This window comes from Somniosus microcephalus, chromosome 13 (assembly GCF_052327205.1).
Source record: "Somniosus microcephalus isolate GS21.2 chromosome 13, FLI_Smic_1.0, whole genome shotgun sequence".
In the NCBI taxonomy this organism is placed as follows: Eukaryota; Metazoa; Chordata; class Chondrichthyes; order Squaliformes; family Somniosidae; genus Somniosus; species Somniosus microcephalus.
Genome location: NC_140999.1, coordinates 182,221,194 through 182,322,985, shown reverse-complemented (window position 1 = coordinate 182,322,985; position 101,792 = coordinate 182,221,194). Strand labels below are relative to the sequence as shown.

The window sequence follows — 101,792 nt, the reverse complement described above, 5'->3', positions numbered from 1 at the left end:
AACATAGAAGATAGAAGTAGGCCATTCGGCCCCTCGAGCCTGTTCCGCCATTTAATGAGATCATGGCTGATCATCCAAATTCAGTACCCTGTCCCTGTTTTCTCCCCATATCCTTTGATCCCTTTAGCCTTAAGAAATATATCTAACTCCCTCTTGAATATATTTAATGAGTTAGCCTCAACTACCTTGTGTGGCAGAGAATTCCACAGGTTCACCACTCTCTGGGTGAAGAAATTCCTCCTCATCTCAGTCCTAAATGGCTTACCCCTTATCCTTAGACTGTGACCCCTGGACCACCAGACATCTCAAAGTGCTTTACAGCCAATGAAGTACTTTTTGAAGTGTAGTCACTGTTGTAATGTAGGAAACTCGGCAGCCAATGTTGCGCACAGCAAGCTCTCACAAACAGCAATGTGATAATGACCAGATAATCTGTTTTAGTGATGTCAAGTGAGGGATAAATATTGGCCAGGACACCGGGGAGAACTCCCCTGCTCTTCTTTGAAATAGTGCCATGGGATCTTTTACATCCACCTGAGAGAGCAGACGGGGCCTCGGTTTAGCATCTCATCCAAAAGATGGCACCTCTGACAGTGCAGCACTCCCTCAGCACTGCACTAGAGCTTCAGCCTAGATTTTTGTGCTCAAGTCTCTGGACTGGGGACTTGAACCCACAGCCTTCTGACTCGATGGTGTGAGTGCTACCCACTGAGCCACAGCTGAGATTAAAAAGCTGAAAATGCTGGAAACATTCAGCAGGTCAGGCAGCATCTGTGGAGAGAGAAAGAGTTAAAGTTTCAGGTCATTGACCCTTCGGCAGAACTGGAAAATGTTAGAGATGTAACAGGTTTTAAGTAAGTACAGGGGCAGGGAAAGGGGGAGGTGAGGAAAGAACAAAATGGAAGGTCTGTGATAGGGTGGAAGGCAGGAGAGATTAAATGACAAAAGGGATGGTGGCAATGTTCCCTTTAAGCTGCGGGCCTCGCAGTTCTCTGCAGCTCCTGTGCAGCTGGCTGATCGGCTTTCAAATAGGAAAAACCGCGCATGAGTGATTACAGGGAACATTGGATGATGGTGAAAGGAGATGGTAATGGAACAAGTAAAGAAACAGAAGATGGGTCTAGAGGAGCTGTAAATGGGAATATCTGAATCATCAGCAACAGCTACCGTCGGAAAAATGGGGGCTGAGGTTCACCTGCGGGCTTTGTATTTGTAGATCTCGGCTGGGGTGACATTGCAGTTGACGTCACTGTCCTGGGGCTAGGTCTGAGGAAATCTGCCCAAGCTTCCTAGTCCTGGTAGCTATCCAGTTATTAATGGTACCTTTTGTCACAGACCCCTATTGTGGTGCACTTGCCAGTAAAAAGGACACTAGATACTAATTTGGAATGAGTCCTAGTGCAAAACTTACCAGCCTCCCATCCTCTACCCTTTTTGACCCCAATGTGCAAAATTCTACTGTGTGCTTCCGTACACTTCTTATCCCTTTCCTCACCGAAAGACTTGCATTTAGATAGCGCCTTTCTTGACCTCAGGACTCCTCAAAGTGCTTTATAGTCAATGTAGCCACTGTTGTAATGTAGGAAACATGGCAACTAATTTACACACACCAAGGTCCTACAAGCAGCAATGTGATAATGACCAGATAATCTGTTTTAGTGATGTTGGTTCAGGGATAAATGTTGGCCAGGACACTGGGGAGAACGCCCCTGCTCTTCCTGTCCTATCCCTCAATAGTGCCATGGGATCTTTTGCATCCACCTGAGAAGACAAGACTCCCTCAGCACTGGAGCATCAGCCTAGATCCTGTGCCCAAGCCTCTGGAGGGGGACTTGAACCCCCAACTTTCAGAGGCGAGATTGCAACCATTGACTTACATTGGTGCACTAAACCCTCCACAGCCTTACCCCATCCTATCTCCGCAATCTCGTCCAGCCATATATCCCCCAGCCCACCAAGCAATCTGGCCATCTGACACTGGCCATTTATGTATCCTCACCTCTTCGTCCCTCCATTAATAGCATAGCCTTTAGCCACCTGGGTCCTTCTCTCTGGAGTTCCCTCCCTAAACCTTTCCACTTTTTAAAAAAAAAAGACACGCACCTTCTCAACCCATCTCTGACCAAGCCTTCCATCCCTTCCTCTCTTTTCCTTACGCCCATCTGTGAGGCGCCTTGGGCAGTTCAACTCCGTTAAAGCTTCTATGTAAATGCCAGTTGTTGATGAATTTGCCTTCTCTATCCAGGAATACCAGTTGCAGCACCCTTACTGCCAGCCGAACTGAAATCTGCTATTTCAACACAAGGTAGAGATTGTAGCAGAGATTCATTCACGGTTGTGGGCGTCGCTGGTGAGGCCAGCATTTATTGCCCATCCCTAATTGCCCATCCCTAAGCCGCCTTCTGGAACTGCTGCAGTCCGTGAGGTGAAGGTTTTCCCAGCAGTTTGATACAACTGCGTGGCTTGCTGGGCTATTTCAGAGGGCAGTTAAGAGTCAATCACATTGCTCTGGAGTCACATATAGGCCAGACTGGGTAAGGACAGCAGATTTTCCTTCCCTTAGGGCAGTAGTGAACCAGATAGGTTGTTACAGGCAATCCGGTAGTTTCATGGTCTAGCTTTTTATTCCAGTTTTATTTAATTAACTGAATTTAAATTCCACAGCTGCCGTGGGGAGGATTTGAACTCATGTCTCGCAGATCATTAATACAGGCCTCTGGAATACTAGTCCAGTAACATACCCACTGTGCTACCGTTGTGCAGTTTGTACGTGCTGCTTTTATCAACTGAGCCACTAGGGGGCAACCTTTGAGCTAGTTGAAGGATGAGGTTATGGGCTGATTTGGAGAATTGGTTGACATACTCCACAGCTTAGTGTACTGGTGATTAAACCGTCCTCTGCAGAATCGTGAGAATCCACGTTAAAATACCAACACTTGCCAACAGTATTTATGTATACAACAACTTCACGGAAAAGGGGTAAAGAACATCAGGTCCAATCATTTACTTCACAAGTGATTTTGACATCTACCCTTTCACTGTTGTTTTCTCTCTCGTTTCTCTGCGCTGCACCATTCCCCCAGTCCAGAGGATGAGCGCAGGCCTCGTGACACAGTTTTGTCACCAACCGCTGAGTCAGAAGGTCGTGGGTTCAAGCCCCACGCCAGAGACTTGAGCACACACACCGCACTGCAGTGCAGTACTGAGGGAGCGCTGCACTCTCGGTGGCGCTGTCTTACAGAGGCGATGTTAAACTGAGGCCCCGTTTGCTCTCTCGGATGGAGATCCCAAGGTGTTATTTGAAGAAGAGCAGGGGGTGTCTCCTGCTGCCCTGGCCCACGTTTGTCCCTTAACCAACACCACTGATTATTTGTTTCATTACTGTTTGTGGGGCCTTGCTGTGCACAAACTGGCTGCCACATTTACCTTGTATTACAACAATAAATACCCCTAATTGGCTGTGAAGCACAGTGGGACATCGGCGGACATGAAAGGTGCTGTATAAATGCAGGTTATTTTCTTTAAAAGGGCACTGGGCCAGGGACAGAGATTTATCTTGCCTTGTGGAGGGGCATCTCCTTAGAAACAGAAGATAGGAGCAGGAGTAGGCTGTTATGTTCATAAATAAATAGACATTCTTATTATGAACAGCTAGCTTGAGATAGTCACTTTATTCAGCAGTGTGGACTTGTACAGCATCCATCTTGACTACTGCCTTGTGGGTAGCCTAGTGCATCATGGGTAGCCCACCCTTATATATACAGCTAAACATACAGCAACATACAGCTCCACCTAGTGTACCATTCTAGAATGACAGGTTATTGATCATTACATCCCCCTTTGAGGTTAAACAAAATCAATATCAATCAACTTTCAAGAAAAACGATAAAGATGATATCAGTAACACTTTTGTTAGTGCTCTATAAACATAAACATTTTCACAACAGTCAACACATTTTCAAAGCTGTACTTTGTACTCAAAGATTAAGTCTATCAGGCTTTTTTACTTCACATGTGGATCTTCTCAGCACAGGTAAGTCTGATGTGTTTTCATGAGAGCCTGTATGTGTGTTTGTGTTAGATTGTTCTGGTGGTGATTGACAAGATTCAGTTGCGGCATTGTCATCGATTTGCTCTTGGATAGTTTCTTGTGTTTTTAGGAGGGAACGGCGGTTCCTCCTGAGAATCTGTCCTTCCTCAGTTCTAACAGTGTATGACCTTGGTCCTACTTCCTCAAGAACTGTAGCTTTTCTGTTCCATGCATCTGGATCCTCAATCCTGACAACATCATCCCTTGTCAGTGGTTTCAGAGTTTTGGATGACTTGCCATAGTGTGATTTCTGTTTCAGCTTTAACAGTTGAAGTCTCTGTCTCAGTTCCTTACTCTGCTTTTCTTTTGCACAGCAGGGTAGCGTGGTGCGCAACTTGTGACCCATTAGGAGTTCAGCAGGTGAAGAACCAGAGTCTAAAGGTGAGGCTCGGTAGCTCAGCAGGGCGAGATAAGGATCAGACTTGCTTTCTGTCGCTTTCTTCAGTAGCTATTTGAGAACTTGAACGCCTTTTTCTGCCTTACTATTCGACTGAGCATACAAAGGACTGGATGTGATGTGTTGAAAGTCATAATGTGCTGCAAACTTTTGCCACTCCTTACAGTTGAAGCACGGACCATTGTCGCTAACGACAATCCTGGGAATTCCATGTCTGGTGAAGATGGATTTAGCATGCATTATGACACTGCTTGCTGTGGTGCTTGAGAGCAGCACCATCTCAGGATAGTTAGAATAGTAGTCAATCACTAATAGATATTCTTTACCATTCAAATGAAAAAGGTCCATACAAACCTTTTGCCATGGTGCTGCTGGTAAGTCAGCTACTATCATTGGTTCCTTTGTTTGTTTGTTTTGGTGTTTCTGACATGTCTCACATTCGCCTATCATGTTCTCAATGTCCTTATTTATGCCAGGCCAATAAACAGTGTCTCTTGCTCTCCTTTTGCATTTTTCAATTCCGAGGTGTCCCTCATGAATCCTTTTGAGCATGTCTTGACGTAGAGCCTGTGGAATGACTATTCTGTTCTGTTTTAGTAATAGTCCACTTGCGACACTCAACTCGGACCTGATGTGATAGTACTTTGGACAGGAACCTTTTGGCCAACCATTGTGAATGTTCTCTATTACTGTTTGTAACACTGTATCTTTTACTGTTTTTTCTATTTGCTTTGATTTTGTATCTGACACGGGCAGCGCAGCAGTGACCATACTCACATGAACATCCACGTCTTCCTCAGTAGAGCTCACATGACTCATTGTGGGTGCTCGGAATAGTGCATCTGCTAACACTATGTGTTTGCCTGGTGTGTAGATCAGTTCAAAGTCATATCTTTGCAGCTTCATCATGAGTCGTTGAATCCTTGGAGACATCTCATTCAGGTTCTTTTTTATGATGGCAACCAGTGGGCAGTGGTCTGTCTCAACTGTGAAGGTGGGAAGTCCATATATGTAGCCATGAAACTTTTCTAGTCCAACTACCAAGCCTAGACATTCCTTTTCAATCTGGGCGTATCGACACTCAGAATCAGTCATAGACCTGGAGGCATAGGCAACAGGCTTCCAATCTTCACCCTCTACTTGTAGCAAGACCGCGCCTAGGCCACCTTTTGATGCATCCGTTGACACTTTGATTCTCTTTGTTGGGTCAAAGAAGGTGAGTACAGGTGTGGTTGTCAGCACTGTTTTGAGATTCATCCACTCTTGTTCATGTTTTTCTGTCCATGCGAACTCATTTGTTTTATGTAGCAGGTCTTGCAGACAGGCTGTCTTGGCTGACAAGTTAGGAATGAACTTTCCAATGAAGTTTATCATCCCCATGATGCGTAGCACTCCTTTTTTGTCAGTGGGTCGGGGCATGTTGAGTATGGCGTTTACTTTTTCCATATCTAGCTCTATTCCTTTACCAGATAGATTATCTCCTAGGAAAGTGACTTCCTGGACGCCAAACTGACACTTGGCTTTGTTGAGCTTCAGTCCATTCCGGCGTATGCTCTGTAGCACTTTAGTCAGTCTCTCATTGTGTTCTTTCAGTGTGGAGCCCCAGATGATGATGTCATCAACATAGACCCGAACTCCTTCCAGACCTTCAATTATGTGTTCCATCGCTCTATGAAAGATTTCAGATGCAGATATTATCCCAAAAGGCATTCTGAGGAAACAATACCTGCCAAATGGTGTGTTGAAGGTACAGTATTTGGTGCTCTCTTCATCCAGTTTTAGTTGCCAAAATCCTTGTGAGGCATCGAGCTTTGTGAAGTATCTGGCACCTAACATTTCACTGGTGATTTCTTCTCGCTTGGGAATCTGGTAGTGTTCACGTTTTATGTTTGCATTTAAGTCCTTTGGCTCCATGCATATTCTTAGATCATTGTTCTTTTTCTTTACACATACCATGGAGTTAACCCAGTCTGTTGGCTCTTCGACTTTCCTGATGACTCCTAGTGTGGTCATTCTGTCCAGTTCATTCTTGAGCCGGTCACGCAGGGGTGCTGGAACTCTCCGTGGAGCATGTACCACTGGCTGAGCATCCTACTTTAGCTGGATCTTGTAAGTGAATGGTAGAACTCCAAATCCTTTGAACACATCCTGGAAATTACTCACTACAGAATCCATCGAGTCATCTGGTCTGCTTATGGCACAGTTTATACGGTAGACTCTCTTGACCAGTTCTAAGTCCTCACAAGCTTTGTCACCTAGTATTGAATCAAGTCCTTCAGCCACAACAGAAAACATGAGATGATGCACTTTGTCTTTGACTGTCACTTTAAGTCTGCATACACCTAAGCTATCTATTTTCTGTCCATTATAGTCCTTCAGTAGTACTGACTTTTTCTGTATTTTGGGCTTTTCTTTCATATTTTTAATGTCACTCATACTGATTAAGTTTGCTTTTGCTCCAGTGTCTAGTTTCAATGTAACTAATGCTCCATTTACCTGCAGTGGGATCATCCATTTGTCCTCTTTTACTGCATTAACTTTATGTTCAGCATTGTCCATTCCTGAGGGCTGCACATTTTCTGTATCCTTTTCTACATTGTCACATGACACCATTCCTACAGAAAATGTCTCACTTAAATCAGTGTCCTCAATCACATTGACTTGGACTTGTTGCCCTTTCTTTGTTTTTACTTTTGAAAAGCATTGTTTGGCAAAGTGATTCTTTCCATGACATTTTGTGCACATTTTTCCAAACGCCGGGCATTGTCGTGACTGGTGTTTGTAACCACAGCGTTTACAATTAAAAATTCCTTCCTCCGATTGCTTTGCATTCCTGTTCTGCCCACATTTCTTTCCTTTGTAGGACACAGCACCGACAGCAGCACTATCACTTACTACAATCGCATTATTATTATTTTCACTGAAAGTCTTCATGTGCTTTTGAGCTAGCTCACTGGCTTGGCATATTTTCACAGCATTTTCCAATGTTAGTTCGGTTTCTCTCAACAGACGTTCCCTGACCTTTTTATCATGAATACCAAATACAATCTGGTCACGAATCATGGATGATTTCATTTCAGAGAAATTACATGTCTGTGCTTTCAGTTTTAGATCGGTCACAAAGCTATCAAATGTCTCATTTTGCTGCTGTGTCCGTGAACGGAACACGTTTCTCTCATAGGTTTCATTCTTTTTGGGAGATCAAATTTCTTTAGCACATCGTCCAATTTTCTTCTGTCCTGCTCTTGATCAAATACAAATGTATTAAATACCTCTAGCGCCCGTGGGCCTGCAACCGTGAGCAGCAACGCTATTTTCCTTGCGTCTGGCTTCGTACCAAATCCGATGGCAGCAATGTAGAGTTCGAATTGTTGTTTGAAAGTCCGCCAATTGCAGTCAACATTCCCCGTGAGTTTCAAACCCTCCGGTGGCTTCAAAGTCTCCATGTCGCATTTCACAATATTCAGCAGATTTTACCAACCCTGGTACCATGTTATGTTCATAAATAAATAGACATTCTTATTATGAACAGCTAGCTTGAGCTAGTCACTTTATTCAGCAGTGTGGACTTGTACAGCATCCATCTTGACTACTGCCTTGTGGGTAGCCTAGTGCATCGTGGGTAGCCCACTCTCATATATACAGCTAAACATACAGCAACATGCGGCTCCACCTAGTGTACCATTCTAGAATGACTGGTTACTGATCATTACATAGGCCATTCGACCCCTCGAGCCTGTTCCGCCATTTAATGAGATCATGGCTGATCATCCAAATTCAGTACCCTGTCCCTGCTTTCTCCCCATATCCCTTGATCCCTTTAGCCTTAAGAAATATATCTAACTCCTTCTTGTATCTATTTAATGAATTGGCCTCAACTGCCTTGTGTGGTAGAGAATTCCACATGTTCACCACTCTCTGGGTGAAGAAATTCCTCCTCATCTCAGTCCTAAATGGCTTACCCCTTATCCTTAGACTGTGACTCCTGGTTCTGGACTCCCCTGCCAATGGGAACATCCTTCCTGCATCTAGTCTGTCTAGTCCTTTTGGAATTTTATAAGTTTCAATGAGATCCCCTCTCATTCTTCTAAACTCTAGCGAATATAAGCCTAATTGACCCAATCTCTCCTCATCCGTCATTCCTGCCATCCCAGGTATCAGTCTGGTGAATCTTCGCTGCACTCTTTCCATGGCAAGAACATCCTTCCTCAGATAAGGCGACCAAAACTGCACACAATACTCAAGGTGTGGTCTCAACAAGGCCCTGTACAACTGCAGCAAGAGATCCTTGCTCCTGTACTCGAATCCTCTCGCTATGAAGGCCAACATACCATTTGCCTTCTTAACCGCCTGCTGCACCTGCATACTTACCTTCAGCGACTGGTGCACAAGGACACCCAGGTCTCGTTGCACTTCCCCTTTTCCCAATCTATTGCCATTCAGATAATAATCTGTCTTCCTGTTTTTGCCACCGCAGTGGATAACCATGCATTTATCCACATTATACTGCATCTGCCATGCTTCTGCCCAATAACCCAACCTGTCCAAATCATACTAGAGTTTCTCAGCATCCTCCTCACAGCACACATGCCCATCCAGCTTTGTGTCGTCTGCAAACTTGGAGATATTACATCTAGTTCCCTCGTCTAGATCATTAATATATATTGTGAATAGCTGGGGTCCAAGGACCGATCCCTGCGGTACCCCACTAGTCACTGCCTGCCACTTGGAAAAAGAGCCGTTTATTCCAACTCTTTGCTTCCTGTCTGCCAACCAGTTCCCAAGACAGTACCTTACCCCCAATCCCATGTGCTTTAACTTTACACGCTAATCTCTTATGCGGGACCTTATCGAAAGCCTTCTGAAAGTCCAAATACACCACATCCACTGGTTCTCCCTTATCTATTCTACCAGTTACATCCTCAAAAAATTCCAGTAGGTTAGTCAAGCTAGTCCTTGCCAGCAATCCAGCTGATTATGGGGGAGTTTGTGGCTGGTGGATACAAGCTTCCACTATTCTGCGGCACAGTATTTTGGTATCCTGTCACCAACTTTCCCGTTAAGCTGTGCGGCCACACAGCGGTCTGGAGGTCCCGCGCAGGCCGCTCACCGGCTCTTACATAGGAGAAACCGCGCATGCACTAACATTTAAATGGGCCGTGCAGCCACCTTCCCCGCAACTCTGTGAAGCTCCTTGCGATGTTTTTCTATGTTAACGGTTGTCTAGTTACAGCAGTTTCCATGCTCTGTTCTCCCCTACTTTTTATGGCATTTCAAGTCAGTTTTCTCATTAGACTCCTCTGCACAATGAGAAAGAACTTGCATTTCTACAGTGCTTTTCACAACCTCAATACATCCCAAAGCGCTTTACAGCCAATCAAGTACTTTTGAAGTGTAGTCCCTGTTGTTGTTCTTCTTAGGCAGTCCCCCGGAACTGAGGATGACTTGCTTCCACACTAAAAATGAGTTCTCAGGTGACTGATGATGACATGCAAGCCGTGATCCTGGCCAACTAATCCACCACAGACCCATTTCACGTATGGACCGGGGTCAAGCAAGGTTGTGTCATCGCACCAACGCTCTTCTCGATCTTCCTGGCTGCAATGCTCCATCCCACCCTCAGTAAGCTACCCGCTGGAGTGGAGCTAATCTACAGAACAAATGGGAAACTGTTCAACCTCCAGTCCAGTCACTGTTGTAATGTGGGAAATGCAGCAGCCAATTTGCATACAGCAAGCTCCCACAAACAGCAGTGTGATGATGACAAAATAATCTTTTATTTAGTGATGTTGGTTGAGGGATAAATATTGGCCAGGACACCAGGGAGAACTCCCCTGCTCTTCTTCAAAATAGTGCCATGGGACCTTTTACATCCACCTGAGAGTAGACGGGGCCTCGGTTTAACGTCTCAGCCGAAAGATGGCACCTCCGACAGTGCAGCACTCCCTCAGCACTGCACTGGAGTGTCAGCCTAGATTTTTGTGTTCAAGTGGGACTTGAACCCACGACCTTCTGCCCCAGAGGCCACGGCTGACACAAAAAATGCCCAAAGTAGTGGACACACATAGACATGAAAACTTAAAATTAATTTAAGTAAGAAGTGGAACGGGACCAAAATCATCAATGCAACAAGTCACCTTAATAAACTTTCGCTCTGTGGCTATAATATATACACGTGGACAGACAGAGCCATATTGGAATCATTTCACAGGAGAACAGGAATGTGGCGGAGGGGTGCATAACACACCGTCCCCCGCCCACACCTGGCCGGCCTCCCAACTTCCACCCTCCATAAACTTGAGCTCATCCAAAACGCTGCTGCCGGTGTCCTAACTCGCACCAAGTCCCGTTCACCCCTTAGCTCCTGGTACGGCATCGCCTCAAATTAAAAATTCTCACACTTGTGTTCAAATCCCTCCAGAGCCTTGACCCTCCCTATCCCTGTAACCTCCTTCAGCTCGACAACCCTCCAAGAACTCTGCGCTCTGCATTCCTCCAATCGTGGCCTCTTGTGTATCCCTGATTTTCTTTGCCCCACCACTGGCGGCCGTGCCTTCAGCTGTCTAGCCCCTAAGCTCTGGGATGTCCTCCCTAAACTGCTTCATCTCTCCACCTCTCCCTCCTCCTTTAAGAAGCTCCTTTAAACCTACCTCTTTGACTCTATTGGTCATCTGTCCTAATATCTCATGTGGCTCGGTGTCAATTTCCTTGTCTGATTACACTCCTGTGAAGCACCGTGGGACATTTTACTATGTTAAAGACACTATATAAAAAGTTGTTGTATGTGCATGTAAAGATTTAACTGTATATATTCAATACAATAGATTCTTCTGATCATTAATATCACTCCTGATAATGTTCAAGAGCTAAAGCCCATAGTACAGGACACCAACAAGGCTGAAAATAGAGATGACTGGGTAAATGTAAGGAAGCAGTGATTAGGCGACACAAAATTTGATCAGATAATGTGTTTTTGGTGGTGTTGGTGGGGGGGAATGTTGGTTACAGCACCAGGAGAGCTCTCTGCTCCTGTTCGGAAAGTGCCCTGGGATCTTTTCTGCCCACCTGAACAGGCAGATGGGGCCTCCATTTAACATCTCATCCAAAAGATAGTACCTTCGACAATGCAGCGCTGCCTCAGTACTGCACTGAAGCGCCTAGATTCCGTAGGGGTTGAACCCATTAACCTCTGATTTAGGCAAGAGTGCTATCACCTCAGCCCAAAATGACACCAGCAGTCTTAATTTCAAATAGTATAGAGGGCAGGAACAGAGTGCAGGATGGCATATTTGGATCTTAGAATAAGAGAGAAGGGTACAGAGGGTCCTGACCAATGTAGAAAGAGCTCACATTTATATAGCACCTTATCACATCGTCAGGATATCCCAAAGTACCCCACCCCCAAGGCACTCATTGTTTTTACGTGGTCAGTCAATTTGGACACAGAAACGTATGCCTGGATCAGGAATTCACTTGCAGTGGATGGGAAGTAGTTTGATCCATTGAAATACTATAGAATCAACGTCCCCACTAAGCTGTGTGCCCGCAGTCTGGAGGTCCTGTGTAGGCCGCTCACCGGCTTTTATATGGGAGAAACCATAGAACGGTTACAGCACAGAAGGAGGCCATTCGGCCCATCAAGCCCGTGCTGGCTCTCTGCAAGTGCACTTCAGCTAGTCCCAATCCCCTACCCTTTCTCCGTAGCCCTGCAATTTGTTTTCCTTCAGGTACTTATCCAATTCCCTTTTGAAAGCCACGATTGAATCTGTCTCCACCACCCTCTCAGGCAGTGCATTCCAGATCCTAACCACTCGCTGTGTAAAAACATTTTTCCTCATGTCGCCTTTGGTTCTTCTGCCAATCACCTTAAATCTGTGTCCTCTGGTTCTCGACCCCTCCGCCAATGGGAACAGTTCCTCGCCATCTACTCTGTCTCGATGTCTCATGATTTTGAACACCTCTATCAAATCTCCTCTCAACCTTCTCTGCTCTGAGGAGAACAACGCCAGCATCTCCAGTCTATCCACGTAACTGAAGTCCCTCATCCCTGGAACCATTCTTGTAAATCTTTTCTGTACCCTCTCTAAGGTCTTCACATCCTTCCTAAAGTGCGGTGCCCAGAATTCAACACAATACTCCAGTTGAGGCTGAGCCAGTGTTTTATAAAAGTTCATCATAACTTCCTTGCTTTTGTACTGTACGTCTCCATTTATGAAGCTCAGAATCCCATATGCTTTTTTAACCACTTTCTCAACCTGCCCTGCCACCTTCAATGATTTGTGCATATGTACCCCCAGGTTTCTCTGTTCATGCACCCTCTTTAGAATTGTACCTTTTAGTTTATATTGCCTCTTCTCATTCTTCCTACCAAAATGTATCACTTCACACTTTACTGCGTTAAATTTTTCATCTGCCACATGTCCACCCATTCCACCTGCCTGTCTATGTCCTCTTCAAGTCAATCACTATCCTCCTCACTGTTCACAATACTTCCAAGTTTTGTGTCAGCTGCAAATTTTGAAATTGTCCCCTGTACACGCAAGCCCAAGTCATTTATATCAAGAAAGCAGTGGTCCTAGTAGCGACTCCTGGGGAACACCACTGTGTACCTTCCTCCAGTTCGATAAACAACTGTTCACCAATACTCTGTTTCCTGTCACTTAGCCAATTTCGTATCCATGCTGCCACTGTCCCTTTTAGTCCATGGGCTTCAACTTTGCTGGCAAGACTATTTTGTAGCACTTTATCAAAGCGCGCATGCGCAAAAATTTGAATGGGCTGTGCAGCCATTTAAAGGGACCGCGCACCAAAAATATAAATAAGAGGGAACATTGTATAGAATGAGAAATGGTTTGTCTGGTGGAGGCCTAAACAAGTACTGTAGTTTGGTCCTTTGGAATTATCCAAAACAGAGATGAAATGGTCCACTGGAATTCAATATAATGGCAAATGATTTGCTCCATTGCAATTCTATACAATGGAAGATAGTTTGGTCCATTGGAATTCTTCACAATGGGAAGTGGGTTGTTCCATTGGGAATGTTATATTAAGGAAGTGAATAGGAAGTGGTTTGATCTGTTGTAGTCCTGTATAATAAGCAAATTGGAAGTGGATTAGTGCTTTAAGTTCTATATTTGCATGAGGCAATGTGTTATCTTATATGTTTTCTGCAAAAAATCTTGAATGAGTTTCACTGCAGCTGTTCTGCAAGTCTGTTTTCCACTGACAACTGAGTACAAAGCTCCTCTGTACCTTGGGGTATGGGGAAGTGATGAAGAAATCAAAGAGAAAGTACATTTATTGCAATGGTGGAATTTTACAAGAACACCATGGACATATTTTAAAATAATGGAGCTGTGCTCGTTTACAGTGAGACAGATTATAAATCCACTGAAACGCATTCACAGCTCTGGTTCACCGCAGGAAGATTACAACCTAATTTTAAAGTGTAAAGGTGGGCTTATTTACAGTGAGCCAGTCTGCAAAACTGTTGAAATACATCGAGTTGCATTTATTTTATAGTGAGCCGAACTGCAGAGCTGCATTTATTAGAGAACAGGTTCCAACTGATTGCAATAAACCCGAATCTACTCATTTCAATGAAATAGGTGGTAAATCTTTTCCAATGAATAAAGCTGTGCTTAATATTTTATTGCAAGGCAGATTGCAAAACTGTTGCTGTGAACAAATCTGTGCATGTTTTACAGTGAGACAAATTGCACACCATTTGGAATAAATCGTGAGATGCAGAAACAGATTACAGATTTGTACAAATTACTTTGAACACAGAGCTTCATCAAAAATGTGTGAAATTTAACAGGGTTACGTTATAATAAATCTCAGGGCTTGTGTGCAAAGGGCAAGGAGATAATACTCAGTCCTAAGTGAGTTATGGTGCTAGCCATGAATAAATTGAAGTTTTAAAAAAATATTGGTGTCTAAAGAAATAGAAGGTTATGTAGATAGGTTTAGAAGAAGTAAGGTGGGAGGAGGCTCATGTGGAGCATGGACCAGTTGGGCCGAATGGCTTGTTTCTGTGCTGTAAATTCTATGTAAAGTCCTGCACTGGGGCTTGAGGCGTGACTCAGATTCAGAGGCGAGTGTGCTACCAAGGAGCCAAGCCGACACAAAAGGCAGGTTACAATGTTTTAGATGAGACTGATGAAGGGTATATATCTAAAATCTGATAATCTATCTTTTGTCTTTTCGTCAGCCTGGGCTCAGTTGGTAGCACCATCGCCTCAGAATCAGAAAGGTTGTGGGTTCAAGTCCCACTCGAGACTTGAGCACAAAAATCAAAGTTGACACTCCAGTGCAGTGCTGAACTGTCGGAGGTGCCATCTTTCGGATGAGATGTTAAACCGAGGCCCCGTCTGCTCTCTCAGGTGGATGTAAAAGATCCCATGGCACTATTTTGAAGAAGAGCAGGGGAGTTATCACCAGTGTCCTAACCAATATTTATCCCTCATTCAACATCACTAACAAACAGATTATCTGGTCATTATCACGTTGCTGTTTGTGGGAGTTTGCTGTGTGCAAATTGGCTGCCGGGTTTCCTACATTATAACAATGACTTCGGTTCAAATCTACTTCATTGGCTGTAAAGCGCTTTGGGACGTCCGGTGGTCGTGAAAGGCGCCATATAAATGCAAGTCTTTTTCTTTCTTTACAGATGACTGACTTGTGTATTTTCAGTATTTCTGTCTTTATTTTTAATAAGCCCTTTACTGTTGTGATATTTACTGTTGCGATATGTACAGGCTGCCCACTGTAGACTTCATCTGATGGTAAGTACCACGCGGACAGGCCATACGACTCCTACGAATTATGTTTGTTAAAGTAATATTAAACAGAAGAACAAATTTAGCTATATTACAACACTTCACCTAAAGAACGCGTTTCTTACAACAGTGACGACACTTCAAAAAGTACTTCACTGGTTGTAAAACACTTTGGGACGTCCCGAGGTCGTGAAAGGCGCTACAGAAATGCAAGTTCGTTCTTTCTTTAACTTACAGTATATAATTAAAAACAATAAAAAGCCCTTATGCTCAACAGTTCTCCTTAGTAATGTTTAGATCACAGGGCCATGATTTAAAAACTTTGCACGAGAAATTAACTTTGCGTTGTCTGTTCTCACTTAATGTGCTGTCTTCAAGCAGTTATCACATTTATCCCCAACCTGCGCTGCCCCTGGAGACTGAACTGCCCAGATATGGGGTAAGCCATTTAGGACTGAGATGAGGAGGAATTTCTTCACCCAGAGAGTGGTGAACCTGTGGAATTCTCTACCACAGAAGTTGAGGCCAACTTATTAAATATATTCAAGAAGGAGTTAGATATATTTCTTAAGGCTAAAGCGATCAAGGGATATGGGGAGAAAGCAGGGACTGGGTACTGAATTTGGATGATCAGCCATGATCTTATTAAATGGCAGAACAGGCTCGAGGGGCCGAATGGCCTACTCCTGCTCCTATCTTCTATGTTTCCAAGTAAGAATCAGAACAAAGGCACCATGGCAGGAGATGGCTCACCTACCATCTTGATTGCTACTAATCACCCAGCATCTGCTTTGGCCAGGAAATGCTAATTCGAACACAATGTGCACCTAGAGGCTTCTGAAAACAAAGCCTATTTTGACAGCTCAGCTATTAGGAATGAGGATGGTGTCTCCCTCATTAAGCAAGGTTCTATTATGATATTCAAGCTCCTCTCTCAGTAAATAGATAAACAAGTTGTTAATCAATTACAGCCATTACAGATTTTCTAGCCAATTTGCATGCAAGTCTGAAAAGACAAACACACCATTTGTCTTGACTAACTGGAACACCAAAACAAAACTAATCTTTCCAGAGAGCCAACATAAAATAATTACAATTACTCTTTGGTGCTTCGTGTTACATGGGTAATGCACGATGGCAGACCCTGCAGGGGTGGTTAGTCATCCTCACTATTTCCTCACTCGGAAAACTCAAACTAGCTCAGTCTGCACGGCCACTGCAATCTCACTGTCCGTGACACAGAGGCATCCAAATCTGCCAGAGTCGGACTGGCTCCAGAATTGAATTCCACATCGCCTGTCCTCGCTCCGCCCCCTCCCAGAGTAGATGCAAAAGGACCTTCCCAGACTGAAGAGGAAGGGAAATGATGTGTGCGAGCGAGCGTGTAATTAAAGTGAAATCACTGTATAGACTAACTGGAAAGGGATACTGCTGTAGACTCAGCTATCCAGTGGAGATGGGCTTTATTGCACCCTGGTACAAATATTCACATACAGTACTTAAGACTTAAACACTCACTTCAACACAGTCAGTAAATACCAAATTAAAAATAACATACTACATTCTAACAAGGTTTGTGACGGTGACAAAAGCTGGCAATTTACTTTAGCTTTGCAACAGAAATTACCAGTACAGTTACTTTCCAGTCGGGTTTTACTGGCTGTACGACAGGTTTTTTACCTTGTTAAACAGTTTCAGGATTTAAAGAACTTTTTTTTTTTTTTTTAAAGTCACATTTCAGTGGGACAAATATTAAAACAGTCTTCTATACACAATCTCAGGCTAGAAAATTAGCTTGGAAAAAATTATTTAAATTCACAAACATTTACACTTCACAGGTTTACAATGGTGAGACTTTATTTGGATTTCCTTCGTTTTGTCTGTGTAGGGCTGGTGCCGGTGCCGGTATCTAGGAGAGAAAGGAGGGAGAAAATAAGTGTGTTTGTTTTTAAAAAGCAGATATTCCGAGATTACTCAATTATTAAACGCATTACCCAATAGATATCCGAGCTACAGTCCAAGACAGTATTAAGTGCAATCTGCAGGCTATCCCAAGTTACATTGCTGCAGTAGGAGCACGGCATAACAAGTAATTCATTGTGTGAAATGCTTTCAGAGGTTTCAATGTACTAAACGACTATAAAAATGAGTATTACAATAATTGGCCTCTGCACCTCCGAGCCAGAGATGATGATTTAACTAAAAATCCTTCTCTTCTTAGGCAGTCCCTGGGAACCGAGGATGACTTGCTTCCACATTAAAAATGAGCTCGCAGGTGACTGATGAGTCCAATGCAGGACCTACAGTCTCCGTCACAGGTGGGGCAGACGGTGGTTGATGGGGCGGGTGTGGGTGGGGTGCTTGGGTTGACGTGCGCTCCTTGCGCTTGGCTTCCGCTTGCTCCCGGCGAAGAGACTCGAGGTGTTCGGCGCCTTCCCGGATGCTTCTCCTCCGCTTTGTGCGGTCTCGGGCCAGGGATTCCCAGGTGTCGGTGGGGATGTTAAATAAACCCCATGGTTCGCAGTCATCAAGATCTGCTAGAAGTGGCAGGAGATGGATGTTGGGCGAAGACGGTATTGGGCTTGGCTGGAATGTCCCCATGGGCACATGGCCTCTTGGTCAGGGTGCCTTGGAACCATACGCCAGCACGAGGCAGAGTTCAAGAAAAACTGGGCGGATAAAATTATATTCTTTGTAAAATCCAGTGCAGAATTCTTAGCTTTGGTCCATTTTGTACCTTAAAGGCAGTTTTCATTTTATTTGTAATATATATGTGGCAGGACAGAGTTTTGAAAAAAGCAGAACATTTCAGGACACTTTCCTTGCAAGCATAAGGAGTCTGTGACGAATTAAATACTGAAGTTAGTCCACTCAGTGCCCTCCCTCCACGGTGCTCCTGTTGGTCACCCAGCTTTTCAAAGTGAAAGCCTTCACCAGTAAGTTAAGTAGGCATCATCATCTAAACGTGTGGTATCTCTGCATATATACTTGTAACTATTAATGTAAATGGAACTAACACTCACTATAGGATACAGCACCCCACCTGCCCCCATCAATACATTTCACACTGATGTGGGCGGGCGATGAAAATGGGAACATTGTGCACGCTCACTGTACACTTTCCAGAGATGAAGTTGAACTAACAGGAGTCCAAGGTTCCAGGATGGCTCCTGTCTCCTACTGGTTTTGCAAGATCAACAATTTCTACCCACTGGGAACAGAGTGATAGCTTGGTGTTCAGACCCAATTTCTCCACCGTCTTTCCCTCCTCTCCTGGGCATGCTGACACAAGCTGGGACACAGCCACCATCTGGCTCCTTATGCAAACTCTCACTTATTGGAGAGCCTAAACAGGGAGGGTGGCAATGGCCCGAGGGGCAAGGCGCCACAGCTCAATACCATTACCCAACATCCACACACGTGGACGTTTTAACCAGAGCGGGGAGAAAGGCCAATGGACAACGAATGGGAACCATGGTTGATCCTTTCCCCCACTCCCCAACCCTGGAAGGGAGGGGGTTGTGTGGGTGGGGGTAAGGGAATTGCAGCAGCCCTAACAGATGACTCAGCAAAGACTGGTACTTGAACTAGGACGTTATAGACTGTGTGGTCTAATAGTACACAGGGTAGCGGCATAGTCTGTACAGCCTAGTGATACACAGGCAGCAACATGGTCTGTACAGCCTAGTGGTACACAGGCAGCAACATGGTCTGTACAGCCTAGTGGTACAAGGACAGTCTCATGGTCTGTACAGCCTCGTGGTACACAGGCAGTCCCATGGTCTGTACAGCCTCGTGGTACAAGGGCAGTCCCATGGTCTGTACAGCCTCGTGGTACAAGGGCAGTCCCATGGTCTGTACAGCCTCGTGGTACAAGGGCAGTCCCATGGTCTGTACAGCCTAGTGGTACACAGGCAGTCCCATGGTCTGTACAGCCTCGTGATACAAGGGCAGTCCCATGGTCTGTACAGCCTAGTGGTACAAGGGCAGTCCCATGGTCTGTACAGCCTAGTGGTACAAGGGCAGTCCCATGGTCTGTACAGCCTCGTGGTACAAGGGCAGTCCCATGGTCTGTACAGCCTCGTGGTACAAGGGCAGTCCCATGGTCTGTACAGCCTCGTGGTACAAGGGCAGTCCCATGGTCTGTACAGCCTAGCGGTACACAGGCAGTCCCATGGTCTGTACAGCCTCGTGATACAAGGGCAGTCCCATGGTCTGTACAGCCTAGTGGTACAAGGGCAGTCCCATGGTCTGTACAGCCTAGTGGTACAAGGGCAGTCCCATGGTCTGTACAGCCTAGTGGTACAAGGGCAGTCCCATGGTCTGTACAGCCTCGTGGTACAAGGGCAGTCCCATGGTCTGTACAGCCTCGTGGTACAAGGGCAGTCCCATAGTCTGTACAGCCTCGTGGTACAAGGGCAGTCCCATGGTCTGTACAGCCTAGTGGTACAAGGATAGTTCCATGGTCTGTACAGCCTAGCGGTACAACTGCAGTCCCATGGTCTGTACAGCCCAGCAGTACAAGGGCAGTCCCTTTACCCACATAATCATGGGGAGAGCCCTGGACAAATAATTTTAATATTTCTATAAGTCAGGAAATTCTGCTCAAATAAAATTGAACGCACTACCCAACTTCATTTTAGGGAATGAAGTCAGAGCAGCCACCTGGTAAAGTATCGTGAACCTGGGAATATTAAAAAAGCAACACGAGCATTACCTTTTGCTCCCCCGGTTGAAGAGCCCGGTCGCGAAGGCCTCTTCCGCTGTCCATTTTCAGAAGATTCCTGAAGCGATGAAGCCTCCTCACTCTCCTTTTCAGTCTTTACATTTCTTCTGCTAGGGCTTTTAGATTTTTCTAGATTGATTTTTGCTTCGCTATCATCAAAATATAAGTGAGAATTATTTCCTCCGTTTATTAAAAGACACTTTTAATAGATAGAAACAATCAACACAAGAGAAAATAATAATCATTTTAAGGCTTATTTTTGGATTACAGAAACAGCCAGAAAACTGGCTTCCCGCTCTAGTCTTTAAAGCCATCAATCACCTCTGTGATTTTCATGTAATCAAGGCCAGACCCTTTACTTCAAAAATTTTAGCCAATATTTGGTGAAAAAAACATGAAGTAACTCTTAGCACAATGGCCTCTACTAATACACTGCGCCAAAGAATGGGTTGGACTTGGGTCCTCGCCAGAGGATGCACAACAGGGAATTGCGCCTCGTGACCACACACCCCACTCTACAGAAAAGGAGTCACTTAAAAATCGAGGCCAGGCACTTTATTACGAGATAGCAGGCCAGTCTCCCATAGGCCGCTCTTCCGTACCTCTCCATTCTCTCGGCGGAAGGGGGGGAGAAAGAAATTTGAAAGACCCTCCATTCTTGTAAAACTGGTGACAATGACTTTAGATCCATCTGTGTTTCAAAAGCAAGCTCTAAAAGGTTGAGATGAACGATCAGGACTTCCTTTGACTCAGCCAAAACATACGGCCAGCTGAGGATTAAAGCTTCTTGGCACGGAAGCTAAAGTGCTTTTTTAAAATAATCAAAGCATTTAAAGAATGCCTATTCTGGCAATAGTCACTATTGGTTTTCTTATTAGACTTAATTGTTTCAATTCAATCAATAAAAGTAAACAAAAAATGGAAATTCAAAGTCAATTTTGTTCTTTAAAAAAAAAAAAATCTATAAATTAAGAATTCAAAACAGTCCAACATAGAATTTAACAATCTACATTTTGGTAAGCACCAAATCCCCGCTGGGCCACCACCAGTGGCAGACTGAGTGAAGCCAGGTACCTGTACTTCCCTTCTCTTACACAGAGAGAATTCATTTATAAGGAGACTCCAGAGCTCAGGCTGGTAGTGAACAAATTTCTTCCTCCCCCTGTCCCTGCCGACTGGAGAATAGAACTGGGGAGGGGAGCGAAGAAAGAAATGAAAACATTAAAATAAATCGGGAAGCGGGGTGTTGGTGGGGGGGGGGGGCGGAGAGAAGAGGATCAAAAATGTGTGACAAAAAGCCCAATTGGCTTATTTTAAAATCAAAATCCTTTTGAACAACTAAAAACTTCATTTTCTAACAGAAATTCCAAGAGGATATACAAAGATAGGCATTAGGTGTGTAGCTTGATCTTTTAGGTACTGTTGCTTCAATTGTTAATGTCAAACCCATGAAAAGTTCTATACCCAAGGATCTTTGAATTTTGTTTTATAAACAGAAGTTAAACAAATTAAAACACTTCAATCTTAAGTAATATGAGCATGCTATTAAACTAATTCAGTAGAACGCAAAGGTAAAGCACTGTTCATACCCGCGACTCCCCACAGGTTTCACACGCCTACCCTTGCTGGCTCAATCGTATTTGCGGAAACCTGGAAGCCAGTTGCCTCTAGGACAATAATGAAATCATCTGCACCCAAATTAATGAGGAAAATTTAAACCGTAGCTTTCTGCACTAAAATTTCCCATCAGTCATCATAAAAAAAAACTGCACATTGCAATCTTGACACCTCTGCCACTGTGAATCTCTTAAATTGACTAGCAGTAGTATGTACCTACCTCTGGCCTGTTTCAGTTCCAACATTTACGTCCTCTCCTGTACAAAAAAGCCCAGATTGATTAATGAAAACAAGGCATTTGTAGGTGAAAAGTTTATTTTAACACGTTTACAACTGTGAACTAATCATCCCATCCATGAGAGAGAGAGAGAGAGAGAGAGAGAGAGAGAGCGCGCGCACGCAAGCAAAGGAAGAAATAGAAAAAGAGAAAAGAAAAAGAACAAACTTGCATTTATATAGCACCTTTCACAACCTCAGGATGTCCCAAAGCACTTTACAGACAATGAAATACTCTTGAAGTGTAGTCACTGTTATAATGTAGGGAAACATGGCTGCCAATTTGAAAACTATAGGGTCCCACAAACAGCAATGAGATAAACGACCAGATAACCTGCTTTAGTGATGTGGATTAAGGGATAAATATTGGCCAGGACACCAGGAGAATTTCTTCCATCAATAATGCCATAGGATCGTTTACACTCACCCAAGAGGGTAGACGGGGAATTAGTTTAACGTCTCATCTGAAAGACGGCACCTCCAACAGTAAAGCACTCCCTCAGTACTGCACTGACGTGTCAGCCTACATTATGTGCTCAAGTCTCTGGAGTAAGGCTGGAACCCATGACCTTTCTGACTCAGAGGTTAGAGTGCCACCTCAGAGTCAAGGCTGACAGCCATGATATAATAAAAGGAAGAGGAGCAACATTTTCAGGTGCCGATATAGTTGGAGCAAGTCATTTGTTTCACTGCCGTGGGATTTTTTACACAGAATTGCAGTACTGGGACAACGTTTTGTAATACATGCCACAAGTGCAGAAACTCATAGGATTTGTTGTGGCATGTCTAATTGCTTGCCTTAGCAATAACATCCGCTTTTGTAGCTGTGATTGGTTTGTTTTTGAGTGTGCACAGATTACCAGTAAAACAATTTCAGTATTGTTCCATGTTAAACACACGTTGCTAAAATTGCTTATTAGGAACAATGATTTACACTGAGCAAGCGGGTCAAATTCCATTTTTATTACATGGGATGCCAGGATTTTTACCAATGTCTTTTGGGATCTCATTCCATAGAATCATAGAAATTTACGGCACAGAAGGAGGCCGTTCGGCCCATCGTGTCTGTGCCGACCGAAAAAGAGTTATCCAGCCTAATCCCACTTTCCAGCTCTTGGTCCGTAGCCTTGCGGTTCACGGCATCTCAAGTGCATATCCAAGTACTTCTTAAATGCGATGAGGGATTCTGCCTCTACCATCCATTCAGGCAGTGAGTTCCAGACCCCCACCACCCTCTGGGTGAAAAAAAATTCTCAACTCCCCTCTAATCCTACCAATTATTTTAAATCTATGCTCCCTGGTTATTGACCTCTCTGCTAAGGGAAATAGATCCTTCCTATCCACTCGATCTAGGCCCCTCATAATTTTATACACCTCAATTAAATCTCCCCTCAGCCTCCTCTGTTCTAAAGAAAACAACCCCAGCCTATCTAATCTTCCCTCATAACTAAAATTCTCCAGTTTTGGCAACCACCTCATAAATCTCCCTCTGTACCCTCTCTAGCGCAATCACATCTTTCCTGTTACATGGAGACCAGAACTGTACGCAGTACTCTAGTTGTGGCCTAACTAATGTTTTATACAGTTCTAGCATAACCTCCCTGCTCTTATGTTCTACGTGTCGGCTAATAAAGGAAAGTATCCTGTATGCCTTCTTAACCACATAATGCTGCTTCTTGTGAAAATGCAGCCCAGTGGCCCTGTTTATAAGATTTCTTATTATGGGCCTGGAATTCGGTCATAGTTCCACCAGTTAATCCTAGAGATGGCCGAACAGCACCTCAAAAATGTGGCCTCACGGTTTCTACTAAATTTATTGAAACCCACAATAAAGGCAACCAATTAGCTTCTGAATGAATGGTACACATGCTAACGCCAAATTTCCTAAACCAAGAATTTCATAATCAGTCAGGGAAAAAAAAAACGGCATTAGAGCAGAACCCACCACCTTGACCATCACTGCACCTCCCCCCCCCCGCCCCGGTTAATTGCTTCCCTGAAGCCAATGACTCGCGCGGAGTTTTGTTCCACAGGCGCCAGTCACCCTTTAGTATCTCACCCACGTTGGTATTATTCAGGCATCATTGACAGCAAGTCCCGGGAGGCTATCCAACGGTGGAGGACATCGCAGCTAAACTTCTAATCCTTACCCGGTGTCACCCACACACTCGCACTGTCTACCAGGAGGTTTGTTGGGCAGAAATTGCCAGCGGGAATCCTAGCCAATTGTTTCCTTCCATAATTCCGGGGCGTTGCTAAACATTTCTAGTGGCCCACTGCTGCCTCAGTTGAGATCAGCTAGCTTAGCACAGACCAGGGATCAAACCTGGAACCTTGCACAGCTGCACGGCTCCGAGATGGTGGCCGTATCATTGAGCCTTCAGGGAAGCTCTTACATATATGTTTCTTTTGAAGCAACTGGACATCGATGTTAAATGTTAAACTGCCAAGTTAATTTGTATTTAAAATGCAGCATATCATTACAATAAAGTGATTGGCTGTTACCATAATGAGGAGCAAGTGAATGCATTCAAGTTTATTTGGAGATTTTAATCATTTGATTGTGATTATCCTACCGTTTTTCACAATGGTCCCTTGTTGCACTGTACTGGGTGACACTTGCTCTGGAACAACTTGAGGTGCTGAAAAGAAAAAAAGAAAATAATATTCCTTGAGAATAATAGATACCTGGGAGTGATAATCAGGCAGTAAACCTTGCAGAGGTGTACAGACACAAAGATTCTAATATTTATACCACTACAGTATGTGAGAAAGAGAGGAAGGAACAAACACTTGCATTTATATAGGGCTTTTTACATCCTCAGGACATCCAAAAGTGCTTCACAGTTAATGAAGTACCTATGAAATGTAGCCACTGTTGTTAAAGTAGGAAAACACAGCAGCAATTTGCATGCAGCAAGGTCCCATAAACAGCTGCGTATAGTGACACCACTATCCCCGGCCAGAACGGAGATGATTGGGTACTTCCCCCGTCACTCACACCTGGAGGCCGCACTGCTGCAAGTGACTGGGATTGATTTTACGCACGTAATTTGAGTTGAGGGATGATGTTCAACTGAAGGATTGAAAAGTGTCACACAATCACTCTGTGTTTACTGGAAAATAGCAGCCAGTTAGTCAGATATCTGCTCATCCAACAGAATTATCAATTATATTACACACACACAAAAAGACAGTCTCTAATAAATCTGATTATCTTATAAAGTGACACATGTTGAATAATAAATGCATTAAAAGAGGATTGCTCCAGAGTTTGGTGGGAAGTATTATTTTAAAAGGGGCCATTGCCTGTTTTTGGGTGGCCCCGAGGTGGAGATTTAAGGAAAACAGCGCAGGGAGTCCTTCCACTGAATCCCTGCCCCTAAAAAAACAGTCCTCAATGGAGCCCGTCCGTGATGTCTGCTGCTTGCCCACCCTGCCAAATGTGAATGATGGCAGGAAGGTGGGGCTTCCAGGACTAAATTCCCTTATTCCCCACCCGAAACAATGCCTGTATGGAAAGAGTGTTGGGAGCTCTTTCCTCAATAGGAGCTAGGTGGTATCTGCGCAAGGTGGAGGCCGATTCTCTGATACACATCTACTGCTGCCCACCCCCTAACGGTTCATTGAAGCAAGGCTCCAAATCCACGCTGTTGCTCCGAGCATCTGATGTTTTTCCTCTGAGGGAGCTGTTGGCTAGTATTTATACGCTGCTGCAGCGAGGGCAAAGCTATAGCAGCTCAGCATTTGTGGGACGGATGCCCAGTACAGCGCAGAGATACCGCTGGGAGCCTGTTCTACATACATAACCAGCCCTGGCTCAGGAGAAAGTGAAGGGGTCACAGTAGGGTCAGACTGGTGGGCAGGAGTCTCAATCAAACCCACTTCCGGTGGTGATCCCACCCTTGAGGAAAATCAGCTCAGGCTTTTTTCCATTTCTACCATCAGCAGAATAACACTTCCAAAGATTTTAATGGGGGGGAAGGGAGAGATTACAAAAGGAGAAAGAAGGAAATAAATGATATTTATAATCTGATTGAATTTTTCGAGGGGGTGACTAGGGAGGTGGATGAGGGAAATGCTGTGGATGTGGTTTACATGGACTTCAGTAAAGCTTTTGACAAAGTCCCGCATAGGAGACTGGTCAAGAAGGTAAGAGCCCATGGGATCCAGGGTGCCTTGGCGCGTTGGATCCTAAACTGGCTGAGTGGCAGGAGGCAGAGGGTGATGGTCGAAGGTTGCTTTTGTGACTGGAAGCCTGTGTCCAGTGGGGTACCTCAGGGATCGGTGCTGGGTCCCTTGTTGTTTGTGATCTACATAAATGATTTGGATGAGAATGTAAAAGGTATGATCAGTAAGTTTGCAGATGACACGAAAATTGGTGGGGTGGTAAATTGCAAGGAGGAAAGCCTCAGGCTACAGGACGATATAGACAGGTTGGTCAGTTGGGCGCAAAAGTGGCAAATGGAATTTAACCCTGAAAAGTGCGAGGTGATGCATTTTGGACGGACAAATAAGGCAAGGGAATACACAATGAGTGGTAGGACCCTAGGAAGTACAGAGGGTCAGAGGGACCTTGGTGTACATGTACATAGATCTCTGAAGGCAGCGGAACAGGTAGATAAGGTGGTTAAAAAGGCATATGGGATACTTGCCTTCATTAGCCGAGGCATAGAATATAAGAGCAGGGAGGTTATGATGGAGCTGTACAAAACGCTGGTGAGGCCACAGCTGGAGTACTGTGTGCAGTTCTGGTCGCCTCACTATAGGAAGGATGTGATTGCTTTGGAGAGGGTGCAGAGAAGATTCACCAGGATGTTACCTGGGATGGAGCGCCTCAGCTATGAAGAAAGACTAAACAGGCTGGGGTTGTTTTCCTTGGAGCAAAGAAGGCTGAGGGGGGACCTGATTGAGGTGTACAAAATGATGAGGGGCATAGATAGGGTAGACAAAGAGGAACTTTTCCCCTTAGTAGGGGGGGTCAATAACAAGGGGGCATAGATTCAGTGTAAGGGGCAGGAGATTTAGAGGGGATTTGAGGAGGAACTTTTTCACCCAGAGGGTGGTTGGAATGTGGAACTCAATGCCTAAAAGGGTGGTAGAGGCAGGAACCCTCACAACATTCAAGAAGCATTTGGATGAGCACTTGAAATGCCATTGCATACAGGGCTATGGACCAAATGCTGGAAAATGGGATTAGACTGGACAGGGATGGATGGGCGGCGCAGACACGATGGGCCGAAGGGCCTCTTTCTGTGCTGTAAAACTCTATGACTCTATAATAGCATCTTTCACAACCTCAGGAGGTCCCAAAGCATTTCACAGCCAAAGTAGTCACTTATTGTAGGGAAATAAAGAGTAGGAAAGTTCAATCTCTTACCCTTCACCTCTGGGACATGAACATGTTTAAACTCAATCAAGATGGATGACAAAACTGCCTAAAGTTCAATACTAAACTGCCAACTTTAGTCTGTAAAGTAATGGGAATGTGGAGGTACAGTACGGAGTTTTAGAACGGTATCAGGAAATGATATTTCTGATGAGCCGCAACTTCTATTTAAAAGTCATGAATCCAACTAGAGCTCAGTTTGAGTTAAGGCATTTTTAACCAAAAGATTTACAATTACAAGAAATTTAAAAGCGCCTTTACAGGACACTAAAACCTGCAACGACTTACTTGTGGCCAGCGGTCCGGTGTCTGAATGTTCCAAAGCCTCTTTTTTCTCTGTGTTCTGCTCACCTATCAAGAGAGAAATGCATAAAAACAGTAGATAGGGTACCAATCTTTTTATGTTAAAGGCAACAATGTTACTATGAGTAATGCAAATGGGAATCAAATCATTTTTAATAAAAATGAAAGGACCCTGAATGGGAAATTCACATGCACAAAAACACTTGGTAATGCTTAAACTAATTGCTATTGGTACTGAAGGGAGGGTACACTTTGTTTAGTACCGATTCAGGGTGATGCATCGAGTTGGTGCTTGAACGCTACATCACAGATTGAACCATTGGTAGTCCAAACCCCCAATTCCAGTAGTACTGTTGCAACAGGAAGGAAATGAGTAAAACTTAGGCAATGTCCCAAAAGGAAAGCAGAAGGAAAAAAACCATGAGGCAAGTTACCTCTGTCCACTCTTGTGGACGGTTATCAGCTGGATCAAGACTGGCACTGGCAGAAGTTTATTTAACTTACTTCAGTTATGTGGAGAGACCAGAGAAGCTAGGATTGTTCTTCTTCGAGCAGTGGAGGTTAAAGAGGGATTTAATAGAAGTGTTCAAAATCATGAGGGGTTTGGATAAGAGTTGATCGGGAGAAACTGTTTCCACTGGCAGGAGGGTCAGTAACCAGAGGTCACAGATTTAAGGTACTGTAATTGGCAAAAGAACCAGAGGGGAAGTGAGATTTTTTTTCCCCCCCACAGCGAGTTATGATGATCTGGAGTGCGCTGCCTGAAAGGGTGGTGGGAACAGATTCAATAGTAACTTTCAAAGGGTTTTGGATATATACTTGAAACGGAAATATTTGCAGGGCTATGGGGAAAAAGCAGGGGGAGTGGGACTAATTGAATCGCTCAAGGAACCGGCACAGGCTCAACGCCGAATGGCCCACTTCTGTGCTGTATGATTCTGAGAAGCATGGGACCAGACCGCATTCCTAAATTTTCAGCCAGACTGTTGCATGAACTCCGAACAAAAGTTTCTTAAATCATCACCCATCAATCTGTAAAGTCCACACGAAATCAAATGAGACTACAAACAATTATTGCTTTGCCCCATCTGGAAAGGGGAATAGTAGATCTGTACTCTCAAAATACTGTTGGTCAAATTTGATGTGTGGCACTTAAAGGAACAGTTGCTGTACATTACTTACACTGCTGCAATTTTCCTCTGAATTGTGCCCTTACACTCAAGCCAGTCTTACAATGACTGGCCCACCTTTACAAATGCTTTGATACTGATCCTGATTCAGCCGCTGAGAGGAGTTATGGCGATGCAGGAAAACACTTCTTCCTTATCTTTTCACCCAGCACTTTCCTCTGCTCAGCTCTACATCACAATTTAGCCATCAGCAACTGCTATCTGGGAAAACCCCGAGCACATATTCTGGCAGAGGCTAGATTTCGAAGCTGGGTCTCCTAGACAGGATTGTACTAGGAAGCAAACTTTCAATTTACAGTAGCACACAGAAATGGAGGTTGGGGGTGGTGCATACAAGCTTGTGTCTTCATTTCAACTAATATTTCCAACAACGTAAAACAGCAATACACTAATGATCTTCAGGTACATGAGGGTTGATCTCAAAAGGTTTTATTTCTACTCCAAATGGAGTGATTTGTTTGTGGGTGATCATGACCCCTTTCATTTATGAAAACAACTTTTGAAATACAGCTCCATGGTTAAACACACAGTGCTGAGTCTTGCTGCAAATCTTGAGTCACAAACCTTTTTAGCATCTTCAATAGAGATCGGCAATCTTTGTTCATTGTTTGTGTGGAACGTACACATTCACTTTAGTTGGGAGAGGGGTGTTATGTAGTCAAAAGTTGGAGTGAGTATCCGATACAAAACTTAAAAATAATGAAACAGTTCAAAAGGAATACAGTCCTATTTCACACTATTGTCCTGCGCACAGACAAGGAAACCAGTCTTAAAATCCCAGCCTCTCCTGAAACATGTACTCAATCTTTCCCCAAATGGCGAGCTGTCAGCCACATAATCAGGCATAGCAGCAAACACAGGGGAGGTGCTGGGTCTAAAAGTAGATAGAGGGGGGAATCATATCCTCCCACAGAGCCACATCTTCCAGCACCCCAGCCAGGAGCAATGCCACAATATCGTAACATGGTGGAGCCAGGCCAGAGCAAAGTGCAAAAAGGTACAATTAAGCAGAAATCTGCAAAAATACGAGCTAAATTAGAGGTTAATTACTGTTCCTGAGCAAAGATTGGATCAGCGAAAGAATCATAAAAAGGAAACCCAGAGAGAGAGAAACAGAAGAGGACACTCAGAAAGGACGGGCAAAAGGAGAGAGAAAACTCTCAAATATAAAATAACAACTAGTAAATCCAAAAAGGAATTCAGATGAAACTTCTTTACCCAGAGTGGTTAGAACGTGGAACGTTCTAACACATGGCGTAGTTGAGACGAGTAGCATAGATGCATTTAAGGGGAAGGTAGATAAGTACAGGAGGGAGAAAGGAATAGAAGGATATGCTGATGGGGGTAAATGTAGTAAGGTGGAGGAGGCTCGTGTGGAGCACAAACACCGGCATGGACCACTTGGGCCGAATGGCCTGTTTCTGTGCTGTAAATTCTATGCAATTGAGTATTATCTTATTTACCATTAGGTCCTAAATCAGATTGACACTTCAAGTATGATTTAAAAGGATGTCTTATGTTAAAGACTAGAGTATCCTTTTCTCTAAGCCTGGAACCAGATACTGTTCAACCTAAAGGCAAATCCTGTTAAGAGATCTAATCAGGCAACTTCCTCCGAGCTCCCTTCCTCCCTCTCATTTTCATAGAACCACAGTTCACAACACAGAATGCGAACATTCGGCCCATTGGGTCTGCACCAACTTTGTTAAAGCAATCCAAAACTAATCCTAGCACCCCAATCTTTCCCCATAGCCCTATATGTCCCTCAGGTTCAAATAGTTATCTAGTTTTCCCTTAAAAGATGCAGTGGTCACTGCTTGAAGTACTCCCCGTGATAAAGCATTCCATGCGCCTCGGCATAAAGAAAATTCTCCTAACCTCTCACCTGACAATCTTACATTGATGACCCCTCATTTCTTAATCCCCAACCAAAGGAAATAGGTAATTCTCGGTTACCCTATCAAAACCTTTCATAAAATTTTTAAAACCTGAATTAAGTCTCGCTCTTCACCTTCTCTGCTCCAATGGAAACAGTCCCAGTATCTCTATTCTCTCCTCATAACTATAGTTTTCGTATTCCCAATACCAGCCTGATGAATCTATACTTATGCTTTATCACGTGAATGGCCTTTTTATAATGGAGTGTTTTAAATTTCACTGGTGCCTCACTGAGACTCAGTGATTACACCTTTATGCACCTTCATCAACATGTCCGACCATCTCCACGGTAACAATGGCTGCAGCGCCAACCAGTGGAGAAATTTAAGAATGGCACAATTGTGCAACAGCATTCTTTGGCAATCACTGAATAATACAGCACAGGAGGTCATTCGGCCCATCGTGCCTGTGCCGACAAGTAACCATGGCTACTGAAAAATTACACACTATGGGTAAAGGCCTGGAATCATTCAACAGTTGGAGCGGTGATGGTGGACTGTAGGTTCTTTGAGTAGTCAAGTTAGGATGGTCCAAATGGCTGTCTGTTCTATCTGGATTTTGCACAGGTACTAGAATTAGTGCTTATTAGAGGAAGGATATGACTATTTATATTAAACTACCGATTCGCCACTTTTACCTACAAAACAACAGTGACTACACTTCATAAGTAATTAATTGGCTGTAAAGCTCTGGGAGGCCTAAGGCCCTATACTCAATAGATTTGAGCACATAATCCAGGCTGACACTTCTCTGCAGTACTGAAGGAGTGCTGCATGGTCAGAGGCGCCACCTTTCGGTTGAGAAGTTAAACCGAGACATCGGCTGCTCCCGAGGTGGACATTAAAGATTCCCACGGCACTATTCAAACAGTAGGAGTGCCCTGGCCAATATTTATCCCTCAGCCATCATCACTAACACAGATCATCTGGTCATGATTGCTGTTTGTGGGACCTTGCTGCGTGCGAATTGGCTGGTGCATTTCCCTACATTACAACAGTGAATAACACTTTAAAAGTACTTCATTCTCTGTAAAGCACATTGGGACGGTCCGGAGGTTGTGAAAGGTGCTAATCTAATGCAATTGTTTTCTTTCAAGACAACTTTTTTTCTTTAACTAGTAATAACCAGTTAATTTTCTAATGGAAATTGTAAAATATATCAGGCGTGCACATGCAAGGTGACATTCTCTGTGCAAAAAGTAGCTGTAAAAGGATTTCATGCCACTATCCAAAGAGTAGGGAGCTTTCCCAGTGTCATGGCTAACATTCCTCCCTCAACTAACACCATCAAAACAGATTAACTGGGCATTATCTTACTGCTGTTTGCGGGACCTTGCTGTGCACAAATTGGCTGCCATGTTTTCTTACATAATAAGTGACACTTCAAAAGTAATTCATCACCAGTCAGCGCTTTGGTATATCCAGAGGATGTGAAAGGCACTATATGAATGCAAGTTCTTTATTTTTAAGTTTGCTAACTATTAAGGATAAAGAATCATTGGACACAAATAAAATTGTGCAATTGGTGTTTATCCTTCTAACAAAGAACCCTCACAGAAAAAGGAATGGGCAGCTCTTTGGCTGGATTTCAATCTCCACTTGTCAGTAAGAGTTCTCCATTGGACCAGTCTGATTTCAAACTAACTCCCACCTGCCTGATCGGATCACTAAATGAATCTTACAAGACAGTCCCCTCCTCCTAAGAACATAGAATTAGGAGCAGAAGTAGGCCATACGGTCCTTCGAGCCTACTCCACCATTCAGTAAGATCACGGCTGATCTACGACTTCAACTCCACTCTCCCGCCCGATCCCCAAATCCCTTGATTCCCCTAGAGTCCAAAAATCTATCCATCTCAACCTTGAATATACTCAACGACTGAGCATCCACAGCCCTTCCGGGTAGAGAATTCCAAAGATTCACAACCCTCTGAGTGAAGAAATTCCTCCTAATCTCAGTCTTAAATGGCCGACCCCTTATCCTGAGACTATGCCCCCTAGTTCTAGACTCTCCAGCCAGGGGAAACAACCTCTCAGCCTCTACCCTCAAAATCTTAGATGCATCTTTTCCGGGTATCAAATACTTCGACTCGAACAGTTTTTAAAAGGAAAGTACAGCTAAAACTCCAGATTTAGGAAAAAAGGCTAAGAGAGAAATCCCCCAAATCCTAGAAAAAAATTCTACTTGATTTAAATAGAAACACTGGAACAGGCAGAGGACGTTCATCCATTTGAGCCAGTTACCATGCTTTCACTGTACTTTATTATTACCATGCATGAATAGTCTTGAGCAGAGACTTATTAAAATTAAAATTCTGCCCACAAATAAAATTATCAAAATTTCTTTTTGCTACCCGGTATTCTTTTGCAAACACAGACACTTTATTTTCCTCTTCTATGAGAAATTAAGTGAGAGAAAAAAAATCAAATTAAAACTTTACAGAGTTTAGGTAGTGCATTGCAGAAATATTCCAATGTTTCCCCTATCTCAATCAATAGGACGAACCACAGCCAGATTTGCAAAAGTGAAAGCAGCACTCTAGTTTTTTTAAGCTTCAAGCAGTGACTGACAAAATGTTTAGTTGTCAGGCCTAAATTTCAATAATGTCCACACATTTTGGATATCAAAACTAGTCACCAAAAATATACCCTAACACTAGTTTAAAAAGTTTCGATGTGTGCACAACACATTTGCTTAAATTGGACCAAAAAGACTAACGTCAAATGTTGTGATTTTCATATCTAACCTCAAGGTTTTGTCTAATACGTTAGCCCAAAAACAAAAGAGGTGGTTCCATACTGACAAGTGCGACAGGTTATGGTTCATCTGATATCCAGGGATTATTGGATCAGAAGCAACTCAAAATTGTAGACATGGCGGCTAAACTAAAGGCTGCTTAAAATTAAAATGACTAAGACTATGTGTTGATGCTTACTTAGTTCACACAGAATCCTGCAAACACATGCACAGTACCAATTAGATACCTGTATTTGGAAGGTGTTCTTTATTTGTTCCCACTCTCTCTCCTGACGAACAACTTCCCTCAGATTGTGAGACTGCAAGAGTGCTATCATCAACAGGTACTACAGATTCAGGCTCAGGGTTCTGGGGGGTGATGGCTGACGTGACATTGTTTTGAGGAGTGCTATTCAATGTACTTGCAGGTGAGGAAACAAAGACAGTAGAAGCAGAGCTGCTAGTTGTACCAAGTGTGACGTTAACAGAAGTGCCTATGTCTGGTTGACTAGCTGGAGGAGGAATAATGGTCTGATTAGTTTCTGTAGGAGGAACTCCTCCTTCAGGACTACCAGGAAGTGCGGCTTTTGGCACCTGATCATCAACACCTGGGGAAGCCAATTCAGATGCTGCTGGGTCATCTTTTTTATCTGGGGAGGCCTTCTGACATGCCTTGGTCATAAGGAACTGACCAATCTTATCTACTTTCCCTCTTCCTTTGTTGGATGATATTGGACTTCGCCTACTACTAGAAGAGCTACCTGGGCTTGCAGACGTAGGCGACGTTGCAACTGCTGTTGCGTGGGATGAAGCTGAAGAACTTTGGTCAACCATGCCATTATTCTGTAGAGGCTCACTGAGGCTGAAGTCCGCAGCTGGTCTATGAGGAGCCGGTGAGGAGATGTTTGGAGGAGCTGGAGAGGTGGATGGCGGTTGAACTGGGGATGCAGATGATCTCTGAACTGTCGTTCTGCTCGCTGCTGCAGAAGTAGAGTTAATGGAGCTAATAACAGATGGGTTGGTCAAAGCTGCTGGGCATGGTGAACTTTGAGCAGTGTGTGGTACCTGGATTACAGCAACTGACTGAGATGCCAATGTTGAGGGCACAGTTACTTTAGGCACAGTGGTTGATTGGGATATCGAAGGTTCTTTAACAACCTGGAATACAGATGTATTTATAAACACAGGTGTGGTGATGAATGCTGGCTGTGAACTAGATTGTACCACTGGTTGTACCTCAGACACCATCACTTTATTACCTACGGATGGCATCGTGACAACAGAAGAAACAACAGTAGGCTGGGATTGAGTCTGTGCAGGTGCAGTAACATTGCTTGTAGATTTAATGGGGCTAGAACTTACAAACACCGTAATCTGATTTGAGGCAGAAATGGATGCAGACACCACTGGTGTAGGCACCATTGTTGAGCCACTTTGAGTCACGTTAGTATTTAACTCTCCTGCATCTGGTCGTAGTGTGGCTGAGCCACTCTCACAAACAACTTGTAAGGGAATTGGTGTGCTAGGGCTTTCCTTAACAATAGGGTCATCTGATATTGCTGCTTTCTCTTTATCGCCAGAAGATACCGATTGTTCCACCTGATTGGAACTAGTGGTCCTAATGGTAACACCGGGACTACAAGAAGTGTCCAGAAGTTGATTAAGTGAAATTGGAACTTCTCTTAAAGGTGGTATAATCACACTTTTTTCATCTCCACCTCCACCAGGTTTACCAGTTTCCAGTGGCTTACTCCCCTTCTTTATTTGAAGCTCAGGACCATTTTTCTTCTCTAACTTGCTTAAGCTCTGAGGATTGCATTCAAAGGTCATCTGTTCTCTATTAATGGGGACTTGTTTCAACACACCACCATTTCCGGACAATGTTGGTCCTTCCTTGTTTTCTTCAGGATGGTTACCCATAATCCTGACAGAAATGGTCGGATTTTGTGCACCTGAAACTGTATTGGTAGGATCATTCAAACTCCCAGGAACTGGATTCGACAAAATTTGTGCAGAGTTTGCTAGAATATTCTTCTGTACATCCATGGTTGGCAAAAGTGCTAGGTTCTGCTGAGGGGTCAGGGATGATTTCAAGGCTTTTCCACCTTGTCTACCCGGATTTTGACCAGTTTTTCTACTGGAGCCAGTGCTAGCTCTCCTGCTGGTACTAGGACTTGCCCGCTTTCCAGTTGCCTGTTTTCCTGAACTGACTATAACTGAATCCAGTTTATTTGCTTGTGGTGCAGTGGAAACAGATGGGTTGTTGGCGAGCGGAGGCATGCTTGTTGGGGCCTGCCCAATTGCTTTCAGAGTAGTTGGGTTTAGACCTTGTTGATCAAACCCTCTACTTAGAGGTGGCTGCCTAGGAGGCAAGAGGATATTGATTTGAGGAGGAAAGAGACCAGCAATAGAAGCATTCAATCTTTCAGGAGACAAGCTTATCTCAGAAGGTTCTGTACTGGGCGGTCGATTGGTGGGTGTATGAGGAAAGTAGGGCCTGGGGCTTGCTCGGTTTGGCGTTTTTGGTCTTGAGGTCTGGGTGCTAGTAGTAGCATTAGGAAAATGAAGATTGTGAGCGCCTTGCAAAGGAACAGTTCCCTGCTGCTGTGGACTTGCACCTTGTGGTGTTGGGATTTGAGAATGTACTGCCTTAGCCCCAGTAATGAGTACTTGGCTTGGTGGAGGAACAGGCTGCGGCCCCAAGTTAACTTGGGTTCCAACAGAAAGTGGAAGTTCAGTTCCCATTCCATCTGGATGATGTGTAGCTGGATTTCCTTCCTCAGGTGCTGACGATGGGATGTTTTGTAGACTTTCCTGCAAAGACATCTTCCTTAGCGTGCTGCCAGCTTGATGGCCAACTAATAGGGGCATTCTTGATTTATCTGGTGATGGTGGCACTCCACTCTGGCCAGGCAAGCTTACCATGACTGGTATATTACCAGTTGGGGTCCCTGGTATTCTTGCAGCATCTGGCGTTAAGGCCATCTTTGACGGGTGTGTATTTGGGGTCATTGGAATTTTAATTGACTTTGACGAGTCCTGCTGCTGTTGCTGCTTCATCATCAACATCATCATCATTTGCTGCTGTTGCTGTTGGGGTTGTAGTTGTTGTTGCTGCTGCTGCTGCTGTGCATGTTGCATGGGTTGAATAGTTGTCTGTTGTAGAGGTCTTTGATCAACTGCCTGTATATGGAATCCTGCATGGAACACGCAACATGGATCAGAAATATACTTCCATATGATAATGAACAACCTGTCAAAATGTTAAATTTACAAACAAGAATTTCTTTATCATGTCAGAAAGCGTAGATGTCCTTTGAATCATCAATATCTGATCATTTGTGTGAAGTTAGGTTCTTTCAACCTTATTTTAAGCCATGGTTTATATGGGGGAGTGGAAAGAGAATTACCTTGCATAACAAAGATTAACTGAACTGTATGCCACTTAAAACTGAAAAGCTTTGGATAAAGCTTGGGCTGGAAATATTACCCTGAAAATTAAGAAAAAGCCTGAACTTGGTTGTTACTGAACAGTTTCAGGGCATCACTTGAGGGGGGCACATCTTCTTTGAACAATGATTCCAAAAATTAAAAGCAAGTAGCCTCTGACTATTTACATTAGAAACAATGCATGCTGCATGAATGGAAGCAATCTGAAAGGTGCCACTCAAAACACTGAACTTCAGGTGCTGACAGACTTGATGTATTTTCATTTCAGATTTGCAGAAATCATTCTCTTTTTAATCTTGATTTTATGTATGTATTTTTAAAAAAAACCTAAGCCTCTCTTACAAAAAGTATTTACCTGCAGGTCGATTTGCAAATTCAGATAATTTGCTGGCTGCTGGATCGATTCCAACCCCCTGCTCTCCTGCCATTTGTGGCTGTTCTCCATCATCCAGACCTGGCTGCATCTGACGGGCATCTGAAATCCTAAAACAAGCAACAAGGTTTCACTACACCATACACATAATTTCATACAATGCTCCAGAAAACTACAAGCTGCAGAGAGTTAAACAGTACCATACTGCAAGTCTGAGGGAAAAGTAAATGTGAAATAAACATGCATAATTTCTTGAAGAACTCCAAATCACAGATATGAAATCAATTCAGCAACTTACCAAAATGATTTGCCATGGACCACAAGGTACAACTTAAACAGCCAATCTCAGCCAGGTGGTTTTTTTTTTTTTTTTTTTTTTTTTTTTGAGGGAAGTGTAAATGGGGAAGAGGTGGAGAGAGAATGAAAATTATAGTACAAGTAAATCCTACCAGCCACAAAAAAAAGAGATGTTGTCCGAGGCTTAAAATAGAATAGTGAACTGGAGGTGGAGGAAAAAAGAAAAACAGTCTGCAAAAGGAAATCGAAAATTAATCACCGTCTCCAACAAAGAAATGGATTGCCTAAATTGTAGAAATGAACCAGTTATTTGAAACTCAAGGAAGGGAACAGATTCGAGAGACCTGGAATACTGAAAATACTATTCTACTTTACTTCAATTGTTTTGTTCAAATCTGTTCTTCCAAATGATGTGTTTACTCTGCTTAGAAAGATACTTGTTTTTTCCAAGGCATTGCTGAGGGACCGAAGCTGATCTTGCATTGAAAGTGTGGACATTAATTATCAGGCAGGTGTGCCATTTTTTTTTTCAAATGAGTAAAATATATCAGTTTTATCAGTGCATTATCATACACAGCAAGCACCGGTACGGGAAAAAATAATGTAACACACACACACACACAAAGGGTCTGATCATAATCTTGAAACACTTGTGCTGTAGTGAAGCAATTATATTGCATATGTAACAACTTAAAAAAAACTAGCAGAGGCTGATAACCACAAGCATGGGCGACATGCAAAAACAAGTAATTATGCTGCCAAAGAAGCCTTAAACCATTTTTTGGGTGCTTAGGAGTATTCCCCCACCCAGAAAAGTTAGATTTTTCATACTGTGTGTGATGCATTTTGGAGTCTAACGGTGCAGGCTTGGTTCAGTCAGCAGCATAACTCATCAGGAGTCAGAAGCTAAGCTGAAGCAGTTGTAAACCAGCCCCAATCCAGGGTCTGAACATGCAATCTAGGCCAACACTACAGGGCAGCAGAGGACATATGCTGCATGGTCCAAACATAGGGCTCCCAACCTTCCTGCTTTGGGCAGGAGTCTACCGTATTGTGTGGTTGATCTCCCGAGCGCTGCCGCTGGCAACTCGGAAGAAACAGTCCATGTATGCGTGGCTCCCCGGCTGTCGTGGTTTGCAACCAAACCGCGATGCCCGAGCCCTGCTGGTTCTCCCTCCCTCAGTCACTTGGAGCGCACCGCTTCATTGCAGGTGGTGAGGATGACTGCATCGGGGCCAATGAAAAATGAGAGAGCAAGCAACACAAGCTTGGGGGGGGGGGGGGGGAAGAAAGAGAGAGCAAGCAACACAAACTGGGGGAGGGAGAGTAAAAAAAAAACTGGGAGGAGGGAAGAAAGAGTTCATGTCAGGCTGTGATGTGTGCTGTTGCATAATGTGTTTTATTATGGGAGTCAGGCAGCTTTGGTGCTTCTCCAAGGGCTGAGCCTCATCTCCCTGAAGCTGGGTTTCAGCGGTGGAGTGTGGGAGTCAGTGAACTGAATCAGGTTTTCTTTTGGTTTTATTTATTATTTTTATAATTTGCTGTGTATTGTAAAAAGTCATAAAATTGTATGAAAGCTTTAGTTAGAAGTTCCTTATATCGATGATGTTGTTGTTGAATCAGTGGTATTTACTTGGTGTTTCTCATTGCGGTCAATACTGTAGAAACATCACAGAACTATTTCTTAATTTAAACATTACTTATCCTTAAATCTTCATATTCTTTTGTGTTCTTTCTTTGATTGATAAAGTGTTATTCATCTCACTATAAAACAAAAAAGTCAAATATTTGATTCGGGGCTTGGTGCCTCAACTAAGGTAAATGCATTAACATTTGCAAAGAGTGGGCAAATGTCACGTGATCAAGCATCACATGAGCAGTGTCATGTGATTTAATGCCGTGTGATCAAATGTCACATGAACAAACTCCAGGAATACATCAAACCAGAGTTGGCAACCCCATCCAAATGATGTAATTCTTTGGATTAGCCTATGCTATTATTTAAAGAGGGGCAAGGAGTTTTTCCTGATGCCTCAAATACTTTCAACCAACACCACTAATAACTGATTACCTGGTTATTCATCTCTTTATTGTGGGAACTTGCGGCAAAATGACTGGAACATTTGCCTACATTGCAGTTACTACACGTCAAAGTATTCCACTGCATGTAAAAGTAATTTGGGGTGTTTTTGAAGGGCGCGACTGGTCTCGATCTAAATAAGTCTTTTTCTTTATTCAGTATGTTGGCATACCATGTTAACGTGGATGTTTTAATGAAGGAACAAATATATGCAACGGTCATTTTAGAAACAAACAGTAAACACAAAACAGTAAAGATGCAAAAAAAATGTTTTAAAGGATGAAAGAGTGGCAATGAAATGATAATTGAACACACTCAGACTGCACACTCACAAATGTACAGAAATGAAATTATTTGTGTAAAACATACATTTTGCAGGAGTATTGTGTTGTCACCAGCAGACCAATTTGAACAATATTTTTCATGTTCAGCATTTCCATGGCACCTGCCACTTTAAGTAAAGCTCCTCTTAAACAAATTGCAACAAAGTTTTCACGTCTTGTATTCTCGTCTTAATACAAGAAATCAAAGAATTCTAACGTGATTTTTAAAAATGAGTCTTTTGTGAAATCTTAATCTCATACACAGCTCATGTTATACAAAAGGTACTTGTATCAAATTGAAAAGATACCCTAAATATACTAACTAAGCTTCATCCCGATTAGAGTCCTTACATTAAAAGTGTCAATTATTTTTAAATGTAAGAAGTCACACAACACCAGGTTATAGTCCAACAGTTTTATTTGAAATCACAAGATCTCTACACAGATGCGGCCGGACCTGCTGTGATTTCCAGCAAAGTTTTTTGTTTTTCATACAGACCCCAGCATCTGCAACATTTCACCCCTTGTGACCCCACCTCATTGTTCTTTGATGTAATGTTTTCCTGACTGACCTGTTTGGACACCATTCACACCTTTGATTGCTGTGATTATCTCTCTGCCGAGGTGTGATAAATGGCAGTTAGAAAGATTACCTGTAATCATCTGGCATTATTCTCTGACTATATAAGCTGTGTCTTTATGCATCTCTCCACTTCACCTGACGAAGGAGCAGCGCTCCAAAAGCTTGTGGTTTCAAATAAAACTGTTGGGACTATAACCTGGTGTTGTGTGACTTCTTACATTTGTCCACCCCAGTCCAACACCGGCATCTCCACACCACAATTATTTTTAACCTTTTGGGAGTATGGCCATCTTAAAACTTAACAAGTCATTTCATCACTGTGTAATCTACAAAAAAGCTTAGCAAGGAATACAGTTGGTCAAATATGTTCTGACTCCTGTTTTCCAAGTCAAGTGCTCCCTTTGAAATGATGAATTATTCACTAGCCTGGTGCCCTGATATCTGCTCAATTTCCATAATCAATGGAAATTCCTCAATCACCTGAGTAAACCCTGCTAATGTACAGGCTACTAAGCTGCCATTTTCCAAGGCTGCTTCACAGAAATATGAGCCACGTGTGGGAGAGACATAACATTAAACGCGGAGCTGCAGAGTGCAGGATGTTTGGATGGCGATGGCTGCACTGACTTTGAAATCTGAACACTGACAAATGTCCCCAAATAGAGACCATCCATATAACGTGGGAACGCACAACATCCTTTCAACGTAGAAAAATACCAATTAGGATGGAGAATGATTAAAAAGGGATCAGAAGTATAGAAGACCGAAATAGGGAAAATTATTGAAAGCATCAGAAAGACACAACGAGCCTGAAGATGGCAGTGCTATTACGAGCAGGTAGTAAAGTGTAACGTTGAGCAAGAATGTGAAATTAAACACTTGAACACCAAAAAAATAATCCAGCAATACAATTCTAGATTTTGTCCTTGCAAACATCTAGAGATAACAACAACTTGTATTTATAAAGCGCTTTTAACGTAGTTGAAGGTCCCAAGGCACGTCACAGGAGTGTTATAAAACAAACTTTGATACCGAGCCACACAAGGAGATATTAGGGCAATGACCAAAAGCTTGGTCAAAGAGGTAGGTTTTAAAGAGCGTCTTAAAGGAGGAAATATCTTGAACTGTAAAAAAAAAAAACCCCACCAGCACTGACAGTTGCAAGTATGTCATTAAAGGTAGGAGCAATATACAAGGTGGTAAATTAAAAGTATCACACAAGTGTATTGTACAGGAGACTTTGGTTTATCCGGAGGTTGTATGTCCGGAAACCTCGATCTACCGGCAGAAATCAGGAGCCGTTCTGTTAGGTTGTTTTTCTTCTCGTGGCTTTTTTTGCCCCCAACAGTCAGGCTTTGGAAAGTCTCTCTGAAGCTGTTGCTAAGCTACAGAGACGCTGCCAAGGTACGGGCCGACTGTTTACAAGCTGTTGCTAAGCAACAGTGTTTGTTGTTAGATACGGAGATGAAAATCTCCGTATGCTTCAACATTAACTTTGTACGTCTGGCAGTTTTGATAGATCGGCAACAGCTCGGTCCTGTCGGTGCCGGATATAACAAAGTTTCCTGTACATTAAAACAGAATGGCTTGTGACTTTTCCCTTAGAATATTGGTATCGATAAGCTAAACAAGCTTAGTGAGCAGGAAGCAGAGAGCAGTTTCCCCTCAAAAAATGAAGGGAAAACTGGTGAACAATCATTGTCGTTTCATTAACACAGTTGGCTCCACAGGGATGTCAACAACCTCATTGCAAGTCACTTACCATCTTGAGACGCAGAAACAGATTCAAAGAAACAAAAATATATATGTAGGTGTCAGACTTGGCTCAGTGGTAGCACTCTCATCCAAGTCACAAGGTTGTGGATTCCAGCTCTACTCCAGAGATTTGAGCAAATAATCTAGGCTGACATTTCAGTGCAATGAAAAAGAGTACTGCACGATTAGACGTGCCAACTTACGGATATGACGTTTATACTCTCAGGTGGATGTAAAAATTCCCATGGTACTTTTTGAAGGGGAGTAGAGTGTGTCCTGGCCAACATTCACCCTTCAATCAACACCATTAAAACAGATTGTCTGATCATTTATCTCACTGTTGTTTTTGGAACCTTGCTGTGCACAAATTGGCTGCCACAGTGACTACACTTCAAAACTACTTCACTGACTGTGAAGCGTTTTGGGACATCCTGAGGATGTGAAACGGAAGTTTATTCTTCAAAACAGGGAACCCACAAAAAGTGGGCACTTTCTTGCAATGGATTTAATTCTTCCTGTCAAAATTTTACAAATCAATAATCCTAGACAAGGCAAGAAAAGCTCAATTGTGTGAAATGGGGGATTGAGTAGCACCACCTGTTCTTTGGACATTGGTTCCATTGCTTCTGACAAATTCCATCTACTCCAGAGCGTTGTCCCTGTGTCACAGCCACCGGGGTACAAAGTGAAAAGGGTGGGCTAAATATCAGTCCGGCTCATAGCAAAAAAAAATTACCTATAATTTGAAATAAATCTGCACTTTAATAACATCTTCTCATAGAAACATAGAAGATAGGAGCAGGAGTAGGCCATTCGGCCCCTCGAGCCTGTTCCGCCATTTAATGAGATCCTGGCTGATCATCCAAATTCAGTACCCTGTCCCTGCTTTCGCCCCATAGCCCTTGATCCTTTAGCCTTAAGAAATATATCTAACTCCTTCTTGAATATATTTAATGAATTGGCCTCTACTGCCTTCTGTGGTAGAGAATTCCACAGGTTCACCACTCTCTGGGTGAAGAAATTCCTCCTCATCTCAGTCCTAAATGGCTTACCCCTTATCCTTAGACTATGACCCCTGGTTCTGGACTCCCCGGCCATCAGAAACATCCTTCCTGCATCTAGTCTGTCCAGGCCTGACAGAATTTTATAGGTTTCGATGAGATCCCCTCTCAATCTTCTAAACTCCAGTGAGTACAAGCCCAATCGACACAATCTCTCCTCATACGTCATTCCTGCCATCCCAGGTATCAGCCTGGTGAATCTTCGCTGCGCTCCTTCCATGGCAAGAACATCCTTCCTCAGATAAGGCGACCAAAACTGCACACAATACTCAAGGTGCGGTCTCACCAAGGCCCTGTACAACTGCAGCAAGACATCCTTGTTCCTGTACTCGAACCCTCTTGCTACGAAGGCCAACATACCATTTGCCTTCTTAATCGCCTGCTGCACCTGCATGCTTACCTTCAGCGACTGGTGCACAAGAACACCCAGGTCTCTTTGCACTTCCCCTTCTCCCAATCTATTGCCATTCAAGTAATAATCTGCCTTCCTGTTTTTGCCACCAAAGAGGATAACCTCACATTTATCCACATTATTATAGTGCATTTGCCATGTTTCTGCCCAATCACCCAACCTGTCCAAATCGCACTGGAGTTTCACGACATCCTCCTCACAGCATACCCTCCCACCCAGCTTTGTGTCGTCTGCAAATTTGGAGATACTGCATCCAATTCCCTCGTCCAGATCATTAGTGAACAGCTGGGGTCCTAGGACCGATCCTTGCGGTACCCCACTAGTCACTGCCTGCCACTGGGAAAACGACCCGTTTATTCCAACTCTTTGCTTTCTATCTGCCAACCAGTTCTCTATCCAAGTCCAAAGATGTGCGGGTTAGGTTGATTGGCCATGATTAAAATTGACCCTTAGTGTTAGGGGGGATTAAATACGTGGGGTTACGGGGATAGGGCTTGGGTGGGATGGCTGTCGGTGTAGGGACCGGGTGCTAGGGTTTGGATGATCAGCCATGATCTCATTGAATGGCGGAGCAGGCTCGAAGGGCCGAATGGCCTACTCCTGCTCCTATCTTCTATGTTTCTATGTTTAATATCTTGCCCCCAATCCCATGTGCCTTAATTTTGCAAGCTAATCTCTTATGCGGGACCTTATCGAAAGCCTTCTGAAAGTCCAAATACACCACATCCACTGGTTCTCCCTTATCTATTTTACCAGTTACATCCTCAAAAAATTCCAATAGATTAGTCAAGCACGATTTACCTTTTGTAAATCCATGCTGACTTTGTCCGATCCTGTCACTGCTTTCCAAGTGCTCTGCTATTACATCTTTTATAAATGGACTCTAGCATTTTCCCCACTACCGATGTCAGGCTTACCGGTCTGTAATTCCCCGCTTTTTCTCTACCACCTTTTTTGAATAGTGGGGTAACATTAGCTACCCTCCAATCCATGGGTACTGTTCCAGAGTCTATCGAGTTCTGGAAGATGACCAGCAATGCATCTACTATCTCCAGGGCCACTTCCTTAAGTACCCTAGGATGTAGATTATCAGGCCCTGGGGATTTATCGGCCTTCAATCCCGTCAACTTCCCCAACGCCATTTCCCTACAGATACTGATTTCTTTCAGTTCCTCCCTCTCATTAGTCCCTATGTTCCTCGACATCTCTGGGAGGTTATTTGTGTCCTTCTTTGTGAAGACAGAACCAAAATATGTATTTAATTGGTCTTCCATTTCTTTGTTCCCCATTATAAATTCCCCTGATTCTGACTGCAAGGGACCTACGCTTGACTTCACCAATCTTTTTCTCTTTACATATCTATAAAAGCTTTTACAGTCAGTTTTTATGTTCCCTGCAAGCTTACTTTCATAATCTATTTTCCCCCTCTTAATTAATCCCTTTGTCCTCCTTTGCTGAATCCTAAACTGCTCCCAATCCTCAGGTTTGCTGCTTTTTTTGGCCAATTTATATGTCCTCTCTTTGGATCTTATGTTATCCCTAATTTCCCTTGTTAGCCACAGTTGAGTCACCTTTTTTGATTTATTTTTATGCCAAACTGGGATAAACAAATTCTGTAGTTCATCCATGCGATCTTTGAATGTTTGCCATTGCCTATCCACCGTCAACCCTTTGAGTGACAATACCCAATCAATCCTACCCAACTCGCGTCTCATACCATCATAGTTCCCTTTATTTAAATTCAGGACCTTGGTCTCTGAGTCAACTACTTCACTCTCCATCTTAATGAAGAATTCTATCATATTATGATCGTTCTGACCCAAGGGGCCTCGCACAACAAGATTGCTAATTAATCCTTTCTCATTGCATAATACCCAGTCTAAGATGGCCTGATCCCTAGTTGGTTCCTCGACATATTGGTCCAGGAAACCATCCCGTATACACTCCAGGAATTCCTCCTCCACAGTATTGTTACTAATTTGGTTAGCCTAATCTATATGTAGATTAAAGTCACCCATGATGACTGCTGTGCCCTTATTGCACGCTTCTCTAATTTCCCTTTTAATGCCATCCCCAACCTCTGCATTACTGTTTGGGGGTCTATACACCACTCCCACTAATGTTTTCTGTCCTTTGGTATTTCTCAGTTCTACCCATACAGATTCCACATCATCAGAGCGAATATCTTTCCTTACAATTGTGTTAATCCCCTCTTTAACCAGCAATGCTACCCCACCTCCTTTTCGCCTATCTTTCCTGAATATTGAATACCCCTGGATGTTGAGTTCCCAGCCTTGGTCCCCCTGGAGCCATGTTTCCGTAAAGTCCGTATAGTAAAGTCATCAGGATAGTTGGGTAGAAAATGAAAATATCACACTGATGTAGCAAAGGATTTTCTTGAGGTTGCAGCTGAGGAACATTATTGAGACGATTTTACTCAGTCTAACGTTGGGTGCTAAAGGTAGGTGAATGAGATAGTTAAGCTCAACTTCATCTGTACTTTGACACCAAGTATTTTAATTTTCATCGCAGTGTTCTCACCAGAACCAAATGGTTAGGATCCTGCCCTAGGGTGGTGGGAGGGGGGAAATGAGGAGTGGGCCAAATCATAATCCAGTTTGCTTAAAAAGAGAAAAAAAGAGTACTTTCCCTAATGAGTCAGCTAGTTAAGCCAGTGACTACCTGGACCTTGGACATCTGGAAGGTCCTAGGTTTGATCTCTTATCTGTGCTATGTTAGCTGACCTCAGCCAAATGAACGGAAGGAAGCAACAAGAAGCTGCAATTGACCTCTGTACCCAGTTTAGCTGGAGCGAGTAGGGCAGCCTTTCTGCGGTTGATGGCTATCTTGTAACCCTTGCTGAAATGCACATGGACATTGGGCAAGGACAGGATTGGGCTTGGTTTCCATGTCTCCCCCCGCCCCCGCTGTAGAATAGCTCGTCGATACTCACTGTCTTGGCTCGCGCATGAGGAATGGCCAGAAGACTCTTGGCACCTGTGGAGCTATATCCCTGCAAAAGGGGCAATGTTTTTGGAGGGTGGGGGGAAGGCAGGGGAGAAAATTGACAGGAAAAGGAAAATAAAGAAAACCATTACTAACACGACCGAGTTAAAATGCAACAAGAAGAGGGTGTGTATTTCAAACACTTCACCAGTAAAGGGTGTCCCTTGGATTCCAAGCAACTTGCAATATCACCAGCCAAAACATCTACCACAGGTACGCAAAGCTTCCACAAGACTGTCAAGGGTGCTCCAGGGAAGAATGCAATTTGTTTTTGTTTTAAACTTACACATGCTGCGTTTGCTCTTCTGGCTGCTGAGCTCCGCTGTTCTTTTTCTTCTGCGAGCGCGAGGGTTTTTTCTTCTTGGGTTTGCTGGCGTTCTGGTTGTTCTGCTTGTTGGTCATGGCGAACTGCGCAGAGGTGATATCGCTCTGCAGCAAGTTGACGAGCAATGGACTGGTCAAAGTGACGTCTTTATTGTTCGGAAAACCAGAGGCAGTGGCCAATGACATCTGACTCCCACTTGCAGTGGCGCTATAAGGAGCACTGAAGGGCATACCGTGCCCGGAAAAATGGGGCCCAGCAGAGTTACCAGCCTGCATGTGAGACGCAACTGCGCTTTGCTGCATTTGTAGGTCAGGCAGCATCTGGGTTAGATTGGCATCATTGGCTGATGTTGTATGGTCACCATGCTGCTGTGTTATATGAGGTACTGAAGGTCGAAGCACTTGTCCCTGCATTCCAATCCCTTGAGAAGAATTCCCATTCAGAGGATTCTGCTGGATCATCTGTGTGGAAAATTGAACCATATTACCTTGCGAGTTTGTGGCAGGTCCCCTCATCATCTGACCTGGCCCCACTATTACATTTTGCTGGTTCTGATTATTGAACCCTTGTTTGTTCCCCTGCACCTGACTGACAACAATCTGCTCAGGAAGCCCCATCATCTGGCTTTGCTGTAATATGACTTGACCCTGAGGTCCTATTAATTGGCCATGAGTAGTCATTATTTGCTGGCCCTGTTGTGAATGCAATTGTTTGGGTGGAGTCATCCTCTGTCCAGATGGAACGATATTATGGCTTTGGGACACCGCCGCCATCATCATTTGGTTTTGGATGAGCTGGGGACGAGAAATAATCATCTGGTTTGACGGATGTAGACCTTGAGATTGAATGTTCATCATCTGGCCCTGCGAAGGTGCGATCTGCTGATGCATGCCAATAAACTGCGACGGAGGGCCCTGCTGCCCTTGTATGCTACCCATATTCACTTGAGGAGTACTGACAGATTGCGGATTATTCATGTTTCCGTGAAGTCCAAGGAGATTTGCTTGCATCACACTCGGTGGCCCGTGAGACTGTACATTCATCGGATTTTGGGAAGCAGCGTTACTTGGACCACCTAGAAACAAAAAGGCAAAATACTGTGAACTTCTTTCCAAACCAATCCTGCCTTTATTCATTTAATGAGGAAACCCTCCCCATTTAGACAGCTTTCAGTACATTTGCAAAAAATCAAATTCTGTTCATAACAGCAGCTGATTAATAGTTAACAAGTGGCTCACCCCTGCGGCAGTGCAGGTGAAACCAGCATTTCAACAATGTGGATCATAAGTTCCCTTGAATTAATTTTTTGGCTGCGTGGCCCCTTTAACAGGCAGCACGGCCCATTCAAATTTCCACACATGCACGGTTTTCCCATTGAAAAACCGGTGAGCAGCCTGTGCAGGACCTCCAGACTGTTGTGCAGCTGCGCAGCTTGACGGGAACATTGATCATAAGTACAATCCTACACCCGCTATTTTTTAAAAAAATAAAGTGGGATTAATCATTTATCTCCCACCCACCCCCAATTCTCTACCTGAACGATGCTCAAACATGAATCTAACTTGATTTTACATCGGATATACGGCACAGAAACAGGCCATTCGGCTCAACCAGTCCATGCCGGCATTTATGCTCCACAAGAGCCTTCTCCCATCTTTCCTCATCTAAATCTATCAGCATAACCCTCTATTCTCTTTCCCCTCATATGTTTGTCCAGCCTCCCCTTAAATGCATCTATACTATTCGCTTCAACCACTCCCTGTGGTAGCGAGTTCCACATTCTCACCACTCTCTGGGTAAAGAAGTTTCTTCTGAATTCCCTATTGGTGACTATTTTATATTGATGGCCTCCAGTTATGCTCTTCCCCACAAGTGGAAACATTCTCTCTGTATCCACTCTATCAACATTTTTCATAATTTTAAAGACCTCTATTAGGTCACCCCTCAGCCTTCTTTTTTCAAGAGAAACGAAACCCAGCCTGTTCATCCTTTCCGAATATGTATACCCTCACACTTTTGGTATCATCCTTGTAAATCTTCTCTGCACCCTCTCCAGTGCCTCTATATCCTTTTTATAATATAGCGACCAGAACTGTTCGCAGTACTCTAAGTGTGGTCTAACTAGGGTTCGATACAGGTTTAACGTAACTTCCCTACTTTTCAATTCTATCCCTCCAGAAATAAACCCTAGTGCTTGGTTTGCTTTTTTTATGGCCCTGCTAACCTGTGTTGCAACTTTTAGTGATTTGTGTATTTGTACTCCGAGATCCCTTTGCTCCTCTACCCCACCATTTTTTAGGGAGAAAAACCAACCTGTATGTTGCACATTCTGGTTGGGCTGCGCCTGTAGAATTCCACTATTCATCGAGGTGGCAGATGCAACAGCTTGGTTTATCTGTGCTTGAGTGAAGTTCTGATTAGGCGGACCTGGAGGGAAAGTTGGTGGGAGACGCTTTGGCATGCCTAAGAGAAAGAGTGATAGTCATGAGTTTTCATTTCAGTATAATTGCTAATTCAATTCCAATTCTGAAAACAGTTCTGGAAGTAAAGAAAAGAAACTTGGATTTATATAGAGCATTTCACGACCTTGGGATGTCCCAAAGCGTTTTACAGCCAATGAAGTACTTTTGAAGTTTAATCACTGTTATGTCAGAAACTCGATAGACAATTTGCACACGGCAAGATCCCACAGAGAGCAATTGACCAGATTGTCTATTTTATTGATGTTGCCGAAACACCAGGAAGAACTCCCTGCTCTTCTTCATATAGTGCCGTGGGATCTTCTACACAAACATAAGAAATAGGAGCAGGAGTAGGCCATTCGGCTCTTCAAGCCTGCTCTGTCATTCAATAAGATCGTGGCTGAGCTTCTACCTCAACTCCACCTTCCCGCACTATCCCCACATCCCCAATTACCGCCCCATCAGTCTACTCGCAATCAACAGCAAAGTGATGGAAGGTGTCGTCGACAGTGCTATCAAGCGGTACTTAGTCACCAATAATCTGCTCACTGATGCCCAGTTTGGGTTCCTCCAGGACCACTTGGCTCCAGTCCTCATTACAGCCTTGGTCCAAACATGGACAAAAGAGCTGAATTCCAGAGGTGAGTGACTGCCCTGGACTTGACTACCACTCTCCTTGATGAGAGTGGCATCAAGGAGCCCTAGTAAAACTGAAGTCAATGGGAATCGGGGGGGGGGGGAAATTCTCCACTGGCTGGAGTCATACCTAGCACAAAGGAAGATGGTTGTGGTGGTTGGAGGTCAATCATCACAGCCCCAGGACATCGCTGCAGGAGTTCCTCAGGGCAGTGTCCTAGGCCCAACTATCTTCAGCTGCTTCATCAATGACCATCCCTCCATCATAAGGTCAGAAGTGTGGATGTTCGCTGATGATTGCACAGTGTTCAGTGCCATTCACAACTCCACAGATAATGAAGCAGTCCATGCCCGCATGCAGCAAGACCTGGACGACATTCAGGCTTGGGCTGATAAGTAGCAGGTAACATTCGCGCCACGCAATGACTATCTCCAACAAGCGAGCGTCTAACCACCGCCCCTCGACATTCAACGGCATTACCATCGCCAAGTCCCCCACCATCAATGTCCTGGGGGTCACCGTTGGCCAGAAACTTAACTGGACCAGCCACATAAATACTGTGGCAACAAGAGGTCAGAGGCTGGGTATTCTGCAGCGAGTGTCTCACCTCCTGACCCCACAAAGCCTTTCCACCCTCTACAAGGCACAAGTCAGGAGTGTGATGGAATATTCTCCACTTGCCTGGATGAGTGCAGCTCCAACAACACAAGAAGCTCGACACCATCCAGGGCAAAACAGCCCGCTTGATTGGCACCCCATCGACCACCTTAAACATTCACTCCCTCCACCACTGGCGTACCGTGGCTGCAGTGTGTACAATCTACCAAATGCACTGCAGCAACTCGCCAAGGCTTCTTCGGCAGCACCTCCCAAACCCGCGACCTCTTCCACCTAGAAGGACAAGGACAGCAGGCGCGTGGGAACACCACCACCTCCAAGTTCCCCTCCAAGTCACACACTATTCGGACTTGGAAGTATATCGCCGATCCTTCATTGTCGCTGGGTCAAAATCCTGGAACTCCCTCCCTAACAGCACTGTGGGAGAACCTTCACCACACGGACTGCAGCAGTTCAAGGCGGCTCACCACCACCTTCTCAAGGGCAACTAGGGATGGGCAATAAATGCTGGCCTTGCCAGCGACGCCCACATCCCAGGAACTAATTAAAAAAAGAGTCCCTTAGTATTCAAAAATCTATCAATCTCTGGCTTGAATATACTCAACAATTGAGCATCCTCTGGGGTAGAGAATTCCAAAGATTCAAAACCCTTTGAGTGAAGAAATTTCTCTTCATCTCAGTCCTAAATGGTTGACCCCTTATTCTGAGACTGTGACCCCTAGTTCTAGACTCCCCAGCCAGGGGAAACATCCTCCCAGCATCTACCCCGTCAAGCCCCTTAAGAATTTTATATTATTCAATGAGATCACCTCTCATTCTTCTAAATATAGGCCTAGTCTACTCAAGCTCTCCTCATAGGACAATCCTCTCATCCCAGGAATCAGTCTGGTGAACCTTCGTTGCACTCCCTCTATGGCAAGTATATCCTTCCTTAGGTAAGCAGCCCAAAACTGTACACAGTTCTCCAGGTGTGGTCTCACTAAGGCCCTATATAATTGCAGCAAGACCTCTTATACTCCAATCCATTTTAATAAAGGCTAACATACCATTTGCTTTCCTAATTGCTTGTTGTACCTGCATGTTAACTTTCTGTGATTCGTGTACAAGGACACCCAGGTCCCTCGGACGACCAAAATTTCCCAGTCTCTCGCCTTTTTAAAAAAAAAAATATTCTGCTTTTCTATTTTTCCTACCAAAGTGGGTAACTTCACATTTTTCCACATTATACTGCCAGGTTTTTGTCCACTCACTTAGCCTGTCTATATCCCTTTGCAACCGCTTTGCACCCTCCTCACAGCTTACTTTCCCACCTAGCTTTGTATCGTCAGCAAACCTGGATACGTTACACTCGGTCTCCTCATTAGTGGAGGCCCCAGCACTGATCCTTGCGGCACCCCACTAGTTACAGCTCACCAACCCGAAAGTGATCAGTTTATTCCTACTCTCTGTTTTCTGTCGGCTAACCAATCCTCTGTCCATGCTAATATATTACCCCCAATCCCATGAGCCCTAATTTTGTGTAGTAACCTCTTGTGTGGCATCTTATCAAATGCTTTTTGAAAATCCAAATACACCACATCCACTGGTTCCCCCGCTCGCTACAACCTTAAAAAAATCTAACAAATTTGTCAAAGACAATTTCGCTTTCATAAACCTGTGTTGACTCTGCCCAATGATTTTCTAGGTGCCCTCTTCCCACGTCCTTCATAATAGATTTGAGCATTTTCCCTACTACTGATACTACACTTCTTCCTCAGATTTTTATCTACCATAAGGATTTGTCTTTTTTTTTTTAATTCATTCTCAGGATGTGGGCATCATTGGCAAGGCTGGCATTTATTTCCCATCGCTAATTACCCTCGAGAAGGTGGTGGTGAGCCAGCAGCAGTCCGTGTGCATGATAGTTTTTTGTAGTGGTTCTTGATACTTGCAAGTGGCTTACAAGGCCACTTCAGAGGGCAATTAGGAGTCTGGAGTCACATATAGGCCAGACCAGTTAAGGATGGTAGATTTCCTTCCCTAAGGGACATTAAGAACATAAGAAATAGGAGCAGGAGTAGGCAATTAGTGAGCCAGTTGGGTTTTTAAGACAATCCGGTAGTTTCATGGTCACCACTAGCTTTTTATCCAGGTTTATTTAATTAACTAAATTTAAATTCCCCAGCTGCCATGGTGGGATTTGAACTCGCATCTCTAGAATATTAGTCCAGGCCTCTGGATTACTAGTCCCGTAACATAACCACTATGCTACCGTACACAGTAAAAATAAAAAAGCATTATATTTCCTTACTAACAATCTTAATCTTTTAATGTTGCAATACTTACTTCCTATAACAGAATGGGAACTCTGTGCCACCTGGTTTGCTTGCATCATAAAGCCAGCAGGCAAGATTCCTTGCTGAACACTTGGACCTCGACTTGGAGAACTCTGGCACACTGCTGGCTGAAACGTCTGAGGGAGAGAGCTGCTCTGGGGCGTTCTGGGTCCTATATGCTGCTGTGGCTGGTTCACCGTTGGCGAGGATGAAGGGGAGCTTTGTTGGAAAGAAGAAGGAGACGAAACTGGAGACTTGTTGGTTAGGTGAGGCTGTTGCAAGGGGGTGGGAACTCGAGAAGGTCCTCCCTGATGGCTCTTAGGGGTTGGCGACGCAAACTGTGGTGAGCTGCAAGGCTGAGAAAATGCTTGATGGCCTTGTGATGTTTGCTGACTTCCAAATGGGTACGGAGGGGGAGGATGAGTGGGGGTCTGCACAGTCGCCAGGGACGGTCTGGTCGGAAGCTGCTGAGGCTGCATTTGTCCAGGCATAGGAGCCTTCTTCCACATCTGATTTGCCAAAGTTCCTAAGGCCCCCTGGGTTGAGGGCGGTTGGATTACTGCTGTTGGGACTTGATTCCAGGTGGCGGCTATGGAAATTTGAGCCGGGTTAAATTGAGGACGCCCTCCCTGCAGTTGGGGTTGTTGCAGACTGGCTGGGGCTATCTGCCGGTTGGTTGACATTGTCTGCACAATGTGAGGCTGAGGAGGCAACGATCCAGAGGGGTGACCTGGTGCTTGAATGTTTAGAGTTGACAGAACAGAATCCATACCTGGTAAAAATAAAAATGCAACACTTAATTTCAAAGCTGGAAATTCAAATATTGTAAAATGATGAAAGGTTTTCTATTTGTCATTATCACAGGCAATAATGCTGTCTATCAGAATGAGGTTGCCATCTGTAGCATTTTGTGGTTTATTTGTATTGCCATATTGAATTTTAAAATCGGACATTGCTGTAATGATTAGATTCAGCTTTTAAGGCGTTATCGCTCCCAAGGAAATGCAGCACTTTTTGACTCAATATTAACCATGAATTCCAGGAAGAAACTAGGCTGGTGGCCATGGCAATCAGAAGTGCTTAGCTACCCAAAAAAGGGATGTGCCAGCCAAATTTACTTATGCAAGTTTCTATAGCTTTGAGACAATGAAAAACCCCAGGAGTCAGTCAGCTACAAGTTGGACGATCGGCAAAGATGGTTCCTCATTCAATCTTGATAGACTGTCAACCAACTTAATTGATTACAAATTACGTTGTTTCTGATGAGCAATTCAATTTAGAGCCCTTGGTTGTTGACAGCCTGATGGGCCAAACTCCCAAGTACAAAGAGGTAAGAGAAGGGTCAGAGGACTCTCGTGCTCTCTCTTTCTTTTTCTCTGACACCAGTTAGGTGTGAAAATACAGTACCAGTTAGTTGGAGTGCTTTGCAATCAGTCTTTCATGAAGACAGAAGAATGCAAGTGGTGCAACGTGACATTACAGTAGACAACATACGCAAGGGTTCTATGCTACAATCACTGGCTCACTCCATCATTTAACTAGATATTGGAAAAAGGTGCACTCCTTATCGTAGGGGATAGACATTCCACTTATGGGAGTGACTGATGGCACTGAACCCAAGGGAATATCTCATGTAAAACCTGCAAATTTGTAACATTTTCGGAAATGCCAATATTGCAAGCTGATGATGAAAAGTTTTCTATTTGTTACAGGCATTTTAATATTTGCTATCAGAATGAAACGGCCATCCTTTAAAGTTTCAATACAGTAGCTCCTGGCTGGTACTAAAGCTTTCAGGCTTCAACGCTTCCTATACGCTGTTCAAAAGTTGACAGGATGTTAAGTTGCACTGAATGTCGCTTAGGTCCTTCCATATCATTCGCTATTTGAGGCAGCAAACAGTGAGTCATCCCACATCCCTCTTCCTGGAAAATGCCTCTCCTTCACACAACCACAAAACGAGACCTCAAGGTAGGGCATGCAAATATGAACCTGCATCCTATCATGCCATGTCTCAGTGTGCTAGTGTGAATAGTTTCAATAAACATGGGCATGCTTTCCACTGGAAACCTGTAAGTGTAGTGCTGGCATAAATAATCTATTTTGAAACATTTCCTGCTTCCCTTGCAACACAAAGGGCTGGATTTTGATACTGGAGGCGTGTAGGAGGCGGGACTACAACTTTCGGGGTTGTAGTCCCGCCTCCATCGAGTTATAGCCAGCCCACGCAATTTTCACTTGATTGACCTTGTTGCGTCCGGGCCACTTAAGGGCCACCCAGCAACAGGTGATGTCACAGGTTGACATTTCATCTGTCAAGAGCTTTTGACAGATGAAATATCAGCGTTTGACAGCTCTCTGAAGCTGTCAAACACTGACAATCTGTACACTAAGTTAATTCCTTCCTCTCAGGCTGATTTAGAGATCTCTCCAGAACAGAAAGCTGAATGCTGCAACTTTTGACAGCTCGCGGCCATTCTGCTTTCTGTGCCGGTGAGATGAGGGACTCCCGAGACCTGAAGGAAGGCTGTAAAGGTAAGTAAAACTTATTTAAACACTTTACACACACCAAACATACTTACCTCTGCACTCATGCACACATCACTCACCTGAACACCGGACACCTCGAACCCTCCAATCCCCACGGCCCGCCTCGCTAACTTGGCGTGGTTTGAAGCCGTCGGGAATCCCACACTTCAGGGATAAAAATAGGGATTAGGCTAAAAACTGCCTGTTAACTACCTGTTAACGAGCAGTTAATTGGCACTAATCCCCTTCCCGCCTCGGGGAGGCGCGTCCTAGCACAGGTTGGGTATCCGCCTCCTTTGAAACTGGCATGGAGGCGGGATGAGTTTGTGCCCCCCGATTTCACAATTTTAACCCCCCCACACGCCTCCAATCCCGCCTCAACGGCCCAATGAAAATCGAGCCCAAATTGTATATTATACAAGGACAGCAGCTTTAAGAGTACTCTGCTCAAAATGGCATGCCTGGTAATGGAAAGTAACAAGCTCAGAGTTTGCAGAACAGTTGGAAGGCACGATGATTTACCTCCATACATATATAAACAAAGACCGTAGTGACTAGGAATTAATTTAAGAAATGTTCTAAAACTCAAGTCTGTTCCGTGCACCCTATTCAGGCAAAATAATTTATACATTTTCATAAGTTAAAGACAAATGACGTACTACGGTACCTTGTTTTACCAATGTAGAAGTTAAAATGTGTACAAAACAAAAAATCCACAGGGTTGAACTAGCCTAGAAGAGACGAGAACTGCACATCATACTGAAAACTCTTTCCTCTGTAACTGCTGCCTCCTGTAAGAAACAAGTTTGTAATGCATTAAATCCCCTCCTTACCAGGCTGTGAGGTGGCTCGAGTAGTGGGATGTGGTACTCGGTTCTGCAGTAGCTCTGAACTTGCTCCACTACCAACCAAGGAAGCTGCCATATTGCTACTTGAAGGGAGCATGGGAGCAGATGGATTGTTAACTCTAATCAAACCTATTTCCAAAAATAGAACATGGAATTATAATCCTGTTGAATGTCATATTATAATTGTCTCATTAGTATTTGCATTTGGCACTGACTTTTTCAGCAATATTTTCCTGATCCATATTTAATTTTGTAACTTTAAGCACCAATGCGCATTACTTTGCAGTTCTCAATACTGACAATCATGTGTCTAGTTTTAAAGTCTTTGTAAGCCTTTGAATTTTCTTCCTTTCCTCATAATGACTCATTTTCCTTCATACAATGTGATCCTTAAACATAGACACTTACAGTATTCTTATGTCAAGACATATAAATACTGTCAAGAGTTGCCCCTGGATTGATCTTCGAGGTGCTCTGATCAAAGCTGACCACTTAAAATCCACCACCGATTACTGTCCCCATCTCTCGCTCTTGTTATCTAGCATACTCCTTTAACCAATTGACAATGTCCTGCTTTAACTACAGTCCTTATTTCAGCCACAAGTCTCTTGAGACACCTTATAATGCTTTTGAGTCTAGATATAACAAGTGCACAGTTTACATCTGTTAATTCAAAGTCACGTAATGATCTAATAATTAAAAGAAAATTCATACCCTATCTCCGCTTGCCTGTTATTTATGTGCCTTCAAGTGCAGGAATGGAGAAAAGTGACCAATACAGGGAATGGATGCTCACAGATAGTGAAAGCAAAATTCTAGACTCAGTTAGATGCTCAATGGGGAGGACTTGCTGAATGGATAAATGAAGATGGGTCAAATGGCCTTTCTCATCCATAATTATCTTGTGATCTTTTATTTCATACTGTCAGTCAGGCATAAATAGGTCTTGCCCCCAATACTGAATCATACTTCTTCTGACAATCAACCTGAAACGTTAACTCTGTATCCCTCTCCAAGATGCTGCCTGACCTGCTGAGTATTTCCAGCTGTTTTTTTTTTCTGAACCATACCTGGCTTTATAAAAAGAATGCAGCGTTGCACTTCTAAGGGACCACTTTGGCACTGCTTTCAAAAGGTATCCCCTTGCTCCAAAAAATGCTTATCTGTAGAACATTTTAACTACCTTGACCTCCTTGCAAAGAAAATCCTGGTTCCATTCGGATTGGATTCACGGGCCCATTTACTCGCATCTCTTGGCCTCTATGCTGTACTAAAGCCAAGTTAATAACTCCTTCACCTGAAACAAAATGAAACTTTCAGATTTAAAAAAAAAAATACTTTTGGACTTTTGAAGTACATTGCACTAAAACTTTTATATAATTCGTTCTCCACTTTACTTTGCATCATACCAATAACAAACATTTTTGATCATCAAACATCATTGAGATGATGACCTGACCTGCTGAGTATTTCCAGCATTTTCTGTTTTTATATCATTGAGAATCAGAATTTGTGCAGTACTTTAGTCGCTATACTTAATGACTTTTTGCCCACATTTGTAGTATCCTGCTGAAATCAACCAAGCTAGAATATCCACCCATCCAATACTGCATACATTAAAAGGTAGTAAAGAATGGACAAAATACCTTCAATCTGAACAGAAAGAATGCCCAAGTCACGCAGCTGCTGGTTATTATTCTGAGCCATCAGTCGTAATCGCTCTGCGGCTTCACGGGGAATATTAAACGTTACACGAACGCTGTTCCATGGTTCCACTTTCTCCAGCTTCAGTTTCTTGGAATCTGGTGGAGAAGTTATCAAATATTTGATAGCCTTTTCAAAGATTTTTGGCACTTGCCCTCCAAAAGCACTGTTTGATATTAAAAGAACACACTCGAAAATGTGGTTTAAGTCAATGCCGCACTGCTTTATAAGGACAGGTACATTATGCGTGTATGCATTATGCTTCCACTAACTGGGGGATTCTGTCCCTTTAAAGCCACACAGTCTAACCATTGTTAATTAAAGTGGCTCAGGTCAGAGGTTAACTGTTTGGTATGGGGACTTGTCAGATTGAAAAGTGCCAATCACTTCCAGGCTGCAACTCAGACGCACAAGAGTCTTTTAACATACAAGGATAGCAAACTGCAATATCATACTAGCTCAGCCTGATACGGAGTGTTTTTTTAATCTCAACTTTCCTGTGCTTTCAAGAGGCTGCTCACTGCCACATTTCTCCTCAACCCAGGACAGTTTAGGTCAAATATTTCTACAATCGGTATCTTCATCATTCGCTGACTGATCAGCAGATGAAGTAACTCATACCAGGAAAGAAGAACATCAGTGTTTTCTGTTTTTTAAAATCAAGACAATTTAGACAGGGTTCCACACCAGCCAATTTATTTTCAGAACGTTGATGGGGAGTGTGAAGGCGCAGAAAGAGAAGACACTTCAGTTTTCTTAACAGTACAGGAAACTCTCAATTTACCGGCACCTAAATAACCGGAAATCTCTGTCAACCGGCAAAATTCAGGAGTAGGTTCAGGTAAGTTTCACTTCATATTAGTGGCCGTTCCTGGATCTGTGGCTGTGTAACTGGGGCTCCTACACTTGTTGCTAAGCAACAGGGACGCTTGGTCTGTGGCCAGAGTTCCTGCACATGTTGCTAAACAACAGGGAAGCCTGGATTTGTTGCTGTGTACGGAGCTCTCATACCTTTTAACTATACCTCTCTGTAATCCGGACTTTTTGATAAACCGGCACCACGCCGGTCCCGTTGGTGCTGGATACCAAAGAGTTTCCTGTAGTTTGGATAAAATCCAATTATACATTACTGTACAAGATGGTCTTAAAAAAAACACATTAAAACATATACAGGAAACTTTGTGCTATCCGGCACCCACGGGACCGAGCTGCTGCCGTTGCCTCAAAACTGCCGTACTCTCCAGAGTTACTGTTGCGAGATACGGAGATTCTTATCTCCGTATTTGACAACAAACACTGTTGCTTAGCAACAGCTTCTAAACACTCGGATGTGGCCTGCAAGCTCTGTAGCTGAAGCTGTTGCTATAGCTACAGACCTTGCACAGCTTGACTGTTCAAACAAAGCAAAAAAAACAAACAAAAAGAATAAAAAACGGCTGCTGATTTTTGCCGGTGGCTCCAGATTGCCGGATAGCTCACCTCCGGATAGCACAAAGTTTCCTGTAATACAATAATTGTATAAATGTTTTCAGAATTGCTGTTAAAAAGTGTAATAGGATAGACTACTGTATCCGTAGAACTTCATTGCTCACAAGAGATATTCCCCCCCAACTCCCCCTCAGGCCATGTGCAACAGTTTCAGCAATAGAAAAATAAAAGCTGTTTTAATAGTTTGTTACTTGAGGTTCATTTGCTCAACTCTTCAAATAATATAGGACGGGCTGATCAGTGTTGTACAAGATCTAACAATATGAGAAGATAATGTTACAAGAACGTAGGCTGAGCGTGCATTCACACTACAACTCAACTTTGGTTTCACTTTGCACAGATGCTCCAATTATAATATAAATGCAGGCCCGACACTGAAACAAAGCGAGTGAGGCTCTCTGGAGGAAGTACTCTTACCCCGCTTCACTTCAGAGTTCGAGTGGATCTTGAAACCCGATTTACACTTCGCATCTTTAGTGTTGGAGTGAAGCTAAGATAGCTATCCAGAAATACCTATATCTGAACGTAAGTCATTACAGCATTTACTTTCCGCTCACCTATACATTACCATCACTACAGAATTTGTTTATCCCAGTTTGGCATAAAAATAAATCAAAAAAGGTGACTCAACAGTGGCTAACAAGGGAAATTAGGGATAACATAAGATCCAAAGAGAGGGCATATAAATTGGCCAAAAAAAGCAGCAAACCTGAGGATTGGGAGCAGTTTAGGATTCAGCAAAGGAGGACAAAGGGATTAATTAAGAGGGGGAAAATAGATTATGAAAGTAAGCTTGCGGGGAACATAAAAACTGACTGTAAAAGCTTTTATAGATATTGTGAAGAGAAAAAGATTGGTGAAGTCAAGCGTAGGTCCCTTGCAGTCAGAATCAGGGGAATTTATAAATGGGGAACAAAGAAATGGAAGACCAATTAAATACATATTTTGGTTCTGTCTTCACAAAGGAGGACACAAATAACCTCCCAGAGATGTCGGGGACCATAGGGACTAATGAGGGGGAGGAACTGAACGAAATCAGTATTTGTAGGGAAATGGTGTTGGGGAAGTTGACGGGATTGAAGGCCGATAAATCCCCAGGGCCTGATAATCTACATCCTAGGGTACTTAAGGAAGTAGCCCTGGAGATAGTAGATGCATTGCTGGTCATCTTCCAGAACTCGATAGACTCTGGAACAGTACCCATGGATTGGAGGGTAGCTAACGTTACCCCACTATTCAAAAAAGGTGGTAGAGAAAAAGCGGGGAATTATAGACCTGACATCGGTAGTGGGGAAAATGCTAGAGTCCATTATAAAAGATGTAATAGCAGAGCACTTGGAAAGCAGTGACAGGATCGGACAAAGTCAACATGGATTTACAAAAGGTAAATCGTGCTTGACTAGTCTACTGGAATTTTTTGAGGATGTAACTGGTAAAATAGATAAGGGAGAACCAGTGGATGTGGTGTATTTGGACTTTCAGAAGGCTTTCGATAAGGTCCCGCATAAGAGATTAGCTTGTAAAATTAAGGCACATGGGATTGGGGGCAAGGTACTGACTTGGATAGAGAACTGGTTGGCGGACAGAAAGCAAAGAGTTGGAATAAACGGGTCGTTTTCCGAGTGGCAGGCAGTGACTAGTGGGGTACCGCAAGGATCGGTCCTAGGACCCCAGCTGTTCACAATATATATTAATGATCTGGACAAGGGAATTGGATGTAGTATCTCCAAATTTGCAGACGACACAAAGCTGGGTGGGAGGGTATGCTGTGAGGCAGATGTTGTGAAACTCCAGTACGATTTGGACAGGTTGGGTGATTGGGCAGAAACATGGCAAATGCACTATAATGTGGATAAATGTGAGGTTATCCACTTTGGCTGCAAAAACAGGAAGGCAGATTATTATTTGAATGGCAATAGATTGGGAGAAGGGGAAGTGCAAAGAGACCTGGGTGTTCTTGTGCACCAGTCGCTGAAGGTAAGCATGCAGGTGCAGCAGGCGGTTAAGAAGGCAAATAGTATGTTGGCCTTCGTAGCAAGAGGGTCCGAGTACAGGAACAAGGATGTCTTGCTGCAGTTGTACAGGGCCTTGGTGAGACCGCACCTTGAGTATTGTGTGCAGTTTTGGTCGCCTTATCTGAGGAAGGACATTCTTGCCATGGAAGGAGTGCAGCGAAGATTCACCAGGCTAATACCTGGGATGGCAGGAATGACGTACGAGGAGAGATTGCGTTGATTGGGTTTGTACTCACTGGAGTTTAGAAGATTGAGAGGGGATCTCATTGAAACCTATAAAATTCTGTCAGGCCTGGACAGACTAGATGCAGAAAGGATGTTCCCGATGGCCGGGGAGTCCAGAACTAGGGGTCATAGTCTAAGGATAAGGGGTAAGCCATTTAGGACTGAGATGAGGAGGAATTTCTTCACCCGGAGAGTGGTGAACCTGTGGAATTCTCTACCACAGAAGGCAGTGGAGGCCAATTCATTAATTATATTCAAGAAGGAGTTGGATATATTTCTTAAGGCTAAAGGGATCAAGGGATATGGGGAGAAGGCAGGAACGGGGTACTGAATTTGGATGATCAGCCATGATCTCATTGAATGGCGGAGCAGGCTCGAGGGGCCGAATGGCCTACTCCTGCTCCTATCTTCTATGTTTCTATGTATCACAAATACAATGAACAGTAGAGATATATCATGTACAACAATGTATAACTTGAACTAATCATATTTCACTACTACTAAGACTTTTATTGCTATTTCAGCTCCTCACATCCATCTTCAATACTCAGGAATTACTCAATTTCACCCAGTTACAGGTGCAAAAACCAGTTGGAAACAACCAATTGGGTGAGAGCTAGCATGAACCTTTACCTCCATATTTTTAATACTTTAAGAACAGTTAAAAAAACGAGTTTCGTGTCTTGCTACGCAAGGTGAATATAGTCCGTCACTGTTGCTTTTGAATATGGCAGCCAGGTTTTCTTTTTAAGATTAAACAAATATGTGGGGAGGGAAAGGAGAACAATGTTACGGACACAAGGTTATGCTATGGTTCTCAACCTTTCTATTCCATGGCACTCAAGTGATGAAGATCAGAGCATCACATACAATTGGCAAAATAAGCAAGCAATGTTGTGACCGATAACATTATTGATGTATTAACAGGAGAGAATGTGATCTCAGCAGTAAAAACTTTTGTAAACACTAAGTTTCATTCCTTGCATTATCAATAAGCCAATTAGTAATTCTTAGAGTATCCACCAAATTCTCTTGCGCGAAGGGTATAGACAGTGGAGGATCAGCTATTTTGGTTAAAAAAAGACATTTTTGAAGCATTTTTACACAAAGCCCAGATTATCGAAAAATTATCAGAAACACTTCTTTTGTGAAAATATTTAAGGAAGTTATCAGACACAAACAACATTTTTTGCAGATTTGCTGTAAAAATAGTATGAAATGCTTGACAATTTCAAGCAGGAGTCTTTTTACATAAATAATAGGTGCAAAACTGATCAAATCAAATTGTCATGACAAGATGAAATGGAATTGATTGGAAGTAGTAAGTAATCTTATCTACTCTAAACCTCACATCAAGGTGAAGAAAAATGGGACTTCAAAATGGTGGGATCAACTATCATTGAAAAAAAATATTGTCCTATGCAATTTAACCAGATTCTGATTGCATGATTTGATTCACTGCTGATAACATCAATCCTGTGAATAGAATGCTTACCCAGCTCCAGAAGGCATGTCATGTTATTAATGATCATGTCTAGCTTAGTCACAAAATCAACATCCTTCATGTTTCCCTTGAAAGCTATCCAGACTGTGAAATCATCCTCCCTGACTTCCAGGCTCAGCTGATCCTTGCCTAGCACCAACTCCAGGTCCATTTTCTCGATGGTTGTGGACCACACGGAGACAAACATGTCTTCGAGATTCGGTAGGTCATCGGAATCCATTCTTTCAGCGTTTTAGGTTGGTGCCGGATGGCGAGTCACAAAGAGGCTGTGTGCAAAATGAAAACAAATTAATACACAATAAGCACAGCAAGAAGCACATCCATGTGGTTGCACAATTTTCAAATACAAGCTCTGAAGCGCTCTAAAAAGCTTAACTCTTACGCCAGCAGCTCCAGGGGATTGTGGCCTTTTACAAACAATTTTGCTCTCACATTGTGATTTAGAATAACTATGTATTAACTAGCTGGGGGAACCCGGCTTTGCCAGGGCTGTTTTGGGCCGAGCGGTTTAAATCGAGTCCCAGGCTTTGGGGCCTGTCTGTCTGTCCCTGTGTGAATCTGCTGCCGGGCAACGTTTTAAATCGAGTCCCAGGCTTTGGGGCCTGTATCTGTGTCCCTCTGTGAATCTGCTGCCGGGCAACATTTCTACCTTTTAATAGCTTCAAAGATGAAAGTGAAAGTACTTATAAAACGTTTTTGGTAAATGTGATGTTATTTTTAAGAGATACTAACTTTTTCGAAGCTGGATTAGCAGATTTTGAGCTGAAAGTAGTGAAGCAATGGCTGCCCGATGCCGGAGTTGAAAAGCATTAGTCCCGCCCACAGACGCAGCGATTGGCCAACCATCAGGCGACTGAACTGTAGGATTGGTCAATCGTGACGGCACAGGATTGGTGGACCTTGACGTCAGTCAATCAATGCTATTAGCAGATAATGAGTTTAATTTTGAAGGTTTTTTGCATAACGCTGCGAACAATTTTAGTCCGACCGAAAAGTAAATACGCTTATGACGGTTCTGGAATCGTCAGCTTTCTTTCGACGTAACGCACGTGTAGGTACGCTGTATAACTTTCGAGTTTATTCAAGACAGACAGACAGACGGAATGACAGACAGAAGTATCCTTTTATATATATAGATGCTACTCAGATTTCAGGATCAACTTGATTGCTAAAGTAGTGATTATAATTTTAAAAATCCAATTAAAATATATTTTTAAACAATATTACTTCTGCTTCAGCCTTCCCTTTTTATTATATTCTCTCATTTCGTATTTACTGCAGCATAATGCTCCTCACATGTCCGAGAAGTAGTAGAGCCATGTTAACCTACAAAGACCCAGGTTCAATCTTCAGTCTGTGCTGACTTAGATGATCTCAACAACAACAACAACATGCATTTATACAGCACCTTTAACCTAGTAAAATGTCCCAAGGCGCTTCACAGGAGCATTATAAAACAAAATTTGACACAGACCCACATAAGAAAGTATTAGGGCAGAGCTTGGTCAAAGAAGTAGGTTTTAAGGAGCGTCTTAAAGAAGGAAAGAGATGTAAAGAGGCAGAGAGGTTTAGGGAGGGAATGCCACGGCTTAGGGCTTCAGCAGCTGAAGGCACGGTTGCCAATGGTGGAGCGATTGAAATTGGAACTGCTCAACAGGCCAGAATTGGATGAGCGCAGATATCTCGGAATCTTCCAAAATTCTATAGACACTGGAACAGTTCCCATGGATTGGAGGGTAGCTAATGTTACCCCACTATTCAAAAAAGGTGGTAGAGAGAAAACAGGGAATTATAGACCGATGAGCCTGACATCGGTAGTGGGGAAAATGCTAGAGTCCATTATAAAAGATGTAATAGCAGAGCACTTGGAAAACAGTGACAGGATCGGACAAAGTCAACATGGATTTACAAAAGATAAATCATGCTCGACTAATCTACTGGAATTTTTTGAGGATGTAACTGGTAAAATAGATAAGGGAGAACCAGTGGATGTGGTGTATTTGGACTTTCAGAAGGCTTTCGATAAGAGATTAGCATGTAAAGTTAAGGCACATGGGATTGGGGGCAAGGTGCTGACTTGGATAGAGAACTGGTTGGCAGACAGAAAGCAAAGAGTTTGAATAAACGGGTCTTTTTCCGAGTGGCGGGCAGTGACTAGTGGGGTACTGCAGGGATCAGTGCTAGGACCCCAGCTATTCACAATATATATGAATGATCTAGACAAGGGAACTAGATGTAATATCTCCAAGTTTGCAGACGACACAAAGCTGGGTGGGTGTGTGTGCTGTGAGGAGGATGCCAAGAAGCTCCAGTATGGTTTGGACAGGTTGGGTGATTGGCCAGATGCATGGCAGATGCAGTATAATGTGGATAAATGTGAGGTTATCCACTTTGGTGGCAAAAACAGGAAGGCAGATTATTATCTGAATGGCAATAGATTGGGAGAAGGGGAAGTGCAACGAGACCTGGGTGTCCTTGTGCACCAGTCGCTAAAGGTAAGCATGCAGGTACAGCAGGTGGTTAAGAAGGCAAATGGTATGTTGGCCTTCGTAGCGAGAGGGTTCGAGTACAGGAACAAGGATGTCTTGCTGCAGTTGTACAGGGCCTTGGTGAGGCCACACCTTGAGTATTGTGTGCAGTTTTGGTCGCCTTATCTGAGGAATGATGTTCTTGCCATGGAGGGAGTGCAGCGAAGATTCACCAGACTGATAGCCGGGATGGCAGGAATGACGTATGAGGAGAGATTGGGTCAATTGGGCTTATACTCGCTGGAGTTTAGAAGAATGAGAGGGGATCTCATTGAAACTTATAAAATTCTAACAGGACTAGACAGACTTGATGCAGGAAGGGTGTTCCCGATGGCCGGGAGTCCAGAACCAGGGGTCACAGTCTAAGGCTAAGGGGTAAGCCATTTAGAACAGAGATGAGGAGGAATTTCTTCACCCAGAGAGTGGTGAACCTGTGGAATTCTCTACCACAGAAGGCAGTGGAGGCCAATTCATTAAATATATTCAAGAAGGAGTTGGATATATTTCTTAAGGCTAAAGGGATCAAGGGATATGGGGAGAAGGCAGAGACAGGGTACTGAATTTGGATGATCAGCCATGATCTCATTGAATGGCGGATCAGGCTCGAGCGGCCGAATGGCCTACTCCTGCTCCTATCTTCTATGTTTCTATGGAGGGTTGTGGGGCTGGAGGAGATTACAGAGATAGGGAAGGACGAGGCTATGAAGGGATTTGAAAACAAGGATGGTAATTTTGAAATCGAGGCGTTGCTTAACCGGGAGCCAATGTAGGTCAGCGAGCACAGGGGTGATGGGTGAATGGGACTTGGTGCGAGTTAGGACACAAGCAGCAGAGTTTTGGATGACCTCAAGTTTACAGGGTGCACTGGAATAGTTAAGTCTAGAGGTTTAACAAACGGGTGGATGAGGGTTTCATCAGCAGATGAGCTGAGGCAGGGACAAAGTCGGGCAATGTTCCGGAGGTGGAAATAGGCGGTCTTACTGATGGCGCGGAAGGTGGTCTGAAGCTCATCTCGGGATCAAGTAGGACACGGAGGTTGCAAACAATCTGGTTCAGCCTCGGACAGTTGCCAGGGATTTCAGCGAGTCTGGCAGCAGGAGGCTACAGATGATCTCAGTGCCACTGGGTTAGCAATCTGGGAAGTCGGGGGGGGGGGGGGCGGGGGGGGGCGGGGAGGGAGAGAAATGAGAATTTAAAAAAAAATCAGCCAAGGTTTACTTTTCCTGATCGCTAAATCACAATCCCTGCTGTATGTACATATTGGCCAAGAATATGATGGAGTTGACTAATGCATCAACAGATGAATAGCCGACTGACAGTGTTGAGGCTCATACATGAATGGCCACTTGGGCAAGTTACTGAAAGATGCCCAGCAAGGAATTATTGATGTTGGTTTTGCTGAGAATCCGCTCAACTGCTCCAATTCCAGTAACAAGTTCACAGAATCATAGAAACTTATGGCACAGGAGACCGCCCATCGCGCCTGTGCTGACTGAAAAAGAGCTCTCCAGCCTAATCCTACTTTCCAGCTCTTGGTCCATAGCCCTGCAGGTTATGGCACTTCAAGTGCATATACAAGTACTTTTTTTTTAATGCAATGAGGCTTCCTTTCAGGCAGCGAGTGCCAGACCCCCACCACCCCCTGAATGAAAACATGGTGTGGAGATGCCGGTGTTGGACTGGGGTGGACAAATGTAAGAAGTCACACAACACCAGGTTTATTTGAAATCACAAGCTTTCGGAGCGCTGCTCCTTCGTCAGGTGAAGTGGCGAGATGCATAAAGACACAGCTTTAGAGTCAGAGTATAAGCATTCTCCAAGGCGGCCTTCGAGACACACAACGCAAAATCGTAGAGCACAAACTGATAGCCAAGTTCCGCACTCATGAGGACGGCCTCAACCGGGATCTTGGGTTCATGTCACACTACATGTAACCCCACCTGACGTAGGTCATCCAGACTCGAGTCGTCGTTGGCTTGTTCTCTCTGCACAGATGCGGCCGGACCTGCTGTGATTTCCAGCAAAAAAAAAGTTTTTTTGTCTGTTTTTTGTTTTTCATACAGACCCCAGCATCTGCAACATTTGACCCCTTGTGACCCCACCTCATTGTTCTTTGATGTAATGTTTTCCTGACTAACCTGTTTGGACACCATTCACACCTTTGATTGCTGTGATTATCTCTCTGCCGAGGTGTGATAAATGGCAGTTAGAAAGATTACCTGTAATCATCCGGCATTATTCGCTGACTATATAAGCTGTGTCTTTATGCATCCCTCCACTTCACCTGATGAAGGAGCAGCGCTCCGAAAGCTTGTGGCTTCAAATAAAACTGTTGGACTATAACCTGGTGTTGTGTGACTTCTTACATGAATGAAAACAGTTCTCAACTCCATTCTAATCCTTTGACCAATTACTTTAAATCTATGCCCCCCCCCCCCCAAAACAGTTATTGACCTCTCTGCTAAGGGAAATAAGTCCTTCCTATCCACTCTATCTAGGCCCCTCATAACTCTTCGCTCTGGGGGATGGCTATGAAATCTTCATCCAGAAATGTGTTGAGGATTATGTGCAGAAGGCACTCAAGTCCTCAAATTGACTTTCCCGAACATTTTAAAAATATAAATGCATCACCACCCAGCTGCCTCTCACCTCAGGATGTATATTTTAACAATCCTCTTAAAAATTTAAAGCAGTGCTGCACTAAATGGTCATCGTCATACAAATATAAAAGTCAATATGCTGACCTGGTCCCTCATTAGACAATCGAATTCCCTACCCAACATTGGGAGAAACACCATCACTACATGGACCGCAGCAGTTCAAGAGTCGGCCCACTACCATCTCCTCAGGGAAACTAGGGGTGGGCAATAAAATCAGCCTTGCCACTGTTAACTCACATACCAGAAACAAATAAAAAACATTTGCACCACTCAGCTGGTGAAATTCCTCTCAACGAGAGAAAGATGCTAATTTTTCTTCCGAATCAACAACCTTCGCACAAAGTTACAGAATAAATCTGATTTAGTAAGCAGGCACTATGAAAAGAGTTAGCCAGTTCTCGTTAAAACAAGGAATTTCACCCCCTTACTTTCCATTTTGTCTCCCAAAGACTAACCATTAGTGCTCCAGAAAGGCCAATAAAGTTCAAAAGTCAAAAGGCACAACTTCCTGCTTGAACTGTAAACATTGTTTGAAGAATGAATCTGAATGATTCATTCAGCCCGACAACAAATCACTGCAAAGGACTCTGAATTCACGCTACACAAGATTCTCCCTTTTTGATTAATGCCTCTAAATATTGAATCGTCAAAATTGGCACAGGCTTCTGGAGGTGGCTCATCTCCCACCTTCACTTTCGTGCCCCACACCCTGGCAGTTGAGTAACAGACTCAATTATACATCTATTATCCACCATCTCCTGTAAAGCAAACTAGAATGGGCTAATTCAATGTTACGGCACGGTCAACAAGCCAATTTATTTGGAATACCTTTATAACTCACCCTAGATTACTACCCAATCTCTGATCAACACACAGATGGTTATTTTTTTCTTTAAAATCCATTGTTTTCCGACTCTGGTTTTATAGCCGTTTCTTGATCTATGACCAAACATCTAGGGTTCTGAACATTATTCTTGGGCAGGGGAAGAAAGAGAAAGGGAGAGCGGGGAAGGTAAAATTGACAAATAATTAACCAACTTTCGGCTGATCCATACAAACATTTGACTTGGCCTTTCATATCGTTTTACAGAACAAAGATCTGGTTGAGACGTTCTCTCACCGCCCCCCACCACCACCACGATTAGTTAGACTTATCCTTCACAAATCCATGCAGACTCTATGATGAGCTGATACTTATCCAAGTGCTCAGTCACTCCATCTCCGATGATACATTCCAGTAACCTTCGCTCACTTGATGTTAAATTGACAGGTCAGTAGTCACCTGGTTTCTCCCTCTTTCCTTTCTTTAATAAGGGACTGCCTTTTTGCAATTTTCCAATCCAAAAGGCACAATTCCTGAATCTAGCGCACTTTGGAAAATTATGACTAATGGATCTGCATTTTCCTCATCTTGGAAACAGTTAGGTCCTGGAGATTTGTCTATCTTATGTCCCATTATTTTCTCCATTACTGTACCATTTTTAAAAACATAAATCCACTCAGTTCCTCCCTTGACTTATTTTTTAGGTTCCCCTGTACCACTGGTTTTGTGCCCTCTTCCTCCACTGTGAAAACCGATACGAAGTACAGGAAACTTTGGTTTATCCGGAGGTTAACTGTCCGGAATGCTCGAGCCACCGGCAAAATTCAGGAGTCGGTTCAGTAAGTTTTTTTTCTTTTCGTTGCTTTTTTTTCCACCAGTCAGGCTCTGCAAGGTCTAGCTAAAGCTGTTGCTTAGCTACAGAGACGCTTGTAAGCTACGGCCGACTGTTTAGAAGCTGTTGCAACAGGGTTTGTTGCTAGATACGGAGCTCAAAAGCTTCCGTATGTTTTAAAATTAGCGCTGGTTTGTCCGGCAGTTTTGATGGGACGGCAACAGCTCGGTCCCGTCGGTGCCGGATATCAAAGTTTCCTGTACTCATTTAATGAGACTGCCATTTCTTTTTTATCCATTGTAGTCCCACGTGCATGTGTCTTTAATGGGCCCACAATTCCCTTTACCACTCTCCTTCTCAATGTATTTGTAATAACTTTTGCTGTTAGATTTAACATCCCTTACAAGTTTTTTTTCATATTCCTTTTTGCATCTATTTATTTGTATCCCTTTGTTGCTTTTTATAGTTCTCCCAGTTTGCTGGATTTCTACTTTTTCTGGCATTTGTGTAAGCCTTTTCTCTTAGCTGGATACTGGCTCATTTGTTGACCATGGTTGCTTAACTACACAAGTAGAGCTTTTACCTTTTAGGGGTATGTACTGGTTTAGTATCATACCAAATACGTCTTTGAATAATTCCCGCTGCTTGTCCGCAGGTTGACCCATTCACAGTTCAGCCCAGTTTACTGTAGTTAATTCATTTTTCATCCATTCGAAGTTTCCTTACTTAAATTAAAAACCTTGGTTTGTGACACTCCCTTCTCCCGCTCAAATCTAACATCAAGTTCAATCATATTATGGTCACTATTTGAAAGATGATGCCTTACCATTGGATTGTTAACTAATTCTGGTTTGTTGCTCATCACTAAACCCAGAAAAGCCTGTTCCACGGTCAGTTCTAAAACACATTGTTCTCGAATACATTTTAGAAGTTAATTGTGTAAGAAATAGCTGTTCGATTCAAAGATGGGTTTTAATTCTTAGAACAGAGGCTGACAACAGGCAAGCGGAAAAAGAGAGCATAAATGCCAGCAAGGTCGAATATCAAGCATCAAGACAAATAGAAGTGATAAGGGAATGGTAAAATGCAAGGAAACAGGGAGGATAGCACCTGCTAGATAACAAGGAGCCACGAAGCCATAAAATGCCCTTGAAGAAACTTGACAAAACATTCCTCAGAAAGATAAGAGGGAGGCCTTGTCAGTCATGCAGAAAGGGACGGCGAGGGATGCCTTCCCGCTTCACAATTGGACAATAGGATGGGGATCAAATGATTGACACCAGGTGATTACCAGCCCACCGAAATAACTATAAATATAGACGACCGAGAGAGGAAATCAGGCCGTTAGGGGCGAAGGCTTCCCCAAGGTGGCTACGGCCTAATACCTTGGTTAAGTTTAGCCTCTGAGGTGGCTGATGGCCTCATACCTCCAACAGCTTGAGAGATGACCCAACGGAAGTGACCACTGCAGCAGACTGCAGGAATCCATCTAATCCAAGACCACCGTACTGCTTTCCCGTGGCATTCCGATTCAGGAGTCGTAGATCGCTCCTACTTTCACGGGTTGTATGTCTATTATACTCGGCTTAAACCATACGTAATATCTGATTATGCTTTAAAACTGTAGCTCTTTAATAAAAGCCTTACAACTTCTAAAGCCCTGCTGGGTAATCTGTGTGAGCCTGTGATCCTAATCTTACAAATTGCCTTCACTATTGAGCTACAGGAAACTCTCGATTTACCGGCACCTAAATAACCGGAAATCTCTGTTAACCGGCAAAATTCAGGAGTAGGTTCAGGTAAGTTTTATTTCATATTAGTGGCTGTTCCTGAATCTGTGGCTGTGTAACCGGGGTTCCTGCACCTGTTGCTAAGCAACAGGGACGCCTGGCTCTTGTGGCCGGGGTTCCTGCACCTGTTGCTAAGCAACAGGGAAGCCTGGATATGTTGCTGTGTACGGGGCTCTCGTACCTTTTACTATACCTCTCTGTAATCCGGACTTTTTGATAAATCAGCACCACGCCAGTCCTGTCGGTGCCAGATTAAAAAAAAGTTTCCTGTATTCTGCTCCACCCAGTCTACATGAAAATTAAAATCTCCCATTCGAGGAAGATGGCATGCAAAGGCCTTTGCGGAACAGCCCCCAAAATGGTGACTTTGGGGGGGGGGGGGGGGAAGAGGAGAAAGAGAGGTACGTCACCCCTAAGCTGATCTTCCAGTAAACAGTTAACCACTTAAGAGCAGCAAAGACCTGGGAGCAGATCTTTTCCTGCTCTTGTCCAGTGGATGGTAAAGTATAAGAAAAATTCAAGAAGAAACTATTTTATAAACAAGATATATAATTATTGTGCACAGCATCCAAAGCAACTTAAAAAATGTAAATGTTAACCATGGTTTAGTGAACTTTAACGTGAATCATGCCAATAAAAAGATTTATGAAATGAATTTCATCAGCTCGATAAATGTATTTATTCTATAATCACACCTTTCCCCCTCCCCTCAAAAATGGCTTAATTATTGCAGAAAGCAGATTAACAAGTAAAATCCAAAGATGTCGGAGGAATAACAATTTAAACATGGACACAAACTGTAAGTTGCGCAAATGGGGTGCACGCTTCGGGAACAATTACACTAGAAAGGGATGTAGTTTTTAGAAATGTAAAAAAGTGAAGGGACGCGAGGTTCAATGCAAACATACATTTGCTAAAATCCAATTCAACAGTAGCAGTGAGAAAGAGTCAGGGTACACGTCACCTGACTGTTCTTGTAGTCAGAAAATGATGCATCACCTTCAATTCTGGTCTGGATCAGTAAAGCCTGGTATGATTCTCAAAGTTAGGCCATACCATGTACTAAGTTATTTTGTGACTGGTGTCAGGATTTCCAGGAAACAGAAGGGAAACAACATATGACCAGAACACAGGGAGAGCCAGTTAAGACAATTCAACTTCGATTATTTATTGCCATTAAAACATTGCCCTTCTGTGCCGTAAATTTCAATGATTGACGTTGCATTTAATAATAATGGTATCTAAACGGGGTAGAGGAGCAAATGGATCTAACGGCACAGATTCACAAACCACTAAAAGTAACAACGCCGGTTAGCAAGGCCATAACAAATGCAAACAAAGCACTGGGGTTCATTTCTAGAGGAATAGAATTGAAAAGCAGAGAAGTTATTTTAAACTTCTATAGAACCTCAGTTAGACCACACTTGGAAGTGCTGTGCGCAGTTCTGGTCTCCATGTTAAAGAAGGACATAGAGGCACTGGAGAAGGTGCAATAAAGATTCACAAGGATGGTATCAGAACTGAGAGGTTATAGCTATCAGGGAAGGCTGAACAAGCTGGGGCTCTTTTCTCTAGAAAAGAGAAGGCTAAATGGTGACATGATAGAGCTCTTTAAAATTATGAAAGGGTTCGATAAGATAGACAGAGATACGTTTCCACTTGTAGGGAATCCAGAAGGGTCCCCGACTCGAAACATTGACTCTGTTTCTCTCTCCTCGATGCTGCCTGACCTGCTGAGTGTTTCCAGCATTTTCTGTTGTTATTTCAGATTTCCAGCATCTACAGTATTTTGCTATTGTGTTGGCCATAAATATAAGATAGTCACCAATAAATCCAATAAGGAATTCAGGAAAAACTTCTTTACCCAGAGCTGTTGGAATGTGGAACCTGCTACCACAAGGAGTTGTTGAGGAGAATAGCATCGATACATTTAAGGGGAGCTAGATTTTTCTTACTTTTCCTTTCTGTCTCTTTTATTCCTCTCTCTCTCTCTCTCTATCCAATTTTTCTTTCTCTCTCTCTTTCTGTATCCGATTTGACTCTAATTCTCCCCATTTCCTTCTCCGTCATTCCTCGGTTTCCTTCTCAATCCTTAAATTTCATTGGTTAAGGAGATAGACTGTTCGTCCCATCGCTCACCAAGGTCCCAAATGCACCATTGCCCTCGCCGCGGCATTATTCAGCTCGCACTTCCAGCAACTTGCAGGGCAACAGGTTTTTGAGCTGTAGTGCGAGGGGAAAAGTCTAACTAACAGGACGCGCCGTGAGATACCCCACTCCAGCAAAATCTGGGCCTACATCTTACATCAGTCCATTGCAAAGGGAAAGGGGAAGAGCATGGGGAACACTCACCCCCCCAAAAAATTAAAACTTCACAGAATATACCATTTAGAAAAATACACAAGAGCAATTTCCAGACCTCAATCTCACCTGAGGGTTCACACAGTATTAAAAAACATTTCAAGTATAGATTATCTGAATCATACGCAGTTACATTACTACCCTATAATCTGTCCCAAGTATCAATTAAATATAAATTTTCAAAATCTATGGAATGGCGTAGTGCCTTAAAATATATTATAAAGGATGTGATAACAGGACACTTAGAAAATATCAACAGGATTAGACAAAGTCAACATGGATTTATGAAAGGGAAATCGTGTTTGACAAACTTACTGGAGTTTTTTGAGGATGTAACTGGTAGAATAGATAAGGGAGAACCAGTGGATGTGGTGTATTTGGATTTTCAGAAGGCCTTTGATAAAGTCCCACATAAGAGGTTAGTGTGCAAAATTAAAGCACATGGGATTGGGGGTAATATACTGGCACGGATTGAAAATTGGTTAACGGACAGGAAACAGAGTAGGAAAAATGGGTCTTTTTCGGGGTGGCAGGCGGTAACTAGTGGGGTACTGTAGGGATCAGTGCTTGGGCCCCAGCTATTCACAATATATATCAATGATTTGGATGAGGGAACCAAATGTAATATTTCCAAGTTTGCCGACGACACAAAACTAGGTGGGATTGTGAGTTGCGAGGAGGATGCAGAGGCTTCAAGGCAATTTAGACAAGTTGAGTGAGTGGGCAAATACATGGCAGATGTACTATAACATGGATAAATGTGAAGTTCTCCACTTCGATAGGAAAAACAGAAAGGCAGAGTATTACTTAAATCGCGATAGATTGGGAAATGTTGATGTGCAAAGGGACCTGGGTGTCCTTGTACACCAGTCATTGAAAGCAAACATGCAGGTGCAGCAAGCAGTTAGGAAGGTAAATGGTATGTTGGCCTTCATTGCAAGAGGATTTGAGTACAGGAGCAAGGATGTCTTATTACAGTTATACAGGGCCTTGGTGAGACCACACCTGGAGTACTGTGTGCAATTTTGGTCTCCTTACCTAAGAAAGGATATACTTGCCATAGAAGGAGTGCAGCGAAGGTTCACCAGACTGATTCCTGGGATGGCATGACTGTCGTAAGAGGAGAGAGTGGGTCGACTAGGCCTGTATTCACTAGAGTTTAGAAGAATGACAGGGGGTCTCTGAAACGTATAAAATTCTGACAGGGCTAGACAGACTGGATGCAGGGAGGATGTTTCCCCTGGCTGGGGGGTCTAGAACGAGGGGTCACAGTCTCAGGATACGGGGTAGGACATTTAGGACTGAGATGAGGAAAAATTTCTTAATTCAGAGGGTGGCGAACCTGTGGAATTCTCTACCACAGAAGTCTGTGGAGGCCAAGTCACTGAATATATTTAAGAAGGAGATAGATAGATTTCTAGACACAAAAGGCATCAAGGGGTATGGGGAGAGAGCGGGAATATGGTACTGAGCTAGAGGATCAGCCATGATCATATTGAATGGCAGAGCAGGCTCGAAGGGCCGAATGGCCGACTCCTGCTCCTATTTTTCTATGTTTTTATAGATCATTATTTCCTATAGTCCACCACAGATTACATTCCTGTAACCTTCCAGTTAGTCCTTCAGTAAAATCATTAATCATGTACTATAATAAAATTGTAAAGGGCAAGTGCGATAATCACAATAAAAATATCTCCAGGTTCATGGAAGAGTGAATTACGTTATCTGAACCACTGAGATTACAAAAAAAAACACGCAGGTTCCCATCATTCCACATTAAATATATTTTATTATGCAATTAAATATTTTATTACTAGGGTCACTGACGTACAATAACTGAACAAGTCAATTTTATTGTTATTATTACATGAGATTCCAAGATTTTTACCAGTGTTTTTGGATCATATTGCATTATTCCATCTTTTATAATTAGGGCCACTGGTTTATAGTGACTAGAAGTGAACCAAATTCCATTTTTGCTCAGTCGGTTTTGAAGCTGGTGTTTTGGGTATAGAATTCCATCCATTTTTCTCTGAAAACCATGAATCAGTGGTCGTATTGATTGCCAGAAAAGGATAAAAAGTTGTCTGCCTGAACATGTGTATATTAAAAACAAATCCGTTCTTCAAAGTAGCCTGCTACGGAGTCAGTCACCTTCCTGCAGTACAGGGATTAGGAATCCGATGCATCGAAGACCTGACTTTTATGAATGAAAGTATTTAATTGTGAATGTCAAAATGGCGCAGGATCCTTTTTGCTTCAGCCTTGGTCGCATGAAAATAGTACTTTAAAAAAAAAAAAAAAACTGGTAGCGATTACACATTTTAGTGCAGCATTGCCCCTATCTTGTCCTCACATCTACTTTATTATTAATGCAATAGCAAAATACTGCGGATGCTGGAAATCTGAAGTCACAACAGAAAATGCTGGAAGCACTCAGCAGGCCAGGCAGCATCCGTGGAGAGAGAAACAGAGTTAACGTTTCAGGTCTGGGACCTTTCATCAGAACTGGAAAAGGTTAGAGATGTAACAGGTTTTAAACAGGTGCAGAGGCAGGGAGGGGGGGCGGTGGTGGAGGAAGGAACTAAAGGAACATTCTGTGCTAGAGTAGGAGGCAGGTGAGATTAAACGTTGCAAATGGGGATGGCAGAATCATCAACAGCCTGAAAAATGGGCATGATGTGGAGATGCCGGTGTTGGACTGGGGTGGACAAATGTGAGAAGTCACACAACACCAGGTTATCGTCCAACACCTTTATTTGAAATCACAAGCTTTCGGAGCGCTGCTCCTTCGTCAGGTGAAATGACTTCTCACATCTGAAAAATGGGGGCAGAGATTATAGTCTGAAATTGTTGAACTCAATGTTGAGTCCAGAAGGCTGTAAAGTGCCTAATCGAAAGATGAGGTGCTGTTCCTCGAGCTTCATTGGAACAGTGTAAGAGGCCGAGGACAGAGAGATCAGAGTGGGAGTGGAGCGGAGAATTAAAGTGACAGGCGACCGGAAGCTCGGGGTCACCCTTACGGACTGAACAGAGGTGTTCCACAAATTATTAAGTTACTTTATTATTAAGTTCTGCTTAGAGTTCAGGTTCATAATACAGATGTTACTGGCTGGTTTGCTGCAGATTGACAACATTGACCTGATCACAAGACAAGTGACTACTTCCCCAAGATGCAATTATCAAAGCAACCTGTTTCAGCAAATAAACTAAAACTTCCACATCTTTACAGAGATGCACCTCTCCAGAATTTTAGTAATAAATGTTTTATTGAATTTGTGACAAATGATTGAATATCTGTATATATTTCAGTCAACACCTTAATAAGCTGTTCCTGTCAGTACCTAGCTTATACAGCTGATTTAAAACAAAAATCGCATTAAACATCAAATTGGCTGGACAAAAATGAGCTAAAGCTCAGCTGTATAACAAATAAATGCACCTCATTATTTTCCAAGGAAAAAAAAACTAGGACTCAAACTCAGGTCATAGTAACACAAGTATAGATTGCTGGAATATAATTAATCCTTTCGCAACACTGTCATCAGGGTCATTAAGCAGGCATGCTCACAATTACGATTTGCTGAAATCCTAACGATAACACTGCTTTTAGTGTTGGAAAACAATCTCCCCCCCCAGTACATATTCTTTCATATAATCCCTGCAAACTATTTGCAAGTAAGGCTCCTTGGAAACGTACAAAGACACAAGGCACAAAACCAAAAAGTACTTCTTAAATACATTTTTGAAACAAGCTTTAAAAAGTGTTGATGCAGAAAATAGAACTCCTAAGCCGATATGTCAACTTCAGGGATTGGGTTGAAGTTACAGAATAAGAACTATAGGCTTAAAATTCCCACATTTCCTCACCCCCCCCCCTCCCTCCTCCCCGTTTACAGATGAGGTGCCCTCGGGACTAAAGCTGCTCCCTGTATGAGCAATCAAACAAAAAAAATAAGGTTTAATGTGCACAGGGTTCTGGAAAACACAAAATCTTATAGATCCAAAAACTATGTAATGGCAAGACTATGTAATGAAAGCTACGCATAGCATAAGAAATAGGAGCAGGAGTAGGCCAATCAGCCCCTCGAGCCTGCTCCGCCATACTAACCTTTTGAGTTTCGTGCACCAGGACCCCCAGATCCCTTTGTACTTCAGTACTTTCCAGTTTCTTGCCATTTAAGATAATAACTTGCTCTACGATTTTTCCTGCCAAAGTGCATAACCTCACACTTTCCAGTATTGTATTCATCTGCCAAATCTCTGCCCACTTACTTAGCCTGTCTATGTCCCCTTGCAGGTTTTTTATGTCCTCCTCACTCACTACTGCAAACTTTGATATGTTACACTCGGTCCCCTCCTCCAAATCGTTAATATAGATTGTAAAGAGTTGGGGACCCAGCACTGACCCCTGCGGAACACCACTAGTTACTGATTGCCAGTCTGAGAATGAACCATTTATCCCAACTCTCTGCCTTCTGTTAGATAGCCAATCCTCTATCCATGCCAGAATATTACCCCCAATCCCGTGATTTTTTATCTTAAGCAATAATCTTTTGTGTGGCACCTTGTCAAATGCCTTTTGGAAGTCTAAATACACTACGTCCACTGGTTCCCCTTTATCCACCCTATATGTTACTTCCTCAAAGAACTCCAGCAAATTTGTCAAACATGACTTCCCCTTCATAAAACCATGCTGACTTTGTCCTATTAAATTATGATGCTCTGTGCGTGCAATAAGCCACAAACTGAGCCTGCCTCTGCTCACATAAGAACACAAGAATTAGGAGCAGGAGTAGGCCGCACAGCCCCTCAAGCCTGCTCCGCCATTCAATAAGATCATGGTTGATCTTCGACCTCAACTCCACTTCCCAGCCCTATCACCATATCCCATGATTCCCCATGAGTTCAAAAATCTATCGATCTCAGCCTTGAATATACTCAAAGACTCAGCATCCACAGCCCTTTGGAATAGAGAATTCCAAAGATTCACAACCCTCGGAGTGAAGAAATTCCTCCTCATCTCAGTCTTAAATTGCCAATCCCTTATCCTGAGACTATGCCCCCTAAGTTCTAGACTCTCCACCCAGGGAAACAATCCCTCAGCATCTATCCTGTCAATCCCCCTCCGAATCTTATGTTTCAATGAGATCACCTCTCATTCTTCTAAACTCCAGAGAGTATAGGCCCAATCTACTCAATCTCTCCTCATAGGACAATCCTCCCATTCCAGGAACCAATCTAGTGAACCTTCGTTGCACCGCCTCTAAGGCAAGTATATCCTTCCTTAGATAAGGGGAAGGTAAAATGTGCACAGTACTCCAGGTGTGGTCTCACCAAAGCCCTGTACAATTGTAGCAAGACTTCCTTACTTTTGTACTCCAACCCCCTTACAATAAAGGCCAACATGCCATTTGCCTTCCTAATTGCTTGCTGCACCTGCATGCTAATTCTGTGTTAGTGGTGCATCTCACTGTTACGATGGCAAGAACCATTACCCACCAAACCAATGTGGATCAAGGTAATGTGAAGGACTGCCCGAGCTAAAAAGGTTGCAACAAGAACATTCTAGAATTTAGGCTATATTCCTATGCCATTGGCTACTGATAAATGCACCAGCAACAGACCACACACAAGCACAAGTAATAGAAACATAGAAGATAGGAGCAGGAGTAGGCCATTCAGCCCCTCGAGCCTGCTCCGCCATTCAATGCGATCATGGCTGATCATCCAAATTCAGTACCCTGTCCCTGCTTTCTCCCCATATCCCTTGATCCCCTTAGCCGTAAGAAATATATCTAACACCTTCTTGAATATATGGGGCAGAATGAGCCACACACAAGATCAAGGGGAAAAAAAGGCAAGCTCTTCTGAACCCTCCCATCTGTTGAAGTGCAGACCTGAAACGTTAACTCTGTTTCTCTCTCCACAAATGCTGCCTGGCCTGCTGAGTATTTCCAGCATTTTCTGTTGTTATTTCAGATTTCCAGCATCCGCAGTATTTTGCTATTGTACAAAAATACTCTGCTGTCAACAGTTCATTCAATTATATTGAAGGTGCTAAACTGTTCCATCTATAATGCATATATCAACAATGCAAGGTGTAAGCCATGTGCCACTACGTGCCATAACTGTAAAAGTACAAATTAAGAATGTTAAAACTGTACCTTTGTATACCTGCACGGTTCTCAGCTAAATAACCAAGTACAATTTCATAAGGCTTTCCCAGTGTCGAAACATTTTACCAATAGAAATAAGATGTTTTACTGAAAAATCACTAACCCGAGTGGGAGATCAGCATACTGTACTTGACTGAGGGAAGGTTAAGTTGAATAGTACGTATGTTTTGTGAAAACATTAAATTATTAAATACCAATAGCTGGCTTCCACTCATCATGTTCCATACAAAGAAGCAGTTTTAAAATGGATCCCATCCACTGCAACCACTGTGTGTTTCTCACCTGAAAAGCTGCAATATGTAATTTAGAATGAAACAAGTCTTTAGGAAACTGATTATTTCAGTCTGGAAACATGCGTCACTGAACACCCAGTGGCATACATGTGTCACTGAACACCCAGTGGCATACATGTGTCACTGAACACCCAGTGGCATACATGTGTCACTGAACACCCAGTGGCATACATGTGTCACTGAACACCCAGTGGCATACATGTGTCACTGAACACCCAGTGGCATACACGTGTCACTGAACACCCAGTGGCATACACGTGTCACTGAACACCCAGTAACGCACATGTCACTGAACACCTAGTAACATACATGCATCACTGAACACCTAGTAACATACATGTGTCACAGAACACCTAGTAACACACCTGTCACACAGTTTCTTTTTGTAGGTTCTCCCAACACACAAACAATACATCAATCCCAACAATAGAAACTGAGCAGTTTACAGAACAAGAGCAGAATAAAGAGGAATTTAACTGGCACTGAAATTTAAAATTAGTTGAGAGAGAAATAGATCATGATTTCACTAATTTCAAATCATTGCAACACCACCACCAAATCATTCATTAAGCATATATTATACTTCAATATTTCAATTCCCTTTTATTTGCCATTCAAGTCCACTCCACTAAAGCACTGATTTTTAAAAACGCAGTGCTATCGCTACAAAAATGTTCAACAAATACTGACATGGCACAATTCAAGTATAAACACCCCATCAGTAAAACAGTGAAAAATATAAACCTCCTCAGGAGCCAAGACAATGCTACTTTAAGCAGCCTATAGGTTCAACAAATAGTTACCCAAGTTTAATATTTTTTGAAACCTTGATTCAAGAAACAAACTAGGGAACTCCTTTAATAGAAAAAATAAAATGCGTGGATGTAAAACAGAACCACAACATTTAAACATATACAATACATGGTGATCCTACTACACAACTACTTCTCTGTAATAATGCAATCATTTAACAAAAGGTGAACATAACATTTCCTCATTTGCACCCCTCTGTAGACAACACCAGAAATAAGCTTGCTTATGCTGCATCTTTAGGCATTGCAACTATTCAAACTACCAAAAAAGGCAATACAAGATTTACCAATACAAGATTTGCCAAAGTAAATTTAAATCAGCATTTAATAAGAGGTAAGTGATTTGGTACCAGTGTTATTTATACAATTCATCAAACATTTGGATTATAGTCGCTACTAAACCATAAATAGTAAGGAAATCTGAGGCGTAATGAATGCACTGCCTGAAAGGGCGGTGGAAGCCGATTCAATAATAACTTTCAAAAGGGAATTGTATATATACTTGAAAAGGAACATTTTGCAGAGCTATGGGGGAAAGAGCCAGGGAGTAGGACTAATTGGAGAGCTCTTTCAAAGAGCCAGCATAGGCACGAGGGGCCAAATGGCCTCCTTCTGTGCTGTGTGATTCTATGATAAACAACTCATGAAAAATTAAAAATGCTACAACTGCACATTACAACTGATGCTTAACATCTAACAAAGCATCATTACAACCTGGTAGAGAAGGCTTTGGTACAAAGCGACAGACAGACCACAGGCGCAGTTTAAGAAATCAAAATTTGGAGCGCTAGGAACAGGAGTCGGCCATTTATCCCCTTGAGCCTGTTCCGTCGTTCAATGAGATCATGGCTGATCTGCACCCTAACTCCATATCCCCGCCTTTGCCCCATATCCCTCAATATCTTTGGTAAACAAAAACCTATCAATCTCAGATTTAAAATTAACAATTGATCTAGTATCAATTGCCAGTTGCGTAAGAGAGTTCCAAACTTCCACCACCCTTTCTGTGTAGAAGCTTTTCCTAATTTCACTCTTGAAAGGCCTGACTCTAGTTTTTAAGACTATGCCCCCTTGTCCTAGACTCACCAACCAGCAGAAAGTTTCTCTCTATCTATACCCTATCTGTGTCCCCTTAATATCTTGAAAACTTTGATCAGATCAACCCTTAATCTTCTAGATTGCAGGGGCTCGATGGGCCGAATGGCCTCCTTCTGTGCTGTAACCATTCTATGAAATTCCATGGAATACAACCCTAATTTGTAAACTTCGATCTGGTTTGCATTTAATTGTCACCAACTAGGAAAAATGAATAAATAAATTGAAAGCCTTGGGTATAATTAAAACACCCATATACATTGGACAAGGGCAGGGGGGGGGGGGCAGGCACCAGGGACAAGGCTGGCACAATGAATGATACCAGGGTTCAAACAGCATCATCAAAATGTCATGAACAGGTACAGAAAATAATGGAATGCTGGCCTTTATATCTAGAGGAAGAGTACAAGGGGGTAGAAGTTATGCTGCAGCTGTACAAAGCCCTGGTTAGACCACACCTGGAGTACCGTGAGCAGTTCTGGGCACCAATATTAAGAAGGATATATTGGCCTTGGAGGGAGTGCAGGGTAGGTTTACCAGAATGATACCCAGACTGCAAGGGTTAAGTTACGAGGAGAGATTACATAAACTAGGGCTGCATTCCCTGGAATTTAGAAGGTTAAGGGGTGATCTGATCAGAGGGGGAAAAGAGATAGGGTATAGATAGAGAGAGAAACTATTTCTGCTGGTTGGGGATTCTAGGGGTATAGATAAACTATTGCCACTGGTTGTTGAGTCTAGGACTATAGGACTAGGGGGACATAGTCTAAAAACTAGAGCCAGACCTTTCAGGAGTCAAATTAGGAAACGCTTCTACACACAAAGGGTGCTAGAAGTTTGGAACTCTCTTCCGCAAACGGCAACTGATGCTGGGTCAATTGCCAATTTTAAATCGGAGATTGAAAGCTTTTCGTTAACCCAAGGTGTTAAGGGAGGTGGGCCCCAAAGGCGGGTTATATGGAGGTTTTGGTGGCAGATCAGCCAAGATCTCAATTGAATGGCGGAGCAGGCTGGAGGGGCTGAATGGCCTGCTGGCTCCGGTCGCTGTGCTGCTGCTGCTCCTCCTCCTCTCCCGAGGCCTGGGGCTGGTAAGCGGCTCACTGACCGCCGCCTCCTTCACACAGCCTCCCTCAGGGGGCCCCCGCTCACCCACACTCACTCACTCACACTCACCGGCTTCCGTCAGGCCGCCGCACCCGCTCTCATCCCCACGGCGATCTTTAAGCGGCTAAAATGTCACGGTGATTTTTATGCAACCGTGAAAAAATATTTTATAGATCACATATATAATATCATCATATAATCCCAACCGGATCCGATCCGTCCCGTCCGCTCCCCGTCAACACTGACACCACCAACCGGCCCACCCCACAAAAAGCCGCGCTCCCATTGGACCCGTCCCAGCTACGCGGCCCGGCAGTAAGGCGCTTCCTCATAGGCCCACCTTTCGGCCAATCAACGCCCACGTCCCCTCTTCCCCCCCCCGCGCGTTCCGTCGACGTGATGACGCAACCGGCCAGCCTTTGTTATTGGTGTCCTGCAGAATCATGGATTGCAGGGTGGCCCTTCAGCCCCCAGCGCCAGTGCTAGCCCTTTAGAAAGAGCCGCCCAGTTAGCCCCCCACTCACCATCCTCCCCCACCAGCACCCCTCACTTGCCTTTTGTCAGTGTCAGCCGTGGCTCAGTGGGTAGCGCACTCACCTCTTGTGCCTTATGGTGGTGGGTTCAGAGTTCCCCCATTCCCAGGGACTTGAGCACATTAAAGCTAGGCTGGCGCTGCAGTGCAGTGCCGCGGGAGGAGCGCTGCACTGTCGGAGGTGCCGTCCGTCTTTCGGATGAGACGTTAAACCCAGGCCCCCGTCTGCTCTGACAGGACTGGACAGACCAGATGCAGGAAGGATGTTCCCGATGGTCAGGGAGTCCAGAACCAGGGGTCACAGTCTAAAGATAAGGGGTAAGCCATTTAGGACAGAAATGAGGAGGAATTTCTTCACCCAGAGAGTGGTGAACCTGTGGAATTCTCTACCACAGAAGGCAGTAGAGGCCTATTCATTAAATATATTCAAGAAGGAGTTGGATATATTTCTTAAGGCTAAAGGGATCAAGGGGTATCGGGAGAAAGCAGGGACAGGGTACTGAATTTGGATGATCGGCCATGATCGCATTGAATGGCGGAGCAGGCTCGGGGGGCTGAATGGCCTACTCCTGCTCCTATCTTCTATGTTTCTATGTTTCTATGCTCTCTCAGGTGGGCGTAAAAGATCCCATGGCACTATTTCGAAGAAGAGCAGGGGAGTTATCCCCGGTGCCCTGCCCAATCACTCAACCAACATCACTAAAACAGATTATCTGGTCATTATCACATTGCTGTTTGTGGGAGTTTGCTGTGCGCAAATTGACTGCCGCATTTCCTACACTACAACAGTGACTCCACTTCAAAAATTACTTAATTGAGATGGCCGGTGGTTGTGAAAGGTGCTATATAAATGCAAGTCTTTCTTTTTTTCACCATCCCTTTGCAAATGTTTCCCCCTTATAGAATGGTTCCAGCACAGAAGGAGGCCATTCGGTCCGTCGAGCCCGTGCCGGCTCTCTGCAAGAGCACTTCAGCTAGTCCCGCTCCCCTGCCCTTTTGCCGTAGCCCTGCAATTTTTTTTTCCCCTTATCCAATTCCCTTTTGAAAGCCACGATTGAATCTCCCTCCACCACCCTCTCAGGCAGTGCATTCCAGATCCTAATGACTCGCTGCATAAAAATGTTTTTTCTCATGTTGCCTTTGGTTCTTCTGCCAATCACCTTAAATCTGTGTCCTCTGGTTCTCGACCCTACCGCCAATGGGAACAGTTTCTCTCTATCTGCTCTGTCTAGACCCCTCATGATTTTGAACACTTCTATCAAATCTCCTCTCAACCTTCCCAGCTCCAAGAAGAATAACCCCAGCTTCTCCAGTCTATCCATGTAACTGAAGTCCCTCATCCCTGGAATCATTCTTGTAAATCTTTTCTGCACCCACTCTAAGGCCTTCACAGCCTTCCTAAAGTGCGGTGCCCAGAATTGGACACAATACTCCAGTTGTGGCTGGACCAGTGTTTTATAAAGGTATTCAAGTATCAATCCAACTCCCTTTTGAAAGTTACCCTTTCAGGTAACGCATTCCATAAGAACATAAGATTTAGGAGGAGGAGTAGGCCTACGGCCCCTCGAGCCTGCTCCGCCATCCAATAAAAGATCAAGGGTGATCTTTGATCTCAACTCCACTTCCACCCCTACCCCCCGATCCCCATATCCCTTGATTTCCCTGGAGTCCAAAAATCTATCTATCTCAGCCTTGAATATACTCAACGACTGAGCATCCACAGCCCTCTGGGGTAGAGAATTCCAAAGATTCACAACCCCCTGAGTGAAGAAATTCCTCCTCATCTCAGTCTTAAAAGGCCGACCCCTTATCTTGAGACTGTGCCCCTTAGTTCTAGACTCTCCAGCCAGGGGAAATCATAACAACTCTATGCGTAAAAAAATGTTTTCCTCATGTCGCCTCTGGTTCTTTTGCAAATGATCTTAAATCTATGTCCTCTGGTTACCGACCCTTCTGCCACTGTGATAATGACCGGATAATCTGTTTTAGTGATGTTGATTGAGGGATTAATATTGGCCCAGGACACCGGGGAGAACTCCCCTGCTCTTCTTCGAATTAGTGCCATGGCATCTTTTTTGTCCACCTGAGAGAGCAGACGGGGCCTCGATTTAATGCCCAAAAGACGGCATCTCCGACTACTCTGAAAGAGCTATCCAATTAGTCCCATTCCCCTGCCTTGCAAATTTTTATCCTTCAAATATTTATCCAGTTCCATTTTGAAAATTATTATCTGCTTCCACCACCTTTTCAGGTAGTGGATTCTAGATCATAACAACTTGCTGTGTAATAATTTTTTAGTAATTTTGCCAATTACCTTAAATCTGTGTCCTCTTTTTACCGACCCTCCAGCCACTGGAAACATTTTCTCCTTATTCAAAACCTTTCATGATTTTGAACACCTCTATTACATCTCCCTTTAACCTTCTCTGCTCTAAGAAAAATAACCCCAATCTCTAGTCTCTTTAATGCAAAACATTGTTTTCGCATAGTAGTTTAATGAACAGAAATGCAAATACTGGGAATTAAGTAAACATAAACATAGAAACATAGAAGATAGGAGCAGGAGTAGGCCATTCGGCCCCTCGAGCCTGCTCCGCCATTCAATGTGATCATGGCTGATCATCCAAATTCAGTACCCTGTCCCTGCCTTCTCTCCATATCCCTTGATCCCTTTAGCCTTAAGTAAAAAACACAATGCTGGAAATAAAGGATATTTAGTGATTTTATATGCTCACACCCCTTCATATAACATTCCCCACCCATAAGCTTGGACTACCACTCTGCAGCCAAGTTCTCTATCACTGACAAGGCTATCTCTGACTTACTTCCTCATCTCTCTTACAATCCACTTCACTCCTCCAATCCATTATTCTCACCATCTGCCATGGAAAAACTGACTCAGCTTCATCCCAAATTTACTCATGAATGCCCAACTCCCATCATATCTTATCCCCAAAAAGTCATTCACTGTTTCCCACCTCTGTTGCTCTACTTGGTATAATCCCCATTTTCGATCCTTCAAGTACAAGCTTCAGTAAACCTAGTTTGCAATTGATCTAGTCACCCATCACCAGATCTGGCTTCACCACGTTAAACACTACACTGCTTCTTTATCCTCAGCCAAAACCATGTATTATTCCAGGTTCATCGTGGACCACAAGAAAACTCCAGACTATTTTTAAAAAACAAACTGTCTCCATAAGCACCTAATCGCCATCCTCACATCAAACATTGAAAAAAGAGACTTGCATTTATATAGCACCTTTTACAACCTCAGGGCGTCCCAAAGTGTTCTGCAGCCAATGAAGTACTTTCGAAGTGTAGGCACTATTGTAATGTAGGAAACATTAAATGTGAGAAGCTCATGGACTTCAGTCCTAAGAGCAAGAATACTTATGTAGCTACCTCTGCAGCTTCTGTTCCTTTCTCCTGTCCACTGCCCATTACCTCCACCCACCAACCCACTCTAGCTCAGGACCCCAATCATTTTTGCATTTTCCAGTCCATCTTTCACCCTGCCCTCTCAAAATGTATCCTGTCCATGAAATGTACATCATGCCCCCTCCCCATTCGACTTCTGACTACTCAGCACCCCTTCGTGGTCCATTGTTAGCTGACATCATCAATAGATTGCTTTCCTCAGAAACCACCTCTCTGCCCTTGCCATCTTCACCCACTTCTCAAAAAAACCTAACCATAACCCACCTATGCTCTCCAACAACGACCTAATTTCCAATCTTCTTTTCCTCTCTTAAAGTCTTCAAAGGTGTCATTGCTGCCCAGCTCCCTGACCATCTCTCCCAAAACTCAAATTTCTACAGTCCAGCTTGCATGGCCAAAGTCATGGATGACATCCTCTGTTGACTATGACCATGGTGCATGGTCCTCCTCAACATTGTCATAAGACTTTACACAGTTAACTATGCTGTACACTCCAACGTTTCTCCTCCATTGTTCAACTTTGTTGGCCTGTCTTTGCAATGTCTCCATCTCTACAGATATTGCATCTCCAGCAATGGTTTCTATTCCTTCCCCTACACAATCACCTCCCATACCCATCAAGGACATATCCTCAGCCCTCCTCAGCTTCCTTATCTCCATGTTGCCTCTTGGCTACATCATCTGCCTGCTCTGCGTCTGTACCATACCTTTAGTTTTAACAAGCCCTTTATCCATAGACCGGTACAACTCCCCAACTTTGTTATCTTTACCATTTCATGTCAATTTATCTTCTTCTGAAAAGGATGATGTAGTCCATTCTGCAGACTTGTTATCAACTAACAAGTGATAGATGATAACACGTTCTGCAAAAGGGACTACATCATCTGCTCTCTGCTTTTAATTAGGTTTATTGTCCAAGCTGACCATCGCTTTAAGGTCAGCCTTAAATCAACAGTTCAGTAGTCACTGCATCTATATTAAACATATACATGTATATAAAATAAATCAAGCCTATCTTATGATTATAACATTAGCAAACTTCAGATAGTCTGACTAACCCTTTCCTCACACTCGGATCATTGTCTGACTGTTCAACAGCCAGGGGCCTGACATCTCCTAAGCCTTCACCCAGGTACGTTATGCTCCACTCCCCAGTACTTAATTCTTTGGCTTCCTTGTGGGTTGTGAATCACCCAATGTCAGTTCCTCATCTGGCCTATCTGTATCATGCTGAGTTAACCTACCTGTGCTGGTGAATGCAAGTGATAAGGTTCATGATCGAGTTGGGCCAATTTATAGCAGCAGTGCCAGATGTTGAAGGCACCAGAATTGGTTCCTTCTCGCTCTCTCTGCTGGGTTCTTTGGAGATAAGAAGAATGAGAAATGTATAGAGTTTCCTGCAGTACATGTTTTCCTTCATGCTAGCTCATGGAAGGGTCTTCTCAGGACATGAGCCTCAAAAAAAAAGAAACAATTTCTGATCTTTCACCATGAGCACTTTGTTGGCACAAACCATCTGTGGTTGCAGTGAAGGGATAATTACTAGTCCCAGCCCGTTTAGGGCTACCCCAGATCAGGCGTATTCCCCAGACATTCACTTTCAACTAAAATTTGAGGTAGCCGAATCCTAAAGACGCTTAATTGGGTCTAAAGGTCCAGACTATCTCTCCCTAAAGGAAAAGAACAACCTGAAGATGTTACCGTCCTCCAGATAGCACTTTTAATAAGTTTAGCTAGACTGTAACGTTCCGGATATTATGAAGGTCCAGAAAACTCCCTCAGAATTCTGCAACTCTTCACCAAAGAGCGTACAGAGATTGAGTTTGTGAGTTTGATACTGAAGTACTATGTGAGACAATTCCAAAAATATATTGATTTATTAAAGAACTGACATGCAGTTTACAGTTGGTGATTCAATCGCAACATTAACAGTTCCAAATACAAAAAGCTTACAATTCTATTATCAGAGATCCTTATTCTCAAATCTTAACTTCGCTAGTTTTACAGTTCTTAGTTTATTCCAGGATATCCACCAAAATCAAATACAATACTTTGATCCCTGAGATACAAAGAGTTGAAGACTTACAGAGCTAGCTCTGAAGCCGAGAATCGCTTTGCTCCTTTACAGCGAATCTATCATCCCATTTGAAAGTTCAATTTTTATACCCTTTTGCAGTGGTATTTCCTTTGAAGTTTTCTGCTGATGTAAGCTAATTATCTCTAGTCATTTTTCTGTTGACCCCTGCTATTTTTACAGTTAGATCAGCTGGTAGCATTAAAAATTATGTGTCTACCCTAGGTGCTTAAAGCTTATCATAAAATATGGTATGGAGCAGGTGCATCTATTTGATGTCATTCTTACCAAGGTCTTCTGTTTGTATCTTTTTACGACGTGTAAATTAAAAACACCTCAACTAGGGTGATCTATACAATTCTTATTTACCTCAGCTAGTTGCAACAGAGAATCGTGTCTCCTGTCCGTAGGTGTTCTAAGTTTAACATAAAAGTGATTTGACGGCAGGTGTTTCTTTTACTTGATGTCATTTTTACGAAGACATATGTTTCTTCTTCTTTTATGTGCCTGTTTACAAAATGTACTTTAGAACACCTTAACAGGGTGTACCATTGTCTTTTTTCCAAGGCTTCAGACTTTCAGGAACCTCCAACCTCCTGTTTCAATAAGGTTATTGATTCAGTGTCAACAACTTATCTTATCTCAATAGCCTGAATGCTGTTCACAGCTTCTCCATTGTTAGGTTTTTAGATTTGCAAGCCCAGTTTGTCATGTTACAAAGGCCAGAATTATTTCATAGAATGGTGTATTTTTCTGAATATAGCTTATTCCTTCACAGCAGAACCGTCCATGTCTCCAACCTCTACATTATTAGCTATGTCAATTCTCTGAATTTGCTTTGCCTCTTCCTCCTGCTGTCCCTCCTGATTTACATAGGGATCAATTTAATACAATTAATAAAGAACCAGAAGAAATAATGCTAGATTTACAAGAACTCTCAAGAAATTACTATCAGCTTCTATAATCGACCATTCATTAATTCATGCGGATAGGTAACTTAGATAGCTACCACTATACTGGTCAACATCAGGATGGGAAAGTAATCCAAAGAAGATGGGAAAGGAGAGAGTTAGCTTAAAAATACTAGTTCCTCAAAAAATGTATATATGGTCTCTTCAATGGGTGCATGCTACCGACCATAGAGCACATATACCAGAAACGCGGAGGTCACGGTCCATCATCAAAGGCCCTACCCACCCCAGCCACAGTCTGTTCGCCCTCCTGCCATCTGGGAGATGCTACAGATGCATTCGCACCCGTACGACCAGATTTAGGAACAGCTTCTTTCCCAGGGCTGTCATCCTACTGAACTCCACAAATAAACTCTAAAGCCTGCACATCTGCCAATGCACTTTATTATGGTTATGTTTATGTTAATGTATTACAAGCCAAATGTATGTTGAATGTTTAAATGTCTTAATCTAAATGTACACTCTCGGGAGCCGCAAGCCTACATTTCGTTGTGCTGCACTTGTGCACTAACAATGACAATAAAAGTTGATTTGATTTGATTTGATTTGATTTATGTTACTGTAGGGGGAGCATTTATCCTTATACAGCACTTCCTCACCAAGTTTACTTTCAAGCACTTACACTGAGTCAAAATTCTCCTCTTTTTAAAGAGCTTCTGTCAAAATTGTACCGAAGTAGTTGGGAAGCAGACACAGGGGGCTGGATTTTTCCGGTGCTCAGAAGGCGGGTTTGGAGGCGGGTCCGCTGTCAAAATAGCAAAGATTGACAGCGGGTAGGAAACCCGCCGTGAACCGGCCTCCACGCGAGTCTCCCAGGTGTCGGGTCTGTCTGCGGAGAACTGACTTGACACCAAGCGGCGGGGGAGACAATTGAGATCATTAAATGGCTTGTTAACAGCAAATTTAATGCTATTTTGAGGCTACCTTTCCAATTTTAAGTGCTCCCCCACGGGTTACCTGCTTCTCGGGGGAACATGCTAGCTCACCCTGGCGTGAGTTGAGTCTGCTCTGATGTTTCTGATAAGCTGACAGCTGCAGAAGTGGTGTAAAGGATGCCATGTTGCAGATGGTCAGTTTCAGAGTGCAGAAACTGTTGGTTACTGCATTTGTAAGACATATGGAGATTTCTTTAGCTTACAAGTTTTTAGATCCAACTGTATGTCCATTGCCACCTCATTGGAACAACCTCTCTCACCAATGACAGATCGCTTCTGTCATCTCACCTGCAGCTGCCATCTATTGCAGCAGCATCGGTGCCCTTGAAAGAATCACACCTTGGTCCTCTGAATCCTTCCACAATCAGCCCCAACACCAACATCACCAGGCTCACCAACATCACCAACAACATCACCAACCTTCTCCGCCATCACCTGATGCTGCACAGGACACAGGGCATCAGCCCCTGACAACATTGCTGCCCGGGAGGCCAGTGATGGCATCACCATGGCCAGATTTTAAAAAAAGATATACTTTATTCATAAAAATTTTTGTTCACGTACATGACAATACAGTTCACATCTGGTACAATACAAATTAACTGCAGTACATGGCACTCGATTTACAGAGACACTTTACAAAGCATTTTCATTACACATTTTATAAGTCACACAGCCCGAGGGGGCCAAGATACATTCCAACACTTGTCAAAATACATGACACTACAATCCACCAATCATATTACATATGGCATGATACAGATGAATGCAGTACTTGACGCTGTAAACCCTGGCTGCCACATGATGCGCCAGGTTGACACCATCCCACACCAGCACCGTAAAGCACCCCTTTAATGTCCAAGTCATTCCATGTGGGGAATCAGTATAGCGGGGGGGGGGGGGCGGGAAGTAACGTCTCAACATTCACTGGAACTCAGTAAGACACTTCTCAAGGTGTGCACAGATCTGTCCAATAAGGTGAAGTGTTGAAAATGTAGATTTCACTGTATGACAACACATTACCAGAAACTTCACATGAACATTGGCTAAACCTCTCAGGTGCCTACCCTTGCTGGTTGGTATGCTTGCAGTAGGATGAGGGTGAGTGTGAGGGGTGGCTAGTGAGATGGGGAAGAGATAATGTAGATAGAGAGGGATGGTTGGAGGTGCAAGGTAAGTTGGTGTGAGTAAGAATGTGCAGGAGAAAGGTATGGAAGGCAGAGTGATGGGGATGCAATGAGTGGCATAGCAGGGCGAGGTTGAGTGTGGCATTGCAGTAATGTTTCGTGATCCACTGAGATCATTGAAAGGTTGGCACCACTGCAGCCAGGGACTCCTGACAACATTCCCTGCTTGTGTCCAGCTGTGCAATGTGCAACCAGACTGCGTTGATCTCCTGGGGAGGTCTCTTCCGCCCATGGGAAGGGAAGAGAATCTCCCTGCGTGCTGTGACTCCCTCCATAAGCATATGGAGGGAGTCATGGGAGAGCCTGGGTGCAGCTGTGCAGTGCTTGTCGGTGTTTGCAGCACCTCAAAGCTGCAGAACACTGACAGCACAACTGTCAAAATCAATGTGGCCGTGGTCCCTTTAAGGAAACCGGCTGATGACGCGTCATGGAATGATGTCATCAGACCCGCTTCCTGTTAATTGGCCAGGATCCCCACAGGGCGGGCTTAACAAGGCCAATCAAGTAAAAATCTTTTTGCGAGAGCGGCTGCAGGCGGGAGCGGGACCGGAACCCGTCAACCAGCTCTCCTGCCGCCATCCCGCCTCCGCAGGGAAAATCCAGCCCATGTTCTCATTATGCATCGTATCGTCCCAAAGCACGTCCATCCCATCCCCACTCAGTAAAGAAAGACTTTGTATTTCTACAGCGCCTTTCACGACCTCAGGATGTCCCAAAGCGCTTTACAGCCAATTAAGTTTTTTTGGAGTGTAGTCGCGGTTGTAATGTAGGAATCGCGGCAGCCAATTTGCGCACAGCAAGGTCCCGTAAGCTTACCAATTAGTCCCAATCCCCTGCTCTTTCCCTGCAAAGCTCTGGCCTGCTTTGTGTTGGGGTCAAGTCCACAGTGATTCAATTCGCCCATCGTTCTGAGCAAGAATAATAAAAACAACTAAGGTCACGGCAACCCCGCTGGCCTAAATAAGTGAATAGAATGCTGTAACTAGAGGCATAATAAACATTAGAGAAAAGACCACAGTAATATTAGATGGGGAGAAGTGGATAATACCATGGAGTTTTGTTCCCCTTTAACAATAAAAGAAGATTGAGTTACATTATAAGAAAAGAATGCCTTAATTTGTGTGACCTAATTTCCATTTCATAATCTTAAAAAGCCTGTAAAAATAGTCACGCTTGAGTGAAAGTACATTTACATTCAATGCACAGAACAAGCTTGCATTATTCAGATATCCAGTAGCAATAGTACACTCACAAGAAACCTACCGTTAGCCGTGCCAACGTTTAGACATGACCTAAAGTGTTGGCAATGAATTTACACAGGTGCTGAATTAAAACAGGTTTGCGTTTGACGCTCTTTGCCAAGTTGTGAATCAATGTTAATTCCCCAGTTGTAGTTAGGCTGAAAACAAAGCAACTTGTCTGCTTGTGAGCAGTGTCAAGGCACCTATCCTGTCATCTTTAACTGTTTACATCAAACACTCTGCTGCCCCGTGTCCTAACTCGCACCAAGTCCCGTTCACCCATCACCCACTGTGCTCGCTGACCTACATTGGCTCCCGGTCCACCAACGCCTCGATTTTAAAAATCTCATCCTTGTTTTCAAATCCCTCCATGGCCCGCTCCCCCTCCCTATCTAATAATCTCCTCCAGTCCTATAACTCTCTGAGATCTCGGCGCTCCGCCAATTCTGGCCATTGTGCATCCTCGAGTTTTATCACTCTACCATTGGCGGCCGTGCCTTCAGCTGGCCCGGCCCTAAGCTCTGAAATTCCCTCCCTAAACCTCTCCGCCTCGCTATCCTCCTTTAAGATGCTCCTTAAAATTTACCTCTTTGACCCAAGCTTTTGGTATTCTGTCCTAATATCGCCTCATGTGGCTCGTTGTCAAATTCTGTTTGATAACGTTCCCGTAAAGCGCTTTGGGGGAGGGGGATGTTTTACACTGTTAAAGGCGTTATATAAATGCAAGTTGTTGTTTGTGTGGTTATTCCTGCAATTCCAATCCTTCGTTGAGTTTACCTCCTTGATGGAGTAAGCCTTTGGTGCAGTGCTAGCACTCCTGCCTCTGGGCTAGAAGATGCAGGGTTTGAAACCCACTCCAGACAGTCCCGGCGGGTGGAGTCGGAGCTCCTCCTTTGAATTCTGGGTTGATATCCAGCGGGATACTTGTGTCCGCTGGATGTGGGTGGCCCCCCCCCCCCCCACCCCCCCCACTCATAGTATGGATTGTGGGAGCCCATAAAACCCTCCCGCCATAAAGAGCTAACCATCCTATCGGCTGGTATAAAGATGGTTACAGCCATGGAATCAGCATTAACGTTGACATGAATCAGTCATTCAGGAAAGAAAGACTTATGAAATAATACTGAGCGGCCTGCGGGTGGCGCTGTCCAGGGAGAGTATAAATACTCGAGCATGGGCCCAGCTTGTGCAGGACATTCATTAACAGGAACTAGTGAAGGACACAACTAGATCTCCATGTTGAAAAACAGTTGATTAAGGCTTTGTTTAACGCTTAGACCAAGTGCCTAGTAGTTTTCTTACGTCAAACGTCATGGCTTGTCAGACTGCGAATCCTTCCACTATTTCACACAGTGAGGACACATGAAAGTTGAAGACCTGCTTGATTCTTGTGTCTGTTTTTCTCTGTTTCTCCATCCAACCCCAATTGTTCATTATGTTGATCCCTCCATCTCCACTTGTTCACTGTGCTAGCCTTCATTTTCTGCTTGCTTCGTACTCTTGTCCCTGTAACTTCAACTCTTCATTCACACAACAGCAAAATACTGCGGATGCTGGAAATCTGAAATAACAACAGAAAATGTTGGAAACATAGAGTCATAGAGTTATACAGCACAGAAAGAGGCCCTTCGGCCCATCGTGTCCGCGCCGGCCATCAAGCCCTGTCTATTCTAATCCCATTTTCCAGCACTTGGTCCGTAGCCTTGTATGCTATGGCGTTTCAAGTGCTCATCTAAATGCTTCTTGAATGTTGTGAGGGTTCCTGCCTCTACCACCCTTTCAGGCAGTGAGTTCCAGATTCCAACCACCCTCTGGGTGAAAAAGTTTTTCCTCAAATCCCCTCTAAACCTCCTGCCCCTTACCTTGAAACTATGCCCCCTGGTTATTGACCCCTCTACTTAGGGGAAAAGTTCCTTTCTATCTACCCTATCTATGCCCCTCATAATTTTGTACACCTCAATCAGGTCCCCCCCTCAGCCTTCTCTGCTCTAAGGAAAACAACCCCAGCCTGCCCAGTCTCTCTTCATAGCTGAAGCGCTCCAGCCCAGGTAACATCCTGGTGAATCTCCTCTGCACCCGACTCAAAACGTTGCCTCTGTTTCTCTCTCCTCGATGTTGCCTGACCTGCTGAGTGTTTGCAGCATTTTCTGTTGTTATTTCAACCCTTCATTGTTGTTTTTCTCTTGTCGTGCGGCATTTAATCCTTTGTGGTTTATGACAGTTCTTCCCTAATCTATTGACTAGGTCCTCATCTACATCATAAAGTACATTTGATTCCTTGCAAGATTAATTTCCTCTAATTAAAGCTCAAAGCACAAGGTTTTCATGTGTGAAAAATTAACCTAAGTAATTCTTGAATTTTCCAGGGCTGGTGTGACCACATACAGCAGCCTTAACAGTTGCAGTAAGAAATTCTCTCTCTGGTCAAATCAAAAGTTACACTTAACACTGAAGTTACTTTTTACATCAGGGACACCCACAACTTTTATGTTAATGCAGAAGGTGAGGTAACCCTTGTTCTCCTTGACAAACCTCCCGAGCAACCACATCTACAGTAAGTGTCTGCAACTCGAGGAACTTTGGCTCAGAATTGTTGAGCTGGAGTACGAGCTGCAGACATTGCGATGCATCAGGGAGGGGGAGAGTTACCTGGACACTTTGTTCCAGGAGGTAGTCACACCCTTTAGGCTAAGTAGTACTTTAGAGTTCATCAGTGGTCAGGGACAGGAGGGTGTGACTGCGAGTCACGAAGGTATGGGGGCCCAGAATGTAGTGATGGAGGAGCCTCAGCCCTGGACCTTGTCCAACAGGTACGAGGTACTTTCTACCTGTATGGATGAGGAAAAGGACTGCAGGGAGGATGGGCAAACTGACCACGGCACCGTGGTACAGGGGGCCATCCAAGTGGGGGGAGAAGGAAGGAATGTGGTAGTAGTAGGGGACAGTATAGTCAGGGGGATAGATACTGTTCTCTGCAGCCGTGAAAGAGAGTCCCGAAGGCTGTGTTGCCTGCCCAGTGCCAGGATTAAGGATATCTCCTCACTGCTGGAGAAGAACTTAGAGTGGAAGGGGAAAGATCCAGTTGTCGTGGTCCATGTAGGAACCAACAACATAGGTAGAACTAAGAATGAGGTTCTGCTGAGGGAGTTTGAGGAGCTAGGGTCTAAATTAATAAGCAGAACCACAAGGGTATTAATCTCTGGATTACTACCTGAGCCACATGCAAATTGGCATAGGGTCAAGCAGATCAGAGAGTTAAATGTGTGGCTCAAAGCGTGGTGTGGGAAAAGGGGTTTCAATTCATGGGGCACTGGCACCAACACTGGGGAAAGAGAGAGCTGTTCCGTCGGTACGGGCTCCACTTAAACCGAGCTGGGACCAGCGCCCTGGCGAATCGAATAACTAGGGCTGTAGATAGGGCTGTAAACTAAAAAAGGGGGGAGGGGGTCAGGTGAGGGGAAATATAAAGAGAAAGGTCAAGGCAATAGAGCAGTGTAGTGATTTGGGTAAAAATAAGCAGCGTGTGACAGGAAGGGACAGAAAGTTTAATGATAGCAGTGCAGCAGAGAATAAGGCCAAAGCAGGGAATAATGGTAAAATATTTAAATTAAAGGCTCTTTATCTGAATGCACGAAGCATTCGTAACAAGATAGCTGGACTAGTGGCACAAATAGAATAAATGGGTTTGATCTAATAGCCATTACAGAGACATGGTTGCAAGGTGGCCAAGGTTGGGAACTAAATGTTCCAGGGTACTTGACGTTTCGAAAAGACAGGCAGAATGGAAAAGGAGGGGGAGTAGCCCTGATAATAAAGGATGATATAAGGACAGTAGCGAGAAAGGATCTCGGCTCAGAAGATCATGAAGTAGAATCAGTATGGGTGGCAATAAGGAATAACAAGGGGTAGAAAACATTGGTAGGAGTAGTATATAGGCCCCCTAACAGTAGCTATACCGTTGGACAGAATATTAATCAAGAAATAGTAGGAGCTTGCAACAAAGGTAATGCAATAATCTTGGGGGACTTTAATCTTCATATAGACTGGACAAATCAAATTGGCAAAGGTAGTCTGGAGGACGAGTTCATGGAATGCATTCGGGACAGTTTCCTAGAACAATATGTCATGGAACCAACCAGGGAACAGGCTAATTTAGATCTTGTATTGTGTAATGAGACAGGGTTAATTAACAATCTCATAGTAAAGGATCCTCTGGGGCAGAGTGATCATAATATGATAGAATTTTACATTAATTTTAAGAGTGACTTGCCTAAGTCCAAAACTAGAGTCTTAAACTTAAATAAAGCCAATTACATAGGTATGAGGGGCGAGTTGGCTAAGGTAGATTGGGAAAATAGATTAAAAGGTATGGTGGTAGATAAGCAGTGGCTAGCATTTAAAGAAATATTTCATATTTCTCAACAAAAATACATTCCATTGAGAAATAAAAACTCAACGGAAAAAGTGATCCAACCATGGCTAACTAAAGAAGTTAAGGATAACATTAGATTGAAAGAAGAAGCTTATAATGTTGCAAATAATAATAGTAAACCTGAGGATTGGGAGAGTTTCAGAAACCGGCAAAGGTTGACCAAAAATTGCTAAAAAGGGAAAAAATAGAATGAGAGAAAACTAGCAAGAAATATAAAAGCAGATTGTAAGAGTTTCTACAAGTATGTAAAAAGGAAAAGAGTAGCAAAAGTAAACGTTGGTCCCTTAGAGGCTGAGACAGGAGAAATTATGGGGAATAAGGAAATGGCAGAAACTTTAAACACATATTTTGTATCTGTCTTTACAGTAGAAGACACAAAAAGCATACCAAAAATGGTGGGGAACCAAGGGTCTAATGAGGGTGAGGAACTTAATGTAATTAATATAAGTACAGAAAAATTACTAGAGAAACTAATGGGACTAAAAGCCGACAAATCCTCTGGACCTGACGGCCTACATCCTAGGGTTCTAAAAGAGGTGGCTGAAGAGATAGTAGATGCATTGGTTTTGATCTTCCAAAATTCCCTAGATTCTGGAGAGGTCCCAACGGATTAGAAGGTTGCAAATGTAACACCGTTATTCAAGAAAGGAGGGAGGGAAAAAACAGGGAACTACAGGCCAATTAGCCTGACATCAGTTGTCAGGAAAATGCTGAAATCCATTGTTAAGGAAGTGGTATCAAGTCACTTAGAAAATCATAACATGATTAGGCAGAGTCAACATGGTTTTATGAAAGGGAAATCATGTTTGACAAATTTATTAGAATTTTTTTGAAGATATAACTAGCAGGGTAGATAAAGGGGAACCAGTGGATGTAGTATATTTGGATTTCCAAAAGGCATTCGATAAGGATTATTACACAAGATTAGGGCTCATGGGGTTGGAGGTAACATAGTAGCTTGGATAGAGGATTGGTTAACGGACAGAAAAGAGAGTAGGGAAAAAGGGATATTTTTCAGGTTGGCAGGCTGTAACTGGTGGGGTGCCGCAAGGATCAGTGTTGGGGCCTCAGCTATTTACAATCTATATTAATGACCGAGATGAAGGGACCGAGTGTAATGTATCCAAGTTTGCTGATGATACAAAGCTAGGTGGGACAGTGAGCTGTGAGGAGAACACATAGTCTGCAAAGGGATATAGATAGACTAAGTGAGTGGGCAGTAAGGTGGCAGATGGAGTATAATGTAGGGAAATGTGAGGTTATTCACTTTGGTAGGAAGAATAGAAAAACAGAATATTTGTTAAATGGTGAGAAACTTTCAAATGTTGGTGTTCAGAGAGATTTGGGGGTCCTCGTGCAAGAAACACAGAAAGCTAGCATGCAGGTACAGCAAGCAATAAGGAAGGCAAATGGCATGTTGGCCTTTATTGCAAGGGGGTTGGAGTATAAGAGTAAGGAAGTCTTGCTACAATTGTACAGGGCCTTGGTGAGACCACACCTGGAGTACTGGGCACAGTTTTGGTCTCCTTATCTAAGGAAGGATATACTTGCCTTGGAGGTGGTGCAACGAAGGTTCACTAGATTGATTCCTGGGGTGAGAGAGCTGTCCTAGGATGAGAGATTTGTGTAGGATGGGCCTATACTCTCTGGAGTTTAGAAGAATGCGAGGTGATCTCATTGAAACATGTAAGATTCTGAAGGGGATTGACAGGGTAGATGCTGAGAGGTTGTTTCCCCCTGGCTGCAGAGTCTAGAACTAGGGGGCATAGTCTCAGGATAAGGGGTCGGCCATTTAAGACTGAGATGAGGGGGAACTTCTTCACTCAGAGGATTGTGAATCTTTGCAATTCTCTGCCCCAGAGGGCTGTGAATGCGGAGTCTTTGAGTATATTCAAGGCTGAGATAGATAGATTTTTGGACTCTAGGGGAATCAAGGGATATGGGGATCGAGCGGGAATGTGGAGTTGAGGTCGATGATCAGCCATGACCTTATTGAATGGCGGAGCAGGCTCGAGGGGCCATATGGCCAACTCCTGCTCTTATTTCTTATGTAAAGGAAACCTTCTCAGAACCCTGGAACTTGCCTCAGGCCATTTAATAGACAAGATTTTCTATTCCATCCTCGACCCAAGCCCTCACTAGACTGATGAGGGTGTGGAGGGGTTAATTTCCCCCCGGTACAGACTCCAGCCAGCCAAAGCCCTCCGCCCAATAGTCCCACGGGAGGCCCGGGCCTCATTATTGCTCAGCGAGTGGGCTGCGGGCAGATCACAAGCGCTCTGGGGCAGCCCGCCAGCTCCGGGCTATCGAAATATTGGGTGGTCCGGGCTGGAAGAGGGTAGGTCCACTGGGAGAGAGGAGGTCCAATCTCAGTGGTGGGGGGTAGGGCAGAAGCGGCAGCAGACAAGGCTGGTTTTGTGGAGCCTGGGAGGAGCATTCCTGCATTAAAGTGTGAGTTGGAATCTCTTGGCCTGACCTGCCCCTTGGGATGTTCTCCTACATTAAAGGCGCTATATAAATGGAAGTTGTTGTTCCCCCCTCCCCGGAAATAAAATTAAAACATTTTCAGTTTATTGAGAGAATTTTTTTTTTATTCGTTTGTGGGATCTGGGTGTTGCTGGCAAGGCCAGCATTTATTGCCCATCCCTAATTGCCCTTAAGAAAGTGGTGGTGAGCTGCCTTCTTGAACCGCTGCAGTCCGTGTGGTGAAGGTACTCCCACAGTGCTGTTGCGGGGGGGTGGGGTTCCAGGATTTTGACCAAGTGACGATGAAGGAACGGCTGATATACTTCCCAAGTCAGGATGGTGTGTGACTTGGAGGGGAACTTGGAGGTGGTGGTGTTCCCACGCACCTGCTGCCCTTGTCCTTCTAGGTGGAAGAGGTCGCGGGTTTGGGAGGTGCTGCTGAAGAAGCCTTGGCGAGTTGCTGCAGTGCATCTTGTAGATGGTACACACTGCAGCCATGGTACACCGGTGGTGGAGGGGGTGGATGTTTAAGCTGGTGGATGGGGTGCCAATCAATCAAACGAGCTGCTTTGTCCTGGATGGTG

At 43.6% G+C, this 101,792-nt stretch overlaps 1 protein-coding gene across 3 annotated transcripts; it reads right to left on the bottom strand.

Annotated features, from left to right (window-relative positions):
* Positions 1-16,714: 16,714 nt before the first annotated feature.
* ncoa6 (nuclear receptor coactivator 6) lies at positions 16,715-84,203 on the bottom strand. Of its 3 annotated transcripts, none has more exons than XM_086005745.1 (16): positions 83,999-84,203; positions 63,444-63,718; positions 58,163-58,318; positions 57,700-57,813; positions 56,502-56,645; positions 53,150-53,911; positions 49,421-49,570; positions 47,069-48,182; positions 46,730-46,789; positions 37,248-37,375; positions 33,691-36,639; positions 27,565-27,627; positions 24,464-24,529; positions 21,832-21,868; positions 19,986-20,143; positions 16,715-17,177 (listed from the first exon to the last, which is right to left on the bottom strand). In XM_086005745.1, exons 2-16 carry the CDS (start codon positions 63,670-63,672, stop codon positions 17,125-17,127), a joined length of 6,183 nt encoding a protein of 2,060 aa, XP_085861871.1. In that variant the 5' UTR covers positions 63,673-63,718; positions 83,999-84,203; the 3' UTR covers positions 16,715-17,124. The 3 variants fall into 3 exon arrangements, with proteins under 3 accessions (XP_085861871.1, XP_085861873.1, XP_085861872.1); XM_086005747.1 differs by having other exon boundaries at positions 34,204-36,639; XM_086005746.1 differs by lacking the exon at positions 46,730-46,789.
* Between the last annotated feature and the right edge of the window lie 17,589 nt (positions 84,204-101,792).

Excerpts from the sequence above, each read along its gene's own strand:
- ncoa6 (XM_086005745.1), bottom strand. The coding sequence starts at position 63,672 with ATGGATTCCGATGACCTACCGAATCTCGAAGACATGTTTGTCTCCGTG. Across the intron at positions 48,183-49,420 it reads CCAGAATGTGCAACATACAG|GTGGTCCAAGTAACGCTGCT; the intron begins GTTGGTTTTTCT and ends TTTTGTTTCTAG. Across the intron at positions 21,869-24,463 it reads AGGGACCATTGTGAAAAACG|GAGAGGACGTAAATGTTGGA; the intron begins GTAGGATAATCA and ends TTTTTTGTACAG.